This window comes from Numenius arquata, chromosome 2 (assembly GCF_964106895.1).
Source record: "Numenius arquata chromosome 2, bNumArq3.hap1.1, whole genome shotgun sequence".
NCBI classification, from domain to species: Eukaryota; Metazoa; Chordata; class Aves; order Charadriiformes; family Scolopacidae; genus Numenius; species Numenius arquata.
The window spans coordinates 75,521,623-75,661,498 of record NC_133577.1 but is presented as its reverse complement, the minus strand read 5'-3'; the positions used below and the strand labels follow the sequence as shown (position 1 = coordinate 75,661,498).

The window sequence follows — 139,876 nt, the reverse complement described above, 5'->3', positions numbered from 1 at the left end:
GGTGCTGCCCATGCCATTTCTTCCCCAGTGAGGCCTCATCTCTCCTGTGTGTCTCCAGACAGCATTGTGGTCCAAGGTCAAAGCTAAGGCATCCTAACAGCTTTGAAGCCCTGTACTGCCTTCGCCTGTTCACCTTTGAGCAGCGCTGGCTGTACATGTTCTGCTCACAGAGATACTCGCTACATCTGCTAAGGCTGGAATTGGCCCTAGGAGCCCAAACACTCATAAGAGCAGTGCCGAATGTCAAGAGCTGGGTGACTGCACAGCACAAGGAGTCACTGATGTTGGCTGAGGACTACAGTGAAGCACTTTGTGCTGGGAATGGGATGGGGAAATCCTAATTTCCTTCTCGGGAGAACTGCTTACACAAAGAGGCTTAATTTCTTGTCCTCACCCATTTCTTCTGGGTACACTTCATGCAGCAGAGATGAAATTTGGTAGGAGAGTTTTGGGCTGTTGAACTGGAGCTTTTTGCCAAAGAAGGTGCAAAAGACATGAGGTTGTGCATGGAGCCAGAGGAGCAACAGAGTTGAGACTGACATCCCCCTTATTTGCCCATCTGCCCTTAGCTCTATCTATCTGAAGGTGTTCGTAGGGCAGAATAGAAGGGAGAAGGGTTTGTATGGTAAACATCCACCCTGGTTTCTGTGCACCTTGCCAGCTAGAAGGCTTTGCCACATCCCTGCACCTCTGAGCAGCACTGGTCCTGCCTGCAAGACCCTTGAAATAAGGAGCCCCTCTCCTTTGTGTCTGTGGGCATTCACAGGGTGCTTTGCACTGCCACAACTCCCTCCACCCAGGGGCGTCGAGCCGAGTCCCCCCCTCCTGCCGCACCACTCTCCCACCACATAGCTGCTCTCTGCATTCCTCTGTTCTCTCTCTCCCTCTCTCCTCCACTGTCCCCCACTTCTTTTACCGCATTCCTCATTCCTCCATCCTCCCTTCCTCTGTGCTTCCTTTCTCCCTTTGCCCCTCTCCTGCACCTCCCTTCTCCCCCCTTCCCTCTCCATCCCGGTCTCTCCCCCCCCCTCTCCGCTCCCTTCTCCTGCCCTATCGTCCATCCCCTCCTTCTCCTTCTCCTGCCGGTGTTTCCGTGCGTGGCGCCGATTGGCTGCCGGCATCCGTCCCCCGGTAGCCGCCGCTCCACTCCGCCTGCCCGAGCCCGGCGGAGGAGCCCCCTCTCCCGCAGATGGCGAGGGGAGCGCGGGGGAGAGCCCCGCCGGCCTGAGGGTGAGGGATCGCTCATTCCCGGAGGGACACCAGCCCGCCCGGCCGGCCGGCTGGCCTCCAGCGGGACACGGGAGTGGGCCCCAGTCCCACACCAGTAACCGAGGGGGAGATGGGCAGGTCCAGGACAAAGGACCTGCATCTCTGGTAGTGCATGGTGGGACTCACTCCCTCCTGGGACCGCTCTGCTCAATTGCTTTTAAGAAAGGGGAAGGGGAAAAATATGACACGGATTCTCCTGGTGAAGCAGAGGAAAATGTACATCCCAACGACACGTAAGTACCAGGCGGCTCTGCCTGCTCTTCCCAGATGTCTCCCGCGGGCATGAGTCCATGCAGAAGTTAACTCTGCAGTCCCAGAGAAGGAAACCTGTGGACCCTCCCTGACCCCCCAACTCTGCCAGCCCAGCCTGGTCCCTACCAGAGCGCTCAGCCCCGTGGTGAGGCAGGGGGGATCCTAAGCTGGAGCAGGTGGACAGGAGGGGAGGGTGGCAAAAGGGGCTGCAGGTTACCGGACTCTGTGATCCCTCCCAGCTTCTATTCCTGTTCTGTAACCAGGTCTAGGCTCAGGTTTTAGCACCCACCTCCTCCTCTCACTCAATGCAGCAGTATATATTGTATTTTTTTTTCCTAACGAAAGCAGTAGCACAAATTTACCATCTCCTGCTACCTCTCTGCCTTCCCCTTGCTTTCCAGATGTACGGACCAGGTATATTCTGGCAGCACCTGCCAGGGAATGCCAAGCCTCTTGCAACAGGTGCAGTCCACATCACTAGGGACAGACGCCAAGCAGATGCCAACACACTATTAGTCTGAGGCCAAGGCTCCTTGTTAATTCCTGCCTATGCGGCTGCTGCTGAAGCAGCCAGCAGAGTGAATCCAATGCAGATGAGGCACTAGTGTCCAGGGATTGTTCTGTCAAACTAGCCAGAATATGTGATACGGCATTTGAGCTGCTAGATGGTACTTGACAAAGCTAGAATCGCACAGACAGACCATGCCTGCTTAAAGACAAAGTTTCTCTACTGCAGCTCTCTGAGCACGAGAATGAGTTTGTAGTGTATCAGTGCCTAGTTGCATTCCTTAGCATTTTTATAGGGTTTTTGGAGCCCTGAAGCTGGGTTTACTGTATTGCTAAACCACAGTGTAAGCAATCAGCTTTGAGGTCTGGACGCCAGACACTTCCCCATATGCTCTTCAGACCCTGCACAAGTGTCCCCATCCATACTTGGTATTTGTAGGGCTCTGTCTCCATATGCTTTTTTTTTGGAAATTCCTTTGCATGCAGGAGGAATATTTAAAGTGATTCCTATCTATATCCCCACCTTTTAGAGGACTGTCATTTTATGAACACACTGTTCTGTTCTCCACCACCCTTTGCAGGGATCTTTGTCCCCAGAGCAGCCACTGGCCTCCCTTTTCCTCCAACAAGTGACTTGCGTCACTGGAACAGCACTGGAAAAAAATATCAGAGGAAAGATCCTCAAGCTTAGAGTTTCAAATCATTTCCTACTCTGCCTATTCATTGCAGCCACTCATGATGTGTGGAACAACCACAGTACTGCAGAACCCCGAGAGATGGGCTTCTATGAGGACAGTGTGTCACAGCCCAAGGCAGCTGCAAATAGAGAAAGTCTAAACAATTCCAGTCCTTCAAAGCTCATTTAGGTATAGCAGGAAATATTTATGCAATAGCCTGTAGAAATGGCCTTAAGACATTGTTGCCCAATTGTGTTTTTGTGGGGCCTATCAGATGAGGTTCTTTCAGCATAAGATTTGATACACCTGTGGAATCTGTTGGGTTTGCCTATCTAATATCTGAGGAGTTCATCCAAAGCTCAGGTCTCCCCTAAGGTTTCCTGAAGTTGGAATGATGTGTACAAAAAAGAATACAAGCTGTAATATCAAGACATGCGTGAACAAAGTTGTGATGCTACAGGGCATCCCATCTGGGAGAAAAGTCTCTGGAGTGTTTCTGGCCTCCTGAAAGTAGTTAATATTGGGAGTCCTTTCCTTTGAGATCCCCAGTTTTCATTTCAATAACAAAGGAACTTCAGAGCCCTAAGAGATTTGTTGGGATGGGTAAAGGTGAGACTCAGGGTCCCTGTTCTCTTCTACCAAGTTATCCTCACTTCCAAGAGAGTGACCCTGCCACTCCTCACTTCCAGAAAATTTTGCCAGAGCCCAGGTGATCCTGAAAGTATCACAAGTCTCCCCTGCATAAGGTTTGCCAGGGTGTCTCTGTCTGGAGTATATGCTGGGCTCTGTCACTCGCATATCTGGAGCCCTGACAAAAGGCAAAAGGCACGTCCTGTCTCTTCTCTCCCTGCAGCTTCTCACCCAGTGTGAGCAGAGAGCTGGTGGAGAATGGAGAGCTTGTTTGTTCAAGGCTCTCTCTGAGTGAGCTGAGTGCTGTTTCCATGCCAAACCCTGATGTGACGGGCAATTGGGTACCTCACATTAGAAGGGCTGGGACACTGCTTTGGTGTTGCAAACAGCTGGGACAGGCAAAGCCTCTTCCATTAGCAGTGTGTTGCAGGGTGCAGAAGGAGAGGGGTAAAACAAGAGAGGAAGAGACAAGAGGGATCTGGACTGATCCGTCTTGGTGTACCCAAAATAATCTGTCTCTTCCTTGACTCTCAAACCGGCATAGCACAAACCAGCTACCTTCCAGTTCAGGTGCTGAGCTCAGCCTCTGGGCTTGGATTGAGAGTGGAGGTGCTTTCGTTTCTGCTGGTGGGGCTAACACCACCACAATAACCTGGCCAGTCCAAAAAGAGCTTTAGCAAGCAGGAGGATAGACAGTGAATGGGAAAGCCAGAGTTGGAATGGCACTTTGTCACTGGATGCTCTTCCCTCTTCTGTTTGTAAGACACCTGCCACTCATAAATGAGAATCAGGCCTCAGTACTGGAGCCATTAGCAGAAAATGAGAAATTTTCCTGTTCGTATCCTGGTCTGCAGTTCTTTCTCCAGAGGATCTTTCCCTAGCAGAGAGGATCCATTGGCACACATTGAGGCATGTCCCTGTTCGTCCCTCCATGACCACTGTGCCTCCCAGGACTAGCTGGGGTCAATACTGTCCTACAACTTCCAGCGGCTGCCAGCATCCACAAACTCACCTCAACTTCCCATGCCTGTCTATACCTACACACAGTTCATGTGGTGATTTTATCTGTGGCTTGTTCAGCTGTCATGTCACCAATACCAATGGCTTTTTTCTCCTCCTCTCACCTCCAGATTGCTAACTGATCCTGCACGGACACTTCCCCCTGCCCTCTTCCCTGCCTCTGCTATGGACACTTCTGCTTTCAGCCTCCCCACGCCCGCAGTGTCGGAGGATTGGAATGTCTCTGGCAGCTGGGCAGGCTTCACCACCCCCAACAGCTCCACCACCACCAGCCCTGGTGTGGTTGTCAGCGGTGTCCTCATCCCCCTGGTCTACCTCATTGTCTGCGTGGTGGGGCTGGCTGGGAATTCTCTGGTCATTTACGTGGTCCTGCGGCACTCTGTGAGCGAGTCGGTGACCAACGTCTACATCTTGAATTTGGCCCTAGCTGATGAGCTCTTCATGCTGGGCCTGCCGTTCCTGGCTGCACAAAATGCCCTGTCCTACTGGCCCTTTGGGTCTTTCATGTGCCGCCTGGTGATGGCTGTGGATGCCATCAACCAGTTCACCAGCATCTTCTGCCTGACAGTGATGAGTGTTGATCGCTACCTGGCCGTGGTCCACCCAGGGAAGTCCTCCAAATGGCGGACAGCACGGGTGGCCAAGGCTGTGAGTGCAACTGTGTGGGTGCTGTCTTCCGTGGTGGTGCTGCCCGTTGTGGTCTTCTCAGATGTCCCCTTAGGGATGAGCACATGCCACATTCAGTGGCCAGAGCCTGCTTCAGTGTGGAGAGCTGGTTTCATCGTCTACACTGCCACCCTGGGATTCTTTGGGCCACTGCTGGTAATTTGTCTCTGCTACCTTCTTATCGTTGTGAAGGTTCGTTCCTCTGGTAGGAGGGTGAGGGCTCTGTCCTCCAAGCACAAGCTTTCAGAGCGCAGAGTGACCCGCATGGTGGTGGCTGTTGTGGCTGTCTTCGTCCTTTGCTGGCTCCCCTTCTATGTGCTCAACATAATCAACGTCGTCTGCCCACTTCCAGAGGAGCCATCCCTCTTTGGCATCTACTTCCTTGTGGTGGTGCTGCCATATGCCAACAGCTGTGCCAATCCTATCATCTATGGCTTCCTTTCCTACCGCTTCAAGCAGGGCTTCCGGAGGGCCATCCTCAGGCCATCACGCCGAGTCCAGAGCCAGGAGGTGCCAGCATGCCCCCCAGAGAAGACTGATGATGAAGGGGAAGAGGGCGAGATCAGCAAGATCACCCAGAATGGTAATGAGAGGCAGGAACACCCTCTAAGCAGTGGGGAAGGAGAAAGCAACGAGCAAAAACCACTCCCTGAGGAACCTGTGGGATGTGAAAAGAGCAACAAGTTGCATGTCAGTTATTTATGATGAAAGGAATGGTGCAGGGGAGAGAGATATTAGGACATGGGATCCCCTTCACCTTCTGTGCTTTTCCACCTCAAAGGCAATGGGAGAGGTTGATACAAGGGAATATTAAAGGCTAAGACTCTGCTTAAAGATGAAGAAGGCTCCATGAGCTTGCGGAAGAAGAAAGGCATTGTTCTTGGCTTTGGGACACCTGAGGTTTGTGTGGTACCAGGCAAAGGAAGGACTCGGTCCAGGGAGAGCTGAAGAGGTGATGGGCACTGACAGTATGGAGAGAGCAAGGTCAGCCCTAGACTGCATGATCCATCCTTAGATCACCCAGCTATGAAGAGCATCAGCTGCCAGCCAACTGTGGCACCTGAAGGAAGTCCTCAAAATGACATGTATGACGTGCTATTGAAGATGTAGAAATAGGTATCCCAGTGCCTTGGTTATCTTCCTTATAAACATGAGAAGCGGTTTACCCTAAAGGAAGAACAGGAGGAAAAATGTCTGTAGCTAAGACATATCAGCTGCATGAATGGCTGACCCTTCTCTAGCTCTTCAGTGACTCTCGCGGACAACTTCCCAATCTGTGCTGGTCCTGGCTGGAGACCACTCTGACTGCTCAAAGCCTCCTCTTTCTTTCCAGGGTTCTCATGGACTCTGGGCAGGCTGATGAGACTTACCTGGGAGAACAAATGGGACAATTCTTTCCTGAACCTCGCATTCTTCAGGGCTTTCCTGGTGCCTCTGAACCCTGGAAGAAGATGTAACAAGGGCAGAGAAGAAGACAACGAGGCATGGGTTGGAGGCAAGGTTTCTTACAAGCTGAAATGCCCTTCCCCTTTTCCTCTCCCTAAGCCTTACTGTAAATAAACAAAAAGCTTTTGAACTTGAAAGGCCAACTAGGCAGAACCTTTCTGTGTGTTTAGGGGAGGGAGGGTGCTATAGATTTGGCTCTCCTGAGAATACACAATGTCTTTGATATGAGTTGGTCTTTGTGTGGTACAGGAGATCAAGGCATGTATCAGTACAGGATGGGGGCAGGGAGCAGAGGCAGGTCATGGGATCTCCAGTGTGTGAATCAATTTGTCTTATGGGAAATGGTAGGGTATTTGGCTCAGGATGGAGAAGAAATGATGTGTCTGCATGTGCACAAAGGTGGTTGTATGTGAAAGTTTGACCACTGGACCGAACATGTGTGAGAATGGCTGAACAGGGTCAGAGACTGAGGAGCCGGTGCAGGTGGAAGGTGTGCATGGGTTGGGCACTGATCCCAATCTGTTTGTGGCTGTGGGGTGTGTATAAACAAGTACAAATGTAGATTTGTGTGTATACAAACACCGACGAGGAAGTGTGTTTATGTAATTTGTGGGATGTTTAAGGGTATATGTGCTTGTGTAGGCATACAAGTATATATGGAAATGTGTGAGCAAGCATGTGAATGCTTGGGTAAGAGTGTGAGAGTATGCGTGTTGCTGTGAGTGGTGGATGAGTGCTTGCGCCTGTGCATCGGTTGTTGGAGGGAAGTTGTGGGTGGGCCTGTCTGAGTGCACAGGCTAGAGGAGCAGCAATGTACAAGGGTGGGTGGGATGAAAGTCTCTCCCTCCACTTTGCTTCATTCCTGCAGGCTCTGCTAAATATCTGCCCCACACCTTGAACTTCTTCATGAATGCTGTTGCTAAGCTACAACCACCAAGAAGACTCTCATACATGAGCCCTTGGTTATATCTGGGCACTTTTCTCCACAAATAATTTTGACAAAGGGGAAGGAGGTATCCACCAGGAGGAGACGTGCCTCCCTGAGGTCAGGAGATGTTGGAAGAGGCAGTCTGCAGAGGGTCAGTAACGAGAGCTGGCTGGGTGATGGAAAAATATCTCACAGGTGGCTTGAGAGAAGGCATAAGGTAGGAAGGGATGGCATGGGGCCAGGTGTGCTGGGACAGAAGACAAAAGCCCGGGACTGGGAACCAGAGCAAGCTGCAGCAGCTGAGGATGATGGGAAGAGAATCACTTTATGAGGAAGCAAGAGACAAGGTCACCCAAAGGTGATGTGAGAAGTGAAGGCCTTCTAAGCATTAGGGGAACTGGAGTGCAGGACACCCAAGTTCAGCAAAAGACCACAGCAGAGCATTGGGTGAGGAGACATGTCCTAGTCAGGTAAGAGAGAAGAGGAAGTGTGGGAAGGGACTGCAAACATGACCAAGTAAAAGACATTCAGCTGTGCTCTCAGCCACTGGTACAGCTGTCACCTCCCTGATGGAGGTGACAATTGTCCCTATTGATCCTTCCTCATCTTGTTTCGTCTTTGAGCCTGGGATGCTGGTGCCAAGCCATGCATGTAGGGCCATGCCTGTAGGCTCAGCCTTGAGACCCGAGCTACCAGCGATACCACACCGCTATTGCTTTGCTCCTCTTACAAAGCATTCTTGCTCCCCTCAGTATGGGCAGTCAGACACCCAGGAGTGCTGGCTCCACTCATGGGGAAAAGAAAGTGCTTGGCATCCAGTTTCTGTCCTCTGCTACCTTTTCACATCTCCTCCTCCTTCCATCCATGCACCAGCTGCCCACACTGTGGAGCTCAGCGAGAAAAGCAGCCAAACTTTTCATGGGTGTGAGATACACAGTCTGTTGGACTAAAGAAGTATCTTTCTTTTTTTTTTTTTTTTTTTTCTTTCTGTTGGGGAGCTCCTACAGCATCCACTGGATGAAGCACAGTCAAGAAATACCATCAGAATGAAGATGAACTGCCAAAGCTCCTGCCTCTCTATGGGGCAACAAACAGTAGGAAGATTAAAAGGTTTGGCTACCGAGTGATGAACTAGATGGACCACGCAGCACTTTAAATGGAGGTCTGTGTTGCTCCTTTTGCATTGAGGAGCAAGGCAAGGCGAATGCTGGACACCACCAGCAGCCACCACTGTAAGGCAGAGGAGAAACAGTATTAGCTGGGGAGCATGTAGCGCTGATTGTGGCTGATGACCAGGCACTGAAGAAGGTATATAACAGTGAATGAGGACTTTGCAGGAGGCAGCTCAGATGGTGTGGAGGGCAGGTATAGAAAGGGTTTTTCCTTCTCCACAGAGTGGCCACCCAGCTGCTGTGGGGAGACGGGGGAGTTCCCTGGCTGCCAACATGCTGAGCAGAGATGCTCTCCTTCACCACTGAATTGAGCTGGGACTTCATTTTTGCACGCCTTTGCAGCTCCATCTGCTGCAAGTCACCACTCAAGAAACTCCACCAACTGGCTGGCTTCTTAAAATACCTGCGTCTCTGAAGAGCCCAGGCACTGCAGTGCCAGCACCGAGCAAGTGAGCCAAGGAGATATCATTTTGATACATGGCATCTGAGCCCACTAGCAAGGCAGCTCGGCAGGGGAGCCTGCTGGGGAAAACAAAATGTTTCCCAGGGAGACCCGCAGGAAACTGGAGGTCTTTAGTTTAAATGGGACTTTAAAGAAAAAGGGTCACAAGTTTCATATTTTTCTTGTGTTTTCTTCTCCCCCCCTACGCCGCATCCTATTTTTCAGTGACAAATAGGGGAAAAAAATGGAGATGAACCAAAAATAAGACTGGGGGAGGGAAAAGGGTTGAGTTTTTTTGTCTGAAATTCATGAGGAGAAAATAGGTGTTACCAAATTCTGCAAAGTATCACCATGGATTAAAAGGCTGGTTTTCATAGGACAGATGATTGGAATGTTAGACAGTACCTTGCTGCCTCCTGACCCCTGCCTGCTGTCTTCAGCTCTGTCTCCCTTCTGGTGAATCCCCAGCTTTCTCTGTAGTAATGTAGCATTAATCTGACTGCCCTCTCCTAACGATGGTGTGGTTGACTCCGGGCAACCCAGAGGCCACCAGAACCGTGCGTAGTGGCTAATTGAAGTTCTGGCTGTGTTCAGGGGGATTTGTTCCAGTCAGATGGGGAAATGGATTTTTCTATTCTGGGTGCAGAGACACGGAGATAAGGGCTCCATCAAGCCCTGTGCTGCACAAAAGGTTTTATTCTCATCACGTAGAGATCAGAGCTGCAAGGCTAGAAAAGGCCGCAATGATTTCAGCAGCGTTGTGCAATGCCTCTACCCAGCAAACATTTGATCATCGACGGAGTGTTAGAGGCACGGAGAGCCCATTCTGCCACCTGCTCAGAGTTCATATGCACATGTCAGAATGCACAAGAGTAGGTATAGAGAGGTATATATATATATGTATATGAGGTATATATATATAGAGAGAGGTGTATATATATATGATGCACATACATGCATACAAATGAGTATGTGATTGCATGCGTGTATGTGTGGGTATATGTGACTGTGTGAATGTGTATAAATATATATACATATTCATGTTTGTGTGTGCTTTGATTTAAGTATATCTATGTGTGCGTGAGACCATATGTGGCCGCCCACACAGATGCTCACATACCCAGACATGCACGTACCTCTTGGCCTTAAGCATGAATGCAAGAGCACATCGCGTACATCTTCATATACAAAGCCTGGGCTACAACTGGGAGATGACAACTGGACCTTGCAAATGACCCTCCCCACACACAGGCCCACCATACATGCACACCCAAGCACATTTCTGCCAGCTCAACATTGGCCTGGGACAGCTTTGGACCCACTTGGTTTGATCCTTCTGCTCTGCTGTGGATCTTCAGGAGAGAAACTGGAAGGGCAGGGAATGGTTATCGGGGAGGGGTTCCAGCCTGGAGAGGCGAGGGTGTGTTTCCAGGCTGTTACTAACACAGCCCACACTTAATGTCATTTGAAGCTGTTGTTAGGGAGCCGCTGTATTTATCATCAGCAGGGAAACACAGCAGCTCAGCTCAGGCAACGGCAAAACTGTCCATGCAACGTTCTGCTTCAGCTATTGTAGAGGACCATGGAACAAGGGGTTGTGGGGAGGGGGCAGGAAGCAGTTAATCAGTTGTTGAAATAGGAGAGCCAGTAGATAAAAGAGGCAGGGAGATACAAGAAGGGGAAACACCCTTGAAAAGAAGATGTTCCTGGCTCTCCTGAGGATGCAACAGAGAATTGAAATGCTTTATCTGCTCGAACGAGTGGAAAATATGCAAATATTTGCTCATGAAAACTTGGTGTTCTTTGCTTTCCCAAGCATAAAATATGCAAACGCCACGCACAAGGCAGCCGGCTCGCTCAGATCTCACACTTACCACGTCATGCACAAACACATGCATACACATACCCGGCACGTCAATGCAGCCAGCTGAAGCCACGTGCCTGGGCTGCAGCATGTCCCTCTATACATGACAAACAGGGCCGCGTAGGAAGGAAATATATATATAGATATATGTGTGCCTTGACTCACGAGCTGTGCACTCACAGACTGTGCCCCATTGCTCTTTCCTTCGGTGGTCTTTACATCGCTCTTTCCTTCGGTGGTCTTTACTCGCAGCTGTTGCAAAGCTGCGGGCGGGGGTTTGTAGAGAGGATGAAGGACCCTGAGCCCACCCCAGTCCCCGACCTGCCCTCGGCCACTGGTGCCACCCACCCGTCGGCAGGACAAGCCGTTCGCAGCCTGCGGGGCGCTGCGCGGCGCGTCCTGCAGGGGGGAGTCGGCAGCCGCCGTACGGGCGAGGAACCGGGCGGGCAGGGAGCCGGGCGAGGAGCCGGGCGAGGAGCCGGGCGAGGAACCGGGCGGGGAACCGGGTGGGCGTGGAGCCGGGCACGCTGCAATCGAGCCGGGCACGCTTAGAATCATAAAATGGTTTTGGTTGGAAGAGACCTTTATGATGCTTATAAATATCTAAAGGGTGAGTGTCAAGGGGATTCATAGATTCATAGATTGCTCCAGGCCAGAAGGGACCTCCAAAGGTCATCTAGTCCGACCTCCCCGCAGTCAGCAGGGACACCCCCAACTAGACGAGGTTGCCCAGGGCCTCGTCGAGCTTCACCTTGAATATCTCAAGGGGAGGGGCCTCAACCACCTCCCTGGGCAACCTGTTCCAGTGTTCCACCACCCTCATAGTAAAGAACTTTTTCCTAATATCCAATCTAAATCTCCCCTTCTCCAGCTTAAAACCATTGCCCCTCATCCTGTCGCTGCAGGCCTTTGTAAACAGACTCTCCCCAGCCTTCCTGTAGGCCCCCCTCAGGTACTGGAAGGCTGCTATTAAGTGTCCCCGGAGCCTACTCTTCTCCAGGCTGAACAACCCCAGCTCCCTCAGCCTGTCCTCGTAGCAGAGGTGCTCCAACCCCCTGATCATTTTAGTGGCCCTCCTCTGGACCCGCTCCATCAGGTCCATGTCCTTTCTATATTGAGGGCTCCAGACTTGCACACAGTACTCCAGGTGAGGTCTCACCAGAGCAAAGTGGCAGAGTCACCTCTCTGGATCTGCTGGCAACACTTCTTTTGATGCAGCCCAGGATGTGATTGGCCTTCTGGGCTGCAAGTGCACACTGCCTGCTCACGTCCAGCTTCTCGTCCATCAACACCCCCAAGTCCCTTTCCTCAGGGCTGCTTTCTAATACCTCATCCCCCAGTCTGTATTTATACTAAGGATTGTTTCTTCCCAGGTGCAGAATCCTGCACTTGCTTTTGTTGAACCTCATGAGGTTTATCTGGGCCCACTTCTCCAGCTTGTCCAGGTCCCTCTGAATGACATCCCGTCCCTCTGGTGTATCGACAACACCACACAGCTTGGTGTCATCTGCAAACTTGCTGATGGTGCTCTCAGTCCCTCTGTCTATGTCTTTGATAAAAATGTTAAACAGTACTGGTCCCAGCACGGACCCTTGAGGGACACCACTTGTCACTGCTCTCCATCTGGACTTCAAGCCATTGAGTACCACACTCTAGGTGCGACCATCCAGCCAATTCCTTATCCACTGAATGGTCCACCCATCAAATCCGTATCCCTCCAATTTGGCAAGCAGGATGTTGTGAGGGACCGTGTCAAAGGCCTTACTGAAGTCCAGATAGATCACATCCATAGGTCGTCCCTTATGTACTGACCTAGTCACTCTATCATAGAAGGCCACTAGGTTAGTCAGGCAGGACCTGCCCCTAGTAAAGCCATGCTGACTATCTTGAATCATCTCCGTGTCCTCCATGTGCCCAAGCATGGCATCTAGAAGGATCTGTTCCGTGATCTTCCCAAGCACGGAGGTGAGGCTGACAGGTCAGTAGTTCCCAGGGTCCTCCTTTCTACCCTTTTTAAAAATGGGTGTGGTGTTTCCTCTCTTCCAGTCTGCAGGGACTTCACCTGACCGCCACGACTTTTCAAATATCATGGAAAGTGGCTTGGCAACTACATCAGCTAGTTCCTTCAGGACTCTGGGGTGTATTTCATCAGGTCCCATGGACTTGTGTATCTTCAGGTTCCTCAGTTGATCACGTACTATGTCTTCACTTACAGTGGGAGGGACTTTGTCACCTTGGTCACTAATTTGTGGGCCACCAACATGGGAACTAGGCGGAAAGGGGTTGCCAGTGAAGACTGAGGCAAAAAAGTTGTTGAGAACTTCCGCGTTCTCCTCATCCGTTGATACAATTTCCCCACTGTTGCTCATTAGGGGGGGTATGTTTTCTTTGACCCTCCTTTTCTGGCTAATGTACCTGTAGAAACCTTTCTTGTCTTTTTTTACATCCCTTGCCAAATTCAGTTCTAGCTATGCCTTGGCCTTCCTGACCTCATCCCTACACAGCCGGGCAACGTCCCTATACTCTTCCCAGGATGCCTGTCCCTTTTTCCATTTTCTGTGTAGCTCCATCTTGCCCTTTAGTTTGACCAGCAAGTCACGGCTCAACCATGGTGGTCTCTTGCCCTCCTTGCCCAATTTCCTGCATGTCAGGATTGAGATCTTTTGTGCTTTATAGAGAGTGTCCTTAAAGATCTGCCAGCTTTGTTCCGCTTCCTTGTCCTTGAGGGCCATTTCCCACGCGGTCCTATTTACTAACTCCTTGAAGAGTTGGAAGTTTGCTTTCTTAAAATTTAGAGTCCTAACTGTGCTTCTCATGGGCTTCAAATTTCTTAGGACAGTGAACTGCACTAGAGCATGATCACTGCAGCCCAGGCTGCCTTCAACTTTTACATCCTTAATAATTTTGCTAGCATTTGTGACCAACAGGTCCAACAATGCATCTCCTTGAGTAGGGCTGTTAATTTCTTGTCTCAAGAAGTTGTCATCTAGGCACTCTAGGAGCTTCCTGGAGTGCCTGCAGCCAGCCGTATTGCTTATCCAACAGATGTCAGGGTGTTTGAAATCCCCCAGCAGGATGAGAGCCTGTGATCGTGATGCCTCCTCAAGCTGGAGTAAGAAGGTATCATTGACAGGCTCCACCTGGTCAGGAGGCCTGTAGTAGACTCCTACCACAAGGCTCCCTTTGTTGTCCTGATCCCTAATTCCTACCCATAAACTTTCGACCTGATCATGGCTATTCTTTAGCAACAACTCTTCACACTCTAGCCACTTCTTTACATAGAGGGCAACACCTCCACCATTTCTTCCTCTCCTGTCCCTTCTGAACAGCTTGTATCCATCGATGGCCACACTCCAGTCATAGGATTCATCACACTATGTTTCTGTGATGGCAACTATATCATAGTTTTCCTGCTGTATAATGGCCTCAAGCTCCTCCTGCTTGTCGCCCAAACGCTGCGAGCGTTTGTGTAGATGCACTTCAGCTGGGCTGATTGTCTTGCCACTCTTTGGGGGGGATGAGCCCTATTTCCCACCTGACTATGTTTAGTCCCTTCTGTAGTTGCCAACCTATTACTTCTCCTTATGATGTCGCTACTGTATGGAGGTTGGAGGGCCTTGCTCTCACCCCATCCTTCCAACCGTGATGTGTCATCCTGCCACTTGCCACAGACCCTTCTGATATTATCATTGTTATCCGCCTCAAGTGAAATGGCAGGCCGAAGGCTATCCTTAGGCTCATCTCTAGTGTACCTGTGTTTAACCCCCTCCCCCTTCAAGCCTAGTTTAAAGCTCTTTCGACAAGCCCTGCCAACTCATGTGCCAGGATCATTCTCCCCCTCTGAGACAGGTGTACTCCATCTGAAGTTAGCAGACCAGGTGCCATATAAAGTTCCCCAAGATCAAAAAACCCAAAATTTTGTTGATGGCACCAGCCTCTGAGCCACTTGTTAATCATGCCTGACTTCCTATTCCAATCTGCAACTAAGGGTATCGATGAAAAAATTACCTGTGCCCCTGTTCCCTCAACCAGTTTCCCAAGGGCCTTGAAGTCCTTTTTGATTGTTTTTAGACTTCTCTTGTCAACTTCATCACTTCCCACTTGTATAACTACTAAGGGATAGTAACCATGAGGGTGCACCAGACTAGGCAACCTTCTGGTAACATCTCTGACGCAGGCCCCAGGGAGGCAGCAGACTTCCCTGTGGGAGGGATCCAGCCGACATATGGGGCCCTCTGTTCCCTTCAGAAGGGAATCACCAATAACAATTACCCTTCTCTTTTTTTTTAGGGTACTAGTTCTGATGCGAGGTGGGACTGATTTGCTATAGGCAACCCCCAGAGGGTGTTTCTTCTACCTTCTCACCCTGGATGGGGCCAGACTCTTTTCAGTGGTGTCTGGCGACAGGACAAGGGGCAACAGGCACAAACTGGAACACAGAAAATTCCTTCTCAAGATGAGGAAAAACTTCTTCACTCTAAGGGTGACAGAGCGCTGGAACAGGCTGCCCAGAGAGGTTGTGGAGTCTCCTTCTCCGGAGATATTCAAAACCCACCTGGATGCGTTCCTGTCCAACCTGCTCTGGGTGACCCTTCTTTGGCAAGGAGGTTGGACTAGTTGATCTCTTCCAACCCCTGCCATTCTGTGATTCTGTGATCTACACATCCAGGGATGGCGACTCAAGCACTTCCCTGGGCAGCCTCTTTCAAAGTTTGACAACTCTTTCAGTGAAGAAATTTTTCCTAATATCCAATCTAAACCTCCCCTGGTGCAACTTGGGGCCATTTCCTCTTGTCCTATCACTTGCTACTTGGGAGAAGAGACAGACCCCCACCTCTCTACAACCTCCTTTCAGGTAGTTGCAGAGGGCGATAAGGTCTACCCTCGGCCCCCTTTTCTCCAGGCTAAACAGCTCCAGTTGCCCCAGTCACTCCTCATAGGACTTGTGCTCCAGACCCCTCACCAGCTTTGTTGTGCTTCTCTGAACACACTCCAGCACCTCAGTGTCCCTCCTGTAATAAGGGGCCCCAAACTGAACACAGTATATGAGGTGCAGCCTCACCAGTGCTGAGTACAAGGGGACAGTCACTTTCCTAGTCCTTCTGGCCACACTATTTCTAATACAAGCCTGTCACACACCTGCTCCTTTCCCACTTGGGTGTGAGGCAGGGCTGTGCCCAGCAGGGATGCTGCATGAATGGCTGGTCCCAGCACTCCTGCACGACCCATAGTGTGCTGACTGCAAAAAGGGACTCCTCTCCAAACACCACTGTCTTCTTGGAAATCCCATATATTCACCATGCAGGTATGTGGGCCTGGAGATCCATGCAGAGCTCTCTGTTAGAGTCTCAGAGGCATTGTAACTACTGCAAGGCGTCACACAGTTTCAGCAGAGATCTGTTGCTGTGAAAAGCATCAAACTTTACCTCATGGGTATTAAACAACGCCTATGCTCTATGCCTTGTAGACAGAGTGATGAACATGCTCACGCTGGATCAAATGGCCAGAGAACATGGCAGGATTCTTGTCCTGTTGACTTGTTTTAGGACCAGACTCAGGACAGTGCTACCAAGCAATGGTGGAACCTCTCTGTTTCAAACCCCTCCAGTGTCAGGATGGTTCCCTTAGTGGGAAGTACCCATCACAGTGGGTACTGTGAGCTGTGAGCTGTGAAACACCAGCTTCTCCCCTCTTGCCACAAGGTGCTTGTTTCTTTGGTAAGAAAGCTCATGGGTATTTCTGAAGAAAATTTTCTTGCCCTAACCACTGTCTGCCTTTCTCAGCACTACTTCTGAGAGCTGAGATGCCCCCAGTAGTGATCTGCTATTGATAACTGCTCAGGGCAGGGCTAGGAGTGTGTGTAGGACAGGGCAGCACAGGGGCAAAATGTCCTGGGTCTACATAGGAGCGGATGGGAGGAGGAGGCATTCAGATGCATTCAGATGCAGAGAAGCAAGAAGGAAGCAGGCTCAGCTGAAGGTTATTGTTAAGAACTGGTTCAAACAGGCTGCAGTGTCACCTGATATCTCCCACCCAGCCAAGCTGTTGGGCCTAGATGCTCACAAGGCAGCGAAGTCTTGCTGGTTGCAGTAGGGTTAGCACTTGTAGCCACATGCCAGAGTTTGGGGTGGATAATGGCATGGTTTCTTGTCCTCAGTGGTCTCTCAGGCAGGGTCACGAGGTGGGGGTAAGAGATGGGACGCTCAAGCTGGAAAGGCTACCTATGGGGAGAGGGGCAGCCTGGGTGATGTCCCGTTAGCTGCAAGGCACCTCCAACAGAGGCAGCTTGTCATCCAGTCTCTGATACACGGTTCACCTGTGTCTGGCAGACACACGGTGTCTCGGACTAGCTGTGGGGGCTGTGGGAAGCGGGATACAGGCTCACGCTTTCATGCTCGGTGCCGGAGACTGCCAGGTCTAGCAACAGCTTTGCTCTAGCGATGAGTACAGGTGAACGGCCCTTCCGGCTGCTTCTCAGCCACGTGGCGTTTCAGCAATGCGCAGCAGAAAAAATGCAGCGTCTTTGCCAGGCCTTGATCCCCGTGTGAGACAGCCCAGGCTGCCGAGCAGCACAGAGCAGAAATCCCTGCTGGCAGAAGTGCCCTCAAACTCGGCAGCAGCCTGTGTAAAGCCAGGGAACGTGTCGTTCCTGGTTGGTCCAGGCCCCACATGGGCAGAAGTTATGAGAGCAATGTAGCCACGCAGCTGACATCCAACAGGCCTGCCCCTCCTCGGAGACGTACAAGATATTCTAAGCCAGTAATTTCATCCCGTGTTGGTATGGCCGTTGGGTAACAAGGGCTGACTGTTACACAAGCCTCGTGCGCAGCCATGTAGTCCACAGGCTGGAAAAGATTCATCTTATCATGGAATCATAGAATAGTTTGGGTTGGAAGGGAACTTTAAAACTCATCTAGCGTTTCCAACCCCCTCTGCAGCCTGCCCAGAGGTAATCAGCAATGCTGGTAAGGCAGGGGGGCAGCTGCTGTTACAGGGTAACCCGAGGGCACCCCGAAGTACTGAAGCATAAAAACACACTGCCGCCTTTCTATGTCCCAGGTGACCCCCATCCTGTTTGCAGGCACTATGGAAGGGCAAGGCAAAGGTACCCAGCAGTGATGAAGAGGAGGCGAGAGCAGAGCAGTGCTGTCCATCGCTTCCCAGGTCTTGAAACGTGAGCTCTCTTTCCAAGGGTAGCAACAGCAGTAGCCAAAAGCCTGAACTTTGCTTCCAGAAGGAATCAGCTGTTGAGCTGAGCAAATCGTGATGCTGTATGGGGTGGGTGGAAGGAGGGAGGGAGGGAAGAAGGGAGAGCCAAGCCTGACACAGGCCAGAGCACGGGGGGAGGCACTCACAAAGGCCTCGGAGGCAGGATGGAAAAGACAGTAATTACATAAAAGCACTTGGCGAGCATCTGGCTGGAGTCAGCTGGGCCCCGCCAGCCCTCCCTCCCCGCGCTGCTCACCAGGAGCAGCTGAGGATACGGATAACCCAGCGTGGGACCCCTCCGGAGGGGAGCAGAGGTAAGAGGTCCTCTGCTTCCCCTCCCGGCTTGTGATGCTCTTAGAAAGTGGGGGTAAAGGGGTGGGGGAAAGGGAAAGCATCTATGGTGGAGGAGAAGCAGCCAGGAAGGGGAAGGTAAGGGGCTGTTTCTCTGCCTCTTGGTGTGGATGATACCTTTGCCCCAGAGGTTTTGGTGAGGGAGGAGCTGTGAAGGGCGTGTGTGTGGGTGTTTGTGGGTGGATGTGAGTACGTGTGTATGTGTAGCAGGGCAGGGGATCCACACGTGCAGCAGGAGAGCTGAGCTGTACACAGGGGCTGGAAAGGGGAGAAGATATCCAAGTGATTTTTCTTCCTTCTGTACCTGTGGTAGAGAGGGTTAATAGGATGGAGGCAGTCACTGGGGGAGAGTCAGGCTGTATCCTGTATCCTCCTTCTTTGCCCATGTTGGGGGGGCGTGCAGGAGAAGGGAGGAAATGTTGAAGGAGGAGGAAACAGCTGCTTTTGAGCAGGGATTGTTGCAGTCCAATCCTGCCAGAGCTTCCCTGGACTGCCTCCAAGACGGAGTGTGTGATGAGGGAGAGAGAAGATTGTTGAGCACACAAGGTGCCTTCAGGCTTGGGTTACACTTAAAAGCGTGGCTGGCACAGGGTTATTGGACAGCATTCTCAAAACTTGTATCTTTGAGCACTCAGCCATACAAGCCAAAACCTCCTGCAAATGTGGCTGCCCTGGCAAAATGTTGCTGGTAAAGCCAGTTCCCTCCAGGGAGCGAAGAGATATTACAGTGGCAAAAGTGTCTTTGCTGGCATAAACTGCTGCCCAGCTGGGCAATGCCACCAGTGCAAGTCTTTGTTTGGTGGCTCCCTGCGGGTTCCCATTCAGCTCAGATGAAACATTAAACATAAAAGTCCTGCTCACTGCCCACTGTGAGCTGTTCTTGCAGTCAGATGAGACAAAGGCAAAGCCCCCAGCTGATGAGTTCCTCCACGAATAACATTTGTTTGGCTGTGAGCAACTCAGGATTATAGATGGAAAAGGGGGGCAGAAATGATAACAATGGCCTCCCTGTTACCTGTTCCCCTTGGAAAGGTAGAGTAGGCCAGACATTAGGACAAGAGCTGCAAAAGGGGAGAATAATAAGCCAGGCAGGAAAACCTGAAGGAGTGAGGCACTGCAATAGCTTTGATGGGACAGAGAGGAACTTTGCCTTCAGCGTCAGTCTCTAAGTTGTCATGCTCCCCAGAAAATTTATTGACCTCCAATAGTACTGGCAGCTACTGACAACCCCACCAGCAGCAGGCAGGAGTAGACAACACAACGGAGCACAAAAACCTGCTTCTGTCAGCTGGCAAGGCCCCACTAGCAAGAAGTGTTGAGCTAACCTTTCCCCATCCCATTTTCCAAAAGGGGAAACAGGCACAGGCAGACATAGGAGACTTGCAATGGGTCTCATTGCATGTCAGTGCTGGAGCCCGGCTAGGAACTCACGAGCAGAGCCGTGAATTTCTTGGTCCTCTTCCCGCCCCAGCTGGGAGGCATGTTCACTCCATGTTCATTGAGCTCCAGGCTGACAGGCAGCCTGAGAATATCTCCAGGCCTCCCAGCCCCCCTTCCTCCCTTCCCCCCAGCACATATTTTCCCAGAGTTTTCCGCTTGCTTCTCCAGTGGTGCTGGGGTCCTGCCAAACGCCAGCCACTCTCTGGGAAGCGGGGCCTCCCATTCCCAAACCAAACAAATGGGAGAAGGAAAACAGAAAAAAAAAGAAAAAAAAAGAAGAAGTCTAGGCACACGTAGGCGCAAACAAAACCCTTTCCCCCTCAGAAACCTTGGAGCCTTCTCCAGCTTCTCTTGGAAATTGCAGGAGGCACAGTGCTGACTTGGCACTTCTGGCCCCCGCAGAAGAGAGCTATTGCCCATCCTTCCTTCTGCCTCTCAAAGATATATTGTGCACACACCCCCAGGGTATAAATTTCCAAATCCACTTTTGCTGCAGGATAGGATCCCCAAAATCCTCTTCCCAACAGATTCTGCAGTGTAAGAAAAGTATCCTGTCTGTCCCCCCCGCCCAATTCCTCCCCCCAAAACGCCCTTCATTCCCAGCTTCTGGTGTAGCCACGTAGTGCTCACCCCAACAGCACAAGCATGTAAGCTCAGCGCCAGGCTGAGGGCAAAGATCATGGCCAGGGTTTGCTCCAGATCCTCAGTTTTGCTGGCAGGCAGCTCCCCACAGCCGGGCTGTGCTTCAGGCCAGGCACACCCCTCCCGTGTGAAATGCTCAGCCCAGGACCTAACTGGGGAGAGGAGATGACCAGAGAGGGAAAAATCTGATGTGTCTCCCAGTTGGCAGATGAGCCTGCTAGAAAGATCATGCCTGGGTCAAGGCGCCACAGTGACATGCAGAAGAAACAACGCAAGAGGGAATGAAAGATGAATTTTGGAGACTATGAGTGGGACAGGCACAGCTGGGGAGAGAGCATGGCCAGCCAAGTGAAGGGCTAATGCATGGGACAAGGGACTAATGCAAAGGAGTGAGAGCAGAGTCCTGCACCATCCCATCTGAAGGAAAGTCTGTGTCTTGCACCCATTCACCTCACCTTGCCCATCCTGAGATGCTCATGGTGGGACACTGCCCCTGCTCCCTGCCCACCCTTTGCACAGGGTGCAATCTGTGCTGCCCGCATTTTGCTGACCAGGGCTAGGCTGTTTAGAAGCAAAAAGGCAGAGAAAAAAAAAAATATATATATATATATAAGGAAAAGGCACTACCTAGGAAAGAGTTAAAAGGCACCGAAACCCAAGCCGGTTTGCAATGGAGAGCGCCCAAAGCCAGGGAGGGGAAGGGAGGGAGAGAGGAGGGAGTAGGTCCAAGCCCAGTTTGCGCACCCAGCCAGCGCGCTCAGCGCCTGTGCCAAAAGCCAGCTTTCTTAAAGCCATGGGCCCGGGGGCCGGCTTTGCAGGCGGAGGGGAGCCGGCGAGCAGGGGCTGGGAAGCACAGAGGGGAGCCCTCAGCCTCCGGGGTGAGCTGCCACGTTGCGCTGGGGTGCAGGCAAAGGGAAGGGGAGGGGGGAACAGAGGCTGGGAAAGGGGCTTTCTCAGCTTGTCTGCGTGTCTGTCTTTCATAAGCATACTTCTCTGGAGGCTGCCGGCTCCAAGCTTTGCTTCCTTCATCCTCTGCTATGGAGCAGCTCCCTTCTGGTCTCTCTGCAAAGGAGAAGCTGGCCATCCCATTGGGAAGGTGCTAGGGTTTGGCTGAGCACACAACTGAGCACTGGTGGGAGAGGGCTGAGGCACAGAGAGGGATGGAATTCGGTGGGGGGGAAGAAGGGGCTGAAGTTACGTTCCCAGGCCACAGACCTGGGTCAGACTCCAGCTGGGACATGGGAAGTTAGTGCGTTAACTCCCGTAAAGAGTTGGTTCCTTGTGACTGGAGGACTGGAGAAGTTTTTTACAGCCGTCTCCATGGACTCAGCATGCTTTTGCTAAAGGTGCTGTGTGGTTTGCCATATCTCCTTCCTCTATCCCAGCCTGGGGACTGAATCTTCTAGTGGCTCCAGTGGTTTGCCTAGTGAGGGTCAAGCCTTCTTCCAGGGTTAGCACCTAGTCTCCATTGGTTTGGGCAGAAGGGTGTGGGGCATCATTTTGGGCTGTGTGATTGCTACTCAGATTGCAGCCTCGAACCTCCAGGGACTTCAAGCATGTAAACTCCCTCCACAGGACAATGGCATTTCGTCCCACCCCTTGGCTCCAGCCACAGAAAGATGTTTTGTGGTGATCTCTACTCCATCCCCCATGTCCTCCCCTTCTTATACCTCTCTCTGGTGCTTCATCATATCTTCCCAGGTCACCATGGACATAATGTACCTGCGCACACCCCTGGCCTTCTTTCTTCTCCCTCTTGTTGTGCTTGGGGCACCTACTGATGAACCCAACCTCACAGAACCAGCCCCTGGTGCTTGCAAGCGCTGTTGTGACCCACCGGACTCTTCCACAGATGCCCCTCCTCTCCCTCCCAGCCACCACCACTGGCCCTACCCAGTGCCAGAGGTTCGTCCCTATATCAACATCACCATACTGAAGGGTAAGTGCCCATCTTGGCCCCGGGATGCCAAGCCCCACTCAGGGACCAGTGGCACTGCAGTGGAAGTGACAGCTGGGTTGCTGGCGTGCTGGTTATGCTAACAGACTGACAGATGCCATCCCAAAGGATATGTGCCCACAGACACTGTACCCAGGGTTTAGATGTTCTGTGCTATGATCAGGAGTAGCCCGGGGGGAGGGAAGGTAGTGCATATCCCTGCTGTGACCTCGGTGTCTCAGGATGCTGCCCGCTACCAGCTCTTCTTCCCTGCTAGCACAGGAGTGGCAGTGGCAGCTTCTTGCCAAGCTGGGAGGATACCTTCCTTGCCTCAGATTTCCAGAGCCCTGTAGTGCCTGAGGGAAGGAGCAGTCTCTATCCAGCTGCAAAATAAGCATGTCTGGAGGGTGGGCATTGGCACCTGGGAGGGCTGTGGGGAAACCTTCTCCAGCTCTGCGGGTCACATGCGTTTTGGAGCGGGAGGAGGGCAAGGGGAGGCAGCAGCTATTTGCAGGCACCTCCAGGCTAACTGGCAGTGACCCCCAGCTCATTCCACTCTGCAGTGGTTGGCTTGGCTAACGGGAAAAGCTCCCTATTTTAGATCAGCTCCTCCCTTCAGGGCTCCCCTTTTAGCCTTTGCTGTGGGCAAAAGTCTGTTCCCAGCTCGATCCTGCTCTACTCACTTATTGTTGCCCTGTGGTTCCTCTGGGCTAGCTGGGCAGATGCTCCCCCTTCCCTGCCCAGCCTGGAAATAGCTGCAATCCATCAAAGCTCAGAAGTGTATCTGGGGCAGAGAGAGGCCTGGACTAGAGCAACGTTCTGCAATACCATGCAGGGGATGGAGAGGAGGAAAAGAACAAGGCCCAAATTTGGGATGCTGTCACTTGTGCTGGAGGCTGCTCTGACCTCCATCCCTCCTCTCTATACACAAAATAGATTCTAGTGCTGCTTCTGTCTCTGTATTGCTTGCCCAAGTGTGTGACAGGGAACACACAAACTCCAGGGTAGAACTGCAGTGTTAATTATACTGGATGACCAAAGGATGTCAAGGTGCTATTGTCAAAGTACTATTGTCAAAGTACCAGCCCTCTAACTTGCACTGCACCATCTGCCAAGTCCAGCTTGCATCTTTTCCCTCTGACTGACCCTCATTGTCCCTCTCTAGTCATATTCTTCCACAGGCATTAGCACTTGTTCCCCATCTCCAGCCTACAGCAAGAACAGTGTTCACACTATGTGGATAACTGGCTCATGGAAGAGGCGTGCAGGAGGGCAAAGGCTGTGGTGAAGGTAAAGGAGTGTGGAGGAGGAAGAAGAGGCCTCAGTGGTACTTTGTAATGCTGAGCTTCATCTCAGGCTGAAGTCTCCTAGGGACAGGTTCTAGTGCCGCCAGCAAGGCCATATCATGTGGTAAGCAGGGGGTTTGTAGAGAAGAGACCTCAGTAACACCCAGAGCTCTGCTAGCTCCTTTCCCATGAAGCACAATGATATTGTGATCCTCAGGACCATTCCTTCTTCTGGCATTGCCCCATCCCTGAGCAATCCTCTGCCTCCTTATTAGGCCTTTTCACTGCTATTTGCACCTCTCCCCCTGATATTACACAGGAGTTGTGTCCTCTGCTTCCTCTTGTAGGAGAGAAAGGAGACCGAGGAGAGCCTGGGATGCCAGGGAAATGGGGCAAAGAAGGACCACGAGGCGAGCGGGGTGCCCAGGGCCCGAAAGGCAGTAAAGGACAGATGGGCACAGCAGGAGACCCCTGCAAGCATCAGTATGCTGCATTCTCTGTCGGTCGCAAGAAGGCGCTGCACAGTAGTGAGGGCTTCCAGGTCTTGATCTTCGACACCGTCTTTGTCAACCTCTACAGCCACTTTGACATGTTCAATGGCAAATTCTACTGCTATGTAGGTGGACTTTACTATTTCAGCCTCAACGTCCACACCTGGAACTTCAAGGAGACCTACATGCACATCATGCACAATGAAGAAGAGGCAGTCATCTTGTATGCCCAACCCAGCGACCGCAGCATCATGCAGAGCCAGAGCCTCATGCTGGAGCTTCAGGAAAATGATGAGATCTGGGTGAGGCTCTACAAGCGGGAGCGGGAGAATGCCATTTACAGTGATGATGTTGATGTGTACATTACCTTCAATGGCTACCTGGTCAAGCCCAGCCTTGACTAACTGCCCCTCCTCCTCCTCGGGGCCTCTTTGGCCTTTTCCTTCTTCCTCTCTCTCTCTCTTTACTGCCCGCAACCACTGCAAATCACTTGGAAATGGGCCTGTCAAGTCTCAGGCACTGAGTGTGAAACTTGCCACACCGGCTCCCACCTCACGCTCTCTTGTAGCCAGGCCTGTATCTGTCCACTTGCAGAGTGACACTACTCACCCCCTCACCTCATGACCCCAACTTATGTTATTGGCTTCTTCTAAATCTGCCAGCAAACTGGCATTAGGGCCCTAGAGCAGGAAGAAGGCTAAAATGCTGCTCCTGGGGATGTGTCCCTTCTTGGGGCTTCATACACAAAGGACTCCCATAGAAAGGGCTAGGAAGTCCCCACTGCCCAGGTACATTCTGTCTCCTCTATGTCCCGACTGTAGAGGCCAGTTTTGCAGCCTACAACATGGCCTTAATGTCACCTGTCACATCTGTAGTCTGGAGAGCAGACTGGGGTCTGATGGCCTCCTGTAGCACAAGGAAGATGTAGCAGCAGTGACAGATGACACTGTCTTTTCAAAAAGGGGACTGTTGACCTTCTGAAGTATGTAATTGGCTTTCCTTAGACACTCTTCTGGGTCAGTGTCCAAGCTGGCTGGAAAATCTAGGTCTGGTGGGATTGTCCTCCTCAGTGCCAACTCTAGTTCTTCTAAGAGATTATGAGCCAGACACTCAGCCAGATCCTTCAGAGGCATCTGCTATTGAACCAGTAGAGCCCACCACTCTATTCCCACTAGGGATCGTAAGTACAGAACACAAGAGAGAGAGATGACCCTACCAGACCTCCCTCCCAAACCTCCCCTGGGTTGATACTTGGTCTCGGTTCCCCAGCTCTGGGAAGCTAGTCCAGACAGTGAACCCGAATCTGGTCTCTTCTGTGGCAGAGGTGGACTTGTGCCCTTCCATCAGTATCAGAGGTCATCCTGAACACTTGATGATGTGAGGGAAGAGTCAGGGCCGGGCCCTGGCTTCTGTGTGCCATTATGTTGGTCCTCCTGAAGGGGGTTCTCCCATGCTGGCATTGAGGGACCACTGTCTCAGGATCTGACCTGGGGGTTGTAAGGGCAATTGCAGTTAAATCAGTTCCAAACCTGGGCAGGTTGGCACCTCTTTGCTTCTGTGATGGAAAAAAGATAGAGATGAGACTACACCACCTCACCCCAGCCTTAAAAGCTTCCCTGACACATGCTCTGTGCCCTTTTCTGGCAATGTCATCAGAGCAACTGAGAAAAACACGTGGCCAAAACAAACCCTCGCTCTTTTTGTCAGGTTGGAGTTGTCGCAGTGGAAAAGGAACGCCAGCGGTAGGATTTTCTAGTAGCATTTGTACTGGTCTCACACTGCTCTCATTCACATCCCTCTAGGATTGCTACGGTCCTGGGGGGAGCAGGTGAGGCTGCCTCAGCACTTTGGGAAACCTACTTCCACATGTTGTGATGCTCCTGTAAACAGCAGTGCCAAGAGTTGTCAGTTTTTTGAGTCTCAGGACAGGACAAGCAGGAGAAACTGTATTTCTCCTCTGCCCATTACTGATAATGAAGTCTTCCGATTTATTTAGCTTCTGCGGTCTCATGATTAGCCATGATCTCTGCCTGTAGCACCTGGGACTAAGCAGAGCTCTCCCATAGGAGATACGCATCATTATGCAGGACTAGGTCTGGTACACTCAGCCCAGGATGGCAAAGGCACAGGGACCCAGGCTAAATATTAAAAATGAACTTGAGAGAAATGCAGGACATTTTCTCTCTTGCCCTGTTTACTTACCCTCCCTGCTTTGCTAAGGAAGCTGTACAGACTGGAATGAATTTCAGGCACTTTCCACCCTTAATCCTCCCCACCACTGTCACTGAGGCAATGGGTATAAAAACAAGGTTTCACTAAGGCAAAGCTGGGTTTTTCCCAGGGAAACATGTGATGATGGGATCATAGGAACTAAGGGAGGCTGAGTTTCTGCCCTTCTCTTAGCAGGTCAAGCATATGGAATTGCTCAGAGACAGGATTTCAGGCAGTAGAGAAGAAGCAGCGTGCTGGAGGTGACGCTCAGATCTGAATCCCATTCTCTCTTCCTCAACAGGCTGCAAACCCAGATATTGTCTATTTACAGTGTATAGTGCCCCTGTGTCTCCCTGAAGAGAAACAAGCCCCTCTAACACTGAGTATCTCTAGAAACAAGCTTCCTCCTTCCTCCTTTTCTTTTTGATATTTGAATGCCAGTGATAGGTCTCATGTGCTATCCATGAGTAGCCAGATGGTGCCTGATGCACATGAGAGAGGAGGGCAGGGGGACCAAAGGGTGTATTTAACAGGCTTCTTGGTGCTAAACAAGATGGCAATCCCTTGGTGCTAAATCAGATTTCAGGAGTATTGTGTGCTTTCTGGAAGGTGTAGCAGGCTGAGTTGTAATGTACTGTGGAATTAATGGTGCTTTATGTTACAAAACCAAACAAACTACGAGAACTTTTTTGTATATATACATATTTTTTTCAGTGGTATTAAACTTTTTTCCCTCATTGTTTTGCACTTAGATCTGCTTTTCCCTCTTAACCTATTCCTTCTAGCTCTGGTTATCGCTGAATAGTGTGATGGAAAAGACACTGACCTGAAAGAGACAGGTACAAAGTCCAACTCAGCTCTGAAACTTCCCTGGGCAATCCACGGCATTCTTATGTCTGTTTCCTTTGTGGAGAACCATTACCTTAAGATTTTACTGCTTGAATGCTTCTAGTAACAATCCACTCCTCTTTGCTGGGAAAGGTTTAAGCAAATTCAAGGAAGGATTCTTTGGAAATTACCAAAAAACCAGAACAATACAATGGGTTGTAGGATTAGGCTTCAAGTACTTAACTAATTATATTGACGAAGGCTGGGCTGGTGATGGAGTTCTCTTAAGGGGAATCAGACCCATTATCTTGTGAAATTTTTAGCACATCCTTCTATCTAGTACTTAGTAAGCATGTGTGTTTTCTGTTTTTCCTGTGGCGTTTCTCTTCTCTGTGCCAAGAAGTGAAAGCCAGGAAGTGCAAATGTAAAAGGGACATTGAACTCCTGACTAGACGCTTGTGCTTGCTAACAATGGGGTGAGTGGCAGTTCCAGAGTTAAGCTGGACACATATTTTTGGAAGACCTGTGTGTGATAAGAAAGGCTTGAGGTTCAAACCAGAGGTGGAAAGACAAGTGGCAATTGCCCATAAAGTTGGCGAAAATGGGGAGGCATGAGGGGACAGTGAAGACTTGCAGGCTTGAGTGTAAGATCTCCCTCCCATCCTAAGGACAGGGAGATGCCTTTGGAGATCTCAGTGCGGGTCAAAGAGGTAAGCAGGGTCTTGTTTAGCATCTTTGAGGTTTGGACTGAGGGGACTCCTGCTGAAGTGGAGGAATGGACAAGAAAACAAGAGGAGATGCCCATATAGGACCTTCTGGTTTGAGTTTAATTCATCTTCACATAGCTTCTCCCATGGTTTGACATGTACCAGACGCTTCGTTTGGCAAGGGGTGGAAAACAATCACACACATCCTTACAGGTCTCTTTGGTCCTGTGTCAGGCACAGAGCTACGGCTATATATATCCTAGTAAATGCAATACTCTATCAGGTCGGAGCCCAGCCTTCTTCACGTCTTTTATTTACTTCTGAGGAAACAGATAGAAATGTGTCCTCAGGAAGTACAGGGGTTGCGCTTGTGCATGTTCCTGGCCCCTTGAGGTGAGATACTGGTAGATTGGAGGTGACTTTGTCACAGTTACAAAACGTGAGGAGTGAAGGAGGAGGGAGGAGAGGAAATGTGTAGCTAGACCTTCTAGAAAAGTTTTCTATGATTCAGTCCTTCAGCCACTTGCAGAGGAACGTGCCAGCTGAAGAGTCTCTTCAGCCAAATCCCTTGGGGCTAAGATGTCTGGTGACAGGCAGGGTCTGTAGCCCGTGCCACCCGTCACACCATGGATGCCCAGCTGGTGGGTTGCTGTAAGTGAGACTCAGCTCAGGCCAGGTTGACCCTGCAATTCTGTTGTAGGCACAAGTGCTACACTGGGTCAAACCAGCCCTGCTGCTCTCCCAGTGGGTGAAGTGCTCTCCCTGAAAGCCACGAGACCTCCATTCACTTCATTCATCCTGTGGCTGGGTCCTTTTCCATGCAATGGGACTTCATTCTGGTATGTGAGCCTGGGGCTGGTGACAGCCATCACATCTCTCCCAGGCAAAGAAAGAAGCATGCCCTGAGGCGGGCAACTATAGCGCTACCCCTGGGGCCATGCCTCTCTTTTGCCCTGAAAGACAGGTCCAAGCTCTGCTGCAAAGGGCTCTGCGGTCACACTTCAAGCTTGTTCAAGGTATGCGCCAAGGGGCTGGCCCTTTAAACTGGCTTCCTGCGGGTTTGTGGTCTTGCAGGTATGAAAGGGGGGGTGGAGTGGGAGAGAGGAGGTAAAGGGCAGGATATGGCCCTGTCTCTGGGGAAGAAAGTGCATGTCAGGGCCAGCTCAGGAGAAGCTGAAGGCCCTGAAATAGTTCCTTGCCCTGTGGTAGCCAAGGGAAAGGGGAAGAGAGAAGCAGGGCAAGAAAAGGAATATAAAAGGAGACCTTTGACCTTACTAGGGGTACTCAGGTGGGCACAGGTGGACGTGTCTGCACCCAAAACACCAGGGAGAGGAGGGGCGCGGCATAGCAGGACCTGGTTCTTCATCTTCCCTGACCCTTTGTCACAGGTGGGGCAGCCATGGGAAAGGTCTCTGGCAGCCCCTCAAGCCTCACCCCAGCTGCCAGCCATGGTTCAGGGTCTGCCCCACATCAGGGATTTGTGCACAATTCAGGGGGCTGCTGCATCGTACCATAGCAGGTTTCCCCTCTGCTCCAGCCTGTTGTCCCTCCTCCCCTCCCAAACCACCCAGTCAACCTGCTTCATTCATACCTCAGCCTTGTTTATTTCCCAGAGTCCAGGGAGGGAGAGGGGGGTCATACAATGACCCAGCCAGCACTGTCCGGGCTGCAAGCAGAGCCCTCACCTCCCTCCCTCCAGCGCATTGCAGCCAGATGCCAGCAATGGGTTGAACCTGTCCCAGATGCCCCTTTTTCTCACCTTCCCTTTCCCATTGCTGGCTGGGAGATGCCATTGGGCCCAAAGGGCTGGACGTGGACTCTGCCCATGGCTGCATGGATGATGGGGCACAGCTACCTTGCCAAGTGTAATCATTCCACTGCCTCATGTGGCATGGCCCTCCTCTGACCTCAGTGGGAAAACGGGCATTTGCCGAGCCATGCCGGGCTTCAGTGGGCATTTGCCGAGCCATGCCGGGCTTCAGTGGGCATTTGCCAAGCCATGCTGGGCTTCAGAGGCCAGCTCGGTGCTCACTCTGCTATGACACCCACACATGTATACACACGCACATACCAGCCCCGTATGGACATCTCTCACCTTCCTGCCAACGGAAACTGTTGCCCTTTGCAAGCCTGGCTCACTCTGAAGATGCTATCAGGAGGTGGGTAGAGGGGGGCTGAGGCTCCAGGCCTCTTTGGTACAAGCACAGCTCCCTCACCTCATGACATGCCTCCCCCTTCTCCCACAAGCGCTCTGTGATCTCTCTCCATGCAGTCATACCATGGTGAGTGCCAGGGCAGGTTTAAATCAAAGGCTTCTGACAGTTTCTCAACCCACGGACCATTCCGTCTCTTGAGTTTGTGTCACTTAACTCACAAATGGTCAGGAAATTATTGCAAAATCTTTCCCAGTCTCTGTTTGGAATGGCTAAAATGGGAGGGAGCAGGATGGAGAGTTCTTGAGTTGGAGAAGCTAAGGAGTAGGGGCCTTCCCATCCACCTGGAAAGGCTGGGAATCCAGCCCTGGGTGAGTGGGAGGTGGGGGGCTGGGTTGTTTCTTTATTCACTTTAAGCTACTTGCATCCATGACTTCAAGAAGTGAGGCTGACCTGCATCAACCTCAAAGTTGCTGAGGTGCCTTGACTGCCAGGGAGTCCAGAAAATGCAAACTGTGAGGTGGGAGATGTGTCCAAGCTTCACTGGTTGCTACTGAGGACAGTTGCACTGCTTCAAAGTAGCCAGGGAAGGAAAATACCCAGGGAGAGGAAGGAGGACAAGAAGTCTTCTGTCTAACTGGCACCTGTCCTGCAGGCATAATTTTTGTTCTGATCCCCTGCTCTGAAGTCTTGACCACCCTCCAGGTGTTTGACACAACAATGTCCTAGAACAAGACTTGGGCAAAGCATCTTCAGTGGGGTGCCTGAGGCTCGCTGCATTCTCCTGTTTGCCCCACGCATACTTTTCTGGACTCAACGCATTCTCCCATTTGCCCCTACAGACACTTTCCCCCCCTACACCACCACCACGTCCTCAATCCTTCCCCTGAAGTAGTGGAATGGGGCAGATCGCTAGAAAGGACTTCACAGGCAGCCAAGCCCTGTCCCCTGCAGCCCCAGGCAGCAGTTTAGCAGATCTTTTGGGCCAAGGGCCCACAGGATTACCATTCCACATGCAGTCCAAAACACCTCCCAAGCCCTTGCTTAGCTGCGACTCACACTTCTCTCCATGTGGCATGCTGGTGGTACTGTTTGACTCTAAAGAGTCAAGACTTATGCAGGCTTTTACAGTTGTACCAAGTTTCAAGCTTGGTCCTGCAAGGCTTTGAAATTTTTTTTTTGTAATTCCATATGTTCGTGATATGCAGGAGTCTGAAGCACAGCCCTGACCTTAGGACAATCTTGCTTCTCCTCCCCCATCCTCAACCCTGCCAGCTGTGGAGGCAGGACAGCTATGCCGCCTTTGCAATGTCTAGACCAGGCAGGGAGAGTAGTGTATTGGCTCAGCCCATGACTCTCTTCTCCTGCAGGATGGCAGCCTGAGTTCTGGGGAAATGGAGAGGGGATCAATGCATTGCCTTCTGTCTGCTGCAGGGCTTTTTTTTCCACTTCTCCCTGCTCCTTTAAGCTCCTGTGCCAGCGCTCCTCACCGCTGTGAAGCAGAGAGCTCTCTGAGTGCAAAGTGCAGGGGAAGCGGTGGGAAGGTCAGGTGAGGACCGAGAAGGGTGAGAGGAAAAGGTCAGTGACGCAAGCCCAAAGCGATGGCTCTCAGCTGAGCTGCTCTGCTGTTTGTCCGTGCCGTGCTATTTCTACTCGGCAACAATTCACACATCTGGGGACCACAACTCCTTCCACCGCCCACGCTCTTCCTCCCCCCTCACGGGGGCTGAGGCAGGGGAGGGGGGAAGGAGGGCAAAATACTGCACCAGGCTGCCAGCATCATTTCCAAGACCTAAGGGGAAAAAACAAACTGAGCAGTCCTTTTCAACAGCCACCTTCCCTCCAGGCACCGAGCATCTCTGATAAGGGTACTTGCAAAGGCAGTGGGGCGAGGAGGAAGAAAGGGGGGATCCTTTCTCTTGGGGTGCAGGGAAGGTCAGCACTGGGGAACTGTACTGACACCCTCGTCCCTGAAACATAAAAGCAACACTGCGAGTTTCCCTGTAGAATTAAGGTCTCACCTGGATAGACCGTGGCTAAGGGAAGGGACCCTGGTGCCTGTGGACACATGTTGTCCTTGGCCTGTTTCCAGGGTAAGCATGCGAGTGGAGCCAAGCGCTTGATCCCCTCCGTGTTTCCCCGCTCGGCTGCAGCTCTGCGTGCCTGCCTGTGTGTGTGTTTATGCGTGCGAATGTGTGCACAGGTGCAGGTGGAGGGCATGCCCCCCCCTCCCCTGGCCCTTCTCCACAGCCTGCTCCCAACTGCAGGGCATGACACCCTGCCAAAAACAGCCCTCCTAGCCCCACATGGGCGGCGAGGGCTGCCACTGCTTTTTTGAGCTGCAGGGAGAGGGAGGATGAGATTATGAGCTGCCTCAATGCTCTGTGCCCTTTCCTGCTTCGTATGCAGGAGGTACTGGAGCAACAGGGAATGGGGCATGCCACCCTCAGGAACAGAAGAGGAGGGAAGTGACACCCTGGTCTCGTCATTCTCTCGCGGAACTAAGTCCCATTTCCCCTCAGACCTCCATGTCCCGTTTCCCAAGTGCAGGCATGGTCAATGGGGCAGGCATGGTTGAGATGTGGCTCTGGCTTTGTGTTCTAACAATGAATCTGAAATATATCACATGTAAAGGGCTTTGTGTTGCATCTCCCAAGGAGCACCTTCAGGCTCTTCAGAGACCATAGTGAGGAAAATAGTAATTTCCACACTGCTTGTTTTTCCTCTGAGTGGTGGTCTTGCAGTGTTCACCGGGAGCTGGTTAGTAATCTCCAGTAACAAGCAGCCTTTCCTACTCCAACCTCCCAGAAAATAGGGGTCTTCAATCGCAGGCAACCATACAGGAAAACATTGTCAAGCTGCAGAGCTGCTCTGCTACATGCAGTTCACCTCAGAGGAGGGCCCCCTAGGAGGAAAAGTCCTCAGAGGAGCAAGCCCGGAGCTGAAAACCTGACAGAGGTGGGTTCTCAAGAGGGATGAAGGGCCTTTTGGGCTGACCTGTTTCACTTGGAGGAGTGAAGTGCCCTCAAGTCATTCGGTCAGGATGTGGACCTGGACTTCACCCTTCCTTTCTATTCCTTCCATCCAGGCACACTGGTTGTGGCCATTGCCTTTCTCATCATATTTTCTGCCCTCCAAGGTGCGGAAGAAAGAGTAAAGCGCTCATGAGCAACAGTGTTAGAGGGGCAAAAGGAGGGGGGGCTGAACCTGAGAAACCACAGAGCAGGGGAAAAAATTACTCTCCTGACTGAGCCCAGGGGAGAGACAGGAGCACAATTCCTGAGCACTGAGCTGTGGAAAGACAGGCAGCTGCCCCCAAACAAGTAATTTCTGTTCAGGCATTTTAATGACATGAAAACTAATAATTGCCATAGCCACAAATCAGTAACCCCTGGAAGGGCTGAAGGGGGAGCAGGGGGCTTGCCTTTGGATAAACATGACATCATCAAGCATATTTTAAAACAAAGTCAACAATCTCATTAACTCCCTTTCTAGAAACTGCTCAAGCACAGAAATGGAGAAAACGGAGAAGGAGCAAGGAGAGCTCTGAGCAGAGTGGGGGTGGTTGTTGTAATGATTTTTTCCTCTAGAGAAGGAAGGGAAATGTGATTAAATTGGGAGCAGGCTTCACTAGTCAAAGCACCTGAGGGTTTATTCCCAAGAATCTCCTTGCAGTATCATGTCTTGCCTTCAAGCAATTTTGACTGTACAATAAATCTCTGAATTCTTCTCAATTTATTAGGTCTGGAAGCCATCATTGCTTCATATTAAGCTTGTCAAGCATTCACACACAAGCCCCTCTAACTTTAAATAGAGAGAGATTTAGCACATTGGCAAGCTGCAAAACAGCGGGGCTTTATCTTTCCAAGACTGCCCAGGTAACAAGGTAATAATCTCCCTCAAGGATGAGAGCAGTCGCTGGTGCTGAATAGCAAATCGGCCAGCGTTCAGCTCATTATCTTGCTCAGGCACAGATTTGGTGTAAGGCTGGTCTCTGAATCCTGTGCTGCCCTCCTGTAGGTCATATAACTTGCACAGGCACCCCCTCTTCGATACAGGTCTGTGAGCAAGTTCAGTCAGCGCTCTGGCCATGCATCTTCAGCATTCAGTGCCAGGGGAACCCTCAGGGACATGCACAGGCATGTTTTAATACTAGAAGTCAATATGACAGACCTGGGCAGTAAACACCTGCATGCGACGCAGGATCTGGTGCCTGGTCTGTGAATCTCAGTTCTTAAAGAAGATGGGAAGATGTCCTTTGTGCCCCTTTCTCTGCTGTGGAAATTGAGACACAGAGAGGATGTGAGAGCTGTACAAACACGTTGATAGTCCCAAGGGTACACCGCCTTCCCTCCAGTTCACACTGGCAAGTTTTCCATCGCAGATGTGCCAGGCTAAGGTCATCTCCGTACACAGACGCCACGATTCAGCTGACAGAGATCACTTCCCACACTGTGGTGGCTCAAACGCCTGCTGTGCCTCACACAATAAGTCCACAGGCTCAGACAAGGGCATAGGCAACCTTGGGCTAGGTTGCTGAGCCCAAGGGTACTGAGGGACACAGTGTGCCAGGCCCAGGGTGACAGCCCAGGTCTTTAGCGAGTGCCTCTAGGGAGGGACTCATTGAAGTCTCTCCCTGGGGGAGCCCTTGTGGCACCACAAGTGCCCATCAGGGAGGAAGGCATCCACGCCTAGAAGCTCTCTTAAGCCTTGAGTCTGCTGCGTGGGCTCCAGTTCTTCAGACAAAAGTCCTGATACTGTCTAGTTCTATCCAAACATAATAAGGAGCTGGGGCTTGGGTCCTGAGTCGGGCTATCTCGTGACTGTCCCATGCTCATGCTCATGAGTTCATAGCTACGTGTTCACAGCCAGGCAGGCTAAAAGTGAAACTGCTCGAAAATAACATGCTTCCCTCCCACCCTTTTTTCCCCCTCTCTGGGCCTGTGACCAGCACCTTCAGGGAGTGAAAGTGAACACCTCCTCCATCCTCTCCCACCTGTGGCCCCAGGCTTGCCACGAGTGAAAGTGCCTGCAAATGCCTCAGCTTCTGACCATATTTATCCATGTTCTTCCATAGCCTGCAGGGCTATGGAATCCCCACTTTTGAACATTTTGTGTATATTTATATATAACATGTATGTTTGAAGTCTTCTGCTTTTATCAGGCAGATCTATCAGGACACTCTCTGCGGGGACAGAAGTTGAAAGGGAAGAAATGCAGGAATATCATCTGCTGTGTAGGTAACCCTTGCTGGCTGGCGTGGTTACTCCATTGTGGTACCTGATCCCAGAACTTAAAACTCCATTGCTTAAATGCCTTTCCACTTAAACACGATGATGGAGATTAACTTGAGGGCAGGGTTTCGCCCATAGCAGCAATATCCCTAGGGATGATGGAGCAGGAGGAAAAAAACCCTCTTTAACATTGGCCTAAGGTTGCCATTTTGATACAAAGAAAAACCTCTTTTAGACTGGTAATGTGAACAAATTCAATAAAGAGCTCACTGATACACTAAACAGTGGTTCTCCACGGGGCCATTTTTACAGACTTTTTTCGGAGTAGAACCACATTTTAAGGGGAAAATAACAGCAGATACAGAACAACGTCGGAGTTTTGAGAAGCGCACGTATGCGAACGGCAGGAAATTCAATGTAAAGGTTATAGCTAAAACAACATTATTTGGAAAGTACCAAAATTAACCTACAGAGTGTCTAGAAATCTTCACAGTGTATCCTGTCAGGAAGCGAACTCAGGTGGCCATCAGGGCATCTCTGCCCTCATCCTCTCACCTCCTGCTGGCTTTGCACCCTTCCCACTGCTGGACTCCAGAGAGCCATGAGAACAGAACACCTAGATGGATCTACTGAGTCCTTCACTGAGATCGCCCCTGGTGAGCCGGCTGGCTTGTAAACCACAGGCAAGGCATCCCAGTTAGCCTGGGGCTCCAGTCCCAGCTGTGAGCCAGAAAAGGGAAGGGATGTGCCTAGCCTAACGACAGCTAATGAGTTGATGAATCGTGGGGTAATTCAACACCGTGCAATACTTTTGCTCTTCACACTTCTTCACTCTTTCTGTTTTCCTGTTGACCTCTGCCATTCTGCAGAGGCTCTCAGTGGACAGGCAGCTGAAAATGAGAAGTTTCAGGAGCACCATTCTTCTCTAATGAAAGCAGAGTAGGAGGAAAAAGGTGAGCTTGCACGTAAGCACCTGCCCCAGCCTTGAGGATTTTTAAAACTTACATTGCCCCTGAAACACCGATCTGGCCCAAACAGCACCTTTAACCAAACTTCCAACACCCTACTACTTTTACCTGCTGATTTGACACTGAGCAACAACTCTGACTAGTGAGTTCACCCATCTTGGTCACCATTATGGGGACAGGAAGGTAATCACAAGAACACCTCACACATGTCGCTGACAATGCGGTTTGCTTGGCTTCTCACGTTACACATGGCACCATTCCTAACAATGTCGGTGTAAAGGAGATAAAAAGTGCCTAATTCTCAGCAGCACGACGTTCTGGGCAATCGAGTCTGAAAACTGTGCTGACAGCAAGTGTATTTATCTGTATCAGATGGAGTCTGGACACAATCATAGTATCATGCCTGTGTAGGAAACCCTTTCTTACTTATGCCACACAGTTGTTCTTTTAGTACATTTAAAACTGTGTTTCCAATGGAAATTAAACATGCTGAGGAAGTCTGTGTCTCCATGCATTACTATTCAGCTGTCTGTTACCTGATCCATCGGTCCATTCCCCTTCTCTCCACAATTTTGGAAAAAACAATCAATTTCAGTCACACTTGACAAAGAGGTATATCCCTTACTACTGTTGAGCAAAGGTGGCTGGACAGAGGAGAGCTAGCTCTCCGTTAGGACCCTAATTGGGAAAGTCTTCAACGTGACATTAGTCCTTACTAGATAGCAAAAAAATCTGCGTGAGAATCTATCATGGAGACCCAGATATAGAAAAAACAGTCTCCAGTGAACTGGGTGACCAAATAAATCCTTGTTTTCAACTGTAGCAGCCACTCGTCTTCTCTAGGGGCTAACTACATGTTCAGTTTTCCTCTTCCACTATTTCAGGTATCACAGTGCACAGCCAAGCTCATCCAGATTCTTACACATTGGGAAAAAAAAAGAAGGAAAAAGAAAAAAAAAAAAAGAATCAGTGGGGTTTTTTTTCCCCCTTGAAAAGCTGAACAACAAAAAATGGGTGCTTTGCACTCTTCTTTTCCCAAAGTGATCTCTGGCCTGAGGGAAAGCACAGATTTCTCAGTCTGAGGGACAAATGGAAAAAATGATGGTTAACATGAATACACCATTGCAGCTGCAGAGCTAGTGATACCAAGAAGTTACTCACAGAGCACTTCATTGCTTCAGCTGAGGACTTTTGCACCAGAGTAAGCTGCACTCATTTTAAGAGTGCCTGGGAAAGGCGGGCTGTGGCCTGCCGATATGTGCCATTACAGTTCCACCCTGGTGGGAGCCTCCAAGGTGCACCTGCCTCAGTCAGTGATTACCAGAGCAGGAGAGCACGCAGCCCATCCTCTCCCCTGCTTCTCTTCAACAGAGACTGGCTGGTCTGATTCCCCAGTTGGCCTCACAAAGAGCGGCCGTAACAAGTCTTCAGATGACTAGCAAGAGCATCCAAATGACACCCCTCAGACTCCTGGTCCACATGAGGAAAGAGGTGTTACATTCCAGACTGCTGGCTAAGTGAGTGCTTGATGCTGGATCAATTGCAATGCTCTCCCAGAAATGGCCATGAAGATCCACTATTGCAACCCCCTTCAAAATGGCTCTGCCCATACCTTCAAGTCACTGTTTTGCTCCAATACTATTTCTTTTTGAGGTCTAATATTTTCTGAGATCCAGTCTCTGGGCTGGGCTGCCTGCAACTAAAAACTCCTCCTCCTCCCCCGACACCCTCTTTCCACTACCCAAAACCAAGATCCCTTTGTTGTTAAAGGAGGCCCCGTCCTCCAGGTGTATAGAGTCCTCAAAAAGGAACTGCCTGGAGACTTGAGATTAGCCTCTGGCAACTTTTGGTCAGCAAAACCCGCTTGCCAGACCTGAGCTTGGGCCTAGAGCTGCTCTAGGAGAGAAAGGTGAGGAATACAGAGCATAGTGACCACTGTGTATATAAAAGGAGATTGTCATCATCTGGTCCCACACCAGCGGCCATCTTCGGCCAGCTCAAGACCAGACAGGAAATGTGATATGCTGCGCTTCAGAGAATTATATTTGTGTCTGGAAAAAGAGAGGCGTGCGTGGACACATATGCATGTGCATGCCTACCTGTGAACTGGGCAACCATCTGGACGTGGATGTGTGTTTGTGTGTCTGGCTTGGCTTGGGATGTGAAGGCAAAGTGTGCTGGGGAAGACTTTGCCTGTGGCAAAAGGATCTTCTAAAACTAAACAAGCTCTGCAGGGCCTGTGAGGAGTTATCCACCCGTGAAGGTGAGGGCACATGAAGTTGTGGAAGAAGGTGGACATATTTTTTGCATCGCTCTCTGGCTTGTTGAATGGACAGGCCATGCCAAACAGACACTGCAGCTACTGCAGGGTGCTGTTGCCTGTCTGGACTAGCTGCAAAGCTTAGGTCGGAGAGGGTGATTCTTCCTTCTATGGAGCAAGTGTGGTGCTCAGCTGGGTAAGGAAGCCGTGGGATGGGTGTTCCTGTGGTGTCACACCATCTGCAAGCATGAGGGTTGTGCTTCAGGCTTGCTCACACTCAGTACTGCCCTCGTTCCACTCCCGCTCTGACCCAGGATGGATCCTCTGAAACTGGGGCACTGATGTGGAGGCTGGTTTCATTCCGGTGTTGCTCAAGTCAACCACTCAAGTTATTTTTCACAAAGGGGTCCATGGTATTTCTACTGCAGATTGACTCCTATCCCCAGTTTCAAAGTGATTTGTGCATGTGTAGAGACCCCGAGAGCAATATGCATGATCTGTCTGGGTATCTGAAAGAGGAAGCTGGTGTCCCAAGAAGACAGGTCCTTCTCTCTCTCTCTTTTGCTTCCCAGCAATAGTTACAAACTGGTCCCAGTATATCTGAACACTGCAAGCTAACACCTGATCCCTCCACCCTTGTTTCTGCACCTATTGCTTTACCAGCAGGAAGTAGGACGTGGTTTGGGGCTTTTTATTCTCGGCCTCGCTAGCCTTTTCGATACTTCGGGGCCTCGTCTCAGTCTGACAAGGCAAGCAAGCGGCAGCTTCCTGTGCAAAGGTGAGAGGGAGAAGACACGGAGAGACCGTGTACGTACGAGAGGAACGGCTCCGCAGCAGAACCGCCGGGCTGCAGGCATCTCTCTCTTGTGCCAGCAGCGCTAGCTGACACCTGGACATGGACTGAGCTAGGATCTCCACCTCCATCCCTCTCCCTTTCCCCTATCCCTGTTTCCCTCCCTGTTTCATGTCCAGCACCTGCTTCCATCCAACCCCACCACCTGGTGCCCGGGGACTCCCTTCGTCTGGACTGCGTGGTGCCTGGAGCTGGAAGGTAAAAGGGGGTGATGCCAGTTCTCTCCCACACAGGGGTGGCTGATCTGAAAAGCGTCTTGGAAGGAGTTTCGGTCTGACAAACTGAATCTCTCCATTGGGGAGGGCTGAGCACATATTTATCTCTCTGTCTATCCACAGTCCTCTCAAATCATACCCCACATCTCACAACCACACTGCCTGCTTTCTTTCTCTCTCTTTCTCTCCCTGTTGTCTGTTAATGCATTGTCGTCATGTCTTAGTTCCTCTGAACCTAATCTTTTATCTCAATGGGAATCGATGTTATGCCTCATACCAGCCCTTTATAAACCCTCTCTTCCCGCTCCCCTGGCAGTCCCAGCAGGCTCCAGCGGGACTCTGTCTTGTTTTGCTCAGCTTTGCCTGGGTTCCAGGCTTGCTGAGAGGTGAGGGTGGTCTCTTCTCCTATGGGCAGAGGCAGACCTTGAGGTATGGGTGTCCAGGTGGATGGCAAGAGGGGGAGGCTTGGATGAGAAGCCTGTAAGCCCAGTCTGTCTAATATGGAGCATGGCTGTACAGACTTTGTAGGACAAGGAGTTTCCCTGGCTGCCACGGGTGGATGAGAGGTGATGCAGTTTCCTAATTACAAAGGCCAAATTTTCTGCCTGTCACACCTAAAAGTGTGACTCCTTCCAAGGCAGTGCAGGGTCTACTTGGCGAGGATGGTGCATGGTTTCTGCATGACTATGTAATATTTTATGATATTGCAGGACCTGGTAAACTTCTTCTTCTCCCTGATTTCCTCCTCTTTCCCAAACAAGCCATTCAAAATCTACCTTCTAAGCGCTGAGCTCCGCAACTAACTTTTGTCAGTTGCAGCCAGAGACCCCTCTTACTCAGCAAGCACCTAGTTATTTCAGCCTTACCAAAAAAAGAAGCTCTTCAAAGCACAAGCCGCGCACAACCAAGGCAGCACTCTCTACCTGAGTCAGCAGGCAGCCTGAAACGACACCCGCGGAGTGCTGTGCACTCACACACACATTTCCAGAAGGCATTACTCCTGCAAACAGCCTGTCTGTGTTGCACTGCGAGTGGTTTCAGTGCTGAGGAAAGGACCTAAGGCAGGAAAACCGTGAGGTGCTGAGGGAAAAGGGTATAAGTTTCTGAGCCTGGAAGATTGGCACTGGCTTTGAGCATGCCTCCTGTGAGATGACATCTTCCTAATTTGCATTGCTGAGCTATGTTGGGGGGGTGTCTTGTCTCTTTTAGTGTGTCACCACCATTACAGATGAAGCCCTCTTTGCTGCTTCTGTGTCACTTTTGGCTGTTCAGCCTCACGCTTCTCTCACGGGCAGCAGACTCGGCACAAGGTAAGAAGTGATTCCCTTCACCCGTGCCAGCTGGGCGAGCAGGGAGGGGGGTCAGTCAGAGGAGTGTGTACGCCACGGTGTGTTGCTGTGCGATGCTCCTGTTGTAACATACAGCCAAGAGGAGGCTGCAATAGTTACAGGTCTCTTATGAGCACATCAACCTCCAAGGACATAGAGAAATAAGGTGCTCTGCCTTTCTTATTTGGAGACAGTGATCCAGCAGAGTCATCCGTCTGTAGTTTGGGATAGGGCAGAATTGTCTGGGGTGATGGTTAATGCCAAAAATCACTGTTAATTCAGCCACTTTGCTGTCCGTCTCTTCTCTGCTGGCAGGTGCCTCCAGCCTCGCTTGTTGGTATGACTCGCGTGCAGCCCTCTTCTGCGACTGGAGCCCAAGCAGGGACCTGCTTGAAGCACCATGCCAGCTGGAGATTTCATCGAAGTTTCCTTTTTATAACAGGTGGGTCACTGGAGAGGGTGAGGAAAGACAATGTTTTGAATGAAGTGTCCTGGATAGTTTACCACTTTAAAAAAATGTAGACTCCCCTTCCTCAGGCCAGGTGTAGTGGGGTCACAGAGCTGCGGGGCTTTGTCTCGAACTGTCCATGCAGGCTATGATGCTAGCCACTGCTCAGTGTCTGTCATCTGACGGTCCCAAACTGTCTAGCACAGCCCACCTTCCAGCTCCATAGCTCTGCCTCTGCTTCATTTTCCAAAAAATCCCTCTTCCTTGGTAGCCACCCTCTGGACTGAATGGCTTTTTCAGTGGAAAAGGAGGATGTATAGAGACTGGGGTGGAGGACGGTGGAATTGAAGTTATACAAGGGACATTTGCTCATTGCCAGGATGAGCTGGGATGTTGCACCCCGAGTAACAATAAATGAAGATAAATATTGTTCCCCTCACCTCCCCTGGCCCGTTCGTCTTTCTCAGTTTATGATGTTTTCATCTCCTACACGTCTCCCGCAGAGAGGTAGGTGTGTGGCCAGCACCGCAGTGGGGGCTGGCTGAGTCTCTGCGGTCTCCAAAATGACATCTCCAGCCAAAAGACTTACCACCCTACCCCAGGGCTTCCCTGGGTGCCTGTCATAAGGAGAGGCTCAGTGTGATTCTAGCAGTGGGTGGGTTGCTTGTGACTGTCACAGAGGCATCTCCAATGGGGTGAGATGGGCAAATATATTCCGAGCCTTGGTGCATGGACCTAGAAAGCCAAAATGTTATTTCGCTCCATGGGTGTGAATCACTGAGACTGGGGCTGGAATTTGGGCTGGATTTGGAACTGTGCCATTGCTTGACCAGGGCTCTAGGACACCACCTCTCCCCACCATCAGCAAGTCCTAGGCTTGATCGGACCTCACAGCAGGAGCAGGCAGCTCAGTCTGATACCCCTTCAGCTGGAACCCCAGGGATGCTCTCCCACCCTGTCACACCCTGTGTCATAGCTCAGCTTAGTCTGTCCAGCCACACTTGTCAGAGCAGAATAGAGGTCATGGTATAGCACTGCCCACTGTGATGTACGGTTCTGGTTGACTGGGACGTGACCTGGTTCAGAAGATGCATCTCACCTGGTATCTGAAATCCTACAGGACTGTCAGTGGCTTGAAGGAGACCTGTAAACCCTAGAGGAGCTGAAACAGGACCCTGTCTTCCAGGGCCATGTTGGTGCTGTTGTGGACAGCAGGTGTGGTTGGGCTTTGCATGCTCTCTGATATCATCAGGAAGCAGAGAAGGTAGCAAGAGGGTTTTGTGAAGACTTGGAAACTGAAAACCTATTGGTATCTTTGGCTTGAAATAACTGGGATGCATTGACACTCCATGTGCCAGCACATAAAATTTGTCTGAGTGATGCAGTGGGGAGAGAAAGTGGGATTACATCCTTGCTCTAACCTGTTCAGCAAATATGGTAGGATGCAAAATGCTTTGAAAGGCCTTTAGTGTTACATAAATTTTGACTAAATACAAAAAGCCTCCCCAGATCTCTGGAGTTCTCCTGCTTAAAACACAGGTTGTTTCGCTCACCTGAAATATTCAAGGAGCACTGTGAATTACTCAAGGCAGAACACATGACCAGATCGAGGAGATGCATCAAGACCTTCAGCAAAAACAGTAATGTGAGTAATTTGTCTGGGATGCCCTGGTTAATGAGAAGGTGGAAAGGATTTGTGTGTTGATTTGGGATGTATAAACAGTGTGACACCCAGGAGCAGTACAAAAAGCCCAAACCTAATCCCTGACTCCAGTTCTGGAGTTGGTCTTGATGTTGTGTGTTGTTGATATGCATCGCCCCTGTGGATTCCCCTGCAGGAGGGATTGGTTTCATTGTGAGCTGGGCCATGCTGTCCTGACACATGTGGAAGAGGTGCAGGACAGACAGATCATATGCAGTGTCCCATGTCCCAGTTACCTGGGTTTGGGTCTAATCGTTTCCTCTGAGGAGGGATGGACATCATCATCAGGTCTAAGGTCACCTCTTGACCTTGTTTTCCTTAAAGAGATCAGTGCCATTTTCCAGAACATTAAATCCTATGAAGTCTGGTTAGATGTATCAAATGCAAGATGCAACAACAACACATCACTGGAGTTAATGCTGATGCAAATCCTCTAGCTATTATTCTTTATTTAAATCATTCTTTTTTTAGACTCATTATGTGCTTCCTTCAGTCATATTCAGAGTTACTGTAGTCCCTGTGTTTTCAGAAAAAAAGCCCATCCAAATATGACCTAATTCTCCTTATTGATAAAGTCACAACCAGTTCTAATGACAGACAAACTTTCTTACATTTGCACATCATGTGCAAAGACAAATTGCAGGGCTGGTAAACAGCTCCAGAATCTTTTCTTTCTAATCAAGCTCATTTCCCTATTGCTTATTTAATAGTGCCTGATATATATGGCCGTTTAGTATTACTGCATTCAAGAGTAATATTTAATACTAATGTCATCTCAGTCTTACCAATGAACACAAAATGTTTTAGTAAAAATATTTTTTCTTAATAAATGACACTCATAGCAAGTAACTTTCTTCCTGCTTAGCACATACAGCAATCCTAGCAAACTCTCATATCACAATATTTTGTGCCCTTCTTGCCAATGAAGAAAAAAAAATCCAGTCTAACGAAGTATAAAACTTTGGTTCCTCCCTCACTACTGAGACTTATACTTTCAGCCACAAATATCGTCCATATTTATTGTCAAGTATCCCTAAACCTCTTACACATAGGCAATGCTTAGAAATATGAATGCTTATTGATGAGGCTTTAGTGTCACTAACGGTAGATTTTCCTTGCAGGCTCAATGCTTCACCACTGCAGACCGTCTTACCCTGTCTGTCCATTGCCACACTGGCGAGAATAGGTCTATACCTGTGCAAATAGAAGATTTCAGTCCACTTGAAAATAGTGAGTACTCATCTGTCTTGCAGTCTGAAGTTTCCCCGTAAGTTTCTAACTAGTTTCTCTTCCCCATCCAACCCCTATGCAACACCCATGGATGATTTTAGACTTGTGTCTTTTCCTTGCCCCTTGCTACAAACCAGCACAGATGAACCACGTTGACTCCTGCCACTTGCACCTCTTACATGCAGTGTCATGCCAGTCACTTCCTATCCTGTCCTGTATCTGGGACACTGTTAAATGAGAGTGCTTTGTTCTAGGACTTCTGCCTTCAAACAGGCAATAACAGCTCAGCTGACTTCCTGAAACATTCATGCTGCAAGAAAGAGGGAAAGTCTTGCTGCTCTTCCCTTGCCCCTCCTACCAGATATGTGATTCCACCCCCCTTTAAGCCAGCTTTGGCATGCATCAGTCTTTGCTGGAATGATTCAACTCACTGATCCAGCAGAAAAACATCTGCTTGGGTCATTTTTTTTGCTGGATGTGTGAATTTACCTGACTCACGGAGACGTTCCGTAGAGCTGCCGCAAGGTGAGGCATAAAAAGGCATGGCTGGAGTCAGGGGTTGGGAAGGATCAGCCTAGACAGTCTGTGTAACTTCATCCCCTGTGGCTGTAGGTCTCTGAAAGAGACACTGGGAAGCAGCTGTCTCCCCACCCATGCTCCATTCCTGTCTGTACAATTGCCTTGTGGATCACCCCTACAAGACAGGATACATGGCCATGTGGGATTGATTGCACTGACTGCAGGGGCCACTGTCACAGGCTCACAGGAGGAGCTGCCTTTAATGTGGTCAGTTGACAACAGGCCTTTTGCCTTCAGTAACAGTGGGGAAGAAGGGGGAACAGAGAGGGGGGACTCACTGTTTCACGTGGCCGTGGCTGGCTGGACTCTGTGAGCACAGCCAAGACACCAACCCTGCTGCAATGGGCTTTGCGGTGGAGCCCTGTTAAGGACAGAGAGTGCAGAGGTATTAGCCCTGCTCCTTCTCTCTTTTCAGTAAAGCTGAGGCCTCCAGGAAACCTTCAGCTGATTAGCAAAACTGAAAACACCTACAACTTAACGTGGAGCCTGAATATTTCCTCTCACTATTTGGATGGGGAGCGGGAATTTCAAGTGCGGTACCGAAACACAAGACAGTCCTGGGAGGTGAGTACAGAGTGAGGTACTGGGACCTGTCACTGTACGAATCCCAGTCTCCTTTACGTCACCCAACTTGCTCCTGGGCCTCCTCTCAGGACGAAACCAGTTTTGGTGAAGCTGGAGAGTGGATGACACCCCCTCACCCTTTTATCTGCATCACCTGATGCCAGTGTTTTGTGGTGACGTGGAGACAGACAGGAACCCTATTTCACTTGTTGCTGTCACAAAGAAATCCAGACAGCTGTGGGACAGACCTGAAAGGGGTGAAAAAATCAAACAGAAGAAGAATTTTCCTCCAGGGTGAACAAGCAGTGCTTGAGGTGTAGGGATCTGAGACAGGTCCTTTCTAAGGGCCTTGGAAGAGATGGGTACATGAGGCTGTAAGCCATGGCAGGGTGTTTATGGTGCTCTTATTTTATCCTTCTTCCAGGAGGCAAAGAACTTCACCATTGTGCAGGACCAGATGTGGGTGGTGTTTGAGTGCCTCTCCCCCAACTTGAAATACGAGGCAGCTGTCCGTGCAAGGCCAAGTGGCTCAAGTACCTACAAAGGCGTGTGGAGCGACTGGAGTGAGACGATACTGTGGAGGACACACGATGACCGTAAGGATCAGAGTCAGGCAGTCTGGTTTGGAGGGGAAAGAGGGCACTTGCGGAAAACAAGGTAGAAGGGCTAAACCAGGCTGGGAAGTGGGAGGAAGATGGGTTTGTGGGAGGATTGTGTTAATCGAAGAGCAATAGAGAGATCGGAAATGATATGTCCCTCCTAATCTGTTAGGTCAGGCTGGCTCAACAGGGCTTAAGGGCAAAGACACCCTGACCCTGACAGAGCCCCTCTGACTTCCAGAAGCCAGGCAAAATCCAAAAGATGTAATTCAGGAACTGCTTCCCCAGAGCAGTAAGGCCAGATATCTGACCTGCAGAAGCAGTGGCCAGGACTGGCATTTTCCCAGGTGCTCCTGTGACCTAGGGACATAAATCCAGCTTTCTAAAATGTCCCAGTTCATTGAAGCCATTGATCAGTGAAATGCAGTGAAACAAAGCACTCAGCTCTTGAACCAAAGGAGACCTGAGCCTAGCCAGCAAAGTCTCATGGAGAAAAGAAGAGACTTACATGCATGTAAGTCCCTTCCAAGAAGGTCTGCTGAGATTTGCATCAATTATTACCATGAACCACAGCATGGAGGGCACCTCCAGCCTTGAAAGATAGTGCCCTGAGCAAGTCTCTTCGGTGAGTCATTGGCTGTAGTCTCTGTCATTTCTTTTCCGAAAAATAAGCAGATAGAGGTTATTCCTTCTCGTGTCGCCCCCACTCTGCCCCTGCTCAGCCCCTCCCTGTTGTGCCTGGTGCTGGTATAAACAGATGAGCTATGTTTAGAAAGGGCACTGTGTTGCTGTGGCGATCAAATTTTGACAGTGTGTGATGTCAATGAATAGGATACAGCCGCAACCAGTTGTCATAGCAACCAAGACCCAAAGATAACCAGGGTACCAGAGGCAGAGGAGACAAAGTGATCTTAGCAGCATCTCAAGGACAGGCAAAGAAAGAATGTCCTAAAAATGTCTCCTCCTTCTTTTATTTTGATCTTTCCCTCAAACCTACTCCAGAGGAGCTCTGCAGGCCCAGACCAAGGGGTACTAGGGGTGGAAGGACATGGGGGTGGCAGGCAGAGGAGACAGGTACCAGAACAGCAAGACCAAGCAAAAGTGCACTGGGGAGATATATGTGAAAGAGATTAAGAAAAGTTTGAGATAATGCTAGACAAGCCTGAGGAGTGCTGGCAGTGCTGGCAATGTGGGAACTCAGCCTCTTTCTCCTAATACCAAAATCATGTGGTGGAAAGCCATAACCTTTCTAGCTTCCTAAAGCTTTCTTTCACCTCTCCAAAGAAAGAAGCTGGCCTCTTGTCCCCTAACCTTCTCCATCCTTGGTCCTCCTGCCTTCTCCAAGACCCATGTCTCTCCCATTGGCTCATAATGCTGTTTCAAGTTTCTAGTCCCACTTATGATGATTTTAGGGCTCCCTGCTTTCCTTTGCCATGAGACAAACGGGTTGATCAGCACTTCAACCAGTATGCTGTGCCACCTCGTCTGTGACAACCCCCAGCTGTGGTGCTGTTATGAAGAAGGAGTTCAAGCTGTTCAGCACAAATTATCTATTAAGCAATGCCAAGTAGACTCTGAAACCCTCAAAGGCATCCTACGCAACACAGCAGAACTCATTTATCTGACCTGTATGTTACAATTTTATATCACTGGTCAGCTTGAACTGCCATGGGAGGGCTGTAGCTCCTACTACCAGAATCCTGTCTAAATTTTCACAGCAACTCCCTTGTTCTCTCTTACCTTGCAGAAACATCCCGTCTGGTCCTGCCAGCACTTATAGTGAGCTCTTGCATCTTTGTGATCATTGGAACTGCCTTCCTTCTTAATTTACGGACCCTGAAATGGTAAATGAGAATCAAGTTTTCTTCTTTGTTCCTCTCCTGTATCTTGTGTTTTTTCTCAAAATCAGCGTTATTTTTCACTTGGCATTACTCAGGATAGAGAGTGACTTAAAAATATGTTTTATAGCCCAACCTTTTGAAGCTGACATTTGTCTGGGGAGATATATCACCACCCAAGATGATGTGGTTTCACCATCATCATCGCATTGTGCCGCACTCCTGTGACCTGGTGGCATGTCCTGGCTGAATTCAAAACAGTCACCTAAGCACTTCTGTTACCCATTGGTTAGAGTGATGTTCCTAGAAGGGATGCACCAAAATTGCCTCTTAAAAAGAAGGCCTCTTGGGTTGAGAAATCCCTCAGTAGAAAGGACCAAGCAAGCCTAGCTACTGCTACCTTCTCAGTTGAACACTCCAGCATGACATAGTGACATTTGGTCCGTAGCCAAAATGGGGAGTACAATTCTTCCTCTCGCTGGTCTGTGCGGTCCTGAAGGGTCTCATCACGTGCTGGTAAACATCTACATGATGCTTTAAAGATCTCTTTCCCAGCACTTCTACCTAGGCACTGCTTTTATTCAGGACTGAAAGCATCTCACAAGGTTACTCAGTGCAATAATACGGAGAGTGACCTGTCAGCATGGCAAGGTTAGAAACGGCCTCAGGTTTTTTCATCTCGGGACAGGGGCAGAGAAGCAGAATGCTGCTGTTTGTGGCAGGGAGCAGGGAGACATGTTCTCAGGGATGAGGCAGCAGAGGCTGGAATGGCTACTCTGTATGGAAAGAAGGAGATGCATATTGAAGGAAGATGAATACTGAGAAAGCCACTGGTCACTGTGTTTTACCTTGAGTCATGCAAAGGTGAAGAAGTATTAGCTATATGGCATAGAGTGAGATAAAAAGGGCTCCTTTCTCCACAGAGTATAATTAACCTGGGGGAATTGGATAGAGGATAATGTTGAGGTAAGATCCAAGGAAGGATTAGACACGCATGAATAAAAATAGCATCTGCAGTGATGTAAGGTAGTTTATATGCAAGAACTAGCAAATTCTGATGCTTCAGAGAGTACACTGATTGCCTCCAGAGGTCAGGAGGGTTTTTCCTCAGAGCTTCCCACACCAAAGCTTCAGCAAAGAGCTGACAGGATCAGCCAACCTCTCTGGGGGACTGAGGAGCAGATTAGAACACTTTGTGCTGCCTCGGGATGACAACACACTTGGACCAGTAAAGCAGAGGGCACTGGGTTGGTGCAAGGCATGCTATACCACACAGTGTCCTGCTAACAGGACAGGCAGATGTTGTAGCACAGCTTTGTCAGCGATGGTATTGTTCAGGCCATGTGGTCCTCTGAGTCATTGCAGTGGCAGGAAAGCAAAGAAGGGGCAACTGGCAACATCTAGGACTTGGAAACAAGGGAGACCTGCCCAGCTTGTTATCAGGATGGGGGAGCTAAAGGGGCAGGTGGAGAAGTTAAGATGACCGGCCAAGTCAGGGAAGAAACCAGTGAAATGCTGGTTGTGCTTCCCTAGGGAAAAGGCTGAGGGGAGGGTATTGTCCAATGTTTAACTGCCTCATCTCTCTACCCCTCATCCCTCAGCTACTGCTTTTCAGCAAGGAGAGCCCTCAGACTTGTTCTTATTTTACCTCTCCCCTACACCAGGGTAGTAGCCACGAGCTGCAATGTTCTCTCCCACCCACACCACGGTACCAGATTGGTCGGGATCAGGCCCTGCTTCATTCCTCCTTCTCTTTCTCCTTTCTCAAGGTTTAAGAAGATCCTGAAGATTCACATCCCAGACCCCGAGAAGTTTTTTCCCCCACTCGTTTCGGTTCACGGAGGGGACATTCAGGTATGGAACTGGGAATGGAGCCATGTGGTTATAAGGAAGAAATGAGCGAAAGGAAGGTCCAGCTGCACGTGCCCAGGACAGACAGCAGGTTATCAGACCTACATGTGCACACATGACATTGTGCCTGTACCACCAGCTGCTGAGTTCTCTGTTCAAGTTTTATTTTCTGACCTTCTAAAACCTGACACTCGGCTGAAGTGTCACTAATTACAGAACTGAGAAACGGCAAACCACGCAAACCTCAGCACCCTGCTCCCCTAACAGGGAGCCTGAGAGAAAACAAGGGACCTGTGGGAGGGAACTTGGCCTCTCAGATCCCCTTCTACCCCACTTCGGTCCCTCCCTGCCTGCCCTAGGTTGCCCAGCTCTTCCCAGATTTCCTGCTGTGATCCCCTCCTCCTGACTGTGAGCCTTTCCTCTGCTCCTAATGTGAATTGCCATCACACTGGATGGCACTTAGCTGTTTTCTGCATTCTTGTTGACTCTTTCCCTTCTTTATCTATGTGTGCATTCTCCCTTCCCTTAATCTCTCCATGAGTATGGGCAGCTGCAAGGAGATGATTACCATTCTGTGCAGGATTAAAGGGAGTGCCAGAACCAAGATGTGGGAGGTGATCCCAAGGGACATCTCACTTTAAGGATGGAAACAAGCTTCAGAGGGTCCAGAGGACAGCAAAGCTTTGGAAAAGCCTACATGCAAAAAATCTTAGAAAGCTTAAGCTGCAGGGGAAGAGTGCAGAGTAGGGGGGTGGGGGTGTGCAGCAGGCACTGAAGACACTTTCTCAGTGCAGAAAGAACTAGAAAAATTGCTCCACTGGTCATAAAGGCAATGAAGTTGGATGTTATCAAAAGCAGTTTTTTTTTAAGGATAATGATACACTGCAGGATGTCACTCATGGTGAGTGTGGAAACCTAGGCACAAAGGGCCTGGAAGAGCACTTGAGACAAGAAGTTGTATAGGGCCATGTAGATGTATCAGAAACTGTTCAGCACCTAGGGATAGATTGCAGGAGACGCATTTCAGTACTGCTTTTCGTGTTTCCACCTTCATCTCATGGTCTTGTAATTTTTTTTCTTCCTTTCCCTTTAATCCTCCATCTTCCTTCCCCCCCTCCAGAAATCTTAAAAAAAATTTCCAAGACCCACTCTTGATTTCAAAGTGACAGAAAGATATACTCTCTCCGAAAATCTTGCAGATGAGACATCATGAATGTGAACTTCCCTCCCCACCACCTCTGGCAACTCTTGCTTGGACAGAGAAAAGGTCACTTGATTGCTATGGGTGCTCAGGAGAAGAAACCTTTGGTTCCTCACTGTGTGTTATATTTTGAGTGTAACAGTCTTTCTCCTGTGTTTCTTCCTCATCAGAAATGGCTCTCCTCCCCATTCTCCACATCCTCCTACTGTGTGAACAGCACAACCCCGGAGATCTCCATGCTCGAGGTGATGCAGAAGAATGACCAGGAATCCCAGTTTCTACTTTCCAAGGGAACCCTGACTCCTGATCCTCCCGTAGAAACCAGTGGGCACTCTGTATCCAGCTGCTTCACCAACCAAGGCTACTTCTTTTTCCACCTTCCCAACTCCTTTGAGATTGAGCCCTGTCAGGTCTACTTCACCTATGAGCCTTTCACCCAGGAGGGCAGTGGCAGCGAGGATGGCAAGTGTTACCATGCTCTCCCCTCCCCAGAGTTCTGCACACTGGCAGAAGACATGCCCATGTTGTCCCACAATTTCCTACACTGTATCAAGGCAACCCACAGCTTCCAAAACAACTCCTTTGTGGAAGAGACAGAAGGGGAAGCCCATCGAGCTGTGGCTATTTCTGGGGCTCTCCAATCAAGTGAAGGCACCTCATCAGCACCAATTCTGAAACAGGATGAGAAGGTGATGGACAAAGCAGCTTTGCTACCTGCTGAGGCTCTGTGCCAGATGAACACTGACTTTCCTCACCCATCAGACCTGCATGACAGTGATGCTATTGATGTAACAGAGGAGAGTGGGAAGGCAGGCCCTCCAATTGATCCCTGTACACCAGCAGCACATGCTACCTCTTCTTCCTCTCAGCCTCCACCTCTAAGGCAAAACCAGGATGAGGATTCATGCAGAACAACCTTCTCCAGCCAGGTCCCAAACACTGGTGCCTACCTTTCTCTGAGGGACCTCCAAAGCCAGTACAGCCATTACTCTGCCTAGGATCTGTCTGGAGGAAAACCACAGGTAGGAAGGGTCTTCTCTGCAGGGAAGGCTAGATGGACAGTTTTTCTATTCAGGACACAAAAGTGACTTCAGCATCAAACGCATTGGGACTGTTCTTTAATGAGGCTGGATCACACAGTTAATCTAAAGGGCTGCAAAACCAGAAAAGGAATAGGATGTGCAAGGTGTAAAATCATGGATGGCTACATGAGTAACATTAGTTCCCAAGGTTAGTGAAACAGAGCACTGGAAAGTGGAGGACGCTTTGCACGGAGAACTGGGCTAGTGGACAGTAAAGCAACACATGGGGAATGATAAAGGGGCATTAAAGCTGTTCAATGGCTACACACACCATGGAGACGTAGCAGCTTGATTCTTAGGCATACAGGCCGACAAGGACTCACCTTCATAACTGAACCTGTTTCTCTGCTGTTGTAGAAATCCCTTCCCACACCACTCAGGTGCCATCACAAACCTCACCAGCTTGCTTCTTCTTTCCCAGCTCCCACTAGGAGGCTGTGCCAGCACTTTTGTGCTCTGTATCTTGGTGTAAAATAGCACTCAGCTTTGAGGCTGAGCAGGCATATGGCCCATTTGCCTTGTCCCTAGCCTAAAAACTTCTGATGGAAGGGAGAAATGGCAGAAGAGGTGGATATGAGATTTTGTACAAGGGACAGTAGCACTACCAGTCAGTGCTGAGGCTGACGACGGAGTGGATGAAGACACATCCTCCTAACTGACCAAGGGTATAATTTTTTCTGTGATGTCCTCACTTCAGGTTTCAATCAGAGATTACATTCTGAGCTACTCGATCCAGCTTTAGACTTGAGTCTCTAAGGTCAGCTCAGAGCCACAACTATGTCAGCTGTCTAAGCAGTGCAGTGTAAAAAGAAATCCCCATTATTGGGTTAAAAATACTGGGGAAATCCCCTCCCCCCTCCTTCTTTCCCCCAGGTCTGATGATGGCAGTAAAAAGAGCACACACAATTTCCCATTCTTGCTGTAATATTTTTCATGAAATCGAAAGCCTCTCTGCCCTGCTGGCAAAATACGGTTATTTGACTACGATAAGCTGATTGCAGAATAGTTCATCCCACATCCTGTGTATTAGTGGAAAACATCGCAACGGTGCTGCCCATTCCTTCCATTGCTCAAGGGAAACCATTGCCTAATTAGCAGCAAAGACGTGGTGAATGAGCCCAGAAAACTAACCCACGAATCAGCACGTTTGCTGAAAAGAAAACCTCAATCCACTCACAAAGAAAGGGGATAGCAAAGACCACTTTTTTTTTTTTTTTTTTTTTTTTTTTTTTAAATCATCTTTCCTCTGCATTTGCTGATCTGGGTTGAGAAAAAGCAGCACACTGCAGAAGAAAAGTGGCAAGGCAAAGGAAGACAAGCTGTTCTGGTTACATCCATCCCTGCATGTCAGTCTGCTTTCTTCCATATTTCTGGACTATTCAGCAGTAGGAAAATACTAGCCCTGTGGTAAAGATATTTCTTCTTAGAGTTTTTATGCCAAAAAGGTCAAGGATATTGAACTTGTTGGTACTTCTGTCACCCCTGTGAGTATCACCCACAACTAATTCTTCCCTACTTCTGTCCGTACAAGGATTGAGGTTCCCCTTTGTCCTGGTTCTACACTATTACCTGATCTCGCATTATGCAGCCTGAATGTCATTACACATCCCAGCTACAGGGTCACCCACTGGCTTGGATTTCACCTCAAAAGAGCTGCTCAAAGGAGTAGAGCCTGCCTGCAGCTGAGAGGCTGGAGGAGCTATACCTCTCCTCTCATCAGCTTCTTCACCACCTGCATCAAGACATAGACTGCTCCGTTGTCTCCAGGAGACAGTGGGTGAGGAAGACGCCACAGCTTCCCAGATAAGAAAGCACAAAGCTTGTCCACCTCTTTGCTGATGGATTGCAAGAAGAGACACTGAATCCCTTGCCCCAATGGACAACTCGCTGTATTACATGGGCCAGGGATCCTCCTAGTTGTACTGATGGTTGTCCTGTCCCAATATAGATCTTCATAAGCTTCTCAATTTTCTTGCTGCTAAGATAAGTACAAATGAAAAACTTTGCCTATTTGTAAATAAAAGAAATATTAAGGAATCTATGGTGTTTTTCTGTCCTTTGGGGTGGGGGTAAGGATTAACAGCTTTTCTAAATAGGGGACTGGGCAAAGCTTTGCTCAGACCAAGGTACCTTTAGTCCTCCTTCCTACTCCCCTCCCCAAGGGACTCAGCCACCTAAAACAGAAAGCAGAGATGGAAGTGATCCTGCTGCAGGCCCCTGAGGACCATCCTGCTGGCTTGGTATTTTTCCGCCCCACTTGTGAAAGTGCTGACAATTTTCGAGCTGGCAAGATGTTCGCACTGCATTCGCCGCCACGTTGGGTGTGAATGTGTGACACACAGTGGCAGGAAGTGCTCAACATCAGATCTGGTGATAACCGGACCTTTCTTCCAGGAAGACAAGATCATGTGGTCTCGTATGTGAGTAACTCAGGTTGTGAATACCAAAGGCATAACACTCTCAGTGATATGGGGCCCTTTCTCTACTGGGTCCCCAAGACCTCTTTGGAAATGTCACATGGGGAGCGGTCCCCTCTCAAGCTGCTGCAAACGCCCAGTGTGTGGTTCGCAAAACCACAGAAAGATGCTACAACGGTGGCCATCAGCACCAGAGGCAAACCAAAGCTGAACGCCAGCACTGTGTGGAAAATACTGAGCTAACAGCCACAGACAAGTCCTCTCTTTATCTTAAGCCTGGAGATAGCAAAGATAGCTGTGACATCTCTCATCTCCCTCTTTCCAAGATACTTTTTTCGTAAATAGGCAACATTACTCTCAGCCTCCTCCCACATCCCTTCCTTTTTTTTACTGTGGAGAAGCAGAAAGTAAAGGGTACTTGCAGCAAAGGAATTCCTCTGAAGTCAAATCTGATCAAGGTTTTGGGTCCTTGGTTAATTCAAAAGCCTGTGGTGATAGATGTGGTGTGCTTGCTTAGATAGATCAGATTGAGATTCTATATTTTTTGTTCTGCTGAAAACACCAGAGAAGGAGGATGCTTCCTTCCAGGAAAGATGGATACAAAAATGTAAGGTCTCTGGCACTGGGAAATACCCTCGGCTGGGTTCTGACTCACTACGGCAAGCCCTCATATTGTAAGCTTGGGAAAGCCATACAAGTATGCCTAAAAATGCAGCTAGACCCCAGTTATCTGGGGAAATTTTGGCTGGAAGTAGCTTTTTAAAGGAGAATCTGATTCCTTAAATCTCTCAAGCAGTTCTGAAAGCATTTCTTATTGTCATTGTGTGCCTCAGTTTTGCATAATTACAGTGATGAGTTAGTTGGCATAACCACACCGACACATTCCCAGTGAAACACTGCAGCTTTTCATACACATATAACGTTTACCTACTAGAATCTACCACGAAGTAACTACAGCAATGGCTTTCGGTCTTCATGCAGTCCCAGACTGAACCTGAACCAGTGGCAGAGCTGAAAGCAGCTATCCCTGCCCAGCTGCCAAAATAAGCCCAGATGAGCCCTGGCCCAAATGAGCTGAGCCCTAGGTCAATGCCACTTGCTGGAGCTCAGTCCCAGGTCGAGTTGTCCATGTCCCCATCCCCCCACACCGTTTATTGACACAGTAATTCTATTTACTCTGGTCTAGCTGGAGCATGGTTGGTTTTTGTGAAAAACAAAGGGGCACGTACGGAGCTGCAGGGCTGTAAGCAGAAGGTGGTGTAGACAAGGTAGGTGAGGAGGACCCGAGGCTAGAAGAAAAGCAGATGCTGCAGGGAGGAGCAAGTTGTGGTGCAACGTAGTGCTGGGAGCCCAGCATCAGGAGACTGGGCAACAAGAAGCACAAGAAGACCAGAGGGAGTCTTGCAGGTGGGGGCTGAGAGACGCCGTGCTTTGCTTTCATCTGCGTGACCACTGTGGTAACCGGACCTGCTGTCTTCTGCTATCTTCCCTCCTTCAAGCATTCTTCACCTGCCAGCCAGTGTCTGCTCCATCTCTGTGCTGGGGAGCACACATCCTGCATTTTGCCTCTCCCTCCAATGGGACCAAGGAGGGTAGCTAAGAAGTACATCAGTTGCTCAGCAACTTCTTGTCCCCCGAGGAGGACAACGTAAGCTATCTGCACCAGCCTCCTGGCTTGCTCTTCTCTGCACAACTGGAGGTGATCCTACCCTGACTTTCTCCAGGCTCCCCCTGTTCAGCCTGCAGATCTTCTGCCCCTGGAAGACTACGAAACCTCCGTTTCAGAAAAGAAGAAAGCCTTTGCACAGGATGTGCTGACCCATCGTGGCACGACAGTGCAGGACAAAGGCCGAGCTGAAGGGACATGGCATCAGATTATTGAACACCGAGGAGACCTTGAGCTTGGGTAAATAGATGTTCTCCTCTCTCCCCCACTCCATGCGTGTGTGTGCTGGCTTGCGTAGGGGGTGTGGGCCAGGCCTCACAGGCGGCAGCAGGTTTCAAAGGTAGGTCTGCAGCTCTGGGGGAAACCCCGGTGCCTACCATCAAATCTTCTAACAAAGAGGCTCTTCTACTGTTGCTTCCTGCCCTCCTTCCCCCACCTCTCCGTCTGCGGTTCTTTGCTTGTGCCTGCTGTTTCTGAAGGGATGCTGTGATAGCAGAGAAGTGCCTTTGCTCTCCTGGACCACTCAACCTGGTTCACTGGGGAGGAGATCCTCCCCAGTGGTTGCACAGAAAGGTGGCCCATGGGAAGCAAGGGAGGGCAGTCTGTGTTGGGCCTGTTTGTACAGCATGCCTCTCTGGAAGGGTGCATCAGAGCAAGCAGACGTGCGGCTGATTGTCCAAGTGCCAATCTTCACCAAGCTGGGTTTAATGTTTCAGAGTGAGTTAGCTGGTGCTTACATTCTGCGAGCATGTTTCTGTGTTACAAGGCAGCCTGGAGGGATCAGTAACTGGGGGAAAGCAAGGAGAGCAAGACCACTCTCCTCTATCATGTGAACACTCCAGGGTATCCACATTGGCTAAAACAGGCTTAAGACCAACCATCTCTTCCCACATCTGCAAGAAGTCCCTCCTGTGCATTCAATCCCACACAGTCACATGCACCACTGGGCACAAAGATGACTCACAGACACGTGGACATGGCACAGGCATTCCCCAAGACCTCTGTGCCCTCTGACATGGGTGCATTCACATCCCTTTCCTCTCCAGCCACAGAAACACAGAAAGCCTTTGGAGGCAGCCATGCACTGGGTGATGGCAGAGGAAAGGAGAAGGAACGTGGGTGAGATAGATAACCAAGATTAACGTGGCTCTCCTGGGCAATGGCATTTCTTGCCCTCAGAGTCTGAGGGTTAACAGAAGAGGTGCTGGTTGGGATGAAACAAAAGAAGCAGCCTTGGTTAGATGAGGGACAAAGAAAGCCAAAAAGTGTCCCCTGGCACAAGCAGGGGGTGGTGGAGGGCTGAACATCGTTCAGGTCCTCTCTTCTCACTAGCTCAGCTAGTGAGTCAGTGCCAGCATGGGCTTAGCCCTGGCACACATGGTCTGGTGGGAATGGCAAAGGTTTGCTAACCTTTAGGGACCGAGAGCAAAATGGCACAGCAGGCAAACTGCAACTTCAGGTTCTCAGGCTGGGCTGTTGTGTGCAACTTCCATGTGCGTTTGAGGTCACAGATTTTCTTTGGCATTGATTTCTGGGTCAATAAAATATCGGTTTTAAAACAATTCCCAGCCTGGGAGGACAATGTATTTGTCTCTGGAGAAATTCATTATTGTACTCATTTATGGTTTTGGCAGAAGCAAAACCCAGGGAACGCCTTTGAAAATTGAGGGATTACCCAGGAGGCATAGACAAGACAGTGTCCTGGAAGCCTTTCTCCCACTGAATGAGGAGTTTTACTCATATTTGCACTGAGCAAAGTCTTTGATGGTTAGCACGCAGATCTCTTGGGGCTATAGATCTTGGAAGAGGAGCACAGAGGTGGCAGAACACCTCCAGAGACAGATGTAAAGGGATGCAGAAACCCAGCCTGACCATGGTGTGCTGTATCACTAGATGCCCCTGATGGAGGCCGAGGAACAGGAGGAAGATACCAACTCCCTCTCAAAGGATGAATCAGAGACAAACTCCCGTGACTGCCTCCGCTATGTGCCCCTTGGGATAGCCTTTCTGTTGCTCGCTGGAGCTGCTGCAGCAACCTGGTATTTCCTAGGTAAAAATACAGCATGTTTTGTCCCCATGTGGCAGGTGGGTGGGATATAGTCAAGGCAATGCTCAGCCCAAAGCATGTTAATGCCTCTGGGTGATCTTTACAGACTCATACATAGGGGTAAACCCCTCTCTCCTGCACATCAGCAAGGTAATCCAGTAGTGTCTTCTGTTGACAGACTACAGACCATGGCACCTGGAACCAGCCATCCTGCAGTTTTACTCTGGCAGTCTCCAGGTCCTCAATCGCCAGTACTCCCCGGACCTTGGGCAGGTGGAGTCCAGAGCATTCTGGTTGGAGTCATCTAAGCTCCAGAAGATGGTGAGGGGCAATTTCATGACCAGAGCTGGTCCACAGGCAGCTCAGTGAGTAGAAAGAGGAAGGGGTCAGGTACCCCCATCCAAGTGACAGGCTTTGTGGGCCTATGCAGTAAGAGGGATGAAACATAGGGTTGGCCATAGGTCCTTTGCCACTGTAACATTGCACAATAGTTATCAGACGACATTCTCGTTGCAGCTGAAGGAACTGATTCGTGCCACAGAGCTGGGTCGATATTACAACTCGAGCACAGTGTATGCCTTTGGGTGAGTAGCACCCACAGCACTTTTTCTTGTTCCTGTGTGAAAGCTTCCAGTCAATTGTACTCCGATTTCACTGAAATCTGGCCATGACAAACTGCTGCAGTCCCCACCATGAGGTCTAGGCTAGGCTGGACAGTCCAGATCCAGAATGGTTCCAGCATGACAGAGCCGGGGATATTTTGAGATGTTCGTGTTCATCAGAGGTTGTGATGAAAAGCCAAAACCAAGAATTTTTTCAGAGAGGCAAAAGTTCAAGAGAGGAAAAAAAATCACTGAGGGATTACCCAGTGATCAAGAATTGAAAAAAACAACCCTGGCCTCAGTATTCTCAGTAGAAACTAAGCAGCTGGAAATTAATTTCTCTAATTCAAGAAAGTGATTTTATGGCCTGATTCTAGGCACCAGAAGGGAGAGGCATGATGCATGATGGAAAAGGTATTCCAGCCAAGATGCATAGTCCACCTGGGAATAGGATAACAGTAGAATGGGACAGATGGGGAACTACAGCTTTGCAGGTCATTAGAGTAGATCAAGAAAATGGGAATAACTTCCAAACTGATGTATACATTTGCTTCTGACTTTTTTTCCATGGAAAACTACACCCCTAAATTTGTCCTTCAGCTAAGGAAAATTCCAATTTTGCTGTAACTCCATTTTCAACTGGGGGAATAAAAGTTCACTTGCTATTCTTCCTCTAGCCTTTTACTGAACAAAGGTTTGTTTCAACATCTCTTCCCCCTCCCCCAGCCAATTTTCTCTGCCAGCTGGTTGAACAGAGCTTTCCCAGTCACAGTCTTCTGCAGCTTGAACCTGCCCAGCATTAATGGCTTGTGGTAAGGTACTGAGTCAGAAATCACCCACTTGTCAGCACTGGGAGGGGAGACAACGAAGCCTTGAGTGTTTCTTTTCAGCCTCTGGTCAGCAATAACCAAAGGTCATTTCTATCTGAAATGAGACTGCTCTCAGACAAGTCTTGATTAATTATCACATTAATTTGACTACGTATTGTCACCACTAAAGCCAGATGGCATAAAATGGCTTCTTTCCCCAAAGGACTGAGCATTAATTAGCACCATGGATGTAGCAGTTCTCATGCTCCTCAGAGTGGTTCCTCTGGGTCACAGCAGTGCAGCTGGAAAGTCCACACAGAAATGCCTGATTTGTGGAAAAACAGTGGGGGGGTAATCTCTGGGGTTTGCCTCTCCAGTGATGCCGGAGAGGAAGAAAGAGGATTTTTAACATACTATTTCTCTGTTAGGGAGGGGGCTCTGACCTTCTTCTTCTGGTTTGCCCTCCAAATCCCTGAGAGTCAGCAGAAGGACATGACTGCTGAGAGGGTAAACACAATGCTCCAACAACAGCTCTCCACCAGCTTCAACAGCTCGGGCAGCCTGTCCTACCAGACGGAGTACAGGGTCAACCCAGACTCACTGGTTCTGCTGGGTAGGTACCAGTTGCTCAGCTGTGGCCTGAGCAGTGAAGACTGCTCCAAGGTTTATAAGGTGTTGAAGGGAGATTAGGAGAAGAGGCCAGAAGGGAATAGGGGAAACCTGAAGAAGATAGGGAAGAAATGAGGATCAGGTGATAGAATTTCACATTTTTCTTCCTGATAGAAAAGAAATGAAGTCTGAAAAAAAAAAAAAAAAGCGTCCTTCTTTTCAAGGATTAAAGATTATTGAGGATACAGCTGACCATGACCAGCTAGGTAACACTTTTTTTTTTTCCTTCTCCCACCAGTTTTAGCTTCTGTGGAGTAAGATCTTACATGGGTCATGACTTTGATCAGCTTAGCTCAAAAATAGCAAGCAATTAGGTTTCCTGCTTTCCTTTGGGAGACTATTCCAGGCTACTTGATTGTGAGAAGAACAAAGGCAATGTACCTGAATCACCACTAGTCTTAGTCTGAGACAAAGCATTGTTGCCACTTCAATTCCTGACATGATGTTAAGGATTATTTATCATTGCCCAAAGTGAAGATCATAGCGTGTTCAAAAAGCCATCGCTACAGAACTGCTCTAAAATAAGTGTCAGATAAAGGACTCGGTGATGTGTCTATATTTGGTGCATCTGAGTCCAGTGGAATTTGTATTAGGTCTTTATAATGAGACTTAACTTCTCAACCTGATCCGGTCCCTCTTACAGAACCCCAAACATTTTAAATACATTGTGTTTCTTCTCTCCCTTTGGGACACTCATTTCCAAGTTTCTTCTTCCCATGAAATGTTACATCTCCAAGTTCTTTTCCCCAGACTTGTTATCTTGCATTTTTCTAAGGTGAATCTTATTTTAATCTACCCCACCCATGTTTTCTTTAACTTTACACACCACATCTCAGTTGTTTTGTTTTGGGGGTCATTTTTTGGCACTCCAAAGAAAATTTTATTTCTTCAAAATCATTTTCACTGTCATCCAGACCATTGTGTTAAGTTCATGCTCTGAAGCTGCATTAGCATCTCATGAAGACATCTCCTCCCTTAGTTACCGTTAGTCCCTTACTTCTACTTATGATTTGTTTCCAGCACACTAGACCTTATGCTCAGCCAATCTAAATTAACTTTCTTAAGAAAGGTATCATAAGACAAGACGCTAAATGCTTCAAAGTCAGCCTATTTTGCCTTCATTTACTCACTTCACAATGTAACTCATAAACAAATAAAAATGATGGTGCCATTTTTTAGCTGTTCTCAGTTCCCTCTTATTCCCTTTGCATCTGTTTCACTGTTTTATTCATTTCGGCAGACCACACTTCTTTCTATTTTGGAATTAACACACCAGTTGCAGATTCTCCAGCTCCTTCTGCTTCCCTAGTCCTTTCTGCCTCCATCCCCAGTCAGAAGCACAGTCTAGCAACTAAGGTAAAAGCCAGAAACCTCTTACACTGCTGGGCCAGGGTGACCTCAAGCCAGTGACTTAACCTCTGGCTTCATTTGCTCTGTAAAACTGGAATGAAAAAATAGCTAGCTAATAGCAAGTCATTAGCATTTTGTTGCTTTCTGACAGACTCATTTGCTGACCTGCTTAGCTTTAAACGTTGAGTTTTGCTGCAGCCTGCCTTAAGACGCAGAGCTGCAATCCATTGACTAGCGCAGGAACCTCTCCAACGCCTTATTTTCACTAACAGCTACACTCACCCCAGGACACTAGCCTCCCCTTCCACCCAAAGAGTTTCAGGATATCATTCTCCTTACAGGAACCCAGTTTTATTACCTTCAGCTAAAAGAGTACTTAATGTCAGCTCAGCGTATGTCCTTTCCTGCAGCATATGAGCTTCTCTAGGGGTCTGCCTTATGCCTGCAGGATCATCTTTTCCACAACATCTGTTTTTACCATGACAAAACTTCTCAGCTCTCCCCACAGAATTGCAAGCTCTGCTTAGGAACTACAAAAGACCAAAGCCCTGACCTAGGCAAGCCCCCAACAGCAATTCTCACACCCAACTGACCTCACAGTGCCTTTTGTTTTGGCCATTATCCCCAGTAGCACCTGATCTCTGGCCGCTCCCAGTTCAGCTGGGAGGCTGGAGAAAAGCCCAGCTCTCCTAAAAGCATTGTCCACGCTGTGACTCTATTTTGCACAGATCTGTAGTCCTTGAAGGCAGCTTTCCCTGCATCTTCCTTCTCCAGAGGTGAACTCTACAAGAATGTTGAGTAGCTCATCAACCAGTACTCACCTAAAGAGACCTCCTTCCTCACCCTCAGTAACTCCCACGCATTTCAGTGAGGGTTATTTAAACTGGGAAAGCAGGGGAGGGGTAAGCAGATAGCGAAGACTCTGGGAAGTGGGGTTGTGCCCTGTGGTGTGGCTGGCAGAGGAGGGGGGTGGCTGCCTGAGGCTGTCCTGGGAAGTGGAAGTGGAAGAGGTTGTGTCCTGGAATAGCACACCAAGAAAAAGTGAGGAAAAAAGGCAGAGAAGCCCTTGGTGGGCTGGAGAGCATCTATCAGGGATGTTGGATCTGGAGCAGAGGCCAGAGAGATGGGGTAGAGAAGGCATGACTGAAACAGGTCCCTGAGAGCAGGCAGAGTGTGCCCTATGCCAAAGTTTTAAGGGAATCATTTATGTAGGAAGGAAGAGAGTCATCACCTGCCACGCTAGCATTCAGATACTGCCAGTTTATCTTTTTGTTTATCTTTATATATTTCCTTTCCAACAGAATCCAGTGTGAAAGACATAGTAGTGCTGAAATCCACGTTGGGTAGGCCATCTTTTCCTTTCCTTTTGAGTTTGTAACTTTGTGGGAGGGATTTTTACAGGGGACAGGAAGCATGAGTCAGCGTCACCCCAAAAGAGGTCTCACTCTGGTATCCCAAGTGACAATCCCATATCTTAACTTTCCCTTACAATCACTCCTAAGCCCCCCTTTGCCTCCATTCACATCACCCTGAGGTTTAAATCCCTCTGTCTTTCCTCTGGATTCAGGTTGCTACAGATACAGCTATGTCCATGAGGATGATGTCCTAAGGCTGGAGGGCCCTGACTACCTGGCCTCCAGTTGTCTTTGGCACCTCCACGGCCTCAAGGGCTACATGATCAAGCTACGCCTGGAGTGGACTCTCCCAGACTGCAGGGACCGCCTGGCTATGTATGATGCAGCCGGGCCCCTGGAGAAACACCTCATCACCTCGTAGGTAGCTCCTGAGCAAGGCGAGCACAGCGGGGAAGCCAGGCAGGATGGCACGACACACCACAGCAGGGGAAGGTGTTAGACTACATCAGAGGAAATTCTCTTTGATGCAGAACCTGCCTCTCGCTGATCAGCTGAAGTCACTGATGTGGGATATCACACAGCCAGCCGTGCAGTCTGAGAGATTAAGGCAGCACGAGCTGTGTCTCTGCTAGCCCTTTATTTGATTCAGTTAGTGCCTCACAGCAGGCGTGTGCTGTGGATAACACAGACCTCCATTGTCTCTCTTTCTTGTTCTTCTCTTTCATTTGTTTGTCGCTTACTTTGCTCCCATTCTTTTATCTCTTTCCCCTCAGAATCTATGGCTGCAGCCGGCAGGAGCCTGTTGTGGAAGTCCTTTCATCTGGCCCGGTCATGTCCATTGTGTGGAAGAAAGCCATGTACAGCTACTATGACCCCTTCATCCTCTCAGCACAGGTGGTACCCCTCAAAGGTGAGGAAGGCTGGAGGAGAGCAGCCATAGATAGAGGACAGAGATGAGTTATCTCCTACAACATCACAGCTCCTAGAGGTGCTCCATCCCCACTAGGAGCAGAATTCACTTTAGTTTGCAAGGGTAAAGGTGGTCAGTAAAAAGCATGTTAGATGTTGCTCCCTCACCTGGACTCATAAATTAGCATCTGGCTCAAGTCTTTACAGCCCAGGCTCTGGCAAAGAGACAGTGAGTGATTGTGACACTTTAAGAGAAGACCAAGCTCTCATGCATGGACAGACCAGATGTGGGCTGGACATCATGTCCAGATGCACCTGCAGATAAATGTCAAGTCAATATTAGAGTCTAAAGCAGCAATGTACATTACCCTTCTCTGGACAAGAGGAGGAGGCTGAAAGTCTTGCCAGGTAGAAGTGGCCCCTTAAAGAGGTATGGCAGAACATCCCAGTCACCTTTAGCATCAGGCCTTGGAGTACTTTTCCCCTCCTCCTACAATGGGCTGAGTACATGGTAGCCCAAGGCCAATGTTGAGCTGACAGGTAGCTGGGCTTTGAATGTCTGTATTTACAGCCTGTGAAGTGAATATAACTCTGCGGGAGGACCTGGAACTGCAGGGGAAGATTGGCACCCCACACTACCCCAGTTACTACTCGCCCAACACGCAGTGCAACTGGCACATGACGGTAAGAGCCAGCTCCCACGAGAGCATCCCCCTCCTCCCTGAAACCCACGCAGCATTCCCCACATTAGTGGGGGGTACAACCAACGCTCTCAGTCAGATCATCGTGAGAAGCCAGCAAAGGGTGGCAGCCTGCCTAACCCCCACATAATGTGTGTTTCTGAAGGGGAAGGAGGCTAATATTGCATGCTGTGGCAGAGATGCCATAGCTGAGGAGGAATATGAAATTTGGTCTCTGGAGAAGTTCTTCAAGGCAGAACCAGATTGCTAGGAATTGCTAGGAATTACCATGCTTTGCGACGAGCAGCAGAGCCACCGTGGGCTGCAGCATGACCCCGGTTTAAATGGTGCTTCCTTCTGGCCTGCAATGTGTGAATTGGCAGCTCTCCCCTTCACATCTATCATGCTTATTTCTGTTGCACGGAGTGGGCTGCAGCACTCGTGGGAACTATCTCCATTCAGCTCTGGATCCCCTTGCCTGCAGGTCCCGTCCCTCGACTACGGGGTCACCCTGTGGTTCGACGCCTATGCACTTAGCAGGCAGAAGCACGACCTGCCCTGTACCCAAGGCCAGTGGATAATTCAGAACAGAAGGTGTGTGCTGGGGTCCTGGTTTCTGTGTCTCACTTCCCACCCGGGATTAAATTGGGATTAAACTTCCGCAGGTTCCCTGCTCACTTCAGCTACCAGGTCTGAGGAAGGAGAGTCTATCACCATACTCAGTGGCCACTGTTTGTGCTGGTGCCTCTTGCTTTTCTACTTCTTTTTTAGCCTCTCCGGTGCACAGGCTCCCCCGCAGTGAGCACATTTCTTACAGATTTGCTTCAAGCTACCAGCCTGCCTTCTCTGTCTTGCTGCTTGCATCAGGCTTCCTAGTTTTCTCCTGTGTGTGTAACCTTGGTGTCCTCCCACGTCTCCTGTGTTTGCAAATCTGCCTGTCACCACCTCTGCAATATTATCTGTGTGTGCCATTGCCTTGCATCCACCTCCGTACAGATCTTTCACCTAGCTCCATATCTTCCTGCTTTGACTACAGCCACTTCCCCCTGCGGGACTTCCCAAAATTGGCATCCATACATAGCTGGGGCTGCTACTCACCACAGCCCAGGTGCCAAGGACCAAGAGCTGATGCACTTCCATCTCCTCAAAGCAGGCTTCAAGATGGCTGGATCTATGGTTTTGTTTTTCCTCCCACTTACTGCAAAACTGCCCTTCCCTCCGAAACTTCCTGCAGCCCATCTCATTCATTTCCTCTCCACTGCTCCTGTGGGAGTGACTTCTTTTCCTCTGAAGCGTCTGATCCAGAAGCTATGTTTTCCTGGCTTGGGTTTTCCACTTTTTCTCTCCCTGCCTTCCTCTCTTGAACTGCCAGTGCCACGGTTTCTACAGCATGGCTTCTGCAGGAAGATAAATGTAAGAACTGAATTGCTTTGTGTGGCCTGAATTCAGAGCTTGCCCAGAAAGTGGGAAATGTCCAAAGACAGCAGGGTCACTCTGGATCTCATATTATATTGAAAGCATTTTTTCTTCCTGGCTTCCCCCCATCCCTGCCACCTAGTCTGTGTGGGCCCCTTCCCACCCCAGCCCCCTTGCCCCACTTCGTTGTCTTCTCCTCCCTCTCTGCCCGTGACATCCCACCTGTGTTTGCTCCTCAGGTTGTGTGGCCTGCGGACCCTGCAAGCCTACGCTGAGCGCATCCCAGTCACTTCCTCTGTTGATATCACCATCACCTTCATCTCACAGATCTCCTTAACCGGCCCCGGTGTACAGGCGGCTTACAGCCTGTACAACCAATCTGACCGTAAGTTCAGGCTCCTCCCTGCTCCTTAGTGGGGTGGTGGCTACCAGTAGCCTCTGTGCACTTGGCTTGTGTTAGAAGAAACACAAGGCACATCCTGTGAGCCATAGGTGCCATCTGCCCCTCGGGCATGCACTTACAAATCAGTGACGCACACACCACTGGTCTTCCAAAAAGAAGAGGCATTTGTGTGCAAAGCTGCTTCTGCACATGTGGCCCTGCCTCATGTTGCCAGAGCATCCATGCCAAAGCCCAAGGTCCGAGAATTGTCTGCTGTGTCACCCCTGTGCCCACATCATGGACTGGCCTTGGGAATTCAATGAGAGACCATCTCTGGCTTGAAGAGATTTTTATTTCAATTATAAGAGCTCTTAGAGAGAGCTTTTTCCTGCTCACCTTGGAATCTGTGCAAGTGAGAGACAAATAAAACCTCACACAAATACACACATACGTAAATGCATGCCCATGGTCTGTCTTTCCAAGGTTTCTCTACCTCCTTCCTAAAGGGTGCCTGTAACGCATACCAGTGCCTGAATACGTGCACCTGCCAACACGTGTCTAGCACCAACCCCTTCAAGGCCCCAAACAAGTTTTAATAACCACTCCAAAGAACCTATTTCAGCTTTCCTGCAGCATTCGTGTCCTGGAGACATTCAAAACCTGTCTGGACACGTTCCTGTGCAACCTGCTCTAGGTGGACCTGCTTTGGCAGGGGGGTTGGACTAGATGATCTCCAGAGGTCCCTTCCAACCCCATATCATTTTGTGGTTCTGTGATTCAGGAGTCATGAAACAGTGCTAAGCCAGAGGCATAACACGCCAGGTGGGTGGTTGTCCTGGCTCTTGCCCGTTGGTACAACGAGAAGCAGGGAAAGAGCCCTCCTTCTCCTGGTACACAGCCTGGCTCTATTTGCCCATGTTCAAAGTGGATGACGTGGCAGATTTTGGGGAGCGCAGCAAGTGCTGCTGGCACGTTGCCGCAGCACACGTGTGGTCAGGAAGGTGTGCAGCTCCACGCTCCACTTTCAAGCCACAGTGCTCTGCTGCAAGGACGTTTCCAGTCACTGGGGACTAACTACTCTCTGGTGGTTTCACAGCCTGTCCTGGGGAGTTCCTGTGTTCAGTGAACGGCTTGTGCGTCCCAGCCTGTGACGGGATCAAAGATTGCCCCAATGGGCTGGATGAAAGAAATTGTGGTGAGTGATTTCTTCTCCCCTCTGGTCTCCTGGAACCCCTTGCTCCTCCAAAGGCAGGGAGGGATGGAGAGGATTCATTTGGCCCAGGTACAGCCTTGTACCTCCCCTCCAGGAGCTTAAGCCTCTGCATCCATCCCTTCGTCTTTCTCAGGAAGAAGCAGCAATGCTTCCTGCTCCTGTGCACAGCACAGTCTTCCTCGGAGAACCCCCTAGTACTCATTCCAGGCAACCTGAAAGAAGCCCCCTGCCCAGGCTGTCCCCTACCTTGTTCTGCTTTCTCCCACCCAGGCCTGACAATCAACCTCAGCCCTGGCCTACAGCCCCCTCTGCTGTCATACCACTCAGCATCCCCTTCCCAACCCTCCCACCTTGCCCACAGCTCCCCAAGAACACACGCTGCCCTGTTCTCTCCCCTTTCCCCCCAGGCCATTTGTGACACTTGATCTGTACTGTTCCTCACCCATATATTGTGCTCCAGCTTGGGACCATCTAAGTCTTCGATCAGCCATCAGTTCTTCATGCCAACAGCAGTTAATGCTGATGCAGACACCATCCCCGGCATCCCAGGACTCCTGCAATGCCCCATTCTCATAGGAAGAGCTATTCAGGCTTTGGCATAACACCTAATTCATCTGTTTTCCCATCCCTGGCGGGGGAGGCGGCAGGGGAGGGGGGGGGGAAGGAAGCTCATCACATTCGTGCCACCACTACTTTCTCATTAGTTGTCCTCTACAGCTGTTTATTCACAGACAGAAGGATCCCCGAACCACTGGAGACAGTGGCCAATTCTGAAATATTCAGAGGAAGATATAGAAAAGTCTAAAGTAAAAGGAAGGAGAAATCTTTCTCAAGAAAGTCTTAATTCAGTGCTGGAAATGTGAGAGCTCTTACAGGATCGCTGAGGCTGGGTTTTGTATTGTCTGCAGTCTTGCTGATGGTGCACTCTGTCCCATCATCCAGCTGCCTGACATCAGGGCTTGCTTGCTTCCCTGATGGATACATGTGCATCCTTAAGACTATCTAATCTTATCTTGGACCCTGTTAGATTCTAGGCCCCAGGGATACCTTGTGTCATTCAGTTCCACAGATTAACACAGACAAAGACTGAGCAAAAAAAGTATTTGTTTCTCAGTGTTTTCAAACATCCCTTTATATTTGAAACAGAAAATAGAAACATCATGATTTCCTTCCTTTCTTATACGCTTGCCACAGTTGCATTTCTGCTTATTCACTCCATGTCTGCATGGAACAGTCCCTGTCTTTAAAATCAATATCCACATTTCCTCAGACCTTCGTGTGCCTTTAGTCGTCTGGAAGCCTCACACTAATTACTGAAGAAATTATAGTCATTGCAGAAAAAGAATGCCTGGGAGGTACTGGCTCATCATGTTTGGTGTTGCACATAGATACACACAAACACAGGACAGGTTCTTACTATGAAAATGTATAATCAGAAGTCAAACTCTGTGATGGGTAGGCACCTTAGGCCCATCTCCATCCTGAGCAGCTATCAGAGCTCATGAACATTGAGGAATCCATTGCTGTACAGAACTCACCTATCAGAGACCAAGGGGAGCAGCTGCCCTGTTGATGAAGGTGGCACACGAGCTGAGGGTGACAGCAAGGCAGGAGGAACAGTGACCTCACCAGACAGGGTGCAGTCCTACAGAACATGAACAAGGCAAACAGAGCAGGTGTGGTGATGGTGGTAACACAGGATGGTCAACCAAGAGCCCAGTGAGCACAAGACAAGACCATAGTGATGAGGCAGGTCCAAGGCCGAGCCAAGAAGTCAAGGAAAGTTAAGTCAGCAGCAGCAAGGTATAAGATAGGGTGTACTCATACCTACAACATAGATCAGGCAAAGAGCAACAGCAAGGACCTCAGATCAAATGCAACTCCTGAGCAAAAAGGGGCCAGGCTCCTACTCTGCATGGCAGTCTGTTTCAAGACTACACACTTGCACTGTACCAGAGCTGGTCTTAAGCACAAGCTGCCAAATCCTTATGAAGAGGTTGCAGAGCCTACTGGTGCACTTCGAGCCCTGACCTCACACCTGACGCCTTGCCTTGCGTGTCTAACTCCCGGGTGCTTCCCTCCCGCACAGTGTGCCCTGCCAAGTTCCAGTGCCGCGAGGACAGCACTTGCATCGAGTTCAGCAGGGTCTGCAACCAGCAGCTGGACTGCGTCAACGGGAGTGACGAGGAGCAGTGTAGTGAAGGTAGGGAGGGGACAGTGCTGGGCTGGCAAATACTTTCCCCCATGCTTGAGCCAAGTAGCCTACTTCCCTCTTGAGAGGTAAGGGCACCAGCTGGGAATTAATGTGCCTGACCTGTTCACAATGTTTGCTCTGTAGATGACCAAGCTTGCTCAGGAAATTCCCTGTCATCATTTACGGAGTTCCCCCAAGCTCTCTGTTGCCTTTTTCCCCCACTCAAAGGAATTCAGGCTGTGTTTGCAAACTGCCACCCTCTCTTAGCCCCGGCTCCCTTTCCTCTTCTCAGGCGTCCCCTGTGGTCCTTTCACCTACCGCTGTGAAGATGGGACCTGTGTGAAGAAACCCAACCCCCTGTGTGACACCACTGCAGACTGCAAGGACCTGTCTGACGAGAAGCGCTGCGGTGAGGAAATGCTCAGTTGCGCATTGGCCAGGCAGGTTCAGGATGCCACGTAGCTGCAAGTCACCCTTCTTCCCACTGCCACCCCAGCATAAGCACCCACCCTCCTTGTTCCACCACCATCTCCCTACCCCAGCCCCACGGCAGCAGTGCCACTGCTCCATCCTGCAGTGGCAGTGGCAGCAGCAACGAGCCAGCTCTCTGTGCTGAGCTGTGAGCAGATGTTTACTCTTTGGACAGCTGCTCCCCATCTCCTTCAGGCAGAGGCTCAGGCCAGGCAGACGTGTCTCGCAGGCCAGGTCCTACCCACAGGCTGCCTGTGGGACCACTGTGCTGGCTTATGGGAAGTAATGCCATCCCACAAGGCTCCAGCCAGGGAAATCACCCCTGACTGCATGGACACTAGCAGGGCGAGAGCTTGTGTTTTGATTTCCCTGCTTGGTTTTTCTGGAGCCTCAGTGGGCAGCGAAAAGGAATGACTGCAAGGGCTCCCCGTCAGGACAGCAGGTAGCACAGACAGGGCACTGCCCTGGAGGATGCCGTGCAGGCATCAGCAGAGATACGTGCTGGGAGGGAGTGCTCGCTAGACTTGTCCTGGACAGTAACTACATAAAACATCTACTGGCTGGGTAAGGCAAGGGATTAGAGGTCAATCTCTTCAGTCAATTAAGTAAGAAAGGAAGGGCAGGCACAGTATATCATGTTCCCTTCCTCCCCTGAAGTACCTGCTGTGTTTCCTCCTTCTCAGACTGCGGGCTGCAAGCCCCGCTCAGCAGGATCGTGGGTGGTGCAAATTCTGTGGAAGGGGAATGGCCATGGCAGGCCAGCCTGCAGGTTCGGGGACGCCACATTTGTGGGGGAACACTCATTGCTGACCGTTGGGTGGTCTCAGCCGCACACTGCTTCCAGGATGAGAGGTAAATGGAGAGGGAAGCATGCTGGACAGGAGAAGGATTTGTGTTGCTTTCCGTGTCATGCATGATGGGAGGATCATCTGGCTGTGAAAATGTCACAGACAGCCATACCCCTCATCTGGCACCTGTGCCATGCTTCTCGGTGGCTTGGAGCTGGAGGAAGGGGTATGGACACACGCACTAGTGTTTGGGTGTGTGCACAGGGAAAAAGGGGCAGTGCCGGGATTCACAGAGCAGCTTTGGGAGGGCAATGGTAGTTGAAGACACTTCACAGCTCCGCCTTTGCTTTGGCTCTGGCTTGTCCTCATGTTGTCACAACCATGGAGGTGTCAGCATGTGTAGGATGGGTCCAGGATAGCATTACCTGTGGACGATGCTGTTTAGGTCCCGTGCTGGCCACCTCCAGGGCCTTCCCTTTCAGAAGGAAGCACAGTCTCTCCCCGAGTTCCTTCCACCCAGTGTACGTACCACAACAGCAGCAGTAACATGCAAATCAGGAGGGTTCATTCATTCTTTCAAACTGGGAAGAAGTGAGGAGGAGGAAAGTCCACTGCTGTGCTGGGCAGCAGGGCTGGGTGGGGGAAGGAATGTGAACACTTAGGCCCAGTCTCCACAGACTCCCCTTTTCCTCTACCAGTGAGACGGTGGGGATCCCCCACCTTCCCAGCTACTGCTGCTGGAATTCCCCAGCTGCCCTTCCCTCCTGGTGACATGTGAGCTTGGAGAGGAGGAGCTGTTGGTCATCCTCGTATGATGACACCCACCTTGGTAGAGCTGGGGCTGCTTTGCAGCTCTGCTTCTCACCTCGCCTCATCTCACCTCATCTGACCCTGATCCTGCCACGCTCCTACTTGAGTCCTATAACCCTGCAGCATTGGGGCAGGCCTTTTGAGCGGTCCGTGCAGGCTGAATTTGGCCATCTTAGAGAGTCTCAATGCAGGATAGCTGGAGATGGCACAGCCCTGTTAGATGGCATATGTGTATGCACGTGCATATCAGGGAGAGAATTTAAGTGGGGTGAGAGATAAGAAGTAGTGGGGGGGAAAGAGTAGTTTCTGTAAAGGGCTGTCATGCTGAGCTGCTTTTCTTGCTTCACTGCCTCTTAGCAGTTTCTCAGAGCTTGCTCCCTTTCTCCATGTCTCCTTCTCCTTGCAGCTTTGCTTCACCGGCTCAGCTCTTGTTCTCTGCCCTATCACAGTCACTTGCACATGACCAGCCACACTTGCTTGTCTAACCTACATACACCTTTTAGCCTGCTTTGCTAAGGAAAACAAGCAAATATGAGCAAATTGCTTGTGTGTAGGAGTGTCTGCCCAAAACTGGTCCCACTATACAAACATGTCAAGGCATCAAAGAGATGCCCCAACTAGTTTCTTGAAATCAGTAGACAAATTTAAAAAGAGGCCCCTCTGAGGGAGATGATCATCCGTATGAGATACTCTTCAAAAGACCACGACAGAAACAGCCAGGTTCTGCCCATCCTTCTCTGTTCATGTGATGAGTTAGCTTCTCTGTTGCTTCCTACAGACTGGCCTCTGCCTCCATCTGGACTGTTTACTTGGGCAAACATTTGCAAAATGCCACCAGCCATACAGAGGTATCCTTCAAAGTGATTCACCTCTTCCTCCACCCTTATTACGAGGAGGACAGCCATGATTATGATGTGGCCCTGCTCCAGCTGGACCATCCTGTGATCATCTCACCCTTAATCCAGCCCATCTGCTTGCCTGCCCCTTCTCACCTCTTTGAGCCTGGCCTTCATTGCTGGATCACTGGCTGGGGAGCCCTCAAGGAAGGCGGTATGTGCAAGGTCTTTGCTGGCAGCCTACTGAAGCAGAGCCAAGATGGAAACATAGGTTAAGGTGTGGGGTAGGCAGAACAGACTTCTGTTCACCCCAAAGCATTATGACTCCTTCACCCCCTTGGATTTGTGGTCACAGGTTGACCAAAGTTACTTGTCAAGTGCCTTGACCTCATTTGAAGAGGCAGGCATGAGAGTCTGGTAAGCTATATGAGGACAGCATGTGTTCCTTCATCCAAAGACTAGAATAGTCCTTCAGGAATTAGGGATCTGACAAGGGGCTATTCAGCTGTGTCACAGCATGTCACAGCATGCAGCCCCAGTCCTAAAGCCCAACCTCATGCCTACACAGACATGTGGGCTTCTGCTGGGTCATTCTCCAGGGACAGAGCCTGACCAGAGAGAGTAGAAATGAAAAACTGCCCTTCATGAGATCAGAACTGGGTCTCCTGGGGACACCTGTTTGCGGCGCCTGCAGCAATATTTTCCCTATGTCAAAGACCCTAGTACCTGGGTCTCCCCAGCAACACCTGTACCAGTAAATTCAATGGGAGCAGTGCAGGGTCTGAGTGCTGTCCCCCAAGGATCACACTGTGTAATTATTAGCTTGTCCTCTGGTACCATTTTGGCCACATAGCGCCTGCACACTGCTGAGGGACAGCATGGGCCAAGACCTGTTCCCATGGGGTGGTATGGATGAGCCCATTCTGTTTTGTGAGGAAGAGTTTAGCTGTAGGGGCATGATCCCTTGTGTTTCCTCCACGTAGGACCAACAAACAGGTCCAGGATGTTCTCTAGTAGTGCCTGGCATAGGAATATAGATGTACTCACCCAGGTCAGCTTTGTTTCCTAAATGGAAATACTCAGGGTTCTATCCAGAAGTAGACACTTTGGTTTGCATACTTAGCCAGAAGAATTTAACAACCATTTCAATGAGAAGTTAATCCAAAACTCTGAAATCTCAGAGGTTTCCCCAAACCAGAGTCACCCTTGTCCCAAAAGATGAAGTGCCCACCACATATCCCTGAAGGGATAGGAAGTGCCGGGGAATGTTATTCCTTCCATGCAGGTGAAGTGCTCTGCTGAAAGTCAGAGACTGTGATGCCAGTGGAGAACAGAACAGAAAATCAGATGGCAGCTTTCAGCGTGCAGTGAGATGGGCATGGACTGGGGGATCACAGTAAACAGTGGGAAGCCCCACCATTGCTCACCTGCACTGCTTTCGGTGCTCTACCCCTCAGGGCACATCAGCAACGTTCTGCAGAAGGTGGACGTGCAGCTCATCCAGCAGGACATCTGCAGTGAAGCCTATCACTACATGATTTCTCCCAGGATGCTGTGTGCTGGGTACCACAAGGGCAAGAAAGATGCCTGCCAGGTAACAAAGGAGTTGTGGGATCAAAGTTGACTACCGGAGATAGGGTGTGTCCCAAGTCTCCCAAATACTCTTCATAGCCTGAAATAAGGGTGAAAAGACCACAAAATGCCTGACTCCTCCAATCCTTCCTCTGGTCTAAGTGGCCAACAACAGAGGACTACTTCTTCCCAGCATCTTTGCCTTAGACAGGATCTAAACACACTTAAAATCCTTTTCTCATTTCAGCCCGTTCTCTACTCTACCTCCCACTTCCAAGTCTACATCAATCTGTTCCCCTCTCAGCCTCATTAGCATCTGTCCTACACAGTAACCTGTCTGTTCCTTCATTACTATCAATTTTATGAAATCCCTCTGTCTCCCATACCTCTGGGTATCCAGTTAAATCCCACCCACTTCCTTGCTCTTCATGTATTTGGAAATGCCACACAGAGCAGAAGGAAACAATAGAGCTCTCAGCTACTTGAGAGCTGGCTAAGGGGGAGGAATTTGTATGATGAAGGAATGCAACAACAGGTCAGATGTTTGCACTGGAGACTGTTTTTGACATCTGCCTAAGGTACAAGGGATGTTGCAGATGTCCCAGGCATGAGTTGGGGGGGATGCAGGAATCTGGATACAGAGGAACTCAAAGACAGTGCAATCATCCAGCAAGAGAAGCTGGTGGATCACCATGGCCCCATTTTTCTTTCCCTTTCTCTAGGGTGATTCTGGAGGTCCACTGGCCTGCAAGGAACCCAGTGGCAGGTGGTTTCTGGCTGGTTTGGTCAGCTGGGGAATGGGATGCGCACGTCCAAATCACTATGGAGTATACACCAGGATCACTCAAGTGCTGGGCTGGATGAACCAAACCATGAGCTGAGAAAAGTGCATCTCTGCCTTCTCCCCATCAGACCTACGCTCACATGGCACTTGTTCCTGATCTTGCTCACTTGCCTCTCAGAGAGAGTTTCTGTGTGGGATGTTGCCAGATCCAGGATGCTCTTCTGCGCGGGGTGAAAAAAAAAAAAGGCTGCCATGGGGACTGTAGAGAAAAGGAGGCAGACCCTCTTCCCCCTCAGAGCTTTCCAGGGAGCATCCCAAGGTGGCTTTAGGCCATCCATCCAAAAGAGTAGGGGGGAGGACAATGACATGACACACAGTAACTGTCCCAAGTTGATAGTTTCTTTGAAAAGGAATAAGGGGAGCTGAACTTTCCATGAACCATGTGATTCAGCCACAATCTTATGCTGGAACATTTGCTGAAAGAGAATGTGACTGATGTAGTTAGAGATTCCAGTAACTGTGAAATCAATCTGCCTCCCTCTTCCTTCCTGCTGCTCGTCCTTCTTCCCCCTTCCCCTCCCATCACTCCTCCTCTTCCATCTCCTTAATTGCTTCTTTTCTTAGCTGGCGTGTGCTGCTCAGCTCAGCCAGGCAACTCTTCACGTCTCACTGACTCCCAGGCACAAGTCCAGCATCACACCCCCAAGCGCGTGTCCTGCCTCCCTGCTGGAGCAGCAGCCAGCCTCCACTGCTGCACTTTCTTCAGGGAAAGGCCCTGGATCCTCAGTAAAAACTCTGGAGCAGCCTCCCATCTCCCCTCCCCTCAGCCCTTCCAAATACCTGTACCATGAGGGACTCTGATCTGCTTCCGTCTCCTAACTCAGATAATCTAGGAGGTGAAGAAGGCTTCAGGGCACAGTACTTAAACAGTGAATGCTATGGGCTTGGTTTTTTTACTGAAGATATACATTTATATATATATGTGTGTGTACATATATATATACACACAATGGTCCACTCTCTGGAATCAGAAATAAAATTCATTTGAGGGCTTTTTTGGCTCTAGTTTGCTTTACTCTGTTAAAAATTATCATGGGGCTTGTATCTTTTTGACCAAACTCCAATCCTGGCACTGGCAACTGGAAAAAATTTCTACGCCTTTGCCCTCCCTCTAGACTGTCCCCCAGGTGCAGTGAGGTCAATACACTACCTAGAAAGGTGGTCCTCGCTTATTGTTATGATTTAGGGATGCAGGTACCAATAAGCAAACCTGCCCTGTAGCCCACCTGCCTGCAGTGGGGGTGCAGCACAGATGCGGTGGGAAGTACCTCCAGCCGCCAGAAGACGGGCGCAGCACAGGCAGCTTCTGGTAGCTCCAGGTGATGAATCCAAACTCTTCCTTCTCCAGCTCCCACCCCCTTCTACTGGCACCAAATTTCTGCCGCTTGAAATGAGAGGCAGCGAGGAGGATCAGACTGTGAATTTTATTCAGGAGTTACAACCTGGTGTCCTCAGACACAGCAGTGAAGCAAATGCCTGGCTCCCCGAGCCAGGGATCTCCTCGCGCTAGCAGACATCACATGAGGTGCCAGCATGTTCCCGGTACCCGGGCAGCATGTCTGTCTCCTCCTCACTCTGTTGACATAGGGATGTTTTGGGGGACAGGGAGGGAGGCACCAAGGAGCGTGATAGCCAGCACAGGGACACCCCGCAAGCAGTGCAGGTGGCCCAGAAAAGGGCAGTGGTTTTGCATTTTCCCTCTGGCCACAAGCCCAGACCAGCTGCCTGCAAGAGCAAAAGGGTGAGGACTGGTCCCACAACAGCTGCCACCACCTCGGGGCCCCAGTCGCATCCAGGGTGCTCAGGAAGGGACCGCAGGCTGCAGTGGCTGATCACTGATGTCCCCAGCAGGGGCCACTGTGACATTAAGGAAAGGCAGCCTGCTCGGCATGGCAGGGGGCCCTGGGCTCCAACTCCAGCTCCTACAGCAGCTCTCCTTGGAGCATCTGCCCTCCTCTAGGGCCGAGGCTCGGCCCTCCGAGCTGAGTTTGTAAAAAAGAATGGCTGCATGTGAAAAGTGAAGGGGGCCGGCAAGTGTCACTGTGGGGCAAGGGGCTGCCATACACTACAGTACAAAAATAAAGATATAAACCAGACATTAAAAGGCCGGAGTGGAGTGTTAGGATCACATCCTCAGACCTCTGGCTTGTAACAGCTAGAGAAGGAGAGAGAAAGAGAGAAACAAAATCAATGGCAGGAAAAAAAGCCATTGAGCATGGAAAGGAGGGTAAGAAACAGGAAAATGGGAATGACAGCAGAAATGAGAACAGAAGAAAAAGAAAAGAGTTGAGGACTGAGTGTGGGAGAACAGAGAAAAAGGAAAAGTCTGTGTGATTAACATACAGTGACTTTTAAGAAAATAGTACTCAGGTCTCACAGCCACGGACAAGGAGGCTCTTGAACAGAGGGAGAGAGAAATGTCAGCCAGCTAACAAGTGCTCTCCACCAGGACGGAGAGTGGCACTGAGCATCTCTGGTTTAACAAGAGCCCCACAGTTTTCCCGTATGAGAGGGGAATCCTCCTTCTAACGCTTTCTGTACCCAGCCCCACGCACACCAGCCAGGCAGCCCCCCTGAGCAGCAGACAGAGCACAGAGGCTCCTTTTGCACGCAGCTGCAAGAACATGTGGAGCGGGGACCAGCCACTTCCACTTTGTCTTCGTCACCCTCTCCCAGTGCTCTCTCACCCTGGCAGAGGCGGTGGGGGGAAAAGCCCAGGGAAGCAAGAGCAGGGAGGGGAAAATAACAGCCTGCTTTCTGCAAACCGCTCTTGGGCTGGCAGGCAAAAGAGCTGCGGGCGACAGTCTGGAGAAGCGATCTGGCTTGCGTGTCAGGCAGACACGTGGCAGACTTCCCCCCTTCCCCGTGCCACCCCCTGCCTGCTTTGCATTCATTTCCACCCCTCTTCGTTTCTCCCAGCTGCACTCTCTTTTCTGCTGCCAGAGCCTCTGGTCCAGAGCCGTAGGGTCTGCTTGGTGGGTAATAGCACATATAGGATGAGAATCAGAAAAACCACCTTAGGGATGAGTCAACCTCCCCTCCCCGCCTCCTTCCCCTCCCCGAGCTCTACAAACCCGGGCCATACCCACAGGAGGGAAGTGAGTCACTCATGCAGAGCTCAGGCTGGCAGGAGCTGAGAGTGCAGACAGGTAATGTACCTGCAAAGGAGGAAAAGTGAGGAGTGGAGAGAGACAGGGCCCCGGGCAGGAACCACTCTGAGCCCTGGTAGGGGGCAAAGATAGCAGAGGGAAGGATGCTGGAGGCTGGGGAGTGGGGCAGGGTGGGAGGTAGGTGACAGTGCTGGGATGGACATGGAGGGGAGCAGCAGAAAGGGTTTGGAGGAAGAAAGAGTTCAGTGCAATCCCAAATAGATGGACAGTCTGCAAAGAAAAATATAACTGCAAATAAACCAAACCATTTAAAATACAAAGCAGCAGCCACAGTAACAGCTCTTCCCTCACAGCTTTATCTCCAGAGAGACTCCGGCTCCTGGAGAGGACTGCCCCCACACCCCACACTTGCCCTAGTCCTTCCCTGCTGCTAGCTGTAAGTTCTCACCAGAAAGGTGGACGGGTCTACACTTGGGGGTTTATTTTTATGGTTATCCTCAAGGATTTGCTGCACCTTTCTCCTCTGCTTCTGCTTCTGCCTCTGCCTCGTCCTCCACCTCCTGCTCTTCCTCCTCCAGGTCCTCCTCTGTGCTCTGTGGCCCAGCATGCAGGACAAAGGGAAGAAAGAGTGGAGATACTTGCAAGATGAGACATGGCAGTTCTTTCTGACACACAAGGGAATAAAGAAATGTTCATGACACTGGAATAAAAAGGGACCTTTCCCCATGGCCACGACAGTTCTGAGTCAGGGAGCAAAGCGACTTGTCTTCCTCTGGAGCATCACATCAGGGCTATCTAACCCACTTACAAGCGCTGTGATCCCACTGCCCAACAACTGCCATCAGTCGCTAGTGCTTCTTCCTGTATCCTAGGTGTGTACAGGATGTCATGCACTGCCACACATTTCTGTCCTTCCCTCCAAAGGGGAGCACATGATCTCCTGCGCCTTAGGCTGGGACTCAGCAAAAGGAAAGAGAATGCTGCAAAACCTCCCCAGAAATCACACCCTAGCAGCAGAGTGACACACACAGCATGGTCATGAGGAGGCATGAGGGGGATGTTAGGGTAGCATGAGAAATGCCAGGGTCACTTGCTAAAGCCACTTGCCACACACAGCCGGACACCACCACTCTCAACACACGCACTCCTCCTTTTGGGCAATGGGTGTCATGCTATGGTGCTGAACACCAGGACAAGCCCCTGTATTTCACCACTGAGGTGCCCCACAGCCACACTGGAGAGAGGAAAGGAAGACTGAGCAAACAAGAATGAAGGATCTCATAGGCAATGGGAGCAGGGCCATAGCAAAGTTGGTCTCACCTTGGCTTTGTGGCTAGGCTCAGAGCTCAGGCCATTGGGGGAGTTGTACAACTCTTTGGAGACCACGCACAGGAACTCTGTCTGATCCTCATTCCCATAGTTGTAGGATGAACCAATATTCACAAGCTAGAAAAGACAAGAGCAAGAATCACAAGTGCATGTTACCGCAAACATCCACTTCACCTGGGGAGCAAGGCAGAAAGCCCACCATGCAGCACAGAGTCCAATCCCTACCCTCAATAGAAGGCCTCATAACTAAGGCTAAGGAAGCAGCACACAGAACTAGGAGAGGAGTCAGCCAGGATGCAAAACATGTTAACCTCACACAGCATCCTCTAAACTTCTAGAGAAGGGGCAAGAGAGAGCCAGTGTGACAGCACCATCAATGACTGACCCAATATTCTCAGAGCAGGAAGGTTATTTGCCTGGGGACTGTATAGTATCCATGATCTTTTCCCCAAAGACAATTCCTACCCAGCCTCTTCTACCCTTTCCATACCTGCTCAAAGCGCCATCCATCTGACATAGTGGAAACCATCTGAGTGAGCTCTTCTTCCTGGCACTGTAGCACGCGGTAGACATGCTTAGGAGGCACCTGACAGCAAAATTGCAGAGCGTGTTGACAATGGTCAGATGCTAAAGGCTGTTGCCCTTCTGCAGAAAGAAGTGGTAGTACCCCTCCCTGACAGACCTGCCCTCTTCCCCATGACCCAGGATAAAGGGGAGTGGAAACCACAATACAAATTTCTACTGTGGTGTTGTGGGGAACAAGAACAACGGTATCTCTTCTAGAGAGAAGGAACTGAGCTGAAAGTTTCCTGCCTTGTTCCCAGAAGATACTGGGCTCTTTCAATGGGGAATTTGCATTTGTCATTACAGTCACTTATGCAAATGCCACAAATGCTGATGGGGTTTTGCGAGCGCAAAGTGACTCTGTTGCTGGAGGCTTACAACCTGAGGCAGAGACGATGAAAAGTGAGATATCAGCCAACACTCCCAGAAGACAGATTTTAAAAGGTTATTGGCCAAGACAAAGTGTGATTGTGCTACAGGATTGACTCCTTGTGCCTCATTGTCTTCCACAGATATCTCTTCACCCATTCCCTCCAGGTTTCTCTACAGGTATCCTCATGTTCTTCACTGTGGTTACACTCCCAGGACTCCCCACACCAGAGCACTCCTCCCCATGCCTCCGCTCTCCTCACAAACAGTCTTCCATATCCCACAGCAACCAGCTGCCTTCTTCCAAAAGCTAGAGGAGCTGACTTGGTTTCAGGGGCTACATCCAGCATTACTTCTGGAGATGCGAAACAAGCCTGTAACTTCTTTATATAACTGACAGTAGCCTGTCCCCTGCAAGACTTTGCTATGTAGACATTAGCACGTAAACTCCAATTAGTTGCTTCTTTCCATTCCTTGCTGCTTCTCCCAAGTCTGTCCTCCCTCTAGACTCACTTCTCCCTTTCCACATTCCCTCCTTCACCCACTGCACTTTATCTTCCTTGCCATTTCTCTCCATACCTGAGTTACTGTGTAGTCCTTCTCCTCCAGTCGATCCTTGATTATTCGGATTAAAGGACCAATGTTATAGAACTCAGCTTCTTCTAGGACTCCTAAGAAAGAAAGACAGAAGCACCACAAAGACAGAAAGTTAATAGCCTGTCTTTATTTTCTGGCTTGCAAAATATCAATTCTGAGCTTCCCAAGCTCGATAGGGAGAAATGACACTGCAGCCTTACTTTTTAACAGGTGTCTGTTGCTTTAAACTCTTACTGCGGAGAATGGAACCCTGGCTCTCTGCATTGCATTTCTAATGCTCACCCTGATTTCCTTATGCTGCTTGCTAGTACAGAAACAGGTTTGTGCCGAGGACTGCTAATACCTTTCCCAGATAACCGGCTAAGGAGAATAAATGTAGGCTCCAGCCTCTCTCAATGACCACTAGTTACCTACCACCTTGTCCAGGCCCTCTTCTTAAGGCACACAACCACAACTTGTTCTGAGCTTGTCACCAGAAGACCCTAGAAAATCACAGCTTTCCTCCTGGGCCAATTGGAGTCGCACCCACCTTGCAGTCCCATACGATTTCAGATGATCTTTGGCTCTCTCCCCTGTGCTTCACCTCAAAGCAAGTAAACAGAGAAGTGTTCTGGTTTTTTTCTCTATGGTATCTGCACCCATCACCTCTCTTAAGACTCACCTGTTTGCTAACAGGCCTTCAGGGAAAGGGAGGTGGGTTCCCAGAGGGTCATGAGGGAAAGGTGGCTAGGAGCCAACACTCAGGTATCCCCAGGGAAGTACACAGACAATGCAGGTGGGGAGATTGGTCCTTCACTACCTGACACACTCAGACCTCTTCCGAATCCCTCATTCAGCCGTGAATGCATTAGTTTTATGCCAGCCTGAGTGTCTGCGGCAGGATCAAAAGACAATGTTAAGCTATGAATGAGATTCCTGTTCATGCTTCAGATTTGATGTTAAAACCTGTAGAAGAACCCTGTCTGACCTCAGGATTACAAGAAATGTGAAGTAGGAAACACCTCAGAATTGTGGTTATTACAATTCTGTACCATTGCTAAGATATATTTTTGGAATTGTAACTCATAAGACGATTCTGAAGAAAACTTTCCTTGCATTAGGTAAAAATATGTAAGAAAGAAAGGCAAGAAGACAAATGAACATGCAGAAACTGTGTTTGGCAAGGGCTGGAGAGCACAGCCTGTCTTTGGAATTGGCTCCTTGCTAGACTCCAGCATCCAAAAAATAATGAGGCATTGGGGACTTCTGGCTGGTAACAACACGATGTTACTGAGTTATCCTATTGGACCCTCTGTCAACCTCAAATGAGGGATTGGTTTGTCTGGCTTGCTGCACTGAAATTGCTGCAGGTCATAACCCATCAGAGCACTAGCAGCATACATTGCATATCACTGATTAATGATGGTCTTTATTAGAGTCAGTAAAAGAGATGAGCTTGATTTTGTTTGGTTTTCCGGGTTTTCATTCCTAATTAGAAACACCCAGTCATTAACAGAAAACTCAGTCACAGAGCCTAGTTAAAAGTGGATCAGGAACAAGTAATAAAATGATTTATTGAAGCTAAGAGATCTTGCCTACTTCCATCTTGGTGACATCTCTGTTGATCAAACAGTTGTGAAGCCACAACACCTGTAGGATGCCTTCCTCACCTACTCCAAACCCCTTTAGTAAAGGAAATAGGGGTATGCTTTCCAAGAGCTGCAGGGATAGCCCTCTCAAATCCCCCATCAACCTCCAGAAGGAGAATCAGAGACAAGGTCAACAAGAAGTCCTGCTGCATTCTGGCTACAGCAGCGATGTTAAGTGGGAAGTTTCTGAGCTCCAAGACTCACCCTCTTCAGCCATATCTTTATCCAGGACCAGCTTCCCATGACGGAGGAAATTCAGGATGGGTCCAAAGTAAGTGGGGTCCCGGTCTATTAGGTATGCACCAGTCTCATCCTAGCAACAGAGATAGACCACGAGGAGAAAAACTCTATGGGAAACTTGTAACCAACCCTCAAATCCTCCAGACTACAAGAAAACACAAACCTAAGCAAAAATGTCCACTATTTCTAAGACTCCTTGGAAACTGTGGGCCCCTGAGAGTCCCTAGCCAAGTCAGCCCAACTTGCATTTTAACTCCTGTATGCTCAGTGTGCCCACCTCAGCATGGACCAATCCAGCTGAGAAAGCCAAAAAAATAGGCCTCAGTCTCCTTCTGCAGCTGTGCGTACAGGCCTGGTGTGAGACAGCAGAGTCCCCTTATAGGGGACAAGGCTGAATCAAGCAGATACAGCTGGGAGGTAGATCCAAGGGATATGGATGGGGTGAGAGAGGTGGGTGGGATGAACAGGGGCAGAGGGGAGATGGCCTCTCTTTTCCCCAGCTTGGGAAGACAAGTGCCAGGCTACAACACAGCAAGGTGGGATCCGGCAAGGGGAAAATCCTTCACGGGAGAAAGAGCAGGCATCTTTTCACTCAGTTAATCCCGCAGCTGTCGGGGCCTGGCTCCATCCCTGCATCCCTCCAGCCCTCCCCGTGCCGGGTGGGGTCACGGTGCGGGAGGCAACCCAGCTGCCTTACCCGGTCCGACTGCAGCTCCTCGCCCTGGCACAGGCGACACAGGAAAGACTTCTGCTCCCGGCACAGCGTCTGCCTGGTGGTGAGGAAGACGGTGCCCCCCACATTGAGCCTCACCCACTTGGCCCGGGTGCCAGCGGGTGGCGGGATGTCCCAGGTGCGGCACAGCCCCACGGCACTCTGCATCTCCTCCCCGCCCTCCATCCTCATCCTCACCCTCCCGTCCCCCGTTCCCCGCCGGCGTGCAGGGACTGCCGCAGGTGCTGCCTGCCGGGGAATGCCGGGATCTGTAGTTTATCTGCCTTTTCCCTCCGCTGCAGCCGTGTTTCCCTGGGGCCAGGGTCCTCCCTGTGACCGCCAAGGGGGTCCCGATGGGAGGAAGGGTGCTCTGTGCTGGAGGATACTAGGAGTGGGTAAAACCACAGCTCCACAGCGCTGACGCTCCCTGCCTTTTCCCCTGTCCTCTTTTCCACTAACCAAGGGCCAGCCAGCACTTCGGAGGTGCAGGGCGTTATGCAAAAACCGTCGGCATTTATTTCCATAGACATCCTTCCCGGCTCATTAAAAGGTTCTGGGAACTGTAGTTTGCAGGGACATACACAAAAGGTTGCTGGGAAGTGTAGTTTTCCCAGCCCACCGCCCCTGCAAAAGAGGATGCTTTCATGAAGGGGGCTGCACTGTACTGCATGACAACCCCTGCGGCTGGTGGTTTGCCTGCTTCCAGCCCTGGATCTTGCCTGTAAGCTTCCTCGGAGTCAGGAAGAACAACCTGCTCCCTGGCAGTCAGCAGATTAAGCCCATTAGCGCTGTGCTCCGCAGCTTTCCCTTCAGGAGAGCCATTACCCCAGGCTCACAGCCCACTGCTGCGTCAGTTGCCACGCTGTTCTTGCTGCAAAACGTGCAGACAAGTTGCCTTGTTGCTAACATATGTAGGGACACTTCTGGGAACTGTATCCTGGATCTGCGTGAAGCGCTGGCAGGAGGCAGGAAGACTTTTTCTTCCAGCTCAGAAGACTCGCTGACTCAGCAAACTCCCCCCATGTGCTGCTCTAACAGCACAAACCATGCCAGAGAGAGAACTCCTGCATCCTTCCTCCCTGCTCCTGCCATCCCTGTTTGTGTCTGGACAAGAGAGAGCTCAGATTTTAACTCTAGTGTGGAGTTTTACCTCTGCCCCAGGCACATAACACCCGCCAAAGCCGATGTGCCAATCCTGCCATGCAGAATCCAGCCCTGCCTCTGCCACTCGCCCCTGCCAGGCTGAGCCTGGAGCTCAGCAGCTCATGCCCCAGGGGACTCTGTTCAAATGCACTCCTTGGCAGGGACACAACCTCAACAAGCTCTCTCTACAGCAAGTCTGCTTTTCCCACTCCCACCTAAGCACAGCCGCGCCTGCCAGCAGCTCGGGTGTATTAGGAATGGAAAGGCAAGGCTGATGTTTCACCTGAACGTGGCCCAAAGCCTTCCTTCACCTAAGCAACTTTCTGGCTCTTCCTTGCCAGGGGGATGCAGCACTGCAGAGACACCATGGTGCCTTGCAAACACTTTATTGCTCTTGCACCTAGATCTTTTGCGTCTTGTGAGGTAGGGGTTTATTGGGGAAGAGGGTGGATACAAAGAAAGATTATGTTTTACTCGTATTCCTTTCTTTTTTGTCCTTCCCTCTTTTCTTTTACTTACAAATTCCTCCCTTTTATCACTACAGGACAGGAAGGCAGCGTCACCCTTCCCCCAAATCACCCAGGACTTCCTTGTCAAAGACAGTGTAACTGTGTACTTTGCTCCTTCTGTGGAGGAGTGCAAAGGGGAGGAGGGGAAGAGAGGGTAACACGGAAAAGGTTTCGAGATTGCTGACCTCCAACTAATTTAAGCACAGCAGTAATTCAGCTGCTGCAGGCTGTAAATTCAAATAGCTCTGGATCTCCTTTAATTCGTACCAGAAGCTGGCCAGCACTAGAGCGATCAATAATAGAGAGAGGATGAAAAATTATTTTTTGCCTACCTGTATGGAGCAGGCTTTGGCCCAAATTAGTGCCCAGCCCTTGAACCAGTCTCCACTGAGCACTGGTGTGCATCAAAGATGCTCAGACTAATACGGACCTGAGCTGAAGCATCACACAGAGCAACGCAGCTCAGGGCTGAGGGACTGTTACCCTCCTGCTTCTGGCTCTGAATCAAACCACGGCAAATCTGAGAGCTCTGCCCTGTGCTCTGGTGTGCAAGGGGTGCAGGACCCTGTCTGCACTGGCCACAGCTCCAGCAGAGAATTAGGGCGAGGAGTGTGGCACTCTGATATGAATACCGTAGTTGGGTGGCAGTCTATAGCTCCTTATCTCCCCCTCCGAGAAATCTGACCTGCCTTAGTTTTCTTCCTTCTTCTATAAGGGGTTCACCCTGTCTCCCTTTCCTCCTCTCACAGCCACTCAGCCTCTTGCTCTTTTTTAGGTCCAATCTCTTATTTTTGAAGCCTTCCTCCCCAATCTCTCCCACGCCAATGCTGCTCACAGGTCAGGGATGGTCTCTATTCAGAGCATACCTTCTTCCATCAACACCAGCCTCCATCTCTGGCCAGCACTTCAAGTCTTGCTCACCCCAGGGTCACAGTGTGAAAGGTTAGCTGGTAAATCTAAAGAGGTATACCAGGAATAAGGAAAGAGGTCAAGGTACCCCACGCCCATCCCCAGAGCCTTCTTTTCCGCAATATACAGCATGAACTTTACTGAAAAACCCCCAGGCCAGGGTGTTCCCCATAGTACATGAAAATGCTCTTTAGGAAGAATTCAGTCCAGGGCGAGTTACCAACTGAAATGCTTAAGTGGGTGGTGTGGGCTAAATACAGGCCTGATCTACACACCATCACCAGACGTGGTTCTGAGATGCAACTAGCGTGCCCTTGTTAAGGCCCATTAAAATTAAGCAAGAGAACAGAGGGGAAATAAATTTAAATAATCCGTTCCTCCCGCTTTGATGATTTCTATACATAAAACACGCACAGAAACAGAGAGAGGAGCAAGCAAGAGCTTACAACGCCACACAGCCCAGCTGAGCACCCAATTAAGTGATGGGGACAATTGCACAGACAGACTGGGCGCAGGAGAAGCTGGACAGCCACTGGGTAGGTAGGTGATGGGGCTGAACAAAAGCTGAGGAAAACAGAACAGGGGGTAAAATGAGAGTTTCCTGGTTCAGCAGCCAGCAAGCCTGCGGCACAAACCTACACACGCTGCAGTGCTCTGTACATACACTGCAGCCTGACAAGTCAGCTGGGTACGTGGAGTGGGATGTACCACTGAGGTCGCAGAGCTGCTTCTAGGGAATTGTTGCATCATGGAGCATCAGTGGGAGCAGGGACCACTGTGTGTTGGCACAATGTCACCACTATGTCTGGCTGGGATTAAATTTGCGTGATCATTTAGTTAATGAACGCACTCTGGCACGAGGTACCAGAGAAGAAACTGTCTCCTCTCTCTTCTCTCCAGGAAACGTGGTGGGGAGGACAAGTAATACTCTGACATCTGCCATTAAGCCAACAGTGAAATGGGCAAAGAAAACTTCCCATAAAGGACATGGGGGTGAGAGGAAGGCAGTTCACTTGTAGCCAGCAGAGACCAGCTTGACTGCCAGCTGAGTCAGGCATATTGGAGACGGAAAAGAAAGGTCCCATGGCGTGCAGGTGAGCTAATCTTCCTCCAGCTCCTTGTGCTTGGTGTGGTCTGTGAGCAATGTACCTGCATGAATTCTGTGTGTGTACGTGCATCATTTGGCACCTCTGCTGGAAGAGTGCTGGGAGGAGGAGAGAAAACAGCCAAGTAGCACCTGACTGCGAGCTGTGACCAGGAGAGATGGGAGGAAAAAGAAAAGCCCCTGCAGTTAACAGCGATTACCACGGCTCATGCAGTGGTCATTAGCGGGAAGGGACAGCAGTGCTGGCAAAAGAAGGGCTGCTTTGGGATTTGGGATAGTTTGCAGGGGAACAAAAGGTTCGCTGGGAAATGAATGAAGTGTGAAACAGCCCAACCTGACTGCTAGGCAGCAATAGGGAAGGAAAAGGAAGGCAGAGGATGAAGAGAACATTTGAGGGACTCTGGGATTACTGTTGGAGAACCACTGACCAGACTGTTTTCAGAGAGTCCAAAACTGCCTCAGGCAAAAGTGTTACAGGTAGTAAAACAGACCGATACAGAGCTTGCATGCTGGCCTGGGATTCTCAAATTTATAGAGAGAGCTGTAAAAGCTCCAGTCTCAAGTTAGCCACAGGTCAATGTGACCCTCTTCCTACATTGGGGCTGTTTTTTAGGCTGTTTTGGCCATCATGAGCCTTATCCCATGAAAGATATGCTATTCCCCTTTCCCTGTCGCAAATTTTCCATGGGAGAGTCATGAACATTAGTGATTTGCATTCACATCCACCTCTCCCATTCCCAGTTTCCAGTTCCCAAAGGAAACCCACCCCGAGTCAGGGACACAAAGATCTGCAGAACATTTATAGTCCTAGTGCAAGTCCCCTCAGCTGTTCCATATGTCCAGTAGCATCTGTTATGGCTCAAAATAGGTTTTTGCACTCTCCAGGCTTTGAAAACATTGTCTCGGTCTCCACAGTGTTCCCAGGGCTTTGCCTGCAGCGTGAGAACAGATCTCAACTGAAAGGAGGGAGAGTATCAAAAGACGCTCTTGGACAGATTTTTGCTACATGATGTAACAGGGCATACCCCAGAAAGGCAAAATATCTTGCTGCAGGAAGTTCTCAGTTTCTCCTCTGTGGGGAAATCAAAGCAAAGCTAAGCATCTGGTAAAAAATTTGTCAAAGGCCAGGAACCTGAAGAACCACTGAAATTTTGTGGTTCAAAACCCAGCCGGGAGAAGGGCAGTTAAGTGTTGCCAATCTTGGAACACATACCAGAGAAGGGCAAGGGCCCTGCTAGATGTCATCAAGCCAAATCAAGTCAAAATGTAGAGCAAGGGGAGAGGCCAATCTTTCACTTAGATCTCCAGGTGGATGGCTGGGCTGCACCAGACACCTCGCCGCGACACACAGGACAGAGGAAAGTAGCTCAGACTCAAGAGGAAGCAGAGAGATTCAGAGACCGCTGGGGTCAGTGAGAAAAAAGAAACACTGCGCTCAAGCAGCATCACCAAATGTTCTGGAAGAACAAGAGCAAAAGCCAGCGCCCCACACCTACTGGAAATTGTATTAACAAAGTCTGAAAGAATATGCCAATTTTCTCTACCAAATTTTTCTCTAACCAAATTTTCCTGGAGAAACAGAGCAGGCACAGCACTCCTGTTTATCTATTTGTACATAGGAGCCTGGCCATATTTTCACAAAATAGGCCTCACCTCCCAGCCACACCCAGGGCGTGAAACCTTAATGACCCACCACGTGAAAGCCTCTTAGCTTGGCTGATGGTGGGAGAAGCGAGAAATCCGTAACCGAAAAGATGTCACAAGCCAGACTCTGCTGTAAGATCCCATACTAGACAACACTGCCTGTACAAGTATCTTTATGTTAAAGTGTCTTAAAAGCAGCACCTTTGTTGCTTGGATTGGGAGGCCCCTCCACAGGGAGTTTAGCACCACTTGCTGTTTGCAGTCAGTCACCCCAGCCAGTGCTTATCCTTTTGTTTTCACGTCAACACCATACTTCAGCTTAAAAAGTTGTTTTTTAAGCGCTCTCGGTTACAGACTGCAATCAGATGTCCTGCATGACATGCTGACTAGTTCTTCCCTTTCGCCTGCAGGAAAGAGTTGCTAGAAAATTACTCTACTTGGGATAAAGCAAGGTGTTGCTACCAGCCTTTAAAAACACAGTGATTACCTGGGTGGGGAAATTCATAAAGCATGGGAGTAGAAGACCTTTCCCTAGCAGGAAGGAGAAGAGAATTAATTAAACTGTCAATTAGATCTAGAACTGAAAGCCTTAGCAATTTGCAGGGCGTGCTGTAACCCGCCAAGCAAGCCCTTTTGGGAAGTCTAAGCCCAAAGAACTAAATGGAAGCTGGCAAATATAAAGGTTGATTATTTTATCCAGATCTGTATCTTGCACTGCGTACAAAAGTGTCACTCATTTCAGATCCCAGCACGCTCCATATACTCAGCACTTGCTGTAATGCCAGACCCAAGTCCCTGAAGAGCCAGGTGGTTAGACTAGTGTAAGTAGGGAAATTGAATGCTTTCAGTCACTAGAAACAGGTGGAAAGAAGGGTCAGGTTGGGTGGGTGGGTGGGAAGGACACTGGAAGATATCATCTGGACAGTGAAACTCTAGTTCCACAGGAGGCAAGCAGAAACGGGGGTTGCGTGCACAAAAACCAAGCCCAGGAAGAAGCCCGGGCTGCAGCCAACAGAGGCCAAAGGAAATGCAAAGAATAAACATTCTCCAATAGGAAAGGATACAGCCCTCATGTTCAGTGGCTAGGAGGGGACCCCGCAAATTTGTGACCATAAGCATCCATAGCATACCCTAGAAAGGACAACCCCATCATCTTCAGACATCCACTGGTACCTCTTTCTGCAAGCCGAAGAACAGAAATTGTTTAATCAATTTTTTAAGTTACCAGTGGGCCATAATAGGTGTAGGGTTCTTTGGGGCTTTTTTGGGGGGGTTGGGAGGGGGAGTGTTGGTTGGTGGTTTTTTTTCGTTTAAGAGGAGTAAATCCTAGAGAGAACAAGTTCTTGAACATTGTCATGAACACTTGGGGGAATTTCAACTCCCAGATATAAGATAATGATCTCGGGGGAAAAAAAATGTGCCATTTGTAGGCTATTCCTCTGTAGGTCTCAGTTCCCCTGAAGTTTTTTAAGGTTACATGATAAGAACAGAAACACCCATGCAGTCCAATTTTTTACCATGTGAACTGACATCCAGTCTTTGAAGAACAGAGCTGTGACTGACTAACGTGGAGTTTTAGGCCAAAAAGAAAATGGACAAGGACTTCACTCCATCAGGAAGATGGTGAAAAGTCCCAAGAGAGAAGCATGCCATTGTCTTTCAAGGCCCAAAGAGCTTGTTGAGGGTAGGAGATGGAGAGAAGGCAACATCTAATTTGTACCATCAAGACAAAAGGATCCCATAAAAATAGAGTTCCTGGAATCAGCCAAGCAACGCTCATATAAGCTCCATACAGCAGAAAGACCTTGAAACACGTTTATTTACCCTTTTTAAAATTCCAGTATCTTTTTTTTTTTTTTCCAAAGGGGGATTTTGGACCATGGGAGTACAAAACTGGCTAAGTACACATTGCAGCTAGAGTCCAAGTGCAAGAAGAAATCCAAGCCAAGTCTCTAACCTAAGTGCCAACCTGGAAGCCATATTTGCTCCTTTAACATCTACACCTTTCCCGTAAGTTTCGCACTCAAAATGGCCATAAAGTGCATGGATGGCTTCTACAACAGAGGCAGAGAGCAAGATCATGAGGCACAGTTATACGAGTATGACCATCCTGTGAGTGAACATGGTGGAACGTCCCAAGTCATGAGCTTGTCTTGACTCAATTACTTCCCCATGATGCCACCAGCACTCTCTCCCTTCCATCTGATACTGTAAAAAGGCGACAGAATCACAGAACAGCAGAGGTTGGAAGGGACCTCTGGAGGTCATCTGGTTCACCCCACCTGCTCAAGAAGGGTCACCTAGAGCTGGCTGCCGAGGTCATCTTCGCGTTCCTAAGCAGCAGTGGTAGGATAAGGAGAAAGTGCCAAAGCACCATGTGCCTATACTTGTTATCCAACACTTTCACCTCACAACACTTAACCAGGAATGCTAAACCCATCTTTTCCAAATCCTGTTTCAAGGCAAATTATCTGCACAGGTGGAAGACGAAGCAACTTACTACACTGTCTTCCCCTTTCCCTCAGAAATAATGTTTTCAGGCTGTGCCCGCATGTACCATTCCACCCAGGCCCCATCATACACAGCAACATCTGGTTTGCCACAGAGGTATGCCCCCAGAGCCACATGGCAGGCAGTAACCCCAGAGCCACAAGTGGCTACCAACGGCTTTAAGAGGTCCACCTTCTTCTCCTGGAACAGACTGCGGATCTGCTCAGGCGTCTTCTCTAAGCCAGACTCTGTGAGGAAATCAGTGAAGGGGATGTTCGTTGACCCAGGGACATGACCAGGCTCAATTCCTGGAGGAAAAGCAATACAAATAGGAATTAACCTCTATTGTCTAGGACAAATCCATTGTAAAACCTGTTCTCTGTTTCACTGGAGATATTTATGATTTATTGGATGTTGTTATTTATTATTTAGTGTATGTTGTTAAAACAAATACATTTATTTTTGTTAAACATTGCTTTACTAGATTACTGATTACTCAGGAAGGATAGCCCTAATCTTCAGGTTACCACATGGACACAATCCTGTCAAGTTCTGTTCCTCCTCCCAGTTCCCTCCACATCTTCCCCTCATCAGAGCAACCCACTCTGACGAGGCTGAAACATTTCCACAGTCCTTCCGAGGGGAAAAGCAGCACCAGTACATGAAGAGACCAATTATCATCTTTGAGGTGTATGAAAGCTACATTCCTCATCCCAGCCCCTCATAAGAAAAAAAAACCAAAATACACTGCTTCCCCACTCCTAAATTTTCTAAGAGCAGCACCTGCTAGTCAAAAGGAGAGGAGGACAGACAGATACACTGCCTTAAGTCCCAATCCAAGGACAACCATATTTCCTTTCATTACCCCTAGAGGAGTCAAACTGATGGGCACCTTAAATGAAGCCCCTTTTTATTATGCCAATGTCTCTGAAGGCACATTACCATCACGGGGCTCTGGCTCTACTCCCCGGAACCGTCCTGCAGCGCGTGCATCCACTAGTTGGAAGCGGTGGGAATCCAAGTTATCTAAGACGTCCTCATATGTTTTCACCAGGGACTTGTCCAAGGAGGCATGGAACTCGGATGGAGCTACTTGGCTTTTCCCAGAGCTCAGTGCATTCCCCTCTCGCTGCCAGTTCTTCAGGCCACCGTCCAGAAGGGAGACGGCATCATGTCCAAAGGCCCGGAACATCCACCACACTCGGGGGGCTGAGAAGAGACCTTGGTCGCTTGCATCATACACCACAACATGGGAATCATTCCCCACACCCAGCTTCCCAACATACTCAGCAAAGTCATCAGCCTTGGGCAGCATGTGATCGTAAGGTGAAGTGCGGTCGCTGCACTGGTCGATGTCAAAGAAAACTGCACCTGGGATATGGCGCTCCTCAAATTCCCGCTTCGGGTCACGCTTCATCTTCGGCAAATACCAGGACGCATCCACGATTTTCAAGGCCAGACCAGGTTGCTGGGACTTGATGGCTTCTGAAAGCCATTTTGCAGATACCAGAGCACGGTAGAGGAGCTGTTGCGACATTGCTCCCAAGTCCTGGCCAAGACTACCTGGTTCCTGGGGCTTGCCTGAATCCACCTGACTGCAAAAGGAAGAAGAAAATTGCAAATTCACAACCAGCCTTATGGAAAGCAACCGGACAGAAGTGGCATTTTGGCACCACTGAGGTGCTGGTTAAGCCTATAGTGAGGGGGTTTGAAATGCTCCAGCCCTGAAAATAAGGAGAGCTCAGCCCAAACCCTGCCGTGAGCGGGACAGCCATGGCAGTAGTCCTGCCCTGCGCCCAGCCTGGCTCCTCCACCTCCAGCCACCACTGACAGCAGCAAGAGGGGATCCAGGCAGCCCCAGGGACCCTGAGCAGAGGGGACCCAGCGCCCCGGGGTGAGGCGCGGCCCCTCGACGAGGGGGGGCTTTGCCCCACCGTTCTCACCACGCCGGAACCCACCTCCAGCCGAGGCCCTACCGGGGGCCTGGCGCCCCTCACGCAGGCTGGACCCCCGCCGCCTCCCGCTGCGAACCCTCCCGCCGCAGACACCACCAGCCCCGCCGTGGCAGGGCCGCCGTTCCCTTCGCGCAGCAACGGGGGAAGGAGCGGCGCCGTCCCGCCGCACCGCCTCGTACCTCCGTGCTGGGCCTCAGCCGAGCAACACCCGCCCTCAGTCCCCACCAGCCATGGCCGCCACCGGGGGGGCGGGAGCCGGGTCCCTCCCAGCGGGCCGGTCCCGGGCGGTGCAGCCCGCCCCCACACCGCCCCCTCGGGCCGCGTCCCCCCGCCGCCGCCATTTTGTGTGTGTGTGTGTGGTCTCTCCGCCGGCGGCGCCCCCTCCCGGCCTCGGCCTACCGAGATGGCGCCGCAGGTGCTCAGCAGGGCTCTGGTCACCGCCAAATGGCTCTCGGAGGCCGTGCAGGCCGGGCGAGTAGGGCCGAGCCTGCGGATACTGGACGCCTCCTGGTACCCGCCGCAGGAGCGAAACGCCCGGCAGGAGTTCAAGGAGAGGCACATCCCCGGGGCGTCCTTCTTCGACATTGAGGAGTGCCGAGACCAGTCCTCCCCCTATGACTTCATGCTGCCCAGTGAGTCCCACTTTGCTGACTACGTGGGGCGCCTGGGGGTCAGCAACGACACCCACGTGGTGGTGTATGATGGGGACCAGCTGGGCACCTTCTATGCCCCCCGCGCCTGGTGGATGTTCCGGGTCTTTGGGCACAAGGAGGTCTCGGTCCTGAACGGTGGCTTCAAGAACTGGGTGAAGGAGGGCCACCCCGTCACAGCGGAGGTCAGCCAGCCCGCCCCGGCTGTCTTTAAGGCCAGGCTGAACACGGTCCTGCTGAAGACTTTTGAGGAGATGATCCAGAACGTGGGGTCCCTGCGGTTCCAGGTGGTGGATTCCCGCCCCGAGGGCCGGTTCCGGGGGACCGAGCTGGACCAAGGTAATGGAGGTGGGAATGCCACTCACCCTGTGCCCTGGAGGGGGATGAGTGTCGATACTATTCCAGGCGTAACAACTCCTCCCAGCCAGCAAACAGATTTTCCTAATGCACAGGCATGCCTCAGCCTAACTCCTTGATTTACCTTAAGGGATCCACAGCTGAAGGTTCGGATCCCAGTGCCCTCACAGGCTGCTTTTCTTGTAGTTGGTTGTAAAGCTGCAGGAGGAAATAGCAGGAAAGATCTGCAGTCAGTTGGCTCCAGCATCTCCCATCCCACACCCTGCAGAAGTTAATCAGAATGCAAATGTGGGAGGTGAGAGCTCCCAGGGGTTTTGTTCGGGGTCCTATCTAACACCAGCAGACACGCGCAAGCTATCAGTATTCACACAGGCACCTCTCACCATAATGAATGCACCAGCAAAAGCCAAGGTTTTAGGCAATACAGTAACCCAAGGGAGATTTTCCTTCTTGCTCTGCTTCCCAGCAAATAGAGAACTTGCTTGAGCTGATCTTTGTCCTTTTGCTCTCTGCCATTAAATCTAACAAGCTTAAAAGCCCCAAACCCTTCCTGAATGTATGGGCTGTCAACCTCTCTCTTAGGATGCCGCAAGTACCAGGAACTAAAAATGTTTTTTTTTACCTCAGTCAAAAACTGGACATGCAAGTAGCAGGGGTGGGAAAAGTTCTGTGCAGTGGAGACAGCTGCTTACAGCTATGTGCCTAGAATGAAATTCAAGTTGTTAAAGGAGGCTCTTACTGTGTAATTTAAGCCTTGGTATATCCCAGAATAACCTTTCCTTGGAAAGGGAATCACAGAAATGGTTTAAAAAGAAATGCAGAGTTTCAAAAACAAAGCACAGCAACAGTTGATGGGTCTGAGTTGAGCTCCATGCTGCAGGAGTGGGCCTGCGGAAGGCTTCTGCGGTCCTGAGACAGCGCTGTGCACAGGTTGTCATTCTGTTCTAGCTGTTTTCTGATGTGTGTGCAGCTGTACAGCCATTGATTGTGACACCGTGGCCTGAAATAAATTCCTGCATCCAGACCTCGGGAGCGTTTGGCTGTAAGTGGCTTTGTACACGTGGTTCACATAAGTGTCTACAGTGAGCCCCCCCAAACACACTCAACTGGTGCAAGACAGCGTGGAAGGTAAGAAAGGTAACGGGAATGACAGAGGAGACTGTTGCAGGGAGAGAGGGGGAGTTAGACTTATCACTCGTGTTTCTTCGCCTACTGCAGCCCATCAAAGTGAAGGTTGAATTTTAACCTCAAGACGCAAATAAAATGCTTCTCACGGGGAGCTGGTGGATTTTGCCTTGTCTTTTCCAAAGTGGGAGTTGTTATCAGGTGACAAATACCGCAGCCCCTGACAGCATTTTGAAAACAGATTTTTCCTTTGAAATGAGTCAGCATGGAACAGTTTATTTGTGGTGGTCTAGTTTTGCTTCCCACAGCAGATCCAGCAGGATAAGCACTCCAGCTGCAGCTGCTTGTTCCACAGGAGCTTGACAGCCTTCTGAACTAGGCTAGCCAGTAGCTACGCTACAGCCAGCAGTGGGTAAAAGGCAGCGCTTACACCTAGAAGAGCAATTTGAAATCAATGCTGATTAATTACAGGGGTCACCCAATCAGGGAGGAGAAACGTTGCCTGCAATTTAGAGAAGAAAAATGGTCTTGAGGTTAAGGAACTTGCTGCGTTCTCAGGTGATTTCAGTTTAATTATTGCCTCAGCTCTTGACTTCCTAATTAAGTCAATTAATCTCTCCAGTTCCATGAACTCCATCTTTAAAAGAGTCTAATTTCAGCTGAGTCTTTTGCCTCTTTAGTTTTTCAGTTCCTTGTGGCAGGAATTAGTTGTCCCTGTTTTATTTTTATGCAGTAGCTACCTTGCTGGGATTCAGACCTCTGTGGTGTTTAAGATAAGCCATAATATGTGGCTAATTTTTAGTTGTTGGGAGAGGCTTACCCAGGTTGTCAGGATAGAGAAAAAGATGAATGGTGTTTCTACAAGCCAGGTCTTATAGTTCTTAAATGCAGGTATTGCTTGGGATGAAAAAGCTTGGATGTTCATGCATGGTGTGCGGGATAAGCCCATGGGATGTGCAGCCCTTACCTATGCACTGAGTGGTTAAAGGTGTCCCTGCCCGGTGTTTCTGGAGGAACTAGCAACTCAGGGCTGCTCACTAGCTGCGATTCAGCAGTGGCCCAACCAGGTTGTGCAAGGGCCTGCTTACTTGGGCGCTGTAGGGTGCAGGTCTGTGGAACCAGCCTGAACTGAGACAATCCAGGGGCAGATGATAAAAATAATTACATGGTGGTTAGCAGTGCTGACTCTCTCTGAGTATTGGGCACTGAAAACTGAGGAACAAGAATTATAGCCGAAAAAATACATACAGAAAAGTTGTGAATTTCTGATTTCTTTTGCAGACACCTGAGAAAAGAGGGGAAAGTTGCCAGTTAAGAAATCCATCATGTACAAAAGAAAGCAAACCCGCAGTCATTTTACAAGCTTCCAACTATTTTTCTTCTCATTCTCAGCCTTAGGGTAGTCCTTGTCTCCCTTGCACATACACAACTCGTAAGGTTTTGCCCATTTTCCCAGCTCTCAGTCCTCCCTGCCCCAAACATAAAGCTTTTGCTCAGCTTGAATGCTCAGTGGCAGTGAAAATGAAATGTTACTGCTTCTTCCCTCTTTTCTCCAAGTGGAGCTGGGAACGGACTGGCTCTACTTTAACCATGAAGGCACAACATGAAGAGTGAGAGAATTTATCATAAATCTGTTTCAACCCACAGGAGCCTACAGTCCAAAGCGGTCCATCTCTATGATGACGTTGGTAAACATCAGCTGCCAGAATTAGCACCATGGCCCTGCTGGTTCGTAGAGTTGGCTCTTCTGGCTGTATACGCACACAGTGTTTTGACATTGGTGGCAAAGGCCTATTGATCTGACTGTGAGGACTTCTCAAGGAGCTGGCCAGGACCAAGCTTAAAGCGTTCCAGTGAGTTCAAGTAAGTTAGGTGAGATCACTAACAATGCCTTCCAAGGCATACAATTTGAATGGAAGACAGTGATAAAAAAGGAGGCAAGAGAAGGAGGTGTTTGGAAAGGAACAGCTATCTGCAGCCAGCCAGCTCCAAGACCACAGGGAGTTAAATGTGGACAAGGCACATCTTTTATGTTTTTGACGTTAAGAAATTCCATCTGGAGCTTTCATCGCAAAGGAAAAAGCTAAAGAAAAGGGGCTGTAGCCTTAGCTAGATAAATAGACAATGAAAAAAAATATATTTAAGCAGAGAATATTAACAGATGTGGAAAAGGGGATTAAGCAGTGAAGACGATAACATACTACAGGTTACAAATTGTGAGGGAGAATTGCCAGAAGCCAAGCTGAGTGAGACTTGGCAAAAGGAATTAAAACAAATAACAAAAACTGCTGGAGCAAAGTGAATAGAAAGAGAACAAGAACAGAAAGAGTAAATAGGGTTGCTATGCAGTTAGCAGGGGTTCCAGATGAAAGATTATTTGTGTACAGCCTCAGAATTATACTGAGTCTGTGCTACCATTTTGTTTTATTCTCCTGAGGACAGGCCTGCAGAGTAGGGGGAGGGGTAGAAAGAAGAAGAGGAAAGAAGCAGAAATGATCCCTTCTGAAGAGGGAGTATAACTAAAAGGTATGCACATATTCAGATCTGTGAGGCAGATGATCTCCATCCCAAATATGTGTCAAAAATCAGTTATGTGACATTGCAACTCCCTGAGGCAAGAATTTAGTAAATTTGATCAGAGCACAGTTCTGTAGGACAGAAACACTAGCAAAGTTTGTATTTAGGATAGAAGGTACAGCACAACCTAGGCAGCTGTTGATCTGTTATCATAACATGGATACACTGGAAGACTTTCAAAAAGAGTCTTGAAGAAAAATTATTTGAAATGAAGGCAAAGTTGAATAAAATACCTTGGTAAACTTGCTCTGTAGCTGAGGGCTCTATTTCCTTGCTAACAGAATTGATTTGCCAGATAAGGCAAATGAGAACCTGCATGCCTGGAAGTTATGTCTGATCTTTTCTTCCAGCCTTTGGAAGCACCTACGAGGTAGGCTTGTTCCATTAGGACTTCATTAATACTTTGGACATAATATTAGAGAGCCAATTATTAGTTCAATGTGAGAAAGAGGGCAAATAGCACAAGTACTGTTAGATTCCAAAAAAAACTGACTTAGAGGGAGATAAGAATAGCTTGTGCTTAAAGCAGATCTGTGGGGCTGGAAGTTGTCATCATGGTCTCATCATTATGCTTCTATGTTTTATTTCATATTTTTCTGAATCATCGAGGCACTGAAAATAGGGAGTTGCTACTGAAATGTGCTACTGGCACAGCCTTGGGAAGGTTTAAATGATCACATGGGGACTACTATATGAGGTACCACCTGCAGTGATAGAAGTGATGGGAAATATAATGCTACAGAGAGCAAGGCTGGATGCTTAGTAGCCCGAAACACTTAATTGCTTGTGTTCGTCTTACAAGCTGAAGACCCACGTTAGAAGCAATAGAAGAGGATAAGACTTGGATGAATTAGTTGGGTACGAGAACCTCAGATGTGATTTGGCCTTGACAACAGCAATTATTAACCTCCTGTCTACCAGTCAAGATGCTAGGAAATGCCACTTCCTTATCCAGAAGCCAGGTGGTGATCTGCTGGTGGTGACCTGGGACTGTTTCTAGGGTGACCAAGGCAGTGAAAAGTGCATCTAGTGAGCTTTTACTGGGTTTAGGCTAAGGGCATGACGCTGTTGGGACTGCTGAGTGCCATCAGTATGTTGGAGCAATAGCAGAAAGGGAGAAAAGCTATTTCAGCCGCAGGGCAATGTCAGCTCAAGGATAAAGGTATATGAACTGACTGTGATGAACTTAACGTTGGAGATGAATGTTCCTTTTCACATGAGCAAGGAGGTGCCTCAGCAGAAAGTTTAATGGCAAGAATCCATACTGGTTCCAAGATGGATGCTTTTGTGAGAGGGAGCCTATAAAGTGATCACTGTAGTAGCTGGAAGCCAAACTCTGCAATCCTAGGGATCCTTCCTGGAATTTCTAAGGGTCTCTGTGTAAATCTGGTGTGGAGTATGCTCTGTGTCGTATGAGGCAGGGCAGATGTATCCTCTCTGCTGTTCAGATCCCAGCTGCATCCAGCCTTGCCTTCCAGTCCTGTGTTTCTCTGCTCTTGTCCTAGCGCTGAGAGAGCTGATAAAGCTTCCTCAATCACTCAAGAGCACTTCTTAGTCCAAGGGATTGTGGTTGTGCAGTGTCAGCTCTTTCTTTCACTTGAACACCCACATACACAAGTAAATGCAGTTTCTACAGAATTCCTCATCTTTCACTTGCAGAGTGCAAGCACTGGTCTCTTGACTCCCAACAGACTTTTGAATCTCTGGAGCAAGGAAGTCTCCCTATATATCAAAGTCAAAAGTGCTCTCAGATGAGACTGTTCTTTTCAGATCTGCTCAGCTGCTAACTCAACAGTTGTTTAAGGGTGGTGAGTGTATGTCCTGGCAGTATCTAATAAGAGAGGGGTGCAAGCCTACCTATTTTAAGATGTGTAAACAGTCTAGAAAAGCCGTCATGACCATGGGGACTGGGACACCTAAGAACTGAATTGATGGCCCAGCAAGTTGTTTGAGCAAGGGCTGGCCCTTCTGGTTCAGGATTTCTTGATCTCAGTACACTTCCCAGTGCCCCAGATGTGAGAGCGTTGTTCTGCGGCTCACAGACTTGTCTGTATTGGGGTGATCACCAATTCTGCAGCAGAGCCTTGCAAAATCGCTTGCCAAGTGACAGGACCAGGACCATTCACTCTGGGAAAATGGTATCCCAACCCAAGCATGTAACTCTCTCCAGTAAGAAGCTCTGCAGTCTCAGAACTGCAAACAAGGTTTTCTCACACTCATTTTTTGCATTAATTTTATTTCCTCTCTGTTATGCAGACACTATATTAATGAGTGTGGGTTTTGCAGTTCTTTGTCCTGAAGTGGTGAACTGTTTTTTTCTGGAACTGGAAAAGATGTGGTGAAAGCATCAGTCCAAAACACTGTCTTTTGGGTTTTTTTTTAATGGTAGTCCCTCCAGAAGTCAGCAGTTTTTCTCCTGACTTCTCCCTGTAATGCTAAACACTTCTGAAGGATGCATGAGGTGATGACTAGAAAACAATGCCAGATTTCTAAGGCACTTGAGGAGGATGAATCAAGAAACAAAGAGGGTCCATCTGGAACAGGGAGAGATCTTGTGAAGCTGACTCAGAGCAGCTTTGGTTGCCTTTAGGCTCTCGCTCTTTGTCCAGCAGAGCAAAAATCCCCTCCTCGGTACCCTGCCAAAACCCTGTTTCCCCCTTACGATATATCTCATCATGTCGTAACATCACTCTGTGTGAGCGATGAAACTGCAGTGTCATTATGATGTTTGATGTCAATCTCTGACTAGGTATACTTTAATCATTTGTCTGTGACAAAGGTTCCCTGCCCCAATGTCTCCCATCTCCTGAGATCAGTTGCCCTGATGACTTGGGCAAGCGGAAAGCTGTCAGCTGTCAATGAAACAGATTACTATTTATGTGACTTTCCTAGGGCCGTCTCATTAGAAGTTCAAACCTAGCAAGGAGCCATTCCCTGAAATGCATTTTCGATGTAATATATAGTTTCCTGCTCCGATGACGCTTGATCCAAAGCCTCTCAAAGTCATTGGAAAAGCTTCCATTGAGTGTAATGGACTTTGATTAAGCCTATAGTGACAGAGTTTGAATTTCAAGGTCCTTTTGAAAATCTTATCCATCCTATTTTTGTATCTATTTCTCTCTAAAAACCTTGTTCTTGAGATGCAACTTTCAGCTTGCCTGAAGTGGTCAGTTATACCAGTAGAAAAACAGAACCCATGCTGATTTCATCCATGGAGTGGATAAAAAGCGATACAAAATCTAAATTCTCACTTCTCTGACCCCATTGCCCTGGGATAGCTTCCTAAGCAGTACCGTGGCTGAATTTAAGGTTGCTTTACTTTTCTGAAATCTGATTTTAAGGTGACACAGGAATAAACTGTGAACAGATAACTATTTTCACAAATTCCACTGACAAGCTACGCTTCCTGCTTCTGAAAGCTGTGTCACTACACACTGCTGGCATACTTGGGGAGGGTCAGAAATGCACTGCTGCATTCCTCTTTACACAGATCCCCTTAATGCCTTTGTTAGGATCTTTTCTGTGGTGGTTATTTGGTTCTTGTCATGTCTAGGGTTTCTTCAGGTTCCTGCTTCTCATTCCTTTCAGGAGGGAAATAGTTTGCTAAATATTCTGCAAGTTTTGTCTTCAGCAAAGTTGAATAACCTTTGTCCTCTTTTTAGCCCCATACTGCTTTGCATCTTCATCATCACCTGAAACAAATTACTATCTTGAAGAGAGTATCTACAGTGATATCTCTTTAGTGTCTCTTTTGTAGGTGTCTTTCATCACCTACATTACTGTCTCCTTGCTCATGTTTCCTTTTCTTGTTCACTCTTGCAGGGCTGGAGTCTGGTCACATCCCTGGTGCTGTGAACATACCCTTCCACTCATTCCTAACAGAATCTGGCCATGAGAAGAGTATTGAGGAGATCCAAGAAATATTCCGTGAGAAGAAAGTGGATCTTTCAAAGCCGCTGGCGGCCACGTGCCGCAAAGGTGTCACAGCATGTCACATTGCCTTGGCAGCCTACCTGTGTGGCAAGCGTGATGTAGCTATTTATGATGGTTCCTGGTCAGAGTGGTTCCACCGTGCCCCACCTCGCTACAAGGTCTCTGAATTGAAGCGCAACAAGGCCTAGAGGGAGAGTTGTTTCTTGGGCAATGAGATCTAGCAACTGTCTCCAGCCCAGGTTACAGGGGAAGGGAAGAGGTAGAAGTAAAGAAAAAACATACTGATTTGTATTTTGCTGATTTTTCTAAGAATGATGAGTAGCTTTCTGTCTGTCTTTCAGTTTCTCACAATGAATAAAATCTTCTAAGATGATGCATCTGTGAATATTTCTAATTCTTCTCTGTTGCCCATGACCTGCTTGTGCTGGCTGGGAAAAGCAGCTTTGCAACATGAAGGAGAGTTGTCACCTTCTCGGGACCCTTGCAGAAATTCCAGTGGTCTGGTGAAAGCTCAGATCGATGGTGGAGCAGAATGGATGAAAAGTCTGGGGTAAAATATTGCACAGGGTACTGGACACAGGAGGGCCAAGTTGTGGTTCTGTCATTGACTCAATGTAAGACCTTTTGCCAGTCCGCCATCTTCCCTTTTCTAATGTGGAAAATGGGGGCATCTTCCTCTACGGCTCTGATGGGGGTCAGTGAGCTCATGTGAAGCATTTGGAGATGCTGGAAGATCCAGTTCTGCTGAAATGCAGTCTTGTTGATTATGACTGTGTTACAAAAGCCTCCAAGAAACCCTATATATATGATGAGATCTTCTGGGCACAGGTGTTTCATGAGACATAAGCCTTTTACTCTCCTCCTTGTTTGTTTTTTTTTTCCAATCAGCTAGGATGACCCTGATCTCTGCCATGTTTCTGCTGGTTTCCATGGAGACCACAGCTCACAGAGGGAGGGCTGTTCCTTAGCAACCATCTCTGCTCTTCAGCCTTTATCCCACCTCCATTCCTGGACTCCAGACTTGCCTGCTTGCCTGTACAAATCACTGTGTCACCACGTCAGTGATCATGGACCAGGTGAGAGAGGTAGTTATGGAAAAGACTCTGCCTCTTGTTAAATCATGGATCTTTTCTTTTTAAAAAAAAAGAGAAATGATCCAGTATCATTTTGATACCCATGAGGCATCTCAGGTCTGGAAAGTCACTGAAATCTCATATTTTGAGGGCCCGGCCAGATGTGGAAGGCATATGAGACTATGCTTGACCACATCTGGTGGCTGGTGAGAATGGCATACCATTTAACCTGAGGAGGTTAATTTTCTGCCTGGGAAAGACAGTTCCTCTTTTCCTCCATGTCTGCATGTCAGGAAAGTCAGAGCATGAGTCTATGCTAAACATATGGGTTTTGGTTTTTTTTTCATTTGGAAAGAAAGGCCAAGTTTAATCATTTTTAGCTCTTTGATCATTTGGCTTAGCAAAATAATAAGTAGACATGGTTCTGTGGCTTCTGTTCTCCAGGAAGATGGTCAAATGGCTTTAAAGCCCCTTCTTGGTGTCAAGATGTAGGAGTCTCAGGGTGGTGCTTTGACTTTGGACCTTCAGGCTCAGAAGTAAAATCACAGAATCACAGAAAATGAAAAATAAGCAATAACAAAAACATCATATACAGATACAAAGTAAAAAGTCAGAGCAGTTGAAGGCTTCAGCATCATTTTGTCCAGGAAGAAGCAAGGAAATGTTACCCGTGAACAGGATTTGGGAAATGAGCACATTGCCTCATTACACAGAAATTCTGCTTCACTGGAAGAAATGGGAGAGGAGGAATTTATACAACAGCAAACTGGAAAGTTCTTTCCACTGAATATAGTAATAATAACAAACAGACATGTTTTTGTTTTAAGTAGGAGGTGGGAGTTAACACAGGAGTTTATTTAGCAACTCGGTTTCCTGCACTTTGATCATGTGTAAATGTTTGGCTCTTCTTTAAAAAGAAGGAAAAGTGATACAGAAAAGCAGCAGATCCTGCCCTGTGAGCCAGGACTGGCTTCCTCTCTTCATCTCTTGTGGCCCTGTTCTTTTTGTGGGAGAGGTTCTCTCTCTTAATACATTTACAGAACACACAGCAGTGACTCCTGGAGTCTGATTGATACAGTAATTTCAGCTTCAGGATCCCAGTGTTGCACCAGAAATGCTGCTACAAAGTATTGGCACAGTGTAAAACACAAGCTGCTGGTTCAAGTCAGCCCTGGTGAGTTAATTCTTTACTGTGAGGGCGGTGAGGCACTGGAACAGGTTGCACAGAGAAGTTGTGGATGCCCCATCCCTGGAAGCATTCAATGCCAGGTTGGATGGCACTTTGAGCAACCTGTGGAAGGTGTCCCTGCCCATGGCAGGGGGGTTGGAACTAGGTGATCTTTAAGGTCCCTTCCAACCCAAACCATTCTGTGATTCAATGATTCTATGAACTTTGAAGCAGTAGGCTTCCTGCCCCATTGGCAATTGTGTCTTCATTCCAATAACTAGCCTCAAAAGCAGAAAGTAAGCATATATGTCACGTCGTGAGCTAATTCAAGAAACGCAAACATATATTCCTACCTGATATAGATGTCATTTGTACTGTGGCTAGTGCCAGCAGGCTCACAATTGCCATATTCACCACCGTGGGCCATGGCTTCAGTTGTAACCTGTCACAGGTTTTGCATGGGGTAAGCCAGGAGAGTCCTGCTGAAATGAGGAGTATAGACCACCAGCAGGACACGACTGAGGGTTACACAGACATTCCCTCTGCAGTAAAGACATGAGCTTCCTCCTAGTTCAGGAGGCAGCTTGCAAAGGCTGGGTGTTGGATCAATCACGTTGGCAGGACTAGCAAAGCAAACCAGGAGACAGTCTGTACCAGAATCAGGGAAGAAACCCTGTCTCCAGCCTGTCTCCCTTTCTTTGCATAGCCAGCGCTGCACAGACGTTTTACGTTTATCACCTCTTCTCCCCATTTTTTTTTTACTTTAATGCACCAAAGGAAGAAGATGTTGTAATTGTACAGCACATGACAAGTCTGAAATCTTTAGGTGCTTCAGAATAAAAAAAAGGCATTTTCACTGAAGTGGTTTTTTTCCGTTTTGGCTTGTGTCTGCACCACTGCCTGTGAAAACTCTTGCAGCTCAGTGTTCCCCAGAGGCACTCGTTGGCCATGTCCTAGGCAGGCTGCCCCATGTGAGCTGTTAATGTGAAACCCTGTAGGACTTCTGTGCTTTTTTACTCTGAGAGGATAATGGGCTGCAGGACCAACCACGCAGGCAGGCAGGGACAGCTCTATCTTGATCTGGGAAGGTGTATTACACATTTGTGAGAGAATACTCTTATGTTGTCTAAATATGAGCAGGGCCACAACCCCCTTCCTTCCCATCTCTGAGCCTGACACAGCCTTTGTTTCTCTTCCAAGGGTGTGGTAGAGTTTCCAGCTTCCCTTACACATGATATGGCAGAAAGTGAGTATGTGCTGGCTGATGGTCCTTCAGGTAAGCAAGATGGCAGGGAAGCTGTCCCTCCTTCAGACCTTGCTTTGCAGCACAGCTTGTGAGGCTGCGTGTCATTCCCTCCCTCCCTTCACACCCTCCAGATTTGCATGTGCTTCTGCAAGTGAAAACTACTCGGAGAGGGATCTCGTGTGCCGTGGGCTGATGGGTTAAACTCCCCCTGCCCTGAGCGTGGCTTCCTCCACTGGTGGACTTGTCTCACTACCTTCCTGTTCAAGCACAATAAGTCACTGATGTGCTGTAAACACTTCAGCAAATACTGATAAGACCATAAGTGGATGTTCACGAGAGTGATCATGCGTTGGAGAGGCCCCTAAACATAGGAAAACACAGACCTTAGTGAGCGTGTTTGACCACAAGATTTTTGTTTCCACACTTCTGTGCATGTTCATCTCTCAGGAGCATTTAAGACTCCTCAGGAACCTTCACCTAGTCAGCAGAAAGATTGATATACTGCTGCTAGGTTCTTGTGGTTTTTTTCTCTTTCCCTTTTTGAGACTTTTAATGTTTCTCTTGTTGTCTGACAATGACACAAGGACATGTCCAATTGTTTCCAGCTCCATTTATGGTACCACCTGTCATCAAAACAGTATCAAATTCATTTAGCTATTATTTTTGCCTTTAAGTGGAAGCTGAGGAAGAGAAAAAGAAGCATCTTCCAAAAGCATGTCCCAGCAGTCAGAGAACATCCCAAGGGAGCTCCAACAGTGCCTCCTGGAAGATCTCCAAGGGCCCAGTGGCTCAGGGAACAGCAAAGAATTCCAAATCTACTAAATTCCAGGCATCTCCTTCTGCAAAGTATGTTCAAACTAAAAAACAGAGCAAACAGAGTCTCCAGGCCAAAACTACACACACACAGAATCTTCGTTCAGGAAGCCTTGAAAGGGAAAGAGAAGATACTTCTACCACCAAAGACCCAACAGAAGGGCGTGAGCCAAGAGAGGGGCGCAGCACTTACCGCCTGTCTGCAATACCCAGGCAGAGGAAGGCAGAAGACACCAAATTTGTCTCAAATGGCAGAGAACCAGTAGCAGACCAGCACCAAACACGGAGGTCTAGAGGGCCTGGATCTTCCCAGAAGACCATCAAAGCCAGCTGCGAAAAAGCCAAGGAGACCTGCGGCAGATTAAGTGCCAAAGAGTCCTTAGCATCATTAGGGCCAGATAGGAAAGCAGAATGGAAACTCGTTCTGGAGGAGGGAGACAGCTTGACCTGTGGCAACAGCAAATATAAATTAGCCAGTGCAAGTGAACTTACCAGCGATAAAGAGGTATTGGAGGAAGCTGTTTCATGTATACTTTGTGGTGGGTTGAAGACTGGTTTTAGGGTGTAGTGGGGGACTGAGTGGGTGGGATATTAGCACTATATTAGCAGTTTCCAGAAGACATGTGAAGGGATGGATTTGGGCTTCACACTACGGGGCAGTGACAAATTCCACAGACAGCCTTTCCCATGTCTTTTTTAGGCTTTTTTTCCATCCCCCTTTCATTTGTAAGGTTCCTGTAGCCAGGCAGAGTCCCATCTCAGCAAGACAAAACAATGTGGGACCCAGTTCAGGGCCCAACACCATCATCTCTTTCTAGTTCCCCCACTTTTCCCCAGTCCTAGTTGTTCTATGTGATTATAATGCCTACAGAAGCCACTGAGGGAGACTTAAGGACAGACCTAGGTCCCAGGGATTAGTCGTGGCTCAAAGATATATGCAGGGGTGGGAATGCCAGGAGTTTGCTGCACTTAAGGAATGTGGAGTGACTGTGGTTCCTTTTTGTTCGTGTTTTCAGGAACGGCGAGCTCTCTGCGAGATAGCCTTAATCATGGGACAGAAAAGACTCAGCGACCGTACTGAAATGCTAAACGCCTTGAACTCTACATCTTTTGCTGATTACAACCACCTGGGTTTTAACCTGAGATCAAATATCTTCCAAGGTGAGGGGACACACGTACCTATGCCTGACCTTCTTCAAAGCTGGTTCCATCTACACTTTGCCTGGGCTTAGGGCAGCCACACTTCTTTGGGTAGAGATCTGACTGTAGGTGACCCTCACTTTCCCCTCTTACTCTGTCTATTCACAGTCACTGCTTTCCAGGATGTGATGCTTGAGGAAGTGAAAGCCAGTGCCTCCCTTTCTGTGTATTCTATTGTTTTCTTTTCTCTTCTTTTTTTTCCAAGGTGTGAAAAATGAAGGTGTATCATAGAATCATAGAATGGTTAGAGTTGGAAGGGACCTTAAAGATCATCGAGTTCCAACCCCCCTGCCATGGGCAGGGACACCTCCACTAGAGCAGGTTGCTCAAAGCCCCATCCAGCCTGGCCTTAAACACTTCCAGGGATGGGGCATCCACAGCTTCCCTGGGCAACTTGTTCCAGTGCTTCACTACCCTTACAGTAAAGAATTTCCTCCTAATACCTAATCTAAATCTCCCCTCTTCCAATTTAAAACCATTACCCCTTGTCCTGTCACTACATCTCCCTGACAAAGAGTCCCTCTCCAGCTCTCCTGTAGGCTCCCTTCAGATATTGGAAGGCTGCTATGAGGTCTCTCCGGAGCCTTCTCTTCTCCAGGCTGAACAACCCCAGCTCTCTCAGCCTGACTTCATAGGGGAGGTGCTCCATCCCTCTGACCATCTTCATGGCCCTCCGCTGGACCCGTTCCAACAGGTCCATGTCCTTCCTGTGTTGAGGAATCCAAAGCTGGACACAGTATTCCAGGTGGGGTCTCACGAGCGCAGAGTAGAGGGGTAGAATCACCTCCCGCGACCTGCTGGCCACACTTCTCTTGATACAGCCCAGAATCCGGTTGGCTTTCTGGGCTGCCAGTGCTCGCTGCCGGCTCATGTTGAGCTTCTCACGCACCAACACCCCCAAGTCCTTCTCCTCAGGGCTGCTCTCCAGCCATTCTCTGCCCAACCTGTATTTGTGCCTGGGATTGCCACGTCCCAGGTGCAGGACCCTGCACTTGGCCTGGTTGAACTTCATGCGATTTGTACGAGCCCATCTCTGAAGCCTGTCCAGGTCCCTCTGGATGGCATCCCTTCCCTCCAGCGTGTCAACCACGCCACCGAGCTTGGTGTCGTTGGCAAACTTGCTGAGGGTGCGCTCTATCCCACTGTCCATGTCTCCGACAAAGATGTTGAACAGCACTGGTCCCAGTACCGACCCCTGAGGAGCTCCACTCGTCACTGGCCACCAATTGGACATTGAACCATTGACCACAACCCTTGAGTGCAGCCATTCAGCCAGTTCCTGATCCACCGAGTGGTCCATCCATTGAACTCATGTCTTTCCAATTTTGAGACCAGGATGTCATGTGGGACAGTGTCAAACGCTTTGCATAAGTCCAGGTAGATGACGTCTCTTGTTCTGCCCTTGTCCACCAAGGCTGTGGGAGTATTGTAAAAGGCCACCAAATTTGTCAGTCATGATTTGCCCTTGGTGAAGCCATGCTGGCTGTCTCCAATCACCTCTTTATTTTCCATATGCCTTTATTTTCCATCATGACCCTTGTCCCCCATGTTCAGAGCTGTCCAAATGGACACCATTTGCAATTCAACTGCAATGCAGTCCTCTGTCATCTACAGTCCCAAGTTACCTCCGGTTCTAATACTGACTTTACTTCTTTTCAAGACCTTTAGAGATATGGGTCTCTGAAATGTCTTCCGCAAACCTCCGATTCCAAGGTACCCAGGGGTCCCTCCGTCTAAATAAATATTGGGAAGTAAGGATTCTTCCCATTCTTGTTACCATCCTATCCAAGAAACTCTGAAATAATTGTCTTTGAGTCCAGTTTCTTGTGTAGTAACATGAGACAGATTCCTTTTCCTTATACGGTACGTTCCGTGACAAGACCTTGCTGTATTGAAGACTGCATTGTCCTGGGTTTGTGCAGTCACACAGAAAGGAAGGACATCTTTCCCCAGGGAGCTCAAAATCATTATTATCAAGGAAAGGGTACAATAAAAAGGAAGGTGAAGAGGAAAGGATGAGAGATTAAAATAAAGCCCCTTCTTATGGCTAAAAGTCAAGAGGGGATAAAAAGAGAAGTCACAGTTGGGAACTATTTGTTAAGTATGGTGGCAGAAAAGGAGCTCATGAAGGTCTGGAGTGGTAAGATGGTGCTTTTTGTGGAGCTGTGCTGCTGGGTAGGAAGTTACTCACAAGAATGAGGGGATTCAACAGGAGATAAGTGGGCACTTGACTAAAGAAAGGGCACTGGGATACAAATAAAGATGACACCTTGCGGCACTCTCTGTGTGTGTCTCATACTTAAGAGTGAAGAGCAGATATATTGGCAAAGACAAGCTCCCTCCTGGGTGATGATGAAGCTATTATTCAGCACCTGTTTCACACACCTGATCAAAGGTATTGCAGTCAACACATGCCTTTTCTTGAGCCCTTGAAACTGAAACTGCTGGTATTGCTCTCCTGCTCAAGTCCAGGACTGCAGTAGGGTGATTTCTCCGTACTGTTCCTTATTTTCTGTTTCTTGCAGGTGGCCCACTGGAAAGCCGAAGCTTGATGAAAGATTCCTATACGCCTGATATAATTCAGAAGGGAATCAGGGATCCCAAGAACTGGTACGGAAGGAAGACAGATGAGCTAGGTATGCCTTCTGCCAGGAAAAGTACATTACTGAATTCCTGAGATGGATGCTCCTTTTGCCAAGAACAATGGATGGGCTTGGGCAAAGGTGCGGGGGGACTAGAAATTGGCATTTTCACAAGAGAGGAGCTCTACAGCTAGAAAAATCCTTGAGGGACAATAGCGTTAGAAGTGAGACTGTAACTGAACTATGATTTGCCTTCTTTTCAGGGAAATGGCATCAGAAAAATGCTCTAAATCTTAACCTGCAGAGAGCATTAGAGGACAAATATGGGAAGAGAAACAGCAAGCCTTAGAAGATGAAGGCTGAGGACTGGAGGGCATTCAATGGGGGATCTTTTTCCTCAACCATCTAATAAACCTCCAGATAAAGCAGGCACCCATGTCATGCTAGTTGTCAATAGCAGATTTGTTGCTGGTGCTGTCTTCCCCTCTCAGTTAGGGTGTCTTTGGGGAGAGCAATGCAAGATAAATCTGAATGTGAATGCAAATAATACCGCTTTGTTGGTGTGTGCCTCACACGCTAATCAGAGCCTTGCAGAGGGATGTGGTGGTGAGGGGAGGCCATACAGAAATTCATCTGCTCAGCAGATGAGGTGGAGTAGGACCTGGGAGTGGTGTAAGAGGGTGATGGTGGGGTGCAGAGGGGATGTGTGTGTGCGTACAAACTCATGTTTGCCAGAAGATTCGTGTTACTTGACAGCTGCCCCAGCAGCCCAGGGAGAAGTACAGAAGATGCTTTGGGATGCCCAAGGACCTGAATGCTGCCCACCTCTCCCCACACTGAAGGCTGTAAAACTGCCTCTCAGGGAAGCTTCAGAGCTGTATGTACACAGCAGCTGAAAGAACCAGCTCCCTGTTGATGCTTCCGAGGTGAATTCAGGCTCTTTTGCCAGAAAAGCACCAAACAGTGTCCACTCAATAACCTGGGCACAAATCCATGTGATTGGCGTCAGATGTCTACACGGGGTAGGAGAGGAGGGTTCTCTGCTCACTGCTCTAGTTTTGTTGTTACACCTGCCACGTGGAGGATTTCGGGGGAAGCCCTTACCCTGGCAGGGAGCAGTGGTCATGTGTGAAAACAAACAGAAAGTCACCTGAGAAAAGGCGGGTATCAGGGTATTCACTAAAGCCCACACTATTTACGGGCCAAGCCAATGCAAAAAAAAAAAAACCAAAAAAAACCCAACAAACAAACCAGTTTATCCCAGTGTAAAGGGAAAAGGAAAGCTGCAAGAAGGCCCAGGACTTCTCCAGTCTGCAAATCACCCCACAATGCGAATGGCCCCTTACTGAAGCTCTCATAAGCCATACTCGCCCAGTCAGCCCTTTCCTTAACTCAGATGTCTCTCAGAGAGAAGCATCCACCACACAATTTGCATAATCTGAAGTTCAGAGGGTGTATCTGGACAGTAACCAAGGACCACCCAAGGGCTTGAATGATGCAGGACATGCAGGTTTTTAGGGCTTCCTGATGTGTTTTTCTCGTAGTATTTGATGGCCCTTATTTGCAGGATCCTGCCTTCCGGCTCCGAAGTGTAGCGGTTTGGTGCAGCAGTCACAGGGTAGGTGTCTGGGAATAGCAATGCCCTGATCTTTCCCACCTGCTCCCAAAACTTTCACTGTTTTAAAAGATTGATGTTTGCTCTCTGATACGGCCTGTTTTGGGGCAGAATTAGGATTGTTACTTCACCCTCCATCAGCTGGGGATTAGATAACAATGTGCTGACTTCGTAAAAATAGCGAAGGAAGTTAAAGTGTAACTAATGATAATCAAGTGATAATCAGCTTCCACCAGAAATAATTAACCATTTGGAATTCAGATGTTTCCAGGCACATGTCCAAGTCTTTCAAATTAGGGAGACCGGCCAAATGGCAGCTTGTAGAAAACTCCCTGTGGGTTTTCCTTGTGCATCAGTACCAAGTGGCTCCTGTCTGAGCGCTCACCCCTCTAGCTTCAGCTGAAAACAGCACAGCTCTCTAGGAACACCTTGTTCTCTGTGTTGCAGCCGACACTGCTGACCAACATGACCCAGGTACATAATAAATGCTGTCTTCTGAGACCACAGCAAGTCCTAATCCAGAAAATATGGAGCTGAAGAGAAATCTACTGACGTTGTTTGGCAGACTGGAAGCGGGCAGTTCAGGGCAGCCATCTAACACAGAGAACATAATGTGGACTGAATCAGCATATGAATTTACAAATATATTTCTAATAGACATTAGGGCAGGCAGACTTCAGGATTATTGTACAGCTTGGAGCAAATGCCCTTTGCTACCACTGAAAGGCTCCTGAAGAGACTAGATCAGAAGGGAAACAGACTGAAAGGTCTTGTTGGTGCACCACTACAGTCTGCCACAAACTGTGGTGTTTGCCTCCTGCAGTGCAGTAAAGTAACTTCCTACACTTTTTACGAATTAAAATAATATGTTTATAAACACTTAAATAATACAAAATAGTTGGCACTCAAATGGGTGACAGCTGTTTGATGCCAAGCGGACATACGTGTGGCAATCCCCCTTCATCTTGTTCTTCACTTTGCCAAATGCTACAGCTCAGCCAGGGGGAAACGCTTCCTGATGGGTGACATGCTGAAAGCTGTGGAGATAACTGAGATAGCTTTCAGTGAGACAGCTCAGCTACTGGGAGTAATCAATACCTGATGTCTCTCAGTGCTGAACAGACTAATTTAGCCAGAACCTTGGCAAGGAACATTACTCCCTCTGTGTGGCACTCCATGCTGACTAGAGGGCTTCAGGTACCCAAACATGTATTTAAAGCCATCTTTGGAATCTCCAAATAGCATGTAAGATGCAGTTAGACAAGAACAGGGCTGAAATAAGTGCTCATTGCAGCTGAAATCCCTTTTGTACCCGTTTCTCTGCTCTCAGCACTTCACTCCTTTGTGCTTGTCTGTGCTGGTGCTGACACATGCCCACACTTTGAACTGATTCAACCTGGTAAAACAGCAGAAAAATCAATACAGAAGAAAAAGCAAAGTTAACAGGTTAACTAATTAAATTTTCTAGGCAAAGCACCTTGTTGCAGACAAGGCAATGAGCGATGGGGTATGCAGATATTGGGGAAGAGGATTGGAAAGGGAGTGGAGGGGGAAACGGCCTTTCACTGCCTTTTTTTTAATCCAGTGAGAAATTAGTTCATCTCTACTATATTGTCTCATTGAACTCAGCGCTTTGCAACGCAGATACCCTGTTATTTAAGTGATTTTACAAGGTCTGATCATTGGGTGGCAGCTCTGAGCCAATGTTTTTATCTGGTAGGGTAGAACTTGGGGAAAAAAATGGGTTCTCCTCCAGTTTAGCTAAATCATTCACCAAAATAGCTATTTAAGAACTGGTTTAGTCATCTATAAACAGCCAATGCACTTGAAAAATAGATAATCATACTATAGCAATTTGAAATAGAAGAGACCAATTACATCCAAGCTCTGCAGCACTGACCTCATAACTTCTAGTATTTCTGGCAGAAATGGGTAATTCCCAGTTTATGCATGGAGGCATAACCCTGCAGTTGAAGTGCAGATCATTCTGCAGGATATCACTTTTAGTAAAGATTTTCTGTTCTCCTCCCAATCTCTTTTTTTTTCTTTTCATTTAACCTCCTGACTTCTGCCGATCTCATGCTATCCTGAACGATTCCAACCTTTGATATCTCCACTGCAAATGATTTTGAATGGCTCATTTTGAAATGGTAACAACTGCAAGAACAGGAGAAAGCCACTGAAAGAACTCTGATAAGAGTCTTCAGCCTGCTATTAAATTCAATCCTGTATGCTGTAAACCTTGCACTGAAATAAAACTTAAATTCAGAGCTACGTTTATCCTGAGGTAAGCTCAGTATTCCTAGAAGAATGGAGTACTTACTGCTGATCCTGCCTATAATGGGATAAAAGAGAAATCCAGAACTACTTGAGAGATCACAACAAAGAGGGAGCAAGAGAATTGACTTTAGTGGATTTCACTTTCAGGCACTGGGGTTGAAATATAATTGTGTCTATGTTTAAAGGTATTTAAAACACTTATCCATCAAGAGAGAATGGTGTTTTGAGGGTTAGGGATTACTTGTGGTGTTCCCCTTGACAGTGGCAGAGCATAGGATCCATGGAGCAAGAAAGATAAAAAACAAACAAACAATTAAACAAACAATCAAACAAAAAAACCCAAACCAACCAAAACCCAAATAGGATCCTCGGGGTTCTTTTTGGGTTTTGTTTCCCACAGACTCCTCTCTGAGGATTCTGCTCTGTTGATGAAGGGTGAGCGGTGGACATTGTTTACCTGGATTTCTCCAAGGCTTTTGGTATAGTTTCCCACAGTCTTCTCCTGGAGAAACTTTATGCATTATGGTCTAGACAAGTGGTCTGTGCAGTGGGTGGGGAACTGCCTGAGAGGCTGCACCCAGAGGGTGGTGGTGAATAGCTCCTTTTCAAACTGGCAACCGGTCACAAGTGGGGTCCTCCAGGGATTGATATGGTGCCCAACACTGTTTAATATCTTCAGAAGTGATTTGAATGATGGGATCAAGTGTGGCCTGATGAAGCTTGCTGGTGATACCAAACTGAGTGGGGAAGTGGACTCTTCAGAAGGGAGAGCCACCCTGTAGGAAGACCTGGATAGGCTGGAAGAGTGGGCTAACAAGAACATTATGAAGTTAAACAAGGACAAGTGTAAGGTCTTGCACCTGGGAAAACATAAACCAGGAGTGCAGCACAGCCTGGGATCTACCCCCCTGGGGAGCTGCTCTGTGGAAAGGAACCTGGGTGTCCTGGTGGACAAGCAGCTCAATATGAGTGAACAGTGTGCTGTTGCGGCAAAGAAAGCCAACAGGTTACTGGGTTGCATCAACAAGGGCATCAGCAGCAGACACAAAGGAGTCATTATCCCGCTCTACTCAGTGCTTGTCAGGCCACACCTGGAATACTGTGTTCAGTTTTGGTCCCCACTATGCAGAAAAGATGTGGACAAGCTGGAGAGGGTCCAGAGAAGGGCCACAAAGATGATCAAACGACTGGGAAGCCTGCCTTATAAGGAAAGGCTGCGACAACTGGGTTTGTTCAGCCCCGAGTAACAAAGGCTTAGGGGATACCTTACCACCAGTAAGTTCCAGTATTTAAAGGGTGGCTACAAAGAAGATGGAGGCTCCCTTTTTACAAGGAGTCACATGGAAAAGACAAGGGCTAATGGGTACAAGTTACTCCTAGGAAGATTCCGATTGGACATGAGGAAAATTTTTCACAATGAGATCAGCCATTGGAATAATCTCCTCAGGGAAGTGGTGGATTCTCCAACATTGGACACTTTTAAGATTCAGCTGGACAGGGTGCTGGGCCATCTTGTCTAGACCGTGCTTTTGCCAAGAAAGGTTGGACCAGATGATCCTTGAGGTCCCTTCCAACCTGGTACTCTATGATTCTTTGATCTGAAATGTGGAGAGGGCAATGTGGGACTGCAGACAGATCCAAGGCTTCATGGGCTGAAGCTGGCAAGAGCAGCAGCTCAGTATCAGAGGTGGGATCACTGCTCTTGGAAACAGTAAGAGAGGTTTAAGAGCAACATCTTACAAACGGACAATGAACTCTCTCTGCTCTGGGCAAAACAGTGGAGTGGGCTACATTACCAAGAAGCTTTCAGGTTCTACTGCTGATTTCAGTAAATCGGCCTACCAGTTTATGTGGTAGTGTTTATGCTGAGTTGCCATTTTATCCCTTTTAATAAAATTCCTTTTCTTTCAAACCCTTGGATTCATTGCTCTTGAGCAGGAAAACTGATTATCCAGGCTCATTATGTGCCCAAGCAAAATCATTTTCTTTTCCTATAACCTGAGCGGCTCGAACTGAAATTGATTACCTATTTTTAGAAAGGAGCCCTAGCTAAATCTGGCTTCTTCTCCTGCCAATCACACCTATCAGGGGAATGCGAAGCAAGCCTAAGTGCAGGTACCTGGGAATTATGGCCTGTCCCTTTTACCAATACGTTAATATAACTAAGAAAGGGGTAGGGCTGCTTGAGGTCTTTCTAGCCCCACATTGGGCTAGAAGCTGGAGAAGAGAGGTAGCATTTGTGGAAAGAAAATGGGATTATAATGGTGTCATTTTTCAAATTGTTGTCTTGGTTATCTAAGACCCCTACTAGTCCAGCAGGCTTTTCTGAATCTCAAAGCTGGCTACTTTCATTTCCACAACAGCTTTCTTTAGCGTTCTGAAGATCTGAATGACCTCAATATCCTGTGCGCTGTCTTCCTTGCCACTGATGGATCCACCATCATGTGCAAGCTATTTGATGATTTTAATGGATTTCTATAACTTATTTACTTGGTGCGGTGAGTTGACATCGGCTGGCTGCCAGGTGCCCACCAAACCACTCTATCACTTTCCCTCAACTGGACAGGGGGAGAAAAATATGATGAAAGGCTTGTGGGTTGGTAGATCACTGAGCAATTACTCTCACAGGCAAAAAAAGGCTTGACTTGGAGAAATTAATTTAATTTATTGCTGTTGTGGTTTAACCCCAGTTGGCAACTAAGCACCACAAAGCCACTCACTCACTCTCCCCCTGGTGGGATGGCAGAGAGAATCAGAAGAGTTAAAGTGAGAAAACTTGTGGGTTGTGATAAAGACAGTTTGATAAGTAAAGCAAAAGCCGTGCATGCAAGCAAAGCAAAACAAGGACTTCATTCACTGCTTCCCATCGGCAGGCAGGTGTTGAACCATCTCCAGGAAAGCAGAGCTCCATCATGTGTAATGGTTACTTGGGAAGATAAAATCCATAACTCCTAATGTCCCCCCTTCCTTCTTCCACCAGCTTCATATGCTGAGCGTGACATCATATGGCACGGAATATCCCTTTGGTCAGTTGGGGTCAGCTGTCCCATCTGTGTCCCCTCCCAGGTTTTTGTGCACCCCCAGCCTACTCGCTGGTGGGGTGGTGTGAGGAGCAGAAAAAGGTTGACTCTGTAAGCACTGCTCAGTGGTAACTACAACATCCCTGTGTTATCGACACTGTTTTCAGCACAAATCCAAAACAGAGCCCCATACTAGCTATTATGAAGAAAATTAACTCTATTCCAGCGAAAACCAGCACAATTGCCAATCAAATCAGAGTAGGATAATAAGAAATAAAACCAATTTAAAAAAAAGAACAACCAAATATCAAAACCACCTCCCCCCCCTTCCTTCTTCTTGAGCTCAGCTTCACTCCCAATTTCTTTGCCTCCTCCCCCTGAGTGGTGCAGGGGGATGGAGAATGGGGGTTGCAGTCAGTTCTTACATCTTGTCTCTGCTGCTCCTTCCTCTTCATGCTCTTCCCTTGCTCCAGCATAGGATCCCACCTATGGGAGACAGTTCTTCATTAACTTCTCCAGTGTGAGTCCTTTCCATGGAGTGCAGTCCTTCAGGAAAGGATTGCTCCAGCTTGGTTTCCCTGCGTGGTCACAGGTCCTGCCAGGAACTTGCTCCAGTGCGGACTTCCCATGGGGTCACAGCCTCCTTTGGGCCACATCCACCTGCTCTGGTGTGGGATCCTCAATGGGCTGCAGAGTGGATATCTGCTCCATGGTGGACCTCCATGGGCTTCAAGGGGACAAACCTGCTTCACCATGGATTTCAGCACGGTCTACAGGAGAATCTCTGTTCTGCTGCCTGGAGGACCTCCTCCTCCTCCTTCTTCACTGACCTTTGTGTCTGCAGAGTTGTTTCTCTCTCATATTCTCACTTCTATCTCCCAGCTGCTGTTGAGCAGCAGTCTTTACCCTGTCTTAAATATTTTATCACAGAGGTGCTACCAACATTTTGAATGGCTCAGCTTTGGCCAGCGGCATGTCCATCTTGGAGCTAGCTGGAACTGGCTCTGTCAGGCATGGGGGAAGCTTCTGGCATGTTCTCACAGAAGCCAACCCTGTAGCCCCCAGATACCAAAACCTTGCCACACAAACCCAATACACTTGGGGATCTTTCTGCTTCATCTGCACCTTCTTACTGGGTTCTAGGGTGGGGACAGGGTAGCAATTGCCCTTCTTGGAGGAAACCAGTTATGGTGCTGCTAGGATTAAATATGACTACATAGTTCTCTAACACAGGTTATTCAGGAAAAAAATACTCCTTTTCAATGTAAGGACATTTTTGTGGGTTCTGACTGTTCATGGAGACCTGAAGGATCTCCAAATGTATTCAGGTGCAATTCAGGTGACAAGGTTGGTGCTTGACCTGAAACTGGGGCTGTGACACCAGTTTTTGCAGGAGAAAACTCATGACAAGAGTGGTCACTGGAGGGCTGGGGCTCCTGTGAGTCACAGGGTAACTCCCCAGCAGTGACAAGTGGCGGATGGGTGGAGTCGCTGGCTGATGGCAGTAACAGGCTCTCTGTGGTGATGTACTCCAAGGGGCACTGCTGAGGAGACGTGATACAACCTAGAGCCTTTGGAGATTTCTGCTCTTCTGTTCTCATGTCCCTGACTTTCCCACAGGTTGGTGGGGCCAGGGAGACTTCTTTCTCATTTTCAAGATGCTGCATCATTTCCTTCTGATCTGGGAGCAGGAAGGGCTGTGGAGGACCTGCTGCTGGCTGCTCTTGCCTCTGTGGAGGCTGGGGACAGTGTTCCTTTGGGAGGGTCACATACTGAAGGGAAGCTGATTTCTCACAGACTCCCACTGGGTCCACTTCCAAGGTCTGATGCACATCAGGCTGGGAGGACACCACTGGGCTGTACAAGTATGGACCATTGAAAGCAAAGCAAGTCTTGGAATCAGTACTCACATGAACCTCACACTTGCTTGGAAGCCTGGCACACAGGCAGGATGGCCCAACTGTCTGATTCGATGGGCAGACAAGCACAGATGATGAAAGTGAGGTTTTATATGGCACTTCAGAAGTCTGACAGAAGTTTTGTGGAGCCAGTGTAGCCTGGGAAACTTGCACTGTCTTCCCCTCAGCTCCGTGGAACTCTGCTGGACTGCTTTTCATTATCCTGTTCAGGTGAAAAAACACAGGACTTAGCTGCTACTGACAGTTCTTTAAATGACAGCTTGCTGAAGTGATAACTGCATATAAACAGGAGATGCTGTCAGAGGGTACAATGTCTTCCAGGAAGCTAGAGGGAACCTTTGGCCACATCTCTTGCACCTTCCTCGGAAGATGCAAGCCTCAGCTTTTCCTGTGCCACAGCAAGAGATCAACTCTTTACTGACAACTCCAACTCTTGTCAAAGCCAAGACATGAAAGTACAAACCAGCTATTGAGAAAAGCTATGTTTTTGCTGTAAATAAAACAGAGCCAGGAACCACTCTTTGGCCCTCTGGTAAAATGGCATAGACTGGCTGTGTCCACACTGTATAGCCATGGCAGTCTTCTGGGTCTCCCACAGTGTCTCTGCAGTCTAAAGCACAGCTAAGGTTTTGTGTCTGTTTTTTCAGATCAAAGTATATGACATAATGTGATGACTGTGTTACAGCTGCATTCATAGTGTGAAAGAGAACGTGTGTTGCACAGCCTGGGTGCAAAGCCTGCTTGAATACCATTGAAGGACACTGGGCAAAGCCTAACCTGGTGCAATCATGTCCATGTTGCCCATTGGGAGCGGTTGCTACCCTGTGCTATCTCCCAAACTGTGTCAGGATGTTGTCTTGGAGAGCACTAGTTGGCACAGGCCAAACCATGGCAGGAAGAGTGCTGACAAGAAAGCAGTATGAGCCGTTACAAGGCAGTGCCTGATACTACATCTTGGCCCTGATTTATTTGCAGTATAGACTCAGGCAATGTGACTGCTGGCATCAGCATTTATGCAGGTCTCGAGCTTTCGGTGATACTTTGCAGTTACGTCTTCAAAATAAAGGGCCCCTGTCTCTTATAAGGACTGAATGTGAAGTTAGACAAAAGGAGAAGACAAAGATTTCAAAGAAGTAACAAACATAATCCATCTTCCCTTCACACAACTTACAAAAGCGTATATTAAAAAGAGCTGACTTTCTCTCCTAAGAGGCAGATAATGATCATGAAACCCAAGAGTTAATTTAATTTGTGCCAGCGTCCCCAGCTGCTCTGCAACCCAAGATAGTTTCCTGAACTATGGTCACGTCCCCACACCATCTTTGAAGACCTGACACAAATTTGAGGCTATATGAACAATTTGGAGCTATTTCTGATCAGCCACACACTGGCCGGGACCACTGCAGCTCATTTTTGTTCACATTCCCCTTTCAAAGTCAGACTTTGCTTCAAGGAGCAGAAAGTATGTCATTCGTAGAGGATGAAGAGATAGGGAATATGTGTATTTTCATGAGAGGGAGGTTGTGTTCAGGCAGGCTGGGAGGAATGCAACCAACAGGATTTCCATACTATTAGGTCGATGCCTTTTGTTCAAACCTATTTCCAAACGAAATGCAGAGGAAGAAAGGGAGTAGGTTTCTATCCTCAAACTTCCAGCCAGGGAAGTCAAGGTCCGCAGCTGCAGCAATTCATTACAATTTCCATAGATGTTTGGAAGGCGTACACAAACTTAGGAAATATCCAGGTGAAAATACATGAAAAGTCTTTGTCCTCACCATTACAATAGGTGATATCCATGCGCAGCCTGCTCTTCCCTCAGGGTTACTAAAGAACCTTTCAAGAAAGGAGTCAGGAGTGGGCTGCTTACTTACCCATCAAGCACTTGAAGGCAGCTAACCTGCTCCACCTCCTCAGAAGCGTTCTGGCCACTGAAGCCCACCTTGCTGGCTGGCTGTTGGCTGACAGCTTCCTGAAGAGAGAAAATGAAGATTGTGACACTTCTGAGAAAAGAGAGATCACATTCAGGCCAGGAAGAGCCAGGAGCCATGGGCGCAAAAACGCTGGTAGCATATTTGTGATAGACAGTGCAAGAATGAGCTTCCAGGCGTTCACATTATACAATTAGTTTTACCAGTTTATCAACCTATGTTTTAGAGGTAATGTTTTCTAAATAACTTTTGTCTCAACAACCTTGCTGTTCTCATTTTTAGGGCCATGCTGTTTTCCCACCTAAATACAGTAGTAATATTGCTACAGGCAATCTTTAATAGATTGATGCAGGTTTAAAAAACTGCCAGTCTGAATATATTCCTGGTACCTTCATATCACTTTGATTTCATCTAATGTCTTCTATCAGCTTTTCCTTCCTTTGTTCTTGCTCCAATCTGCAAAAGTCTTCACATTTTAACCTTCAATCTCTAGTCAGAACAAGCTAAGATCCGTTTCTCTTCAATCTTCCAGTCAAAATGGACAGTAATGCTGAAGCAATCCCATGGCTGTGACTACAAAGTATATCCTGTCCTCCAGAAGACTATTCCTTCACTTCCACACTGTCCACCCCTGACCTATCTTTATGCAGCACAGGAGCCAGAGGTTGCTGCTGCTGCTGCAGGTTCCCATCACAATAAACTTCAAAGCCGCTGTTTTGTGAAATTCCTACTCTGATTCAGCAGCGTATGAGGACACTCTGGACAACATTTCACCTGTAGAGCTAAAATGGCTGTCCTTCTCTGCTGACTGACCAGAGAAACAGAATTGCTGGGATGTTTACAAAGTTTAGGATAAGGCAATTTGCTACAGGGACAAAAACTATCAAAACTACAAGACTAAGAACAGAGAGCACTTGTGGATGGAGAGCTGGGTATGAGATAGGCAACAAAGCTACTGTGATGCTTTTTTGAGTGGTGGATGGCCTTATACTGGTGTTGATTATTGTGTATGGACAGAAAAAGAAGTTGATGAAGTCTGTCAACAGCCAAATTAATCAAAAGGAACTTTAGAACATTGACTGATCTGCACGGGGGATTTATCAGAGCCTGCAAAATATGCAAGTATGCATCATGTAAAGGAGTCTGCTGTATCTCACTTCCCCGATATCAACTGCTGACTGGATGCGTGCCTAAGAGACATTGCTTGCTGACCAAATAAGAGGCTGAGAAATACTGGGTGCCAAATGAACAGTTAGCTGAGGACCATGACAGCTCACTGTGTGCAGCATCCTCAAGAGCAATGCTAAGACCAGCCATTCCATTTAAGCTGAAAATATCAAATGAGACAAAAGGACTTGCAATGTAGGGTGTGAGATTGATAGAGAAGACAGAGGTGGAAAGCTAAAAATGTTGCAACTGGAGAAGTAACTGTTAAATTAATCTTTGTAAAGACCAGTCTTCCCTGGAGTTGTGCATCACTGACTAGCACAGCAGGGAGCCAGAGATGAGGTGGAAGTCATTTAGCTTAAGTAGAAGATAAAACACTGTGGCAAAAATAGTATGAGCGCTCTGTCTGTAGAATGGAGATTAGCAGCATTGCCTTAAGGAGATAGAGACATTAGAGATGTGAGATCAAATACAAATCCAGCGGTTCCAGGGGAAACTCACAGATAGATAAGGCTGTGGAATTATGATAGTGAGAAACTGAAACATGCAAGAGTCAGTTCCAGGAAGGAACCTAGCCAGTCTTGTCATAAAACTCCAAGTATGCTCCATACGGGTCCTCTTTTGGTGATATCCACCTACGGGGATATAATTTCTATGTATCACAAGGTTTGCTTGGCCCTTGCAGATGAAATCAGGAAATGGGTGAGGGAAAGAGATGGAATCAAAAAGAAGTCACTTTCTTTTAAAAAGACCTCCAAAGATATGTCTGTGCAAAGTATACATTTCCTTTTCTTTGCCCTCTCCTTTCCTATATGGAGTGGTCCAAATGACCATGTCCAGGAAGGATAGCATGTAGAAGGAAACATAGCTCTCACAGTATGAAGCCAACCTCCAGTAACTGCAGAGCAGCATACAGGGGGGAAATCATGCATAGACTATAGAAGGTGGCACTGAAGAGACTCGGGCAATATTCTGGCCAGAAACACGAAAGGTCAAGTTTATCCAGGGACAGCAGGTTACATGTATGAGGACTTTGGGAGGCATTTTGAATGCAAGGGATGGCAAAACTAACTAGATGCATCAGAGAGAAGTTGGTATTATTTTTCAGCTCTCAGTTCCTGGACACTAAGGTAGGAAAATGGACAGAAGAGCAAAGACTGTAGTGAAGGGTTTCATGAGGTTCAGCCACGCTCTGTAATCCTCCTGGACGGGAAAGCACTCTGCTCAGTGACAGTCCAGACCCTGAGCTGGCAGATCCCCCTCAACTCAACATTCCAACACACACCTCCCTTCTTACTTTTCACCCTGAACTAACTCCATGTTGTACTTCTCCAGAAGCACCCTTCAAAGTACAGTTCCCTCTTACCCTCTGGTAGCTCTGGATCAGGAGACTCTTGCTGGGATTCGGAATCTTTTCCTCCCACATTTGCTTCTTCCTGCAACAACACCACAGAGTTTTCCAATTTTTGCTTTTCATCATGGCTGCAAGCAGAAAAGGCTGCACCCCCCACACTGAGCGGCCAGGCACAGCGAGGCACCACCAAGGCCCTGGCACGCCACCACCCAGCTCTCACCCTTGCACTGACACGCACAAGGCTGCCCATTGCACACCAAGGCTCATCTCCGCATAGACCTCTCTCTCATGGGGGACAAGGAGTGCCTCAGCCTTTATGGCACCCACATGGCCAACACGCTGCAAAATCTCCTAGTCACAACACAGACCTACCTGAGGAAATACCTATAGCTGCAATAAGCAGCTATAAGCAAGATGATGATGAGAGCTGGGAGCATCACTGGGAGAACCACCGGTGGCAGAACTGAAACAGAGAAAAGAGAAATAGGTATCCACCTGCACGGTGGCTGCTTCTAGTAACAGGTTTTTCACTCTGGCCACTCTTCATGCAAGCAGAGCAGGGAAATGTAGGTGGCATGTCACGCGACAGGATCATTTGGCCTTCAAACTGTTGGGATACACTGCAAAATGAGAGAGACCAAGTGTGGCCTGAACAGCTTACTGACCAAGGGAGTTCATTGTTTCCTTGACTGATTCTTTTTTAATTTTTAGTGACATCACAGTAAACAATTTATGCTAATAAAAAGACAGCTAGGTACCTTACTTCACCACGAACAACAAGCATGTCTTCAGGCATCTTAGGTCTGCCTTACTCAGTGCAGTCCTGACGAGATCAGGTCTCAGAGATTTTCTAAGAAAGAGCTTCCCCTGCTAATGGCTGTAACTGCTCTTCACCAACATACCAATTTCTTCCTGAGTACACTCATCAAATTTTGCCTCCTGTCTGACCACTACAAGCATCCGCAGGACAAATCACGAAGATCATATTAATTTGGGCACAAGACCATATGATAGCAGACATTCTGCCTCTTAAGTTCAGAAACAGCAAACACTCGTAAAGGTTTTTATCTCCAGTGGACTCTACTGTGTAATTTACGCAACTCTAGAGTCACTCTGCAAACATGAAAGACTGATGGCTTATATTCTGTCTCCTTCCTGTCGCAGGCTCTGCGGGCACTGACAGCAGAACGGACTACTGGAATCAGGAAACAAGGATGATCTTTTGGACAAGTCCTTCACTTGATTTTCCATATGGAAACCTTTATGGCTGGTCGTACTCGCCTCGTGAAGGGAAATGGGAAACAAGCTTAAAAGGCCATTCCTGCTCACCTCCTTCATTAGCACTGCTGCTGTACTGCAAGGATGCAGACAAGACAGCTACCTTGTTAAGCCACCCCAGCTGTCTCATGGCTGAACCAAACTTCAACCCCAGCTGAGGGAATGCATTTTTCTATAGAGGCTTTTCAGCCATCAGCGGTCCACAAAAGCTTACAGAGGGAGCCTGCATGGAAAGTACCATTCTCAGTCTTCCAGCTGAATTCCTCGCTCCATTCACTCCAAGGCCCCTCGTAATCCAGAGCCATATTCACCCTTGCACGCATTTTCCCCCTATATTCTGTAGATGATGCCAACATCTGCAGGGTGAAGATGAAGGGAGGTTCATCGTTGACGATATTTAACTTCTCGGCAGTCTAAGGAGAAGAAAGAAGCACAAACGATGAAGATGAGAGGAACTGCCTTTCCAATTTGCCCTGCAAAGAGAAATCCAGGACTCTTGCACTTGCCAAGACTTACCTTTTTGTGTTGGTTGTTTTTCCAGTACTCGACTTGGTATTGCTGTTTTATGAAGCCATATTTGAAAGTGTGTTTTGTCCACCTCAGTTCATACTCTTGGTTCTCTGTCACTGTTACTGACACGTTTGTAGGTGGCAGCGCCTTAACTGGGACACACGGAATGTCTTAGATTACTTATCAACGTACTAGTCCAGCACTCCCTTTCAACGCTGCGAATAGTTTCCGGAGACTGAAAACAATGTTGTTTTATGCAACAATGCACTGTTTTTTGCAGTTTTAACACTTCTTAATTCTCCACACCTGCATTTTCTAGTCAAATACAATAAACCAGTAGACACACCAAATATCAGAAAATCCATATCCATTAATATTGACAGCGCTCCCTGTGTACAGAAAGGAACTAAAGCACTATTTGAAACGTCTTTACTGGTCCACCACACTTCCAGAGATTTTCAGCTCTCTTGGGGCTACTACCTGATATTTTCACCCACTACAGGAGCTCTCCCAGCTTTAGTCTGTAAAAAGTAGCACCGATACCTTGAGGTACAGGCAGGCAGAGATGATCCCCCTGGTTCACCTCACTCAGCAGAGGAGTCCTATCTCATCCAGTGCTCCAGGGCCCACTGCACAAACCCTCAAGAGCTCCACTGGCTTCTTGAGAAATCACACTCCACGCCAACACCTCCCATCACAGTTCCCTGTCACCTGGGACACTCATGAAGGTCAGTCACAGACAAGTCAGCCGGGTGACGTTTGATCACCAAGACACTCTGGGTCACAACCCAAATTTCTGCACAGCAGCTTCCACCGCTGCCACCTTTCTCAGAGTAACAAGTGCCACTGAGGAGCGCCACACCTACAAGCCATCTCTCCCAGACCCCTGATCTGACGCAGCATCCAGTTCCTTTCTTCATCAGTCCTCGTCTCTTCCTCCTCCCATCTGCTTTTCCTCATCACTGCTGGCCTCAGCCCCACTCTCCCAGACAGGCACCTCTCCAAGAAACAAGCAGCAAAAGCAAAACACAGCACAGCAACTCACTGTTCTTGTAGGCTTCAATCAGCTTCTCCTCTGTCTTGGCCCGGACAGACACACGGTACTGGCTCTGACTGCTGGAGTTGCTAACAGGGATCTCGCAGCTCTGGACCACATATGGAACATGGGGCAAAGTCTTCTCATGCACAGGAGAACACTCCTCTTCCCTGAGGGGAGAAAAAGAAGTTGGGCTGAGATCAGAGGAAACGGGACAGAGCAGAAACTCCATGGGAGAGGCGCAGGCACGCTGGCATGGGCAGAGCACGTACGCTGATGCTGGAGTGGCCCTGAAGAACAAGCCAAAGAGGACAGAGGTGGTGATCGCTTTCTTCACTTCCCAGCTGCACATCAGACGATCTGCACCATTGAAGAGGCAGCGAAGGTTGCTGGGCTGAAGGCCACCTTCAGAGAAGAGGAGAGCAAGTTAAGTGACAGGAAAGGTCTGGCTTCTCAGCCAGTGCTTCCACCCCATTCCATCCCATGCTACCTTCAGGGGTCTGCCATGACACCTCCGTGCTCCACTCGCTGTACTGCCCAGAGAAGCCACTGGCCTGCCCCGGTCTGGCTCGCACACGGGCAACGTAGCTGCTCCCCGGGAGAAGGTCCTTGCGGTGGAAATGGCAACTTGTGGTGTTGGAGAGGAAGAGGGAGGCAGCTTTCTGTTGTTGGGGAAAGGAAGGAGAGAGGGGAGGGAGAAAACTTGGAACTTGATGATATTTATGCTTAAAAATTGGTGAAAAAAGAAAATGCATCCTCCTGGCAGAGGAAGCAGCTTCAAATGTATTTTGCCATTTTCCCACATGAACCTACAGGCTCCTGTTGCAACGTGATTTAATTCCATTTGGGAGGCATTCAGGGCAAAATCAATTCCCACTCAAAACCAAGCACAGTGCTTTTTTTCAGTAAATAACAGATATTTGCATTCAATACAGAGCAGATGGTATTTCACTGGACAAGTCATTTGCAAACAGACAGAGAGAGCCCCTTCCGCCTGACTTGAAACAACATTTGTTGACTCTCCTCATAGTGCTTGAGATCGGAAAGGCCACTCATTTGCACAATGTTTACCACAGGGTCTCAACCACCAAAAAAATTTGCAGCCCAAATTAGGACAGCCCAGCCCATCCACTCTTACCTCCCAGGACTCCCACTCCCGCTTGTAAGTGACTTCATACTCCAGGGCACTGCCCAGCCCTTGGCTTCCATCAGCCGCTTTCCAGGTCAGCAAGAAGTCTCCCGATGTCATCAAGCTGACCGAGAGGTTTTGAGGCGGGGGCGTCTGAACTGGAAGGTGAGGATACAACCCATGAGATGAGATAGTGAGGACAGGGACATGAAGAGGAGAAGAAAATGCCTAGCTGATGTTCTCTGAATGACAGAATCTGGATATCTAACAACTTCCCTGGATTGCTACAAATAATCCATGATTCTTTTTCACTAAGTGCAAACTCTACAAGACCTGGGAAATATGTGCATAAGCAGAAGAGACAAGTAGCAAGAGCAGTGCTGTTGTGCAGCTTTATAGCAACTTTGTGAAAGTGCATGCTGTAATGCATGTAGAGCATGGTGCTAACAGAAGGCTTTTTTGATATTTTCACCCAATTCCAATCAAGACACTTGTTAGCTGGCAGATGTACCCTCATTTTTTTCCATTGTAGTCATTGGAGGTAAACTCATTTTTATCTATACCGAATGCACTGAATTTGAAGGTGGTAGGATGGCCTTATAACTATTTTACTTCACTCCTGCTTACATTTCAGCTTAAGGGCTGACCTAAGTATCTTTTTAGGATTAGATATTGAATACATCAATCTGAAAAAATTTTAGATGCTCAAAAATAGAGACAAGACTTAGTGGTTCATCTTTACCATTCTGAAACAAGTAGACATTCAGCTCTGCCTGTAGTGTCAGGTCAAATTTGAAGTTGTAGTTTTCTTGATCATATCCATTGATATGACACACCCAGTGCATTGTGGCGTTCTGGCAGTCAGCGTGGTTTTCACCTGTGTGGGACCTGCAGGTCATTTCTTTGTTCCTGCTTACACAGAAAAAAGCATGACCATCTGAATAGCATGCTGCTAGATGGCTCAAAGTGTGGTTTCTGAAACCTTCCCAAAATGCTATTGTATTCTGTTTCTAAATCAATGTTTATCACTGTGTTATTTTGGCATACACCTGTAGTTCATTACCTTACCTGAATAAATTCTCAAATATCAAGTACACCTGCTTTATTTTCTCTTCCTTTCCTCAAAGGAAGATCCACTCACAATAACTGTCTTGGGTTGGTAGGTGTCTGGGCCCTGAACACAACCTCTTTCATGTCTCCCCTGCAAGGCGTATGGCTATCCATGCTCAAGGTTGTCTAAGATGGAATCAGCCTGACTGAGGGCCTCCCCACCTTCACTCAGAAACTGCTTTTAATTTCAGGCCCTTGTCTTTGGTCCTTGCCTGAGCTATGATGCAGCCATATCTGTATCTGGTGATACACATTGTTGATTGTGATCTGTGGAACTGACTTCCTAGCTTGACCTTAAACCTGGCTACTGGATAGGGACTTCCATGGGGATCTGGACTGATGGCAGATCCTGGTCACTCTCACTGTTCTGTTTTTCTTGTTACTGTGGGATTATGCTGTTGTCAATGAGGTCAATGCCTTGCTGTCACCCTCAGATCCTCCTCACCTTCCCTTAGCAAGCAAAGCTTGTTCCTTCCATAACAGTAGGTTTGGCAGTTTACATGTGTACATGTGTATGTTATGCCATGCCTGCTCTAGAGAAGTTAAAGAAGGTAGGCCAAAGAAACATAGCTAGCAGTTGGGACAGAAGTTTAGTGCGGACTATATGACTGCAGTCCTCGTACACAAAAACATTACTTCCATGCAGACCTATGAAGTCCTATGTGCCACAGGAGCAGTTCTGTGGTCTGTAGACTTCAATCCGCAGCAAACTACTAATATTTGGAATGTGATTCAGTACTCTGGGAAGTGTAAGGGGCACTTTCTCCTTTGACTTCAACAGCTGTCAGGTCAACTCATGAATGAATTCTACAACTCTTTCTCAAAAATAGGACCAAGATAACATCTTCCTATTTTTATTTCACGTTTTCTTCAAATCTCTCTGCTGTTTACCCCTCCATCTCCTGCTTATACTATTATTCTTTTTCTTCATCCCCTATCTCTTCTTTCTTCTCTGTTCCTTCCTCTCCCTTATAGTCTCCAGTTTGACTGTTCTGTTTTCTTCTTGAAAGGAAGCAGAAGTAGCAAAAAGATAGTGCAAGATGTAGTCTAGTATCTCTGAGAGGAAACCCAATGAGTCAAACAAACACATAGAACTTCTGTTTTTCTCACAGTTTGTTTTGCAGAATTTATTTCAACATAGCTATGCTCTTACTGCCATAAGGAGGAAGACAACATTCTGATTAGTTATTATCACCACTGCATCTAGTGTAACACATCCTTCTCCACTCGGGTGCAATAATTAACATGTCCTGCCATATTTTGTGTGTGGGCTCTCACAGAAAAAGCAGGGGAGAGTGATTGAAAAGATAATGAAAACAACTTGATTAGCGTGCTGTGCTTCCTGTTCTTCCTCATTCTGTACAGATCCAACTATCTCCCTAGCCTGGACATAACGCTGGTGTCCAGTCCAGCTGGATGCCATGCTGGCTGCAAGCCCAGCCCACTGTCCTTTCGCCCAGCTCCATCTCTTAGGTTCAGCAGTCAAGCCCCTTTAGACCCTTCACAGAACACCAGCCAGGCACTTACTCTTCATAGCTGTTAAAGTTCAGAGTCACATTCAGGAATTCATGAGCCTCTGAACACTCCATCCACGTGCAAGTTGTAAGAGATACGTAGTCATTATAACACTGTAGGGTCTGCATTGGGATGCTCTCTGAAAAGAGGAAACAATGAGAAGATGGATGGGGCTAAAGGAGGCAGTGGGAAATCACAGAATCATAGAATGGTTAGAGTTGGAAGGGACCTTAAAGATCATCTAGTTCCAGTCCGTCTGCCACGAACAGGGACATCTTCCACTAGACCAGGTTGCTCAAAGCCCCATCCAACCTGGCCTTGAACACTGCCAGGGAACGGGCATCCACAACTTCTCTGTGAAACCTGTTCCAGTGTCTCATCACCCTCACAGTAAAGAATTTCTTCCTAATGGTAAAATGAACACAAGCTCTGCTACTGTGCTGGAGAAGCAGAGACAGAGAAATGAGGAGCTGGCTGATGAGATCTGCTGTGAATATAAAATTATAGAATATTTTGGGTTGGAAGGGACCATTAAAGGTCATCTACTCCAACCCTGCTGCAATGAGCACGGACATCTTCAACTAGATCAGATTTCTCAAAGCCCCGTCCAACCTGGCCTTGAACGTTTCCAGGGATGGGGCATCTACCACCTCTTTGGGCAACCTGTTCCAGTGTTACACCACCCTCAGAGTAAAGAGTTTCTTCCTAATCTCTAGTCTAAATCTACTCTCTTTTAGTTTAAAGTCATTAGCCCCCATCCTATTGCAACAGGCCCTGCTAAAAACTTGTTCCCGTCTCTCCTGTAGGCCCTCTTTAAGTACTGAAAGGCTGCAATAAGATCTTCCTGGAGCCTTCTCTTCTTCAGGCTGAATAATCCCAACTCTCTCATCCTGTCCTCATAAGAGAGGTCTGATCCCTCTGATCCATTTTGTGGTCCTCCTCTGGACCCACTCCAACAGGTCCATGTCTTTCCCGTGCTGAGGACTCCAGAGCTGGATGCAGTACTCCAGGTGGGGTCTCACCAGAGCGAAGCAGATGGAGAGAAGCACCTGGTTAGCTGCAATAACATTTACATCACAGAACGAAGAAAGCTTCCTGTCAAGGAAAATATATTTAAAAAATCTAGTGAATGAAAAATTTGTGTCCCTCTATCAATAAAAAAACATACCTCATAGGTGGATTTGCAGAGAACCTGCTTTTCCTTTTACTTTTGTGAAAAAGCTCTGTGCAAGAAGAAGATGTGTCTGTGTTGAGGAAAGGTCACTGTTAACCTGGGAAAATAAATGTGCCCTTCCATGAGAATTCAAACTCCAAGAACAGGTGCTGGAGTTGTCTCTCCTATTATGGGAACTACTGACCCAGGGTCAGCTTTGTTAAGAGCTGTTTTTTTCAGAAACAGCAGCCAAGAGATGGTGAGGAATGATTTTGCCATTTCTAGCAGCCCTAAGGCAGCTGACACCTAATCTTGCAAGAAACACCTGTACCCAAGTCAAGTCACTTTCACATCCAAAAAGTGAAATATGTGGCAAAGACAAGATTGTTTCAGTCATTATAGGGTTATTGCTTGGGACACCACAGAGTCCATGGCATTCAGCCCTGCAAATAACATTAGGCAAGGAAGCATAACCTTCCCAAGTACCAGAGATACGTGTCTATCTCTGGAAAGATAAGTGAGCAACAGGTACATTTTTCAATACTTTTTATTTCTATATCTTTTATTCAATACCTCAGAGCCTCCAACATTTACGAGTGATGACTGAGTTCCTCACGCACAGAAGTGCTGTGCCTCTGCTCTGCCAGCTGTGTTACTAACTGGCTCTCAGCTCCCTGTCTCATAGGAAGCAGCCAGCCCTCACTCTAACTCTAATGAAGAGTGTCACTTGGAGGCAGAACAAGTCAACAGACACCCACTGTTGAGGAAAAAAAAGGCAGGTTGGGGAAAACAGTTTTCTTTTGGTATAAACTAAAACAATATCTAACAATGGGACAGGCAAAGTCACAGCTCATACTGGTAATAGTCAGACCTACTCAGATGTGAAACTTCATGACTAGTCAATTTAGGTAAATGTACCAACAGGTTTTGAACATTGACTAGTCCATGAAGTTTGGGGTCTTGCCTAAATATCATTCACAATTCTCCCATTGACACACATCTGGAGTGTTTGGTGTAGCCCTGGTAACTACATACATGTACACTCACAGAGTGTCCTTTTTCTGTCAACAAGATGAAAGTAGAAAATAAAGGGAGGATGGAGAAATATCAGGCTAAAAGGGAAGGAACAATAATAGAAAATAAAGGATGAAAAAATAGAGGCAGGGAGTCTGAAACTCACCTCGAATAGTTCTAACCCCCAAAACAAAGCATGGAGCCAGAAGAAGACTGATGAGCACCCTCATCTTTACACCTTTGCACACGAGCATGATCTTATGTCAGGCAACAACTCCCTGCATCACTGGCTGTTCTTCCTCAAATGTATGCTCAATAGCCACCGTTCTTCCTTCTTTGTCACTGGTTGTAGCTGAAAGCAAAACTCATGTGGTTACCTGGGAAAGCCTTGCGCGTTCTGTTGGTCCTAAACCACCTCTTCCATCAACACTGATGTGATCTCTCAGAGTAGCTTCACATGAAGATAATTTACTAAGGGGAAAATTTTCTGCCTGTTCACCCGAGAACAAAGACAAAGGTTGCTGTTTGGATCTAATGATAGGGGTTATTTCTTACTCTCAAGGTGAAGGAAGGAGGTAGAAAATCCTAAGTTACACTTCCCTACCTTTCTTACCACTCCAACTCCTCACAAAAAGGTACTTCTGATGAACTGAGAGACCCAATCCTCCTATTGTTTCACTTTAAGACCTGATTCACAGGGCTTTTAAGTCCTTGTTTGTTTGAGGCGAGAAGGCTCCTTGCCAATTCCTTCCCCACAGTAAAAACACATTTGCCTTACCTGAATGCTGAGTGGTCTTCAAGGCAGGTGCTTCACAGCAGGTGGTTATTTGGCTTCCTCATTTATCGTTCACATGGAGTCGGTGCAAATGCAACCGCCGGTGGGATGCCTGCAGCCCTACCCCTTCAAATGAGCCTCTGCTCTATTTCCCTTTCAGTTGTGCTGTTGTAGCGTTCAGCACCGGAGGCATGCTTGATTTGTTTGCTCCGATCTTCCTGTTGCATAGCTTGCAGCAACGAGGTTCCTGATCAGATGTCAAACAATTAACAGGAAGAGGGAAGGAAGTACTTTTCACTGTTCTATTTCGCTTAAACAATTTCCAAGAAATGCAACTAACTTTTCTGCAAATAAGAAGTAATGATCGCTTAACAGAGGCTGAATGCTGCTTGTTCTCTTTTCTGTTATCTGCTCTCAAAGCCTGTCTTTTAAATCACCCTTCTACTTGTGTGCAATGTTTTCTGAAAGGAAAATTCACTGCCATAAAGTTAAACAGTCATTAAATAAAACATTAGTTTATATTGTGAATGTTGTCTCAAAGACGCATTGCTGTTGCTAAGCCTGACCTGTACAAAACTGTCTCCATCCGAATAGTAGCACTAGAAGTGTGGATTCTGCTTAAACTAAACCCACACTATTAAGGGATTAAAATTCAAGCTACACTCTGATTACATATTTTAATTTAAGTGATAATATCACTCTGCATCAGTAGAAGTGAGGAAAATACACTCAAATTAAGACAGTGTAATTTAACATATATTTAGATCACCCTTTTTAATCTTAGGAAAAAAAAAATGAAGAGGAGTGGTGGCATCTAAAGAAATGAGAGGCGGTGAAGTTTCTTGCTGCTTTCTCTAACCTAGACTGAGGTCTCTGTGAAGAGACTACTATTGTTTTGGGTAGTACCTTTATCAAGGTACCAGAGTTCAGGCAACTTTGGATTGTATCCTCCGCAGCATACACAGAATCAGTGGCAGCTGGAAGTGCATTAGCAAAATTTGTAAAGAGCTTAAATAAAAGCAGAGAAGAAGAAGGGAAAGCTACTTGGCAATAATTTTCAGGATACGCTATAAGAGCGAGCATTGCACACAGTGTATCAGTATGAGCTTGAGATGAAGACTGTCTTCACTGTCCCCAAAGGGCACAGATACACTCTCCTTCTCTTCATGCTTCTTTCACAGATAAAAAAGAGGTGTAAATTTATCCCTTCAGGTTCTTCCTAACAGGCAGAAGAATTATTCCACTTCCATCCAAAGATCTCAGAGGAGAAAAATGAGAACTGGTAGCGAATACCCAGGCACTATGTCTCTTGAAACTTCAGTCATTCATCAGTAATTGCTTTTTGTTCTTTTCATGCTTGTTAAGCATGTGTGTGATTCCAAGCAATACTCTGTTACTCCGCTCACTTCATTTACTCCAATTAGGCTTTGGCATCCCCAGACACAAAGGATCTACCTATCAGACAGAGTCCTTCTGCAACAGAGTGATGCTTGGTGAATGTGAAATTAAAGTTCCCTTGGATGGAACTGAGGCACACCTCTTCGGCAAAGCTGCTACAGTAACTTCAGCTTGCATGGCGTGTGACTGGATCAGTGATAGCAAATTCACCAAATTCACCAGCAAATTCACTCTCATAGCAGAGTCTGACACCATCAGTTACCTTAGTAGTTTGCACAGAAATCACCATGCCAAAACATACCTATGCTACAAAGGCCTGAAGAGCTTTGGCTTTAGAAAGCTGAGCGGCAACCTCATCTTGATAATCAGGCTGCGAAGCAATGCCTTTCTTTCTAAAGGTCTCACAAAGGGAGTTAACCGGCATGTTAATTGCCTTTCTGAAGTGAAATTCAGTAACAATCTATAGCAGCAACTTAGGGTAGAGGGTCAAGAAAACTCTTCTGGTAAAAAGACCATGTAAGAGGGATGAGTCTAAATCCCTGGATTTCTCCTGCTCTGTTTGCTGAGCAATAGTGAAAGCCACTTTCAAGAGTATATCTAAGAAGCACTGAGCAGGTTGCCATAAATTCAGTGGTAATTTCTTCAGGACTACTGGGATGGGCTCTTTGACCAGAAAGATTTTAATTGATCCTTCCAGAAAACACAGAATCATGAATTGACATGACACCAAAATGCCATTTGTTAGAGTCAGTTAAAATCTTTTATCCCAAAGGGAGATATAACTTGACTGAATGGATGGACAAGTCAGGCCTTTCAGCTTGACATGAGGATGATACAACATGTGGATGAAGTCAAATCACCCTTTAGACACTGTGTGAGTCTTGTCATATCTGTATAGGTCATCCATAGCCTCTCCTGCACTCAGAGGAAGTTCTGTCTGGCATGTGATGTCACAGATTGATATCACAGTAGCCCAGTATCCCTGGGCCAAGTGGACCTCATCTGCTGGATCTGGTCTTTACCTCCAGGAGGAGGTCACCTCCCAGAAAGTGGTCCTGGGTGACATGAATGCTAACCAACACTGTGCCATGAGTTACTCAATAGGTAGCATGCGCAGCAAAGGATGATAGGTATCTTTAGTAGGATGGGGTCCCTTCAGGAGCAGAAGAAGGAAAGTATCTCCTTCATTTCTAATAAAATTAAGATCATGACCAAGTAAATAAAAACATGAACAAACATTTTACTAGAAAAGACACATGCAGTTGGAAAGATGGCACATACCATGAGGAATCTAGAGATTCTTTTAGTAAGTGCAAAGACCCAATGTTATGGCCCATATAAACGCCACCAACAAAGAAACTACAGGTGACACGTCCTGAAAGCAAAGTTTAAACCAGGAGACTAAAAATGCGGTCCTACAGAGTCACATTCTTCAATGGTCCTGGGTTTATACACTGTGTCAGATAACAGAGGCTCAGTGCGTGATTGATTAAACTGTGTAGGGAAAAGGGGATTATATTTATTAGGGTCTGGTACATTTTTGAAGAAGATTAAGTTTATATGAGATGGGTTCCACCTAATCAAAACAGAATGAGTGCTGCTGACATTTAAGATTAAAAACGCTATGAGGCAATTTTAAAATGAAAACCAAGGAATTCATGCCAGGTGTGGAAAGTAAATTGTTCAGATTGATATATCTGTGTGGTCTGAAATCACAGAAAGCTTATCACTTAGAAAAATGGATAGAATAGAAGCTAAGAAAAGAAACCAAAGAAAAACAATAACCCAGGTAAGCAGAGCATATAAAACTATGCAACTGTGTCAAGACAGATGCCCAAATATATCTCTACAAAAACTTCCTTTTTAAAAAATGGTTTTAATGGCAGAACCATTGGTAAATGCCTTTTTAAAAAACACAACAAATGTAATAGGCGTAATAGGCATTATGGAAGCTTCATGAAAAGAAGATATTCAGTGGAACACTAATATATAAATATACATTTTGTATAAAAAGAGTAGCTTGCACTTACAGGTTAATGCTAAAGAAAATATAGAGTCAAGCAGAGTATGTGTCAACAGTTGTGTTGTATTAAAGGATTTCAGTGGTGGCAGAATTTCATTCCACACTAAAAGGAAGAGTATGCTCTCAGTGCTATGCTATCAATCACCTGACCAAAAGGAGGTGAGCGAAATGCTAGAGATGACCAAAGACCCTGAAGGGCAAACAAACAGTAACGGGACAGTCCAGTCATACCAGACTAGGTAAACATCACAGTGAACCGTGATGAGCCTATGCCTGCACTGGTGGACTAAACCAGGACAAGACACAGGTTTGAGCTCTGGAATAAGATCATAGACTCTGCTCAACTGTTAGTGAATGCTTTGACGTGGCTTTTGTCTATGTCAACGAGCAAGCCAGGGACAGTTTCCAATATGAAGTGTGGAAGAGGCCACCTTCTACTGTTAGGGAAAGAGAATGGATACATGAATCTTCCATGACTGCTCCTTGTCCTTTACAGCCAGAAATGGACCTTGGTCTCTTTTATTTGCTAGTATGAATCTAGTCACAGATTCTGCTTTTTTAGCCACTATAAATGATTGCTTCTTGGAGCTATTTGTGAAAGCACTCACAAGAAAAGAAAAAACTGATTAGTCCTGTATAATATGCAAGACCTAGTACAAGTTGAAACAGCAAGACAAAAGTTTACTACAATAATGTTTTAAGGGCATACATAAAAATAACAAGACTGGCAAAAATAGGCCCAAGAAGCTGTTAAAAGGTTCAAATATTTGCAGTGCCAAAGAGGCTATTTAAAGAATCGTTTAAAAATTCGAAAGTGATCTTAGGCCTTTCCTAAGTCTCCCCATGTTAGAAAGGTTGGATTATTGTAGCCTTAATGTTCTGAAAAAGTAATTGAGGCAAGACATATAGTGAAAAATGATAACTTATAATGATCTTTTCCAGTTAAGTCGTTCAGTTTAATGAAACAGAACTACTTTCTTTACAAGCCTTGCGTAACCTACACTCTTACTCAATTGCTTTCTTGTAATAAAATCTGTAAAGGAACCTAAAAATTCAATTGCTGAGCAAGTAATCATAGTAAATAATCAAAGGCTTTAACAAGCCTCAGTATCAGAGAAAAATAAGTACAAAATGCAAGTTTTTGAGGAGTACTTGAAGAAAAATCCAGGGAACTTCTGACCAATCAGACTGGCTTTTGTACAGGATAGGTGATACAAGCTATAATGAAAAGTAGAAATAGTAGAGAGAAATGTTCTGGGAAAGAATTAACATAGCTTTCGCAGAAAGTAGTCATGCCTCATAAAACTAGTAGAGTTCCAGTAAAGTAAGAGATAATAGGAAGGTTCCCATGTAGATTAAAGTCAGTTAAAGACCGAAAATAGATGAGAGAAATTAATGGTAAGTTTTCATATTGGAGGAAAGCTTTAAGTGAGTTCTCCCAGGAATTTATGATCTTCAACATAATTATAAAAGACCTGGAAGAGTGATGAGAGATCTTTCAGCTGAGAGATCTGGGTGATAGAAAGACAAAATTTTATCCAGGGTACTCCAATGTAATGATGATGTAAAGAACACTAGGTTATTAGGTATAAACGGGGTATAAAATTTGAATCATAAAACCATAGATTCATAGAATGGTTTGGATTGGAAAGGTCCAAACCCCCCAGTATGCGCAGGGGCACCTTTCAATAGATCAGCTTGCTCAAAGCCCTCTCCAGCCTCACGTTGAATATTTCCAATGATGAGGCATTCACAACTTCTCTGGGCAACCAGTTTCCATGTCTCACCAGCCTCACTATAAAAAATGTCTTCATTGTATCCAATGTAAATCTATCCTCTTTCAGTTTAAAACTATTTCCCCTAGTACTGTTACTAACAGGCCTTGTTAAGAAGTCTTCTCCAACTTTCTTATAAGTCCCCTTTATATATTGAAAGGGGGCTTATATATTGATATAAGGTCTCCCCGGAGCCTTCTCTTCTCCAGACTGAACAACCCCAACTCTCTCAGTTTGTCTTCATAGGAGAAGTGCTCTGTCCCTCTGATCATCTTCATGACCCTCCTCTAGACCCACTACAACAGGTCCGTGTCTTTCTTGTACTGGGGACCCCAGACCTGGATGCAGTACTCCAGTGGAATCTCACCAGAATGGAGTAGAGTGGCAGAAGAACCTCCCTGGACCTGCTGGCCACGCTCCTTCTGATGCAACCCAGGAAACAGTTGGCCTTCTGAGTTATAAGCTCACATTGCTGGTTCATATCTAATTTTTCATCCACTGTTATCCCCAAGTCCTTCTCTGCAGGGCTGCTCTCAGTCAATTAATCAATTCAGTGGTAATAAGTACATAGAAATTCATGTGACAAAAAATAATTCTAACTATACAACAAGATCAAAGAACCTGTGAGAGTAGACAAGTAGTAATAGCGACAGGAGAATTCAATTATCGTAGACTGGTTTCTTGAATTTCAATTCAACATGTTTCTTGAATACCATATTCAATTCTTGTCATCTCATCTCTGAAGAAATACTGTAGAACACTCTGTAGAAACAGAGAACATATAGAACTATTATCAGAAATATGGGATCTATAGGAAGAGAGACTAATTACTATGGAATTCTTCAGCTTGAAAAATAAACAACCTAGAGATGATTTGGCAGATATTTGTAGCATCTCAAATGGGAGATGGTGAATAAGGAATGATGGTTTATCAGTTCTCCTAGAACAAGAACAAAGGAGCAACTTACCATGCAACTGGCACAAAATGAGTCCAGGAAATTGTGGGCATTTTTTTGTTTAAATGTTTTTATTTATAAACAGATTGATTAATGCCTTATGATCAGACGTTATGAAGCCAAAATTAGAGTGGTTTTAGAAAGGGATTAGTTGAATCTCTAAAGGCCAAAGCTGTTAAGTATATGTTATCTGCAACAGATTAGATGTAACCTCCAACTCAGGAAGGCTCTGGGCCAGATGGCAGGTAAATATATCAGTTAAGGATTTAATTATTTACTGTATACTTTTCCATGTATACTATACCCAGGCTTTAAGCATCCACTGCAAATAGTGGCAGAGGCAGAATACTGGACAAGACGGAATGACTGTTTAGACTTAATGCGTTAGCCTTATGTTCCTATATAACAGTGTCTGCTGCAAGTAGAAGGGAAGAAAAGGGTGTCTTTAGATGCTGAAACAACATCACGAATCCGCAGTGAATGCAATAAACTCGAAAACTTCCATAAACATCATACGTACCTCTGAATGCAACAGAAGGACAAACAGGTTAGAAGTACACTGCAAGGCTACAGCAGATGAAGAAAAATTCATCTCAAAAGTTTAGAATGTATGTGCACGCTGTGAACAAGGACCTGGAATTTTTTTTTAAAAAAAGAATAGGAAAAGCCATCTGATTGTTTCAGATAGCTTTACATCTACTTTTCTAGACAGACAAATTAGCCTTCAACAACGAGGACCATATGCTCCTCTACCAACAAACTTCAAAGGACACAATGAATCTAC

At 48.2% G+C, this 139,876-nt stretch overlaps 9 protein-coding genes across 10 annotated transcripts; 6 read left to right on the top strand and 3 right to left on the bottom strand.

Moving 5' to 3' along the window:
• The first annotated feature begins 4,520 nt into the window (after positions 1–4,520).
• Positions 4,521–5,726, top strand: SSTR3 (somatostatin receptor 3). Its single transcript, XM_074168605.1, has one exon. It carries the CDS (start codon positions 4,521–4,523, stop codon positions 5,724–5,726), a length of 1,206 nt encoding a protein of 401 aa, XP_074024706.1.
• A 15,459-nt stretch (positions 5,727–21,185) lies between these two features.
• Positions 21,186–27,179, top strand: C1QTNF6 (C1q and TNF related 6). The gene is given in 4 exon segments (XM_074168809.1): positions 21,186–21,226; positions 21,228–21,393; positions 22,217–22,454; positions 24,085–27,179. Coding segments are annotated over 4 exon segments (993 nt in total). The 3' UTR covers positions 24,633–27,179.
• A 12,374-nt stretch (positions 27,180–39,553) lies between these two features.
• IL2RB (interleukin 2 receptor subunit beta) lies at positions 39,554–51,995 on the top strand. The gene is given in 10 exon segments (XM_074167509.1): positions 39,554–39,604; positions 39,607–39,640; positions 41,301–41,427; positions 42,973–43,078; positions 44,257–44,365; positions 45,360–45,508; positions 45,933–46,104; positions 47,855–47,951; positions 49,715–49,799; positions 51,168–51,995. Coding segments are annotated over 10 exon segments (1,758 nt in total).
• Positions 51,996–57,241: 5,246 nt separating this feature from the next.
• On the top strand, positions 57,242–75,146 carry TMPRSS6 (transmembrane serine protease 6). Its single transcript, XM_074168483.1, has 18 exons — positions 57,242–57,277; positions 58,056–58,212; positions 58,388–58,530; positions 58,726–58,793; positions 60,049–60,233; positions 62,941–62,982; positions 63,207–63,411; positions 63,768–63,904; positions 64,475–64,587; positions 65,068–65,177; positions 66,239–66,384; positions 67,478–67,576; positions 69,684–69,797; positions 70,081–70,197; positions 70,943–71,111; positions 72,636–72,907; positions 74,151–74,287; positions 74,988–75,146. The coding sequence occupies exons 1-18, from the start codon at positions 57,242–57,244 to the stop codon at positions 75,144–75,146; spliced, it is 2,409 nt and encodes an 802-aa protein (XP_074024584.1).
• Positions 75,147–76,520: 1,374 nt separating this feature from the next.
• KCTD17 (potassium channel tetramerization domain containing 17) lies at positions 76,521–92,998 on the bottom strand. Its single transcript, XM_074144370.1, has 8 exons — positions 92,983–92,998; positions 83,644–83,777; positions 82,911–83,019; positions 81,061–81,152; positions 80,039–80,134; positions 79,540–79,665; positions 78,734–78,812; positions 76,521–77,264 (listed from the first exon to the last, which is right to left on the bottom strand). Exons 1-8 carry the CDS (start codon positions 92,993–92,995, stop codon positions 77,032–77,034), a joined length of 882 nt encoding a protein of 293 aa, XP_074000471.1. The 5' UTR covers positions 92,996–92,998; the 3' UTR covers positions 76,521–77,031.
• Positions 90,761–93,660, bottom strand: LOC141462495 (3-mercaptopyruvate sulfurtransferase-like). Its single transcript, XM_074144367.1, has 3 exons — positions 93,593–93,660; positions 92,401–93,053; positions 90,761–91,766 (listed from the first exon to the last, which is right to left on the bottom strand). The coding sequence occupies exons 2-3, from the start codon at positions 92,993–92,995 to the stop codon at positions 91,468–91,470; spliced, it is 894 nt and encodes a 297-aa protein (XP_074000468.1). The 5' UTR covers positions 92,996–93,053; positions 93,593–93,660; the 3' UTR covers positions 90,761–91,467.
• Positions 93,661–93,763: 103 nt separating this feature from the next.
• TST (thiosulfate sulfurtransferase) lies at positions 93,764–102,431 on the top strand. 2 transcript variants are annotated; one of them, XM_074144369.1, is made up of 2 exons: positions 93,764–94,402; positions 101,945–102,431. In XM_074144369.1, exons 1-2 carry the CDS (start codon positions 93,817–93,819, stop codon positions 102,241–102,243), a joined length of 885 nt encoding a protein of 294 aa, XP_074000470.1. In that variant the 5' UTR covers positions 93,764–93,816; the 3' UTR covers positions 102,244–102,431. The 2 variants fall into 2 exon arrangements, with proteins under 2 accessions (XP_074000470.1, XP_074000469.1); XM_074144368.1 differs by having other exon boundaries at positions 93,817–94,411; positions 101,945–102,421.
• Positions 102,432–105,532: 3,101 nt separating this feature from the next.
• Positions 105,533–110,486, top strand: CIMIP4 (ciliary microtubule inner protein 4). Its single transcript, XM_074167508.1, has 5 exons — positions 105,533–105,572; positions 106,217–106,860; positions 107,372–107,516; positions 110,081–110,191; positions 110,401–110,486. Exons 1-5 carry the CDS (start codon positions 105,533–105,535, stop codon positions 110,484–110,486), a joined length of 1,026 nt encoding a protein of 341 aa, XP_074023609.1.
• A 6,188-nt stretch (positions 110,487–116,674) lies between these two features.
• On the bottom strand, positions 116,675–132,419 carry LOC141479787 (cytokine receptor common subunit beta-like). Its single transcript, XM_074169097.1, has 12 exons — positions 132,332–132,419; positions 130,011–130,137; positions 128,116–128,282; positions 127,383–127,531; positions 126,735–126,906; positions 126,254–126,649; positions 125,215–125,360; positions 124,937–125,111; positions 123,793–123,883; positions 123,433–123,502; positions 120,843–120,940; positions 116,675–119,173 (listed from the first exon to the last, which is right to left on the bottom strand). Exons 1-12 carry the CDS (start codon positions 132,417–132,419, stop codon positions 118,312–118,314), a joined length of 2,541 nt encoding a protein of 846 aa, XP_074025198.1. The 3' UTR covers positions 116,675–118,311.
• Positions 132,420–139,876: the final 7,457 nt, after the last annotated feature.

What these genes read in the sequence shown, in the direction of transcription:
- SSTR3 (XM_074168605.1), top strand. Translation starts at nt 4,521, where the DNA reads ATGGACACTTCTGCTTTCAGCCTCCCCACGCCCGCAGTGTCGGAGGAT.
- TMPRSS6 (XM_074168483.1), top strand. Translation starts at nt 57,242, where the DNA reads ATGCACTGGGTGATGGCAGAGGAAAGGAGAAGGAAC. An exon ending in CATCTAAGCTCCAGAAGATG is followed by an intron (nt 58,531 to 58,725) that starts GTGAGGGGCAAT and finishes TTCTCGTTGCAG; the next exon opens with CTGAAGGAACTGATTCGTGC. An exon ending in AGCACAGTGTATGCCTTTGG is followed by an intron (nt 58,794 to 60,048) that starts GTGAGTAGCACC and finishes TTTCTCTGTTAG; the next exon opens with GGAGGGGGCTCTGACCTTCT.
- KCTD17 (XM_074144370.1), bottom strand. An exon ending in TAAAGATATGGCTGAAGAGG is followed by an intron (nt 81,153 to 82,910) that starts GTGAGTCTTGGA and finishes TTTCTTTCTTAG; the next exon opens with GAGTCCTAGAAGAAGCTGAG. An exon ending in ATGGATGGCGCTTTGAGCAG is followed by an intron (nt 79,666 to 80,038) that starts GTATGGAAAGGG and finishes TGTCTTTTCTAG; the next exon opens with CTTGTGAATATTGGTTCATC.
- LOC141462495 (XM_074144367.1), bottom strand. Translation starts at nt 92,995, where the DNA reads ATGTCGCAACAGCTCCTCTACCGTGCTCTGGTATCTGCAAAATGGCTT. An exon ending in AGAGCCAGAGCCCCGTGATG is followed by an intron (nt 91,767 to 92,400) that starts GTAATGTGCCTT and finishes CTTTTCCTCCAG; the next exon opens with GAATTGAGCCTGGTCATGTC.
- TST (XM_074144368.1), top strand. Translation starts at nt 93,817, where the DNA reads ATGGCGCCGCAGGTGCTCAGCAGGGCTCTGGTCACCGCCAAATGGCTC. An exon ending in GCTGGACCAAGGTAATGGAG is followed by an intron (nt 94,412 to 101,944) that starts GTGGGAATGCCA and finishes TCACTCTTGCAG; the next exon opens with GGCTGGAGTCTGGTCACATC.
- CIMIP4 (XM_074167508.1), top strand. Translation starts at nt 105,533, where the DNA reads ATGGCAGAAAGTGAGTATGTGCTGGCTGATGGTCCTTCAG. An exon ending in GCTGGCTGATGGTCCTTCAG is followed by an intron (nt 105,573 to 106,216) that starts GTAAGCAAGATG and finishes TTTGCCTTTAAG; the next exon opens with TGGAAGCTGAGGAAGAGAAA. An exon ending in AAGGAAGACAGATGAGCTAG is followed by an intron (nt 110,192 to 110,400) that starts GTATGCCTTCTG and finishes CCTTCTTTTCAG; the next exon opens with GGAAATGGCATCAGAAAAAT.
- LOC141479787 (XM_074169097.1), bottom strand. Translation starts at nt 132,419, where the DNA reads ATGCTCGTGTGCAAAGGTGTAAAGATGAGGGTGCTCATCAGTCTTCTT. An exon ending in TGTCTACTTGTTTCAGAATG is followed by an intron (nt 127,532 to 128,115) that starts GTAAAGATGAAC and finishes CTCACCTTCCAG; the next exon opens with TTCAGACGCCCCCGCCTCAA. An exon ending in GGGAGTGGGAGTCCTGGGAG is followed by an intron (nt 126,907 to 127,382) that starts GTAAGAGTGGAT and finishes CCCCAACAACAG; the next exon opens with AAAGCTGCCTCCCTCTTCCT.